This window comes from Pseudorasbora parva, chromosome 19 (assembly GCF_024679245.1).
Source record: "Pseudorasbora parva isolate DD20220531a chromosome 19, ASM2467924v1, whole genome shotgun sequence".
NCBI classification, from domain to species: domain Eukaryota; kingdom Metazoa; phylum Chordata; class Actinopteri; order Cypriniformes; family Gobionidae; genus Pseudorasbora; species Pseudorasbora parva.
The window spans coordinates 17,369,327-17,498,914 of record NC_090190.1 but is presented as its reverse complement, the minus strand read 5'-3'; the positions used below and the strand labels follow the sequence as shown (position 1 = coordinate 17,498,914).

Here is a 129,588-nt window from a genome sequence, read left to right as displayed (position 1 = left end):
ATATTTTTGAATATATATATATATATATATATATATATATATATATATATATATATATATATATATATAGTCTTGTTCAAAATAATAGCAGTACAATGTGACTAACCAGAATAATCAAGGTTTTTAGTAAATTTTTTATTGCTACGTGGCAAACAAGTTACCAGTAGGTTCAGTAGATTCTCAGAAAACAAACAAGACCCAGCATTCATGATATGCACGCTCTTAAGGCTGTGCAATTGGGCAATTAGTTGAAAGGGGTGTGTTCAAAAAAAATAGCAGTGTCTACCTTTGACTGTACAAACTCAAAACTATTTTGTACAAACAATTTTTTTTTCTGGGATTTAGCAATCCTGTGAATCACTAAACTAATATTTAGTTGTATGACCACAGTTTTTTAAAACTGCTTGACATCTGTGTGGCATGGAGTCAACCAACTTGTGGCACCTCTCAGCTGTTATTCCACTCCATGATTCTTTAACAACATTCCACAATTCATTCACATTTCTTGGTTTTGCTTCAGAAACAGCATTTTTGATATCACCCCACAAGTTCTCAATTGGATTAAGGTCTGGAGATTGGGCTGGCCACTCCATAACATTAATTTTGTTGGTTTGGAACCAAGACTTTGCCCGTTTACTAGTGTGTTTTGGGTCATTGTCTTGTTGAAACAACCGTTTCAAGGGCATGTCCTCTTCAGCATAGGGCAACATGACCTCTTCAAGTATTTTAACATATGCAAACTGATCCATGATCCCTGGTATGTGATAAATAGGCCCAACACCAAAGTAGGAGAAACATGCCCATATCATGATGCTTGCACCTCCATGCTTCACTGTCTTCACTGTGTACTGTGGCTTGAATTCAGAGTTTGGGGGTCGTCTCACAAACTGCCTGTGGCCCTTGGACCCAAAAAGAACAATTTTACTCTCATCAGTCCACAAAATGTTCCTCCATTTCTCTTTAGGCCAGTTGATGTGTTCTTTGGCAAATTGTAACCTCTTCTGCACATGCCTTTTTTTTAACAGAGGGACTTTGCGGGGGATTCTTGAAAATAGATTAGCTTCACACAGACGTCTTCTAACTGTCACAGTACTTACAGGTAACTCCAGACTGTCTTTGATCATCCTGGAGGTGATCATTGGCTGAGCCTTTGCCATTCTGGTTATTCTTCCATCCATTTTGATGGTTGTCTTCCGTTTTCTTCCACGTCTCTCTGGTTTTGCTCTCCATTTTAAGGCATTGGAGATCATTTTAGCTGAACAGCCTATCATTTTTTGCACCTCTTTATAGGTTTTCCCCTCTCTAATCAACTTTTTAATCAAAGTACGCTGTTCTTCTGAACAATGTATTGAACGACCCATTTTCCTCAGCTTTCAAATGCATGTTCAACAAGTGTTGGCTTCATCCTTAAATAGGGGCCACCTGATTCACACCTGTTTCTTCACAAAATTGATGACCTCAGTGATTGAATGCCACACTGCTATTTTTTTGAACACACCCCTTTCAACTAATTCAACTAATTGCCCAATTGCACAGCCTTAAGAGCGTGCATATCATGAATGCTGGGTCTCATTTGTTTTCTGAGAATCTACTGAACCTACTGGTAACTTGTTTGCCACGTAGCAATAAAAATATATACGAAAAACCTTGATTATTCTGGTTAGTCACATTGTACTGCTATTATTTTGAATAAGACTGTATATATATATATATATATATATATATATATATATATATATATATATATATATATATGTTTGTGTGTGTGTGTGTGTTAACAAGGCTGTGTTAACCTTGAATTGCAATTTTGAGTTGTATTATTTTGATTTTAGAAAATAAATGTGATTGCTCTCCTCGCAAATCAACTGTTTCTTGTTTTTTTTACTGGCATGTCTCTTAGGTCTTGAGGAATAGTACATATTTGAGCCATCATTCTGTATGAGTAGAATACTTAAGTTCACAGTGTCAGTCTAAACCCGACTATTTGTGTATCCGATTGGAACTGGATCTAAAATTATTAAAGTCCACATTGTGTATCGCAACTGTTCAGATCTGGGACGAGATGGTCAGAAAATGGTGGAAGGTGACGCGTCTTGCACAAATCACTTCGAGAATCTTATATTAATTCAGTCACATGTGACTTTGACCAATGATATGTTGGAAGCTATGTAAGTTCTGACTATGTCAATCCTAGTCATCCTCAATCTGAGTGATTAGACGATGTGAGCGGTCTTATATACCATTCATCGATCAACGGTTACGCCAGTGACCAGTGTTCTAGACTGCCAGAGACAGTTAGTATATGATGGACGATGAATACAGCCAAGTCACGAGGATATACGATAGCTTAAACGTTATCTGGCTACACAGCAGATCTAATCAAAGGAATAGTGTGAATGTGCAAGATGATTACCATGTAGCGTATATTTCAGAGAGAGGCAAATACAAACAATACTGCTCAAGAATTTGTCACAAATGACAACTGACACCAAACAGATGCAGGCATTGTACAACCTGTTGAACAATACGCCTCAACAGTATTGTCTACTACCCAGTGAGCGAGCCTTTGTTTCAACAAGGGTACACCTCTTCTGCCGGGACCAAAACAGGCGAATAGTCCTGAGCACATACTGCCTCAATGCACGAACTAGACATAGGACTGCTTGGAAGCCTAAATGCCACCAACTGAATGGGCTTATTTGTGAACGGAGCTGACAATACCTTGGGCTGGAGAGCTGGATTGGGCCAAACTGAGACACTGAGGGCTCAGTGAGAGAGCATGTAACCCACCAACCATTCTGGCTGATGCTAGGGCTAAAAGGAAAGAAGATTGTATAATATGTCCTTGCTCCATCAGGTGATTCTCATAGGGTTCTAAACAGAGACAGTCCAACATGACTTGCAAGTTTCACTAGGTACACACTACCCCTACTGGTGGCTTAAGACATATAGCGCCTTTAAGAAAAAAACCTCCCCTAGCCTATTTGCACCATTTGACACCTGCCCCATAATATTCGATAGGGTCTGCGTACCAGGAAACAAATAGTTTCTGCTTTTTTGGCATAAGTGGGACACGTTGAAGGGGCCCTACCACTCATTCTTACTCCTGCTGAACATAGGGCCAGACACAGTTTCGATCTGTCTTGGAAAGGATGTCACAGTGTCCATCCGTGACAGTAGATCCTTCCTAGCTGGCAGTGGCTGAGGTGGACCAGTTGTGTGAGTTAATAGGAGGCTGAACCAAGGCATCACTCCCCAACAGGTGGCCACTAGAATAAGTCTGTGATTCTTCTTCTGTACCCACTTCAGGACAGACCAGAGGAGGTGGAATAGAACGAGGGGAGCATAGAAAAGGAGGTCTGATCATTTGTGGGCCATAGCATCCTTGTATAGCGAACATTGTTCTACTTGGAATCCCCGTAGTGGATGAGGGCGTCTAGTGGCTGAACAACACCCTAACAGGTTTTGGATCTCCACCGGCAAGGACCTTTCAAGGGTCCTGGATCACCGTAGGATAAACCTGCGTGCTCACAGTGGGTCAGGTTCTGCTGCGCAATCAGTGCAGGGTAGTTTACACTGTACCCAATATATGGAGATCAGGATTCTTCTGACCGTGCCCTGTGTTTGAGAGCCTCCTGAGCATCTGGACCAAAAACCTGACCAGGCACTAGAGGTAACTGACAAAGTTTGTTACGGCATACCTCTGGAAGCTTGGACTGAACTACTTGCCGCCTGGCCTGCATAATTAGAGCCAGAAAAGCATCAGGCCATTCTGTTGCAGCGTTCTCTGATCCTGTCGTAGACATGGTAGAATGTAGTGCCAGCAGCAGATGAGTTCATTAAATTCCCATTGAATTCCCCACGTTACTCAACTCTAACAGAGTGTTCAAAATATGTATGTTTTTATGTTAAAAATAAGTATGCCTGCAGGATTGGGGCAGTGGAGCTCCTGTTTCAGGTCTTCATCTGGAGATGCCACTATAGGGAAGTTCAATCACTAAAAGAGTGCAAAGATGAAGTCTCCTTCAATGGTGTAAAATGACCCTGCCTCGTGAGCAATTAATGGATCTAAGGATGCAAGAGACAACGCGGCAAGTTCATCCCTGGGACATTCGGCAGCTGGTTCAAACCTGGGCAATGAGGAGGGTAGATACGGATCCACTCATTTCTTCATTTATGTTCTGAGTGGCAGAAGGGAATTACATCGCCAACAAAGCTTGAAAGCCCTACACAGCATTATATCGTTCAGCCACCTGGTGGGATAGTGTTGTTGAAGTGGTCTGTCTGTGAGAGTTTGATCGTGTGTGTGAAAGTGTGAAGTTTGTCTTGAATAGCCTCTCATAGGCCATTTCTTCCTTGGATGTCCTTCTGTTTTGGTAGCCGAACACTTACTACCACTCTAAACCTTTGGTCATCATTTTTAATTTTGCCTGCCTTTGTTGCCTAACCTCTAGAGGCATCAAATTACATTCTGGGCAAAGATCAATTAAGGCCTCCCTGACAAGCATACCTAAAAAAGCAGGGCATTGAATATGGGCATCCTTAAGATCTGAACATGTGAAACATGAGACAACCATAACACCTACACCTTGAGAAAAATAAACCTTGGTCAACCAATGGGTTAATTAGCAGAGAATACGGCACAAAAGGAGTGTAATACGTTTGTCACGGTAACTGCACACAATTACTGAGAGGAACACTAAACCTAGGTTCACTAAAGACCCTGGATAACCAATGGGTCCAAAAATAATTCAATATAAATCCAATGATGAATTCCAATATGTTGTTTTTCTAGCTATAGTGGGGAGCAAACAGCAACGCAAAGAGCTGTGCACACTTAAGTGAGATCTCTCTGTGAGAATGACAAAGAAACCGATCATTACGTAGTCATAACTAATATAGATTCTGACACATTATCGGTCAAAGTCACGTCTGACTGAATTAATGTGAAATTCATTATGTGATGCACAAGGCGTGACTCCTTCCACTATGTACTGAGCGTCTCTGCTGGTCTGGAACTGTGAATCAGAACTGTACTTTTACTCGTGTTGTTAGGTACACTTTACACTTTAGCTTTTATGTCACTTTTGATCAATTTAATGCAGCCTTAACATTAGCCTATTTATATGGTCTATGACTGCAGTTGACATCCACTTTTGTACTAGATATCAAAGCTTTTACAAAACATTAATGTAAAATTATCATTCAATCCCCAAAAGTATACCTGATCAGTTTGTTCTAATTATAGACTGTGCCCTTCACGCTGTTAGCAAGAGCTTCTGTCAGGCAAAGTTATGTCTTCAAGTGTCCTCTAAAGTCAAATAGGCCCAGAAGCTGTGAATAATTTGTCTTGCAGAGAAGGTGAGACGTGTGACTTTGAAAGCCCTCAGGACAGTACATAGAGACTGAATCCTGACAGCTGAACTTCCACAACCTTCTTTATCAGTCCTGACATGTGAAACACACGTATTAACTTTCAAGGCCTGGAAATGTTCAGAGCTCTATAACATACTTAAAGAGTATATACAATACCAAAATATGAAAGTTCTGTCATCATTTACTCACCCTCATGTCGCTCCAAGCCTCATTGACTTGATTTGATACTTTGAATAACATTGACAGTCTTCTGAAGTTAAGAGTTTTAGTAAATTAGCTAAAAAAAAAATAATAATAATTCAAGCAATTTAGAATACACTCTTAATTGGCATTGATGTTCCACATGAACCTTTAACATCCATAAAACTTTTTCATTTTTTCATCGCAAAAAAATAAAAATAAATCACATTTCAATTGCACATATTATTTGTATTGGAAAAGGTTTTCTTAGATTATTAAAATGTTCTTCAAACTTAAAAAAAGTGTTCTTAATGGCATCGCTGTGAAAATACCCCCTTTCATTTAGAGTGCACAATTCATATGAACCACATTTGCTACTTTTTGTCATTTTTTTGTTCTTTTAAAGCTTCTGGCCTCTGGTCACTAACATGTTTTCATTGCATGGAAAATATTTTCATGAACATTATTTAAGTGTCTCGGTTAAGTATGGTAACCCTCTGTCCCTGAAGGAGGGAATGGAGATGTATTTCAGAAATTATCAAACAGAAATGGAGTCACTTTCTGGTGAGACCAGTGTAACTAAACGAGCCAATGAACATTGGCATGCGTTCTTTGCATAAATACGGAAGTGGGTGCCCGCATCAGATTGCTTTTCGCTGAGATGTCAAGTTGGTAACCCGGTCGCAGTACAGGTATAGCGACCAGACGTACGTTTCAATTCCCTCCTTCAGGGAATGAGCAGCCTGACGTGATCATACTCAATTCTAGTCAGAATATGAGTCTCAAACTGCTCCATTGGGCTGTAATTATGAGGTGAGTTTTAACTGAACCAGGAAAGACCTCAATTGGATAGACCTACAACCAATCAGAGCAACGAAGCGACGAATTACGCTAGTTGTCAAATGTCAACAGAGCTCAACTACACTGTTGCCAAGTCCGCGTTTTTTTCCGTGGGTTGTTTTCTATGTCCTCAGGTTGAAGCGACTATTATGTGATATATAGACCCATGAGTACGAATTTTACCAGGCAACCTTGCCAAAATATTACATATTTTACCCCCCAAACACCATTTTTTCCTGGAGAAAAGCTAAGGCTGGGTCTACCTCCTCCGAGGGCAGTGCATGCTTGCAGGTTCACTACCTGGTCTCCAGACGGAGTGGTAGGAACATTGGGCACATATCCAAACCAGTGTCTCAGGATTACAAGAGTCAGCCAGCCAGGTCAAACAGGTTCCACTTCAACGCAGAGACGTAGAGTCTTATCGCTGCAAAACCAATCTTGGGGACTGATGCATTTAAAAGTGCACTTCCGTGTCATATTGGCTGGAGGGACCGGCTCAATTGCCTCCTTCACCAGTAGGATTTCGATCTCTTACCGCAAGACATCGCAGCTCCACACAGAAGTGAAGTGGATGCCCCTGAACTTGGGAGGATGCTGTGTAAACTGCATCGCTTCGCCAAGCCTGATGGTGCAAGTGAGCCAGTGGGATGTCTCGAAAGTGCTAACTAGGCTTCTAGAAACCGTACCAACGAACCCACCTGTACCACAGACATACTTAAGGTAGGGCAGCAAAGTGGAGGGCAGGGACCCAATCCCAAGAGGCATAGCATCCAGAAGAGGGTCTGAGTGCACAAAGCAGCACCTACCTGCCCCCACGGTTGGAAAGAGGCTATGGGAGAAGACATGGTAGCGTTTTTGAGCCGTACGCTGCTGTCTGCTGGAGTCTGAAGGAGAGACTGAAAGCGACGAGGCTTCCTGGTGTCTCACACTGTCTTCTTCCTCAGTGGCGAACGAGAAAATTCAGGCCTGGTCCTCTCTCGTCCTTCACTGGTGTCACTCGTCCTTATATGCCTCCAGGCTCCCTCATGAGAGGATCCCATTTCGTTGGATCATCTATGACGCATGTCAAGAGTGACCGACTGAAAGGGAATTTTCTCCTTTAGTGTTTCACAGAAGAAAGTAAGGTTTCGTAATGACATTAAATTGCGGGAAATGTAAACCTATTGACTTAAGATTTTGATTATGTATATAGAAACAACATTTTATGTTTATTGCATAATAAGCTTATATATAGAAACATTTAAGTAGTTTAAGAGGGAGACTGACTCTTTAACATTCACGATGCTTCATTGGTGTGGGAGATCCATTTATAGCTCGCCACAGCTCTGATTGGCCAAATTTTCTTCAGCATTATGGGTAGTTATTTTTCAAAAGGAATTAAAAGATTATTTAAGATTATTTTAATAAAAGAAAGTTGAAATAATGCAAGTTGATGGCTTCAACAGAAGCATATACTATTAATTAACAGTTGCATTGCTCATAATAGTTCTGTCTTTAAAGATATGTAGATAAAGATATAAAGATAAGTTATCATTAAAAAAAAATCAAATTTTCTATGGAGAAAATTAAAACAGTTTTCCCTTCCAGAACCAACTGTTGCACTCTACTGACAATAGACCTTTTTAAAAATGTTCTTGGGTCAATTATTCCTTTCAGGCATGTTTTGGTATATCAAAAGGCCCAAAACTATTTAGTTTTATATGATTTTTTTTTTTTGGACTACAAAAAGTCCTAAAAAGACTACAATTATAAACGATAAGCAGTAACTGATTATCTAAGGAAAAATTGGAGACTGGATTTTAATTATGATCATTTTATTTAATTAAGACACAAGATTCCTATTATTGAAATAAAGAAACAATTAGCCACTTAAGGCTAAAAGCTAAAGAAAGTGTAAAGTGGCTTTTTGATACTGTCATTTGGATACAGACACAGACAGCGGGCCTACTGTATAACCTTATGCAAGCTCAGCAGCCTGTGCCAAGCACTATGGCAAGACCACAGGAAAACAATCAAAGCTACAAGGTTTTAAAATCATTTTCTTGACATTAGAATTGGTGATAGGCAAATATTAATCGCAATGTGGGTGAAGTGCTTCCAAAACAGTTTTCTTCCTTTGTCCTCAGTCAATATTTTCCCTTCAAAACAAATGATACCCTTTATCCACCTCCATTCACACACATATCTGGTTTGTACAGTCACAACAACAAAATGGTTTATTGCCATTGTGTGTAAACAGACAGCAGGTCAGCCTGACATATTGACCTGAACTACAAACACATCTCCCAGGCCAGCAATGTGCTCTTAAACTGCCAGTGCTGGTTTTAATAGCAGTCGATGGCTTTATCAACAGGCTGTGTGCTAATTTGGCTCCAGAATTAGACATGTATGGAATGGGGATGAGACTATGCACTATTCAAGCATTATTGCGAAACCTTCACTCACCAAAATGAGTTATTTATTTTTTTATTTATAAACTTGGTCTATTGATATAAGGTGCAGCATAAAAGGTTGCTTTGTTACTTTTAAAGCCATGTAATATTATGTGGGCTGTCAATGGTTGATCTTATATGATGGATAAAATTAATATGTTTTCTATTGGTTGAAACAGCACGATACAATATTGTTTGAACTTGGTTCATATAAAAATTCTACTTTGAGGCCAGAAAACCCTTTACCGACAAACCATGCTTGCTTGCCACTTCTTCCTGGACAAAAAGCCGATCATTATTCATAATCAGTGAAAATCATAAATGCATACTTATGTTGTCACAACAGCCAGCATGCGTATAAATGTACAGTAAAGTGAATACCGGAAAGATGATTGAAATCTGCTTGTATAAAGCTGAGCTTTTAAGTGAATCTCACGAAACCTGTCAATTTCATATTTCTCCATGAAATGAAAATGAAAAAAATAGCTAAAATAAAACAAAGATTGGTTTAAGGTCCATTAAGATATTTTGCAATGTGACATGTTTGAGCGTTTTTCCCCATCAAAGCAAATATTTTCATAAATGTGATATGATTTATTTTTTTGTAATCAAGTACTTATACATTTTTTATTTAGCGCATTTGTTGTAAATATTTTAAATTATGCTTATTTTATTGAAAAGGATTAATTAATACAATTATGATAATGAAAACGTTTTATTTTAATTTTTTTGTCATTAAAAATGTCACAATGCAAAAAAAGTTGATGGTCATATAAAATAGCCTATTTAAGCTATATGTGTATGTCATTTTTGCCAGATTTTTGTGTGTGTGAGATTCACCCTTTTATTTTGGACTAATTAACAGCAGCAAGTGGCATGTTAAAATAAAAAAAAATTAAGACATTTTTGAGCATAAAGTTGTACACGTTACAAGATTTTATGAGAACAATGTTGTAATGTTACAATAATAAAGTTTAAAAAAATCCATAAATTAAAAGTGTAATAGTAACAGCTGTAAAGTAATAGGACTCGTACTTCAGAATGGGATTTACCAACTAAAAAATGCTTGGTCTTTTGGTGCTTTTCAGTCTCATAAATAAAAGTTACAATTTTATTACCAAAATCTGTTGATTTTTTTCAACATGCCACTTAAACTGTATTATAACAGACATAAAATGTTCTTCTAAATCTCAGACCTGTGATCTGGGCAGTAGTTTGTCTTATTAAAAGATAATATATGTCATATAGTGACTGTGAGGGTGTGAGTCTGATCCATGAGGGTTGCACGATCTCTCTAATGTTTTTAACACACAGTATGTCCGACTGAATCAAATTCCCTCCGCCACGTCATCCTGACAGCACCTCCCAACATGGAATGTCATGGAATGCGAAGAACGATGAGACGGATCTGAATGTGAATTTTTACCTGAGTTAAAACGGCAAGTGATGCGCCTGAAGCGAGGCCGCAGGCGGACACTGTGCAACAAAGTGTAAAAACAAGAACCTTTTTCTGTGTTTTTCTCTTTCTGCAATATCATCAGAAGGTAGGAAACCTGGATAGTCGTCAACCCGTGGAGTACAGCTCATTTCCTATAATGTACATAACACAGCAATACACGGTTTTAAATTCAAACAAGCTTTTTTCTTTATATATATAGATTTTGTCATATATAGATATATTGATAGAGAGAGAGCTTATTCATACTGTGAATGTTGAAAGAGAACACGACACAAAATTTAATGTTAAACATACGATCAGTTTCAAATGCATGCCCCTGACGCTATTAAGACCTTGCTGAAAGCTTCAGTCGTCTTTCTCCTCATAAATCGGCGGTGTGTTCGAAGGCGACACCTCGCTTTGCGCTGTCTGATTATAGTGCTCATACAAAAGCCACTCTGCTTAAATTTTAAGCACACATGAAAGCAAAGCTGCGTTTGAAAACAGCTGTGCAGTTGCTCGAGATCAATGCAGAATCAAATCGGATGGAAAAGTACCTGTGAACGCATCCGTGTATATGACACAAAAAAAAGCAAAACGGGAATATCTGGAATGTGATTGAACTTATCAATAGGCAAATTTAATAAATAAGATTACCGTATGAGACTCTCACTCATTTATCAAGATAACAGTGAAGCCATTAGAATTTTTGATTTGCATATTCTAAGGTCCTTTTCCCAAAACGCATCCTTCCATCCAGCTCTTCAGGCGCCGTTCCTGTCCAGACATGAAAGCGTGGCATTGCCACATACTCAAACCCTTCGGCTGCTTTTACATTTGCGATTCTCGTTCGGGACACAGTTGCGATGCCATGCAGATAGTAAAGATTCAGCACAAAGGTGGGGTCCATCAGAAGAGAGAAGAGGAAGTTTGGGACGGGGGAAACGTGTGGCGGGGGCGCGACAGAGACCGGCTCTGTGCGCGTTTAGCTAACTTCAAAGTTCTGAGGCTGGGAGGCCGATTCCGATGGCGCCTCCTGCTGTTGGCAGGGAGAGACGGCCAGCGCTTCCGGGGGGTCGTCTGTGCTCGTGCTGGTGGAGACCTGAGTGGGCATATGATGGTGTTGGGCGAGGGGGCATGACCCGCTTGGGCCAGCCTGTGTTTCCTCTTTCTCCTCGTCCTCCTGCTGGGAACTGGAGTGCTGGAGCACGGATCCCGGGAGCTTGACGGGGCAAAACGCAGAGCCAGTGGGGATGAAGTTGACCTTGTTTTTGTCAGGGCAGGAGAAAAGGGGGACAGTGGCTGACTGTCTGGACCTGAGAAAGACAGGAAACAGATTTAAGAGAATGTTCCAAACATGTTGTTGAATGTTACATGCTAGACATTAGGGTTGGGCGTTATCTACCAAATTGACATCAGACGTAGCCCGACAAGCCAGACCCAAATCAAGATGTTGGGTCTGGGAACTCACCATTGGCAGGGCTCAATCCGAGGAGAAGGATAAACGGTTGTCTTTCAAACTCCCTCTGCACGCAATAGGATAGCGCTACAACCAACTAGAGCAATGTGAAGCGGAGCTAGTTGATAATTCAACTTTTGCCGTATCCGGTCGGCAAAACTCAGAACACATCAGTGCCGTTCTTTGTTTTTTTCTTTAAAGAAAAGCTTAACTCCAATTTAACTCCAGAGCTGTGGCCAAAGCCGATTTGAAAGGCTGCCATTTGCCAGCTTCTTTGTTTACAAGTTCCACGTGGAACCACCGCAACTCTAAAGTAATTATGTTAAGCCCGCCCACCGACTTTATACACGATGTGATTGGCCTGACCAGAGTTTGGTTTTCCAGCTCAAAAGTTTTTTAAGAGTTGCTAGACTACACTCACTCATGATTTGAATATCATTAGTGTAGTTTGTGTAAACCATCTACCGTATTTTCCGGACTATAAGTCCGTATTTTCCGGACTATAAGCTGGTCCTGCGACTTATAGTCAGGTGCGACTTATATATCAAATTTAATTCATACTGACTGACAAGAATAAACATATAGCCGCGAGAATGCGCTCTATGCTGCTCCTGTAGCCTAATATTTACTTATAGACAACAACTTAGAAAGACTGAACACAAACAAAATGCCCCCATAAAGAAAATCTTATTCTGCAAAATACAAACAGCATGTAGTAAAACATGCAGCGGAGAACGATTCTCACAGCGTTCGTCTCGCGCGGCAGAGCCTCTCCCGGCAGAGAGTTCAAGCCTCTGTGGACTCGTTCCTTTAGCTCTGGCCATCTTGCTTACAGTCCGCAAGTAGATTTCTTTTTCTTCTTCATCACAATTAAAGTAACCTCTGCTTTTCGCCAGTCCCTTACAAGTTTCTCACTCACTTCAAACTTTCTTTCTTCTGCTCGGGTTATGCAGTGAAGCGGGCACGAGCGAGTGCACGCGAGCAGGTGCTCGCATGCGCGCGCGGGTGCTCGCGTGCTCGCATGCGCGCAGCTCCAGCTCTGCCCTAATGCGACTTATAGTCCAGTGCAACTTATATATGTTTTTTTCCGCGTCATGACGCATTTTTTGACTGATGCGACTTATACTCCGGAGCGACTTATAGTCCGGAAAATACGGTAGTAGCCTATAATTCTACAAGTGTAACTATGTCCATTTTACATTGTTCACATCACAAGCATCACAAAAGTCACATTTTGTGACATTCCGATGAAGTAAAATCATTTAAAAAATCAAAACATAACATTAGACAGAAGAGCTCCAGAATTGTCATTTAGGAATATGATTGCGTAGATGTCTGAATCGAGATCGCAATCTTTTAATGATTAATCGTGCAGCTTTAATTTTTCTGAAGTGGGGTTCATGAAAATGGCAGGGTATGTAAAACTGGCCCGACGGTGGCAATAAATAAATAATCATTATTGTTGAGCCCTGCATACTATTTCTTAAAAAACAATCTGAAATTCTTTACTGATGTTACTTTAGCATGTCCAATTTAATTTAATTACATATCAGAAATAAACTAATTCATTCATGCATTAATCTTTTGCATTTTAAATCCAATTTCATGGAATTACACATCAAAGAAAGAGATGATGGTTGATATTTTTGTTTATATATCACTCGAAATGGATTATCAAGATGAATGCATTGTATTGTTAGACACTACGCACTATGCTCTGGTTGAATCCTGAACATTTTAGCAAATGCTAAGAGAATTCAATGCATGAGGAACATTTGCATACCGTACATACATTAGACATACTGCATGCTAGTACGCTATTTTAGGCTCACTACAGAAAAAAAAACTCTACTCACGTCATTTCTTCAAACACTTTGATCTTTTCACAGCCCTCTGGAGGCTCCCGTTTGAACATGTAGCTGTTGTTGGGTTTTGGAGATGAGGCGAACTTAGGCAGAGGAGAACTGCTGCCGCTGTCTGCAGGAAGAAAAGACAAAACTCAAATTACTCTCTGGATAAAGCAGAGCTGAGATTCTGTACAACCCGCATGATATAATACAGCAAACTATCAATATCGTATGAACTGTTATAACTTGATATATCTCCTTAAACAACCATCTGGCTTGAACACTAGTCTGTAGGTATGACCTTTGTCTCTGTCATCCAGCATCTCGTCAGTGGAGTATGGGCTGCCGTCATGTGAGCGGGGTGGGCATGCGGGTGAGGGGCAGGGCGACAGGCTAGAGCAGCTACTGGAGCGCCCAGGCACTGATGGCGTCTGAGTGTCTATACCACGACTACTGCTGCTGCGCTGCTGAGGAGGAAACGGAGCCCTCCGTCCATCAGGAACCTCCAGTGCCTGAGTGCCAGTCAAAGAGAGAGTCTTTTAATAATTATGATCTGTGATCATGCTGCTGTACAACAGTAGAAAAGAAACCAAATCAGTAAGATTTGTAAACATTAGTTAATGCATTTGTTCATGTTAGTTCATGGTGCATTAACTAATGTTAACAGATATAACATTTCCTCTTAATGTATGTATTAATAAAGGTAGAAATTAACATTAGTATTATTTCATCTTAACTAAAGCCGTTAATTAAAAAAACAAATGATACTTTGGTGTTAGTGTTGTTTTTTAAAAAGTTAGCAAATGCACTCGCGCCCCTCTGTTCCCCCATGGGTGTGTTGGTCTGAAAATGAGGTGTTCAGGGCAGGCACATTGTTGGCACGTTGCTATTTTGAGGCAACTGAAAACGACTGCTCAATTGACCATCATAGTTTCTATAAAAATATTGACAAAAGCATTACTGTTTTCAAAAATTATAATAATATGAATGAATGAGGCATTTATATAGCGCTTTCAAATGTACTACTGTACACCCAAAGCGCTTCACACTCATGTCAGGGGTCTCTCCTCAACCACCACCAGTGTGCAGCATCCACTTGGATGATGCGACGGCAGCCACAGTACAACGGCGCCAGTGCGCTCACCACACACCAGCGATAGGTGGAGAGGAGAGAGGGTGATAGAGCCAATTCAGTGGATGGAGATTATTAGGAGGCCATGATTGGTAAGGGCCAATCAAGGGAATTTGGCCAGGACACCGGGGTTACACCCCTACTCTTTTACGAGAAGTGCCATGGGCACTTCTCAAAATATGAAATGTTTCTTAAGCACTAAATCATCATACTACAATGATTTCTGAAGGATCATTGTACTTGAGTAGCAGCTCCGGAAAATTTAGCTTTGCCATCACAGGAATAAATTCAATTATAAAATGTGTATAAAACGAGCTGCATGATTAATCGTTAAAGGATCACAGTCTTGAGTCAGACACCCATGCGATCTTATTCCTAAATGACAAGTATGATCACAGTGGAACATTCAGATCTGCGTTGGCGCTGCCACTGATCCAGAGAGCCGTTGTCATGTGTAGGTATGAAACTGAAACAGCTTAACAAACTCAAAAAGACTTGTGGTCTTTTCAACCACAAACTATCATTATCCGAAGAACAGGTCAATAATTGTAATATTTCTCAATATTATGGTTTTCACTGTATTCAAATCATGGTCATACATTTTGATTATGTATATGATTAAATACATTAAATCATTTTTTAGACAAAAATACATTTAACAGGTACTATATACTGTAAAACAATATAAAATATCCATTAAAAGTTTTCCACCAAAACTATTCTCACTGTCTGATATTACTCAGTGACATGCATTTTTATTCATGCTAAACATTTGTACTTAGTCAGTATGCCTTCAGGAGTGTGTGTGTGTGTGTACCTTTAGCTCCTCTTTCTCTCCGTTGTCTTTGATGAAGACTTTCTCCAGCTCATGGTTGATGCCTTCCATGCTGCTGGGAACCCTGGAGATGGAGGGCTTTGGCACTGTGATGTTGGACAGTGGCATCTGTGCTGACTTCGACATGGACGACTGTATAGGGAGATGGTAAACGTGTATTTCACAAACTATGCAGAAATTGCTTGTATATTTACTAAATACACCGATATTACAGTATGTGTGCGAGCATATGCGGACCGGAGCTTGGCTGGCTGTGCTGATGGTAGTGAAGGTAATGGAAGTGGTGGTGGTGGTGGTACAGCAGTGGAGGGGGGAAAGACGCTCTTTACTGTCTTTACACTGCCGGCCTCCGCCCTGTTTACTGCGCTGCAGCTGGAGCCTGAGCTTAGCAATCTGAAAGTCACAGAAAGAAAAATAAATGATAAGGACAGAGACAACAAAATAAGTTATTTTATCTTCTACAAGGCTGGTAAATAAAATAAAATAATATATAAAATAAAATAAAACCATGGTACGGGAGAGGAAAAGAATTTATAAAAAAACACCTCAAGCTGGGACTCAAGCCCAATCATAATGCTCTAATAAAATAAAATACAATACCTTGAATTGACCTAAGTGCTTGCTGTAACTCAGCATGGCCACAAGAGGTCAATACAAAACAGGCATTCATGTGAGAAATCTGTTGCATGTGCTCACCTGTTAAATCCTTTACCAAAAACACACTAATGTTTATGTTAATTACATTTTAAACGCCATCTTAGCATCGGAGCTATTTACATGACAAACACAAGGTCAATATCACAATCCATAAAATACATTGGGGTGATACAATCCGAAATATTTCATGTAAACATGTTTCTGAATAAAAGCATTTTCTTGAAGTATCATAAAAACTACAGTCCAGCAGAAAATGCTTAACAGTCAAAGGAACCTGACATGAGAGACATAAAGAAGGAACTTTCCAAAACACACTAATAAAAAAGACACATTTATTTCCTCATCTATTAATTACGGTTACCCGTAGTAGGAAGAACGACAACAAATAAATGAAATTGTGGACAATATAAAAAATAAAATAAAAAAACAAGTGAAGAGCTTCTCTTTTGTGAAACCGTAACCGCATCCTGCATCTTGTACTATTCTGAACGATGTCTGAAATCTTGTTGTGGTAGCGCATCTTGTGTTATTGCCTCCTTAAAATAGATTGCTTGTTATATAGCTCATTCGCAAGTTACTTTAGATAGAATTGTCTACTAAATTAATAGATGTACATATTTAAAACTGATATTTAACCCTTATGACCCAGATCTCAATGTGACTGTTTACTTTTCAGATTTATCTGCTGTAAATTACAGATTTCATTGTCTGTAGTATGTCCAGAGATGCTAAAACAAGTCTCGGCTGGTGTGTTCCTACTGAAAAAACAACAACTAAACAATTGGATCTCTTTACATGGATGTCTGTCTTGATTATTGTGGTACTTATTAATTTATTTTGTGCCAACTTTAAAGGGCACCTATAATGCAAAATTCCCTTTTAACCTAAATGTGTGTTGGTAAAGTGTGTACACACAGAGCTCCAGACAAAAAATAAATACATTAAGGAGACATTGGCTCCTATGAGGGAAAAATAGGAGCCAAAATATTTTTTTTAAGTGCCACAAAATGTTGTTATGTGTTGTCACATCTGCCCTGATGTTCATTTTATTGCAGTTTCATCCATCACTTGGCCACAGAGTAGTTTGGCCTCCTCCTAATGCATCCTATAAATGTTTATTCTTAAGAATTATTCATGATTATTTTTAAGATGCTTAACTTACAAGCTCATTCTAAGGTTGAACGAGAGGCTGCTCACTGCAGAGCAAATGGGTGGAGCGTACATGTAGCTCCTCCCCACTAGAATTCCAGAGAGGAGGTGCAAATGTAATTTGTGCCTAATGGATGGAGCTAGAATATCCAACCACACCCTAACCCTACCCACAAATCTATCCCTCCACCCCATTAGCGCTCCAAAGAGGAGGAGCTGAATGTTATGTGACTTGAGTACCACTTGGGTCGAAATGCTGGTTGAGCAATCTGTCAGGACCAAGCATCTAGCACTCCCCTCAGAAAATGAAGCTTGCTTTTTTAACATCATATAAAAAATGATCTTCAGGGTGCTTTGAGCTGAAACTTCACAGACAGATGCTGGGGACACCTGAGACTAATATTACATCTTGTAAAATGGGGCATAATAGGTCTCCTTTTAACTACAGCCCACACCAGAAGGCAATATTTTCATCCACCCCTGTTTGTTAAACTTTATAGATGTCAATCTAGAAACATGAATTAAGTACAAGTCATTTGCAACAAATGTTCATGTCTTCACAGCTTCTAGTCAAGACATGAAAATGTGTTGCAAATGACTTTTACTTCATTTCTTTAAACAAGGCAGCCAAAATGCTGAAACAAATGCTGTTTAAAAATTACAGTGGTGAAATGGAAATGTTTACTGGAGGTCCCGGGCAGTGCATTGACTGAAATTACACAGTATTTGTTCAGCAGTAACAGTAAGGGGAAATCCTGAATGTGCTGTTGTAATGCCCTGCTAAGTATGTCAATATACACAACCTAAATCCACTTAAGAGGTGTAAGGGGTTATAAGCCACTAAGTGGAAGCGCTTGACATGAACCTGGATGGAAATGTGGATACTGAGGAGGACATGAACTTTCCATATGCAGTGAAGGAAAGAAGGCCTAAACATCCTTTTCTTGGAAAATCTCCCAACTGGGAAACAGTGAGATTATTCAGGCCTTGCAGAATGAGCTCACTGTGATGAACTCCTAAGAAGTCTCTATTCCTTGTGTGTTTATGAATATGAATATGGACACAATAATGTGGCTGGAAATACAGCAGGAATTATGTGAAGGCAGCCAAAATGACAGATTCACATAAGAATTTAGAAGGAAAAAAAATACAAGGCTAAAAATACCACAAAAATGGTTTCACAACTTAATATAAGCATTAGAGGTACAATCTCAAGCTTTTTGTTGTGATACCTATTGAATATGTTTAATGCATTTTTTTAACATAAAATTAAGTTGGCATGAAAACTAGCTAGATTAAATACATCCAACGTGTGTATTCCACAGCGATGTATTAACTATGTAATATATATATATATATATATATATATATATATATATATATATATATATATATATATATATATAATGTAATAGTATAATAGTGTATATAGCTAATTATACCATGGTCTGTTTTAATACTCGATTCTGATTGGCTGGAAGGTGTGCAGTAAAACGGTTTAATGCACAGGTAGTTCCAGTCAGTTTGATTACAGTTCGAAATTAATCCGCCACTATAAACACTGGTAACCATAGTAACACAGTTACGCTTGCAAACAGAGTGACAGTGGCAGACTGCAGTATATCAGCCACAGATATGTAAAGTATAAAGTATAACGTTACATATCTATGGCAACATTAAGTGACATGAGACATGATGTGACACACAGAAGCCAATGGCACGTCACTATGCGCAGGTATGTATACGTATACATATCTATGACTGCGCGTATTGGCACATCCGTGGCACATTCGGTCTTCATTGTCATGTCACTGACATTATCGCGACACACACTGACATGACACCTGCATGACACCGAGTTGCGGAACATGTCCCCGTGTCGTGCGTTTTTTTAATTCTATGATGGTCGTGACACCTACACTGACAGACTCGAGCACCTATATTATTATTTACATTAAATGTAATTTGCATTAAATGTAATGTGTCTTTATAGGTTGACGCGGGGTTTATTTCACATAGGGTTGCCACCCGTCCCTTGAAATACGGAATCGTCCCGTATTTTCAGGAAAAATGACGCGTCCCGTATCAAAGCAATACGGGACGCGATTTGTCCCGTATTTTACATAGGTCTATGAAGGTAAATTGATGCCATATAGAATTGCAAGCGTAGGGTAAGATTTGTGAAAGTGTACATAAGATTGCAAGCGTAAATTAAATTTGCATGCACAAGATAAGTTTTGCAAAGGTGTAAATTGCCTTTCAAGTGTAAGAAAAAAATATTTGCAGCATTTTACTGTTTTCATAAGTGTAATTCATGTTTTGTGAAACTGCAGCTTCATGTTAACGCAAAATAAATATGATCTGTATTCTTCTGACTTCCATTTTTCTGCGCTTACCCTTTTGACACGTTTATTTCGCCAAAATACGGCCAAAAGCATTGCACGCCTGTGAACATCGATTTGCAAGCGGAAAAAACAGAGTCAGGAACTGCGAAATAGATTGAGTGTGTAAAACCAACCTTTGTGTAAAAAAAATAAACTGTTGCAACTGTCTAAATGACTTGTTGTGTGCGTAGGGCAAAAAAGGCTCCCGAAATAAACCGATTCGCACAGTTCCGTCTTTCTTTTAGCTGCGCTTACAGTTTTGGCACGATTCTGTCACTGACTGAGTTTATCAAGCACGAGGAGGAAGGCGGGTCCACCTTCTTCTGGAGCCAATCAAATGAGCTGCTCGATTTACTCTTATCTGATTGGTTCAACCAAGTTGGTTCAAACCTCCGACGCCAGAACACATCTTTATCTTCATTTTACTTTTAATGCACAAATACATATAAACAAACAAACAAACAAATAAATAAATAACGATTGCTAAATAAGCTGTGCATTTTAGACGTATGTTTTCATCCTGAATTTCGAGCTGGTGTAGTCATTGGTTTGGAATTGTATATATATATATATATATATATATATATATATATATATATATATATATATATATACACCACTGAGCTGATGTTAAACTTCACAATCAAAACATTTCTTTCCCATTCTTTAATAGCCATGTAACAATACCATTCTGAATAATTTTTTCAGACCACATTTCATGGTATTTAACAATCAATTATATATTTTGAAGCATCGTTCTGGTCACTGTCAATATTGATTCTGATTCGTGATCGTGTAGTTGTGTAGACAGATCAAGCTATTATATAGTTAGCATGAAAAAGGAAATATTTTCTCTTTGTCCAGATTTGACTGTAGGATAATACAAAACTGATACTTCAAATCAATATAAAACTCAACTTTGACAAAGAGTAGCCTTTTATAATTATTCATATATATATAAAACAAGGAATACACAGCCATACAGTAGGGATATACCGCCATCTAGAGGTTAAACGATGGCATTACAGATGATAAATGATGCATAATTTAGAGGTACCCTTAAAATACATGTTAAAGGAAAACATATTTTTGTTATTATGAACTAATTTGTGCAAAATACTACTACTAATAATAATAATAATAATAGTTTTGGAATCGCCTCTGATCAGTAGTCAGGTGATATTATGCATGCAGTGCAAATACTAGGTCTACTTTTAGCAGCATCAAGATTACAAACTTATATCTGGCAGGATGATGATGATGACGATGATGATGATGATGATACATGCACTGAATTCACATAAATTTTCTTTCTCAACACACCAGCTCAGAATTCAGGATTGAAACATATAAGTCTTAAACCTAATGGTGCACAGATTGTTAAGCAATTGTGCTTTATTTATTTATTTATTTATTATTTATTTATTTGTTTGTTTGTTTGTTTATTTATATGTATTTGTGCATTAAAAGTAAAATGAAGATAAAGATGTGTTCTGGCGTCTGAGGTTTGAACCAACTTGGTTGAACCAATCAGATAAGAGTAAATCGAGCAGCTCATTTGATTGGCTCCAGAAGAAGGTGGACCCGCCTTCCTCCTCGTGCTTGATAAACTCAGTCAGTGACAGAATCGTGCCAAAACTGTAAGCGCAGCTAAAAGAAAGACGGAACTGTGCGAATCGGTTTATTTCGGGAGCCTTTTTTGCCCTACACACACAACAAGTCATTTAGACAGTTGTAACAGTTTATTTTTTTTACACAAAGGTTGGTTTTACACACTCAATCTATTTCGCAGTTCCTGACTCTGTTTTTTCCGCTTGCAAATCGATGTTCACAGGCGTGCAATGCTTTTGGCCGTATTTTGGCGAAATAAACGTGTCAAAAGGGTAAGCGCAGAAAAATGGAAGTCAGAAGAATACAGATCATATTTATTTTGCGTTAACATGAAGCTGCAGTTTCACAAAACATGAATTACACTTATGAAAACAGTAAAATGCTGCAAATATTTTTTTCTTACACTTGAAAGGCAATTTACACCTTTGCAAAACTTATCTTGTGCATGCAAATTTAATTTACGCTTGCAATCTTATGTACACTTTCACAAATCTTACCCTACGCTTGCAATTCTATATGGCATCAATTTACCTTCATAGACCTATGTAAAATACGGGACAAATCGCGAAATAATGGGACAAGCTCACCGAAATCAAAGCACTGTCGCACAGTTCTTCATACCTCAAGCATCTCCTGAGGCAGACTGTTATGTTTTTTTTTTTTTTTTTTATCACCTCAATTTTTTGATTGATAACGTTAGATTTCATAAATGCTGCCTATTAAGATATAATGTTAATAATGTAGGCTACATTAATGATGTTATGGTATGATTTGTTTATTAAGGTTAAGTTGTAGGCTATAGTCAGACACAAGCATTACTTTAATAAGAGAAGATTGATATATATATATATATATATATATATATATATATATATATATATATATATATATATATATATATATATATATATATATATATATATAATCAAAATAGGACCTTTTAGGAATAAAATAAACAACTATTTGTTATGCTTAACAAATTATAATTGCATCATCCAATACTATAGAATTAACAATAGACTATAAAAACGGAATAATACATAAATATATTTACTTAACTTACCAAAAATAAAAATGTTGTTAAGTGTTTTATTAAAATAAGAAATGATTGTAGATATTATATCATTTACAGTTATTTAGGTGTGCTTTCACTGTTTGGATGGTGTTACTGCAAACAATGACAAATATTTTAGTTAAAATCTTTGTTCACAACACTATAAAATGACTCGAGTTAATTAGCAATTTCTTATCCTTCTCCCCTCTAAGGTTACAGCAGCTGAGCTTGTTTTTCATTGTCATAGCTGTGTATTATACTGAGTGCATCTGTTCACACTGATTTCAATAGCAGATATCCTATTATAATGTCCACTGGTATCAATCTTAAGATATATATATATATATATATATATATATATATATATATATATATATATATATATACAAATTAGGTTTTAAGTTATGATATACGACCACTGCACTGGCACACCATCGGGACTGTGGTCATCGTGGCCCCGAGGGGTGTGGCCACCGGCAGGCGTCCCTTATTTTTCTGTATTGAAGGTGGCAACCCTAATTTCACACTAGGCTACAAAATGATGATTAGTTCAAATAGAGATTGCCTTGTCACTGCAGTGTTGCCTGTCATTCATAAATAATTGTAATAAATCCATTAATTAATCATTAAGTTATGTTTGATATGCTTAAGCAACGAGGGAATCTTCAGACTGACATAAAGAGGAGATCGCGAACGCATCTCTCTCTCTCTCTCTCTCTCTCTCTCTCTCTCTCTGTTCTCTGTCTGTCGCTTTTAATAATGAATTTAAATTTACAGCTTTAACTTGTTTTTAACTTGGCAAATAAGTTAACCATAGTATAAGCGGGATAATCCAAGGCTAGCCATGCATTAAATGATTTTAATGCACGACCTAAAGGCAACCACCCTCCGCCTCTATGCCGTGCATTAAAATCCTTTAATGCATGGCTATCCGTGGATTATCCCTTACTTAATGCACGAGGCAACCACCCTCCACGTCGCGTCGGGCGGTTCTTCGCCGTGCATTAAAATCCTTTAATGCATGGCTAGCCGTGGATTATCCCTTACATATTATACAGTCATAAAAAAGAATAGAATATATACTTTTGATTACTATTATTTATTATTTAAATGGTTATCTCTTTGGGTATTATTTAAATGTAAATGTGTCCCACATTTTTGTGAAACCCTGTTATTGAATGATTTCCCCTTCATTCCACATTTTTTTAAATTCCTACATTCCTCAGCATTGTGGCAACCAAAAAAAATATTATTTGGATGTTTTCTACTGCGTGACAGGAAAACAAAAATTCTCATTCCATTTCCTAAATGTTTATGTGAATTGAAGTTTTTTTAAAAATGAAGATTGTTAATCAAGCTCAATCTTTCAACCCTGTTAACCAAGGTATTTTAAGAATTTTTTTTCCAAACTAACATGATCCCAAATTAGCTAGCCCCTTTGGTGTGACAGCTTAAATTAGGCTAAATTTGCAACTCTGTTACCTATTCCAGCATTGTATTATATACAGTATATCAAATATATATATGTTTATTGCTATTAAAAAGTAAACCATATTTTATAGTTCTCAACTTTCTTTGTTACAGGATTGAACAATTAGTCAATTCGTTTTCCCAGCGAAACCCGATACTAATAATGTCAATTCTGAGCAGACACACTTTTGTTTGAGGGTTTGCACAGGAAATTAATTACTCTGCACGTGCACGTTGCTTCTGCAAAAGAGGACTTTTAGGCCTCTGTAAATCACAGGTTCGTGCAACAATATCAATGATTAGGCCTTTTCATCAAAATGTGTGAAAGGACACGCATGACATGACTTTGCACATATTACTTGCTCTGAAACCCATACGCCCCTATTGTTCCAAAAGCTTGGAGGTGATGGAAAAGCCATAAATTGGCAGGAGGGGGATAATGGTTGTTGCAGAGAGGGGAAGTTGATTGTTAAAGGGGGAGATTAGTTAAAGGGTCTTCTCTCACTGTTCCCTGTATCGTCAGGGTTGGGCTGAATGCCAATGATAAGGCTGACTCTTCTGCGGCTAGCTTTAGCAATAACACGCCGCTTAGCGCCGGAAGTCTGAAGCCACACAGGAAGTTATATATAGCAGCGGGTGCAGGAGACGGATGGGTCGTCGTGACTGCCTTTCTTGTACAGAGCTGGGTAACGGGTTTCATTTTCACCGCCTCCCCCCATACGAGTGGCTACATCGCTGGCCACACAGGATGAGATCATCGCAAATGCAGAAGTGCAGCGCTCATCACTTTCAGGACAGTGAGAGCTCTGTTAATAGCTGTTAGTGTGATTGCACTTTCTTGTTCTCCAAACCCAAGGGGAAAAAACTACACAGCTGCGTGCGCAAGACACACTTCATCTAGTGTTTCACTGTTAAAAGGGAGTGTGTTTTGCGCTACTGGTGTAAGTGCATGTGTGTGTGCGCACCTCTTTAAGATGGTCAGAGCTGCCCCAGGATGCTGAGCGCTGGTGTATGCTCCTCTTCTCTTCAGTCTCGTCACTCCAACATCCAGGAGTCTGAAACACAAAATATACTTTTGTTTGTTTTTTGATCACTGTGAGGACTTATTTTTTATATAAAGCTAGTTCTACTTAATGCAGGCTTAATTCATATTTTTTTATAATTAAAAAATATATTAATATCTTGTAATATCTTATACATATTCAAATAGAATATACACAACCATTCAAAAGATTGGTGTAGGTATTCTGGTAATTGGTGTTGGCAAGTCTCTTAGGCTGCAAAAAAATGATTACTCCAGTCTTCAGTCACATGATCCTTTAGAAATCGTTCTAATACGCCGAAACATTTCTTACCAATATTTTCAAGTATTCTTTGATGGATGCAAAGTTCAAAAGAACAGCATTTATTTGATATAGAAATCTTTTGTAAATGTATAAATGTATTTTGCCTTTTGATCAATTAAATGCTGTTTTTGTTTCCTTCAAAAAAAAAATCTTGACTTTTAAATGACAGTGTACACTTTAATTTTCTTTATACTTTTTAATAATAATTTACTTTCTTTATAATAATTTTTACCTCTGCTGGTCCCATAGAGTAGTTTTGCAAGATAAACACTGACACACCGATAAATCACACACCCATGCATCATCCTCCTGACCCACTATTTCACAGCAAAATCACAAAGGCTCCATTGTTCCTGCAAACTGTTCCTCAATAAACGGTCACCTACATTCCTTTCAAAAACAACATTCTCCGTTACTATAGGAAAGTCTGCGGACACACGTGGATGTGATGTTTGCACTCAGGTATGTTATTTGTTTAGTCAACCCACCATGCAGCACACACACTGTATAACGTGAACCAAGCACGAGTTTGAGACCCTGAAGTGTCACAATGTGATTAGCAGCTTGTTATGCAAAAAATTATATTATAAGACAATGTCCACTGATATCTTCCTATTTTTCCTTAAAATTTTTACTATACAATTGAGCTTTTGTGTTTAGTTCATGAAGAATAGTTAAAAATGTTTCCTAGAAAATAGGCAGTTTAAGAGCTAACAGGCTTGAGTCATCAAACTACATATTTCCTTCTTTGTGGCAGCATGAGAATGATAAAACACACAGTGAAAGCATCAAATACATGACTTATGTGCATCCTTGGCTCTTAATTTTGTTGCACTAGCACTAAATAACTTCCTGTCTTTGTCACTGGAGAAAAAGAGAGAAAGAAATACTAAATTGCCTAGCATGAAAGTGGTAACCCATACTCAGAATTTTTCCACTGCATTCAACCCATCCAAGTTAGTGCACACACATTAGAAGTAGTGTGTAGTGAACTCACACACACCGCAAACCATGGACACACACAGTAGGAGCAGTGGGCAGCCATTTTAGCTGTGGCGCCTGGGGAGTGACTGGGGGTTAGGTGCCCTGCTTAAGAGAACCTCAGTCATTTCCTGGTGGTATTGAGGGTATGCAGTGACGTCACTTTCCCGCCGAGACACCCCCCTCCTCAGCTAGACCAAGTGGCAAAAGCGCCTGCTGCATGACTGGATTTAATGGGGGAAAATGCGAAAATGTGAGAAAAACAATTGATTATCAGTTTAAACCAAAGGTTGGACTCAATATAGTGTTCCGTATTTCGTCAGATCATCTCTGACGTACCTAGAAAGTGACCGACTGAAAGGTAACTGCAAATCTACGTTTTGCTACATGGATTCCAGTTGTTTCTGTGAACTGCAGTGATCCATTTGCTTCTCTTTTCTGTAACTTTCGTGAGTCTGTAAAAATGTACCTCAGATTTCTTGTCAAATCTGTTTGTAAAGTCATTCTCAAAGCTCTTCTCGTTCTAATTCTGTTTTTGTGTTTTTCCCAGCATGCTGAAAACCAATGGTGCCACCAATGCCGCAGTCACTCCAGCCGACAGTGACATCAAGTGCATACCCTGTTTAGAATCGAACCTGCAACCTTGGGGTTACCAGTCTGACTCTCTAATTGCGTTTACTGTTGCAAATCAATTTTTCCTCTCTATGAGAAGCATTGCGAGTGCTCGGGGTCCGTCATAAATAGAACAAGGCATCAGTTTACTTAAGGGATTTCCAATTTTACAATTGAGGGACTTTACAATTATCAAAATAAAGTATAGTCCTATAAAGCTATTATTATCAGAGCATATAAGCAGATTGAGGAGCAGAGCATTGAACGAGAGGGTAATTTTTTTTTTTACCAGCATTGCCCAGCAAGGCTATATCACACCTTGTTACAGCACAGTACGGCTATTGCAAACAGAAACATGTCTAATACAGATAAATTTCATGTTTGCACAATATTTCAGCAAGCTTTGCTTATCCGGTGAGAGTGAGTGTTATATCTTAGTGGAGTGTTCGCTTGGGCCGTAAGCCACTGAGCAGAGAGCGGAACTTTGAGTAGAGGAAATATATATTCTAGAGAAAGATGAAAATGGGTCTTTTGAGCATACTTCGCTTCTATGGGACTGCATGGAGCTGCTGCTGTGCAGATTCAGGCCCTGTAAAACCACTGCGTTCATCAGCCAAACAGACGTCACACTTCAAAGCCAGGCCTTTAGAAACAGATCAGCAGACAGACAGAGGCTTTGAAAGTTAAAGTCTGTTACTCAAATTCAAAAGACTGACAATACAAATTCTTCCATTATTTTCTACCCTCATGTTGTTTAAAACCAACAAGACAACAATACAATTCACCGAAATGTCACCTACTTTCTTCTTTCTTTATACCTTCGGACAGTCATTATGCTAATATTTCAAACTGTGGTATAAATGTTTGCAGAAGTAATATCAGGACTTTTAGTTAGGTTAGGTATGGTGCAATTTTGAAGGAGACTGAGTTTTGTAACTTTTATACATTAACAGACATTACACACAAAAAAAAGGAGGAAGACATTATAATATATAAATCATCTGATAGAAAGAAAGTTTGGAGTAACGTGATGGTGGAGTTTTCTTTTTTAGGTGAACTATCACTTTAAGAAAAAGTGTAGGTATGCAGGCTTCTGGTTATTCTGAGAGTAGAACACCCCAAAGTCACCCCTGTTCACCTGATCTGACTGTGTTACTGCAGAGGAAAGCAGCACTGAATCACTGTGACAAAGAGGACGAGGGGTTAAACCCAAGACACCGTTCAATAATAGAGTGGAAAAAAATCTGAATCCCAACAGAGCTGTTGCAGTAATCTATAGAGCTGTTGTGCATGCATCAAACCTTAAAGACGAGCCAAAAGGAGAGTTGTTCGGAGTTCTTTGACACCGGTGAGTAATAAAGGGTGAGACTTGAGATGGCTTGTCCTGGTAACACCCAGGCTTTGGCAAGTGAATATAATTATTGCATGTTTTTAAAACCACTGGTTATAGAAAGAATATTCTTGCATGAAATTTCACACCAATGAAATATAGTAAGCACAAAAATAACTCAGTATCTTTACAGTATCTTGGTGTGTGGAGAGTGCGTGTGGCCTCTCCGTTGCTATATCAGCAGTGAAAACAGGATGCAGGGGGTCATGTGACACGCTGCAACTCCTCTGCTGCTCTCATGACCCACAAGTCCAAATGGACCACAACACCTGACCTCTGACCTTTCATTAACTCACTGCATGTGTAAAAGAGGCCATATTTGGCTCTTTTGTAGCAATATAGTCCTCTTATAATGTTACTCAAGGCTTCTTGCACAAGAAACAGTCGTAATATAATTTTGCATAATCATTTTCCACCCTTTGTTATTTGTAGAGTCAGAAGACTAAAGGTTAAACAAGATGTTTTTGCTTCACGACTGTTACTTATGTGACTTGCTTTATGTTAAATAAGTTATTTAATGCAATAATTTGCGAAAAACAAAAACTTGCAGTCTAGCGACACACACACACATACCTAAACGTGAACGATTTGTGACATAAATGTTTGCTAAAACACTGCTGGTCACTTTCAGAAGTTGTAGCGATGTTTTCTTTTCCCAGAAAGAATGTGAAACACTAATAGTTTCATTCTCAGTTTTTTAATAATTTTTTTAATAGATTTTGTTTAATTTGTTGCCTGAAAATAGTTTTCATCATGAATGTCTGTCATCACAGGAGTGTTATTTTAGTATAATTTTTATACTATTACCATAATGGGAGGAGCTGGTCAATGACCTGAAAAGAGCTGGGACCACCGTTTCCAAGGTTACTGTTGGTAATACACTAAGACGTCATGGTTTGAAATCATGCATGGCACAGAAGTTTCCCCTGCTTAAACCAGCACATGTCCAGGCCTATCTTAAGTTTACCAGTGACCATTTGGATGATCCACAGGAGCCATGGGAGAAAGCCATGTGGCCAGATGAGACCAAAATAGAACTTTTTGGTCATTACTTCACTAAACGTGTTTGGAAGAAAAATTATGTTTTTTTGCACATGGGACAGGATGACTGAACTGTTTTAAGGAGAGGATGATCGGGGCAATGTATTGTGAGATTTTGGGGAACAACCTCCTTCCCTCAGTTAGAGCATTGAATTAGTTGGTCTTCCAACATGACAATGATCCGAAGCACACAGCCAGGATAACCAAGGAGTGGCTCTGTAAGAAGTATATCAAGGTTCTGGCATGGCCTAGCCAGTCTCCAGACCTAAACCCAATAGAGAATCTTTGGAGGAAGCTCAAACTCTGTGTTTCTCAGCGACAGGCCAGAATCCTGACTGATCTAGAGAAGATCTGTGTGGAGGAGTGGGCCAAAATCCCTCCTGCAGTGTGTGCAAACCTGATGAAAAACTACAGGAAACGTTTGACCTCTGTAATAGCAAACAAAGGCTAATGTACCAAATATTAACATTGATTTTCTCAGGTGTTCAAATGCTTATTTGCAGCTGTATCATACAAATAAATAGTTAAAAAATCATAAATTATGATTTCTGGATTTTATTTTAGATTACGTCTCTCACAGTGGACATGCACCTATGATGACAATTTCAGATATATAAAAATTTGCTTTTATATTTTCAGCTTTCATTTTAATTTTAGTAATTTTGAAAATTAGTCCATTTGTCATTTTTATTTATTAAAAACGCATTTCTATTCAGCTTTAATTTATTTTTATTCCAGTTTTAGTAATTTTTATAACTAGTCTAACTTATTTTATTTCAGTTAGTTGCGAAGGCAACATTTAAGTTTTTAATCAATTTCTATTTCATAATATATTTTATTTCAGCTTTTTAAATTAGAAAAATGTTTTTAATAGTTTTAGTTAACACTGCATCACGGCATTAAAGAGATACACATCTTAAAGAGATTTTAAAAAATCTGTTATTTACATACCCTCATGTTCTGTCGAGGTGAAACATTACATTTGAGAATTATAATAATAGAGGTTTGTGAATAATGACTTCAATTTTTGTTAGTTCCTAACAATGTACTTCAAAGGGTCAAAATGTAGTGTATGAGACACTTTTGTGGTGTGCGCGTTTTTGTAACTACACAAGATCAGTGAACGTAATTTCTGGGTGAACTTTTAAAGCACAAATAAAGTTCCAACATATTTACAGAATAAAAACAATTCTGAACAGATGAACAGTGAAGTTGTCCTTCAAAAACTGGGGGTAACAGTGGAGGCCGTTAATACATGGGGAACGACATTCCTATGGCATCTTGTCTTTCTGAGCGGTTATATGACACTCTATGCAAGCTGAAGCACACAATAAGAGGCACGGCAGAGTCATTACCTTTAGACACACTGCACTCCCGCAGGTGCCAAATCTCACCTTCAGTGTAGCAGCAGATGGTGGGTGGAAATGTGGAATTGTGGTGATTGTGTTCCGTCTGATACACTGCTGACATTTGAGGGTAAATCAGCACCTGACCATAGGACACGTGTGCGTGAGGTACGTTGTGTTCTCTGTAGGGATGCCATAGTAATCGACTAGTCAAAGAGGCTACTTGCTCTGTAACTAACACCTCAAATTGACTTAAAATTGACTCAAATTGAATTACGCTTGACCTAAAACCAAACCTCAACTATATAACTCGGGATGTCACAATTCTCAATATAATATTGAACCGTTCGGTACAGCATTCACAGTTCGATATGCGTTTGTGAATTGTGTTTTTTCGGTTTTGCTTTTAATTAATTATTTATATTTCTCTTTGTTTTACATATTTCTCTCAGTTTATTTAGAGGTCAGAATTTAACCGCTTTTAATTTGCGGTTGACATGCGCTGAGCCCGCGCTAAAAGCCTGTCAAACACATTACTGATTACTGGACTAAGTAGTCTTATTGCGCTAATGCTTTCAAATACACACAAGGTTAACATATATTAACACAGTCGGTTATGTCTGAAGTGAAAGCAAAATAGCGTTTATCTTAATAAGAGATGTGAGCAGCGCAGCCTAGTGATTGTGAACACTTGTTCTTAAAGGGTCAGTTCACCTCTAAAATTATGTTAATAAAAAAAAAGAAAAAAAAAAGAAAGCAAATCACTCACTGCTCTTGAATAAAGTAATAATACAGTAGCTTTCAATCAATGTACACTCACCTAAAGGATTACCAGGAACACCTGTTCAATTTCTCATTAATGCAATTATCTAATCAACCAATCACATGGCAGTTGCTTCAATGCATTTAGGGGTGTAGTCCTGGTCAAGACAATCTCCTGAACTCCAAACTGAATGTCAGAATGTGAAAGAAAGGTGATTTAAGCAATTATGAGTGAGGCATGGTTGTTGGTGCCAGATGGGCCGGTCTTTCACAATCTGCTCAGTTACTGGGATTTTCACACACAACCATTTCTAGGGATTACAAAGAATGGTGTGAAAAGGGAAAAACATCTAGTATGAGGCAGTCCTGTGGGCGAAAATGCCTTGTTGATGCTAGAGGTCAGAGGAGAATAGGCCGACTGATACAAGCTAATAGAAGAGCAACTTTGACTGAAATAACCACTCGTTACAACCGAGGTATGCAGCAAAGCATTTGTGAAGCCACTACATGCATATCCTTGAGGCAGATGGGCTACAACAGCAGAAGACCCCACCGGATACCACTCATCTCCACTACAAATAGGAGAAAGAGGTTACAATTTGCATGAGCTCATCAAAATTGGACAGTTGAAGACTGGAAAAATGTTGCATGGTCTGATGAGTCTCAATTTCTGTTGAGATATTCAGATGGTAGAGTCAGAATTTGGCGTAAACAGAATGAGAACATGGATACATCATGCCTTGTTACAACTGTGCAGGCTGCTGGTGGTGTAATGGTGTGGGGGATGTTTTCTTGGCACACTTTAGGCCCCTTAGTGCCAATTGATAGTTTAAATGCCACGGCCTACCTGAGCATTGTTTCTGACCATGTCCATACCTTTATGACCACCATGTACACTCTGATGGCTACTTCCAGCAGGATAAAGCACCATGTCACAAAGCTCAAATAATTTCAAATTGGTTTCTTAAACATGACAATGAGTTCACTGTACTAAATGGGATGTTGTGGAACGGGAGCTTCGTGCCCTGGATGTGCATCCCACAAATCTCCATCAACTGCAAGATGATATCCTATCAATATGGGCCAACATTTCTAAAGAATGCTTTCAGCACCTTGTTGAATCCATGCTACATAGAATAAAGGCAGTTCTGAAGGCGAAAGGGGGTCAAACACAGTATTAGTATGGTGTTCCTAATAATCCTTTAGGTGTATGTATATTGCATATTGAAGACTATGTAGTTTTATTTTAACCTATTTATTCATTCAATTTCATACTTAAAATGCTACTTTACATCTCTGAGCTGCCACTGTAAATCTTTATATATATTACTTTTATATTATACAATACACCAGGAATGTGTACAAGGTTTTTTAAGTAAAGTTCAGTTTAAGTAAGGGTTTTCAAGTATTTTAAGTAGAAAAAGAAAGTGTATTACAATAAAAACATTTTCTTCATAACCTCTTATTGTTCCTGTCGCCTAAAAATAGAATAACAAAAAAAACGCCCGAACCGAGAAACCACGGTTAAAAACCGAGGTATGTATTGAACCATGGACTAACTGTATTGCTGCATCATTTGCAGATTATTTTTTACAAATTTAAGTGATTTTAAACCATTAAAGTGCAATGAGTCATAAGTCACAGAATACAGTTTGGTATTCTTTTAGCGCACACAAAGCTTGCAAATACCAGTTCTTTGAAATATAAAAGTCAAAATGCTTGTCTTGGCAAGTATCCTGTCACTTGCGTCTTAAGTGAATTTGACATATGAGAAAGATAATGCATGTGTGTCAGTATATTGTATCCATGCATTAGATATGTGACAGCAGCCTATTATTCCTGCTGCTGACTGTGTCATTATGTTAATCAAAGACCAAACGAAAAACATAAGAGTGAAACCTATTTGTCTTACATATGAGAAACATAAAACGGCAAAAGAAACAAAATCGGAACGGAACCGTGCTACTCATTTGAGCTGACTATTTAACAGCTCGGAGAAATGATAATAAAATGTATCAGTGCGAGCTCATACACGGGCTGATCTTGATCAGGTGACACTGTTACAACACAGAGCTGGAAGATCCAGTGAGAAAGAGAAATCCATTTTGAATTCGCCACATTGATTTTGTTCAGCGTTTCACTGTTAAATTTCCAATAAACAAACATAATATTATTAGTAACTATACTTATTAGCAAAACAATCCAAAACAATTTTATTATTAAATTACCTTTATGATAAATTTTGGTGCCAATGATCTCAAACGCTAGTCCTGGTTAGTCTAGTAGCTTTTGTCGAGAATTGCATACATTTTTGTTTTCATAATGCTATTAATTGGAAAACAATGTTACAAGGGTCAAAAAACAAGCAAACAACAAAAGCGATAACTGCTTTATTGAATTTTTATTGAAAATTTTGACAGGGCAATAGGCTTGCTGCGATAGCTGGTGTTACACTGTGTTCAGCTGCAACACCGGTTACATCACTTGCCCACCGCAGCTAGAGAACAGACACTAGAAATGACATCAAAGGTTAGGGACATGTGCAACTACTTTTACAGTGTTAACACTAACTTAATGTTAACTGGCTGAGTCATTTAGTTTAGTTTGTGTAGGTTATGCTGTTGTTTTTTTTCAACAGCAGTTTAACTATTAACTGTTGTGGCCAGCTCATTCTGAAACCATTATAATGAGGCATGGTATGAATAGGTCAATTGTGAGATGTCATTCTGCTGTAAGATCTGCTTCTAAACCAAGTAAGTGAACCTAGTAAGGGAAATTGTCTAGAGAACAACACTCAATCCGTATTTAATTTAAACAATGATTGATTATGGGAATTTATGTAAATTGATATCCCTAGTAGGTAGTAGACAGCAAGGCAGCCAATGTTCATTAATAAACCACTGAATACTCAAACTCCACAGTCACAACTGATGATCATTACAGTCTCTGAGTGATTTCTGCAATTCAGCTGTAGGACAAATACCAGACTCCACGTGAAAGCTGTGAAAGTCTTGGTTACCTGTGGTTAATGCTTTATTTAATGCCAATAACTGTTTCTTGCCAAATGCTAGAGGTAACTACAGTTTACAACTCTGTAGTTCCTTTAAAGTTCCCGCACCTTTAGACTGATGAAGGATTTCAAAATAATTTATATATAATGTGAATATTACATTAAAGCACAGTGAGCATTTGCACTTATTGAGAATCATCTATTGTTTTCAGCTCACAGAAATCCCAGAAAATAGTCCTTAGTAAGACAGCAAACATATAAAAACCCGGAAGAATGATGGACCTGTAAATGCTGTCAAATTTACGTTTGCAAACACACCTGAACACACAGGCTTTGAAGCCAGAATTGGATTTTGAGCACATAGGGTGAAAGTGCCTACCTGTGTGGACTTGTCTTTCATGCACAAGGGGTTGTGCAGGTGGGATTCACGTGGCCACTGCCCTATCAGGTAGGGCCCGGTGATAGCACCCAAAGAGGAAGTCCGTCTGATAGCACCTGTGCTCCACACCTGTTGCGACTTTGACCTCTCAACTGCTGTAAGGAACAAACAGAAAGAGAAACAGATGGGTGATGAGCAGACAGACTAGGGTGGTGGCATCCCTAAAGTTATTTCCCCACAAACTGCTACTCATTTACTGATGCACATGTAAATACTACACATTAAATAAATTAGTAGGAGGGCAGGCAGGATGACTTTGAACTATTTGTTGAAATCATGTCAAACTTAAAATGCTCATTGCAGTGCATCTAGGATTAATGAAATAAAAGGCCAGTTAAGTTGTACTTAAGAAGAGTGCCCTTTCATGGCAATTTTTCTTAACACACTTTAGCACATTTTTAAAAAGTGCACTTTGCAATAATGCAAAATTAAAAGTTGTACTTTATATTTTAAAGCATTGTTTTAGTAATCTTATGTCATGCTTCTAAGTACACCTATTTTGACATGTTGTCTAACACACTAAAACACATGTAAAGTATTTGAAATCATTTGAACTTTACTGTGTTGTTTGATATTACATTTAAAGTTAAAGGTGCACTATGTAACACATTTTAAGCAAAATATCCAAAAACCAATAGGCCAGTGTTACATATATTTCTTTCAGTTGAGTACTTACAATATCCCAAATGTTCCCAACTATTTGTAAATCGTGAGAAAATTGGTCTACGAATAAAGACTTCAACAAAAAAAGCTAAAGAACTGCAAAGTTTAGCTAATTGCATTTAATATAAATATAAAACATTTCATTAAAATGTAATTAATATGTAATTGAGTGTCTGAAAACATAACAGTCAGTTCAAATTTAAGTATATTTTTTTTTAAGAATATGATTTCCTTAATAAGTACTCTTTTTTGAAAAATGTCTGACTTTTAGTTTATTAACAAAAACAGTTGAAACATTCATCAATATATTGCCTTTTGTGATCTGCAGAAGAAAGTAAGTTTTGGAGCGACATGAGGATGTTTAAGTAATCATAGAGTTACAATTTCCGGTTAAACTTTGACTTTACAAAGAAGCACAATGATATTACCTACATTTTGGATAAATCTTATCAGTCCATTCTGCTCATATCCTGTCTACCATAGATGTAGACTGAAGCTACAGAAGCAGGTTGACTTGTTTGCACTTTGTATTTAAGCAGAACATCAATCATTGACGCAATTTATAAAAATACCTCATACACATCCTTCATCCCACAAAGATGGAGGGGAACTGGGTCAAGGACACATGAACTTTTCTAATCAGCGCTAGTCAGAGCGTGACATCTTCCTACAGCAGAGATGACAATATTTACACCTCTCTGTGGCACTATGAATACATCATCAGATCTATTTATGGCTTTATCCACTTTTTATCCACCTTTATGGCTTTCAGAAGACAAACTTGGGTATCTGTGTACAAAAGGTAGCTGCAGGCAAATTGATCTCATGTCTTGATGAAAAGCAGAGCCATGGGAACTAAATGCAATAACCTGATGTTAAATTCAAGATTAAGTATTAAAATTCACCAATAAACTCAGTAGTTGACTTCCCTAAAAGTGGTTGGATGACTAGTTGACCATTTAGACCAATCCCTATCAACCAGATTTGATGGCCAACAACATAGCTATGCTGGTCCTCCAGCTAGACTAACACTAACCAGCATAATACCAAGTGGACAGGCATGAAACCAGACCAACTTTGACCTGTTAGTCAGCAACTGCAACATCAGGCGCGGCACAAGTGTTTTTTTTGCTAGTTTCAAGCCAACACCGTTATAAATTTCACGTCCACCGGCATTTTGTTTAAATAGCAAATGCAATCACGCCCATCTGTTACGCCCATGGGTGTGCTGGTCTGATATCAAGGTGTGTTCAGGCGCATTATTGGAGCGTTATTATTTTGAGGCAACTGAAAACGACTGTGCAAACAAAATTGACCAACAAAAACCTTGTCTAAAGTCAATAACGCAGTATTTTTTGTTATTTAAAGGGTTAGATCACCCCAAAATTAAAATTATTTCATTAATTACCCCCATGTCGTTGGACACCCGTAACACCTTCGTTCATCATCGGAACACAAATGAAGATATTTTTGTTGAAAGCTGATGGCTGAGAAAGGCTTCAGATAGGCCTCCATTGGCATTCAGTACATTCCCACTCACAAGACCCATAAAAGGCACTAAAGACGTCGATACAAAGTCCATCTCACTACAGTGACTGTACAATCATTTTACTATGCAACGAAAATTGTTTTTGTGCACAAAAAAGTCTAAATAATGACTTTATCCACCAAGTTATTGTCTTCCGTGTAGGTCTCGGACGTGAACTCACGCAATAGCGGCACTCCTCCTCGTCTGGGTCATGTATTCGAACGGCGAATCTGTGACATTCTCGTGCATGCGTCGAGTTCACATCAATAACTTGGTGGATAAAGTTGTTTTGTTGAACTATTTAACTATTTTCGTCGCATTGTAAAATGATTGTACAGCCACTGTAGTGAGATGGACTTTGTATCGATGTTTTTAGTGCCTTTTATGGGTCTTGTGAGTGGGAATGTACTGAATGCCAATGGAGGCATATCTGAAGCCTTTCTCAGCCATCAGCCTTCAACAAAAATATCTTCATTTGTGTTCTGAAGATGAACGGAGGTGTTACGGGTGTCCAACGACATGAGGGTGAGTAATGTAAAGGGTTAGTTTACCCAAAAATGAAACTGATGTCATTAATGAGCCTAATGCCGTTCCACACTCGTAAGACCTCCGTTCATCTTCGGAACATATTTAGTCCGAGATCGTATGGAAGTGTATGCACACTATACTGTCCATGTCCAGAAAGGTAATAATAACATCATCAAAGTAGTCCATATGTGACATCAGTTGGTTGATTAGAATCTCTTGAAGCATCAAAAATACATTTTGGTCCAAAAATAACAAAAACTACAACTTTATTCAGCATTGTCTTCTCTTCCATGTTTGATTTTAATCTTCAAATAAAGATTCAAACGGTTGTGAATCAGCATATTGATTCATAATTCGGATCGCCAATATCACGATTTCAGCAGTTTGACACGCGATCCAAATCATGAATCAAGTCGCTGAATAAAGTCGTAGTTTTTGTTATTTTGGGACCAAAATGTATTTTCTATAATTCAAGAGATTCTAATTAACCAACTGATGTCACATATGGACTACTTTTATGATGTTTTTATTAGCGTTCTGGACATGGACAGTATAGTGTGCGTACACTTGCATTCGCTCTAGGACTAAATGTAAAAATCTTAAACTGTGTTCCGGAGATGAACGGAGCTCTTATGGGTGTGGAACGACATTAGGGTGAGTGGTAGGATAGTGGTTTTGTACAACTACTCTAATAAAGTAGTTATTCTTGATATTATGAACTTCCAGGTCCAGGCTAGTCCTCAATTTTGCAATATTTTTTTGTGTGTGCATATTATCATGTTTATGTGCATCAGTCTCAACCCACACATCGAACGTGATTTTTGACAGAAGTCACGTCAAGAGAGAACTCAACACATTAAACCTGAGATTACACTGTGACCCAAGCCAGCTGCTTATTTTACAGCTACAGTGTGTCGGTTCACAAAACAGGCTGTTTTAAGCCTGGTTACATCTCACTAGTTGCAGGTTGCCAAAAGCTCTTCACACCTCCCTCAATTATATTATCATCGCCCATGTGTTTGCATGGTGAGAATCCCACATCAGACGCGCAAAGCGAGCATCAAGTGAAACCGAGAGAGAGAGTAGAAATGAAAACTCAAAGGAGATGAGAGATCCAATGTTAGTTGAAAAGTAAATGTCTGTGCAAGTGTGCAAAATGTAAACCACAAATTCTCATATATGCGGTGTAAATAATTAGATCTAAGGTACTAAGCAGGATTTAGAGAATAGGATTAGGACTAAAAGACAAACGTGTGTACGAGAGACGCTGTGGACATGGAGAGTGTACTGTTGCTATGGTGATGAGCAGGGTCATTTAAAGCAAAGCTAATGGATTACAGTCCATTCTAGAAGACCATATTTAGACTTGGCCCTTATCTCACTGTGTGCTTTTTAGGAAGTGCCCAACTAGAGTCACTGGAAAAATGTAGGTTAAATCCTCTCAAACTGTAATATAAAGGGATTTAAATGGCAGTCAGAATGTTTTTTTTTTTTTTTTGTATCTTACAAACTAGTATTTGTTGTGAAGTTCATTGCTATAAAGATGACATTCACTCAGAAAAAATCATATGGGTTACACTTTTTAACTTTTCATAATATTAACTCATAAATATAATGATTTTAGACCAGCAGAGAATATGCATATGTGTATGTGTGTATGTGACATGCATTTAAATGGTTACCATGACGAAATATTAATCTGAATAAACAAACAAGTGTGCACTGACAATTTTGCATTTAAAGTAGAACAAATGTTATTTTATTTTAAACTGAAATATGACCCTAATATGACAATCAACATCATGTTGACAGTTTAACTTGCATTAAACTAATGTCGTAATAATGTTTGTTAATATAATGAATTTAAGGTATTATAAAGTGTTCTCATTTTAGTATTATTCAGATGGATGAAATCTCTTTTTGTTCAGATGGGAAAAGCTAGAGAGGGAGTGAATGACAAATAGCAGGTTAAGCAAGATACTGTAAAACAAGCTTATGCTGAGTTCCAATATAAAAGTCTGGACTCAGGCCAGTGCAGTGCATTCACAAAATCTGTTAAAGATATAAAATCAACCTCACGAGGACTGTGGACTGAGTTAACAAAGGAACAGATCTGTCAACTGCTTTAAGCATTTGATTCATTAAGTTGAAATGTTTAATTGGCGTATTTAATTGAATTTGAATTTTATATTAAAAAACAATTTTAGTTGTTTTTAGAGAACCACTTTCACCATCTGTCACAAAAAACATACAAGATGACAGCACAATCGAGTAAAATGCTGGTGACATTCATTATCATGTAAACATAAAAGGCGGTATATTGCATCACAAAAAATGAATGAGGTCATGTACATATATTGTGCGATATATCGATATATAGATTTTTGTGACAGGCCTAACTGTGCAGTGCATTAGAAATGCACACTACAAAAACCTAAAGTTTTGATAAGTCAGACTTGAGGCCTGGCATTCATTAAGTAAAACAAATCTTTTTCACACATGTGCTTTGTGGCAATAATAGCTATGCTTATTTGTACGTCAAGTTGGTATCGTTAAACATGAGGGGTTCGAGGTTGACTTGGTGCACGGTTTGACTTGCCCAAATGTTGCTCAGTGAGTGTGGAAGGCATTTGCTCATGGTGCCCTGGCACTGGACTGCTTCCTCTCAGCCTGTTTTACAGTTTCCTGAGAGCAGATGGAAAGAGGCAGGGCAGGTTTATGCCAAGAACCGTTTCAGGAGAGCATACTGACACCCCCACAGCAGGGCAGGGCCGACAGATTGTGAGATTGAAAGAGAGATTTCTTCATGTCATCTTTCCCTTTAATTGCTTTAGAGCCGCAACTAACAACCATTTTGTTAACCGATTAGGCCTAATATGTTAATTATTTAATCAGGCATTTCAAATTAATATTTTTGGTAATTTGATTGAAATTAATTTAAAAACATTATAAACATTATAATACGATTATACACAATATTTCCAAAAGCTGTTGAATGCCTTCCTTTAAATGCACATGACATGTAATAACATCCCATTCTTAATCCATAGGGTTTAATATGGAGTTGGCTCATCCATCGCAGTTATAACATCTTCAACTCTTATGGGAAGGCTTTCCATAAGGTTTAGGAGTGTGTTTATGGGAATTTTTTAACATTCTTTTATAAGTGCATTTGTAAGGTATGGCACTGATGTTGGATGAGAAGGTCTGGCTTGCAGACTCTGCTCTAATTCATCCCAAAGGTGTTCTATCAGGTTAAGGCCAGTCAAGCTACTCCACACCAAACTCGCTTATCCATGTCTTTATGGACCTTGCTTTTTGCACTGGTGTGCAGTTGTGTTGGAACAGGAAGGGGCCATCCCCAAACTGTTCCCACAAATTTCCGAGAATGAAATTATCCAATATGTCTTGGTATGCTGAAGCATTAAGAGTTCCTTTCACTGGAATTAAGGGGCCAAGCCCAATCATGAAAAACAATCCCACACCATAATCCCCCCTCCACCAATCTTTAGTCAGGCAAAGTACAAAGTTCTCTTAGTTATCTCCAAACCCAGACTCATCCATCTAAGTGAGGAAATTTCACGAGTGGACTGGCAACCTATCACAGTACCACGCTTGAATTCACTGAGCATCTAAGAGCGACCCATTCTTTCACAAATGTTTGCATGCCAAGGTGCTTGATTTTAAACACCTGTGGCCATGAAAGTGATTGGAACACCTGAATTCATTGATTTGGAGGGGTATCCCAATACTTTTGGCAATATAGTGTACATACAATTTACTGTTTTATTCTTGAAATGTGAACATTACATATAAGTAAATATGTTTATTTCCATAGAAAATGTACAGTATAATACCTACTGTATGATATTTGATATGCAAATGTCTAAAGCCACTAAAATATCAACATGATCAAAACTTGAATGTACTACATGTCTTCTGTCATCTGATAATTTATACGTTTTTAGCAAGTAAAGGGTCTTTTAGTAAAACTGTAAAAATCTATTTTTGCTGCACTCTACTGATTTTTATAAAGTAAACATAGTATAACTTTTATATTGTTTGTAATATTTCAAGATGAACATTTACTGGACTGAAGCAACTTAGGTTTACTTGATTATCCATTGATTTAAAAAATAGTTTTAATAGAAAATCATGTTGAAATGCGAGCATCAAATATGATACATTAGGCTTTTTAGTATTTTATCTTATCTGAATAAAAGAATTGAGGTGTTTTTTTGAGTATGTGCTCTTTATTTTTACTATACACTTACCTAAAGGATTATTAGGAACACCTGTTCAATTTCTCATTAATGCAATTATCTAATCAACCAATCACATGGCAGTTGCTTCAATGCATTTAGGGGTGTAGTCCTGGTCAAGGCAATCTCCTGAACTCCAAACTGAATGTCAGAATTGGAAAGACAGGGTTATTTAAGCAATTCTGAGCTTGGCATGGTTGTTGGGACCGGTCTAAGTACTTCACAATCTGCTCAGTTACTGGGATTTTCACACGCAACCATTTCTAGGGTTTATAAAGAATGATGTGAAAAGGGAAAAACATCCAGTATGCCGCAGTCCTGTGGGCAAAAATGCCTTGTTGATGCTAGAGGTCAGAGGAGAATAGGCCGACTGATTCAAGCTGATAGAAGAGCAACTTTGACTGAAATAACCACTCGTTACAACCGAGGTATACAGCAAAGCATTTGTGAAGCCACAACATGCACAACCTTGAGGTGGATGGGCTACAACAGCAGAAGACCCCACCGGATACCACTCATCTCCACTACAAATAGAAAAAAGAGGCTACAATTTGCACAAGCTCACCAAAATTGAACAGTTGAAGACTGGAAAAATGTTGCCTGGTCTGATGGGTCTCATTTTCTGTTGAGACATTCAGATGGTAGAGTCACAATTTGGCGTACACAGAATAAGAACATGGATCCATCATGCCTTGTTACCCACTGTGCAGGCTGGTGGTGGTGTAATGGTGTGGGGGATGTTTTCTTGGCACACTTTAAGCCCCTTAGTGCCAATTGGGGATCGTTTAAATGCCACAGCTTAGCATTGTTTCTGACCATGTCCATCCCTTTATGACCACCATGTAACCATCCTCTGATGGCTACTTCCAGCAGGATAATGCACCATGTCACAAAGCTCGAATCATTTCAAATTGGTTTCTTGAACATGACAATGAGTTCATTTGTACTAAAATGGCCCCCACAGTAACCAGATCTCAACCCAATAGAGCATCTTTGGGATGTGGTGGAATGGGAGCTTCGTGCCCTGGATGTGCTTCCCACAAACCTCAATCAACTGCAAGATGATATCCTAATAAATATGGGCCAACATTTCTAAAGAATGCTTTCAGCACCTTGTTGAATCGATGCCACATAGAATTAAGGCGAAAGGGAGTCAACCACAGTATTAGTATGGTGTTCCTAATAATCCTTTAGGCGAGTGTATTATACTATTTGAACCATAAAAGCCTGAAGAATCAAATATGATCCTCAAAATAAAATAAAAAAAGATATTTAGTGCATAATTACCATCACACACCTGTAGATAGATAGGTGCGTAGGACAAAGGATAACCAGATACAAAAATCTATCACCTAGGGGTATGAATGATGTAGCATTATTTATTGTGACGTTATTATGTGTATGGAAAATTATGTGTTAATGTAACCATTCATGCGTGTATGGATACTTAAATATATGTATTTGTGTATCTAAATATCCGTGTATACTTGTGCATGTGTGATGTTGTGGTACTAAGGATTTTGGTAATGAGACATTCAGTCATTGAGTGTTAATTACTAATTAATGGTTCTCTGCAATGATTGGTCATGTTACCTTTTTAAATGTCATGGATTTTGAGTATTATATATATGCCTGATGAAGGTCATGAGACCGAAACGTTGCTTATAATTTTGGAAGTATTGATAGTGTGCGGGATTTCCTTTTGTTTGTTTGTTGAGATTTTTTAAGATATTTAAAATATATTTTGTCTAAAGGTTCAATAAAATGTTCCATTTAAAAAAAAAAGAATTCTTACTATGTCAGGCTTTACAGAATTAACTTATCAAGGATACATTTTGTTGTTTATTATTTTATTACATTATTTTATATTATTATCAGTTTTTGTTGTTCTGGATCTGTAAGAGTGTGGTAAACAGAGCAGCGCTGAATGCCTTCAGTAAATGCGTGAGAGGTGACATTCAGTAAAATACTGTGCTTGCAGTGCGTGGGAGGACGAAACACTGAAAGACCTTCTGTTGTTATTCACACAATCACATTTTGACAAACATCATATCAATACAGCCAGTCTGGTTTTGAGCTGTGAATTAGGTCCTATTAGATGAGGGACAGGTGGTTTTGCTTGCTGCACGATGGGGAAATATAACAGAGTAATTGCTTCGCTGCAGAACAGCAGCCTGCAGGTTATGATGTCTTCACATGTTTGGAATTCTTTTATGGCATTAATATGAATTAATAGGAATTGATGATCACTGCTCCTGGCATTTGTTCCTGATTCGGTTACAGTGGGTAAAGTGGGATGAGCTGACTTTATTTAGTGGGATATAACACATTAGTTTGACAGCCAGCAAGGTAAAGGAAGTACAAGCCAATAACATCATGAACGCTGAATATGTGGAAGTTTAAGGCTTTCAGAAGTAAATACAGTCTCTGTTGGGAGTCGATTTGCATTGCAGAAAACACAGGCGCTATTGTACAACATCCATCAGCACAGTCGGAGTCCTGTTGGGCCGAGCAGAGCGTTTCGCGCAAGGAAACAAAAACGAACTGCGAGGCAGGGGGACATGCAAATGTGAACTTTTCCCCTCCAAACGCATCAGTGTTCACCGCTCTCCAACGGACTCACCCGCACACATCACATTTTGAATCACATTACCACAGTATTCAGATAATCCTCTTTCACTTTTGGATGCCATATATCACATTAAAAGCTGGGGTCATACATTTACCACAAGAGCTCATTTGTTAACATGAGTTAATGTATTAAAGGGTAAGTTCACCCAAAAATGAAAAGTAGTATATGACATATATGTATATGACATTCTTCTTTCAGACAAATACAATCGGAGTTATATTAAAAATGTCTATGCTCTTCTAAGCTTTATAATGGCGGTGAATGGCTGTTTCTGTTCTGAAGTCCATAAAAAGTGCATCTATACATTAATCCAGCGTATTATGAAGAACCCAGGCGTAGTGTAAGTTTCAGTGACCAACGCAGAGGTGCATAGTATAGAGCCAAACAAAACTAGTTTTTTTTTAATCAAAAATAGCATATTCTATGTCCTACGTCATATGCAGGAACGGCAGTCTCTCGGTTAGCAGATTACAGTTTGAAAGTTTTATTGATATTTTTCTTACATAAATGCATCGCTGAGCTTCAGAAGGCCTTTATTAAGAAACAGCCATTAACTGCTATTATAAATCTTGGAAGAGCCAGGACATGTTTAATATAACTCTGATTTTATTCGTATGAAAGAAAAAATGTCATATACACCTATGATTTGAGGGTGAGTAAACCATGTGCTAATTTTCATTTTTGGGTGAAGTATCCCTTTAACTAACACAAGTAATATATTTTTGTCAATGTTAATAAGAGTAAAACTTCAAAGTGCATTTACTAATGTTAACAAATACAACTTTTAATGTAAAAAATGTTTTTAAAAAATGTAGACATTTACATGAACAAATACTAATACATGTAGAATTATTGTTCATGGTAGTTCATGAAACCTTATAGTGTGTCCCCTCTGAACTGAGCAAATACTAATTAGGATTCTGCATTATTTCTTGGTCACTAACCAAATATTTGTCACGAATCATCAGATTTTACAAAATCTTGAGTTCATACAGTGCAATTTAAAAAGTATTACAAAATTAAAATACACAATAGAAGAATTGTATGTCAAATGTATTCGATTGCAAAAGATAACATTTATGATATTATATATATATATATATATATATATATATATATATATATATATATATATATATATATATATATATATATATATATATACACACACACACACACACCCACACACACACACACACATCTTAACACATTATTATGATACACATTGTAGATATTCAGTAACCTCTGAATATTCATAATGTAAGTTCTACAATAAACTGCTTTTTGCAATGAGCTTTATTAGTTTGGCAATATACCCTTTCCACATTTCTGGGGTTCTTAGAAGCAAAAAAATCTTCAAACTTGGAAAAACTTGTATTTGCATTTACTTTAAAAGCAAAAGAAAAAATATGCGATACTGTTACCACAAGCGGGAAAAACCATTGAGAGATTGACTACAGCAGAGAAAAAGATGTCAAATTTGGGCATCGTTAGCCAAGCTAATATAACACAAAGCATAGCTGTATTAATGTGTATAACATTTTTAACGATGAATATATATTATATATATATATATATATATATATATATATATATATATATATATATATATATATATATATATATATATATATATATATATATATATATATTTTTTTTTTTTCTTTTTTTCTTCAAATATTACATTTATATACATTAAATATTTTCATCGTTAAAAGTGTTATACACATATACATATACATATATATACATACACATATATAACATACATATATAACATGTATATATATACACATATATATATATATATATATATATATATATATATATATATATATATATACACATATATATACACATATATATATATATATATATATATATATATATATATATATATATATATATATATATATATACACATATATATACACATATATATACACATATATATATATATATATATATATATATATATATATATATATATATATATATATATATATATATATATATATATATATATATATATATATATATATATATATATATATATATATATATATATATATATATATATAAACAAATATAAAACTACATCTGCAATGTTGATAACTGTGGAAAATAGTCATCACAGTCAGTGAAAAGGGTAAATTACGGCAATGGAACAAATAATGTGTGGTACTGCATACATCCAAAAAACAAGATTATAGTCATTAGCAAAACCGGAGTCAAGAGTAGGCTATACAGCTGTTATAGGGTGCATTAATAAAAACAAGACAGAGAATACAATGTGCTTTTAAAAGGCATGCTGCTAAGACAGTTTTCTAGAAGCGTCTCCATGAAGTGTTTGGACACTCATGCCACATTTAAAAATGTAATTGCAACAGACACAATTTTCTTTTTAAACGTAACAAACGTACTGTTTTGTTAAATGTTTTACTTAAAAGTGTTTTTGTATAATAGGCCTAGTATTTTAAATAAATGTCACTTGATTTGATATTTTGTTTGCTAATGTAATGACAACTTGTGTAGCTAAAGTGTCCAAATCCCCTTTGCAGCAACTCTTTACTTGTAAAATTTTAGGGTTATTATTATTTTTGATTTGTTGTATGCCAAGCATGAAATATATAATAAATGCGCAAATAAGTGGTTAATAAGAGGATTTGTTAAGGGTCTATAAATATAAAGAAAAACAACAGTAAATTAGCTGTAAAATTAGCTGTATAGCTGTAAAATCAGCTATATCAGCACTATCTGTATGGCAGAAAGCCGCTGTACTAAATATGCTAAAAGTAGGAACAGTCTTTTCTGATGATGTTGCAAAATGTTCTATGGTGCAAAAAAGACTTGTATTTCAAAAATAGCCCTTATTTAATAATTAATGCAAATAAGAACCGAAGTCATTGCAAGAAGCAAGTCAGTCTCCAGTTTTATGTTGAAACACTCAAGAGTGAAAAACATAAATCAAACAAATATTGATCTACTATATACAGTATTACCACTATATTACTGATAATTGTTTAGTACCTCAGCGCTCAAAGATTTTAAAATAAACGCACCAAACCAGCATGTGAAAAAACATGCATTGGTTGTATTGTTGGCCGATACCCTTCACAGTAAAATCGGGGTAAAAAATTAAGTAACATTTAGGCATATTTGCTCATTTATTTGATAATTAAAGGGGGCCTATTATGCAAAATTCACTTTAACATGGTTTGAACATAAATGTGTCTGCAGTGTGTGTACACAACAACCCTAGAATAGTTCAAATCCAACCACTTAAGAGTTGCACGATTCTGGATAAATTGAGAATCATTGCTTTATTCTATTTAAAAGACATACATTTAAAGGTTGTTACAAACATAGTGTGTAGGTCAAACTCACGAAAGAGAAGGAGAACTTGGAACAGAAAACTTTTAATAGACAATCAACTCAGGAAAATCCAAACAAACCACTACACACGAATGTCGACAGACAAACACTGAGGGAAAACTGAGAGCTAAATACACAGGGGCAAACGAGGTAATTGACAAGACACAGGTGATGGGCATACCTAATTAGACAGACTGGGAAGAAACTGGGTCACGGGGGCTAAACTCAAAACATAAAAAACACAGCAGACAGGTTATACAAAGGTTATACAAAGCTTTACGGCATATACGTCACTTCCACCAACACCCACACTTCCTTAAATTCGGACGTGCAAGCCTAACTTTCCTCGTCGGATAATATAGTCATGCCCGAAGCAGCACAGACAAATAAGAAAGAAAAGGTTTTGTTGGAGGAAAGCAATAAGAGGAAACGAAAAAGTGATCGGATTAAAGGCAGGACGAGGATCAACATTGGACCAGCGTTTGCTTGTCGGCGTGAGCTGAAGGAGACGTGCCCAACCGATGCTGTCCTGCTTGTTATGGTGATTACCTACCACTCAAACATTGAACTGAAGTATCATATAGATTCTGTAAAACGGTAACCAATAGACTACTATAATGACGCTGGCTTGTAAACGTGAGCATCGTGATTATTTGGCGTTTGAAAATAAATAAAACCCATGAAATTATATTCATATGACATGCTGAAACATATGCCACTGACTGTACCTGGGATGAAGACATTTCACACGCGACGCCAGAAGAACACCTGCATGCGAACTCCTCCTGCAGTGTTCAGGGTAACTGTTAGTGCTGCACCAACCCGTGGGGCCGCTTTTATGAAATTATTTGGCCCACCCCGAACCACTGTATATTTTACAACCCGCCCCGCACCCACGACCATTAAATAGACATACGGGGTCCGCGGGTTATGAGACGACCCGCGCATCACTAGTTCAGGGCTATCAGGGTTGTCATGTCAACAAATGCACGCGCGATGGCATCCCCTGCTGTAGGATGACAGATCTTACGACAGTAGTTGAGGACATTATTTTTTCCCAACTGTAGGGGGACCCTGGGAGCAAAAGTTGCCCAGTGCTGCTTTAACGTTAATTATCACATCCATGAACATGATTTCTGCCCGAGTCCTATCCCGATTCTTTTCCACTGGCTGTGAGGTGAAAACCACATGTCCCGAGATTCTGAGCTCAAACTTGGCGTCATCAAACTACGCCTTTGTTTTGAATAGGCGCCCTCTAGCGGACGGAAAAATTGCATAGTGCAGCTTTAAAGTCAATGAGTCAGAGGCAGCACAAATGCAGGTTGGAATTTTGCAGTGCGATGATCGTACATTCAAAAATGTACCAGAATCTTCCTTTTAAACTGTTTCACATCACAAGCATCAGCAGCACGTGTATAGTCACTGCCCATATTAATGAATGAGAGAGTTCACATCGGACATGTGGCGGCCGACCATCTCATGGTGGGTGTTCCTGGCACAAGCATTTTCAATTAAATCCTATGGAAGTTCATAGGAATGAATTTAGAAAATGCTCTGCTCTGCTTTGTTAGCGCCAGTGGACACCCGTCATTCATTTACATGGGCAGCGGCAAACATGCGCTGTTCACGCACCACAGACGCTTGCGATGTGAAAAGCATAAAAGACAGCAGAAACTTGATCATTTAGGAATGAGATCTCGTGGGTGTATGAATCGAGAATCAACTGCTGATGGACTCTGCCTCTTAGGCTGCATTTACACTGCATGGTTCAAGTGAGACAATTTTAATTTTTTCCTCTCATATGGCACAGATCGGATATGACTTGTGAACGTGTAAGCAGGAAAAAAACGTGTGAATTCTGATATCCTCAGAATTCAGATTCAGGTCTCACTCATATGTGGTAATGAATCCGATATGTGCATTTGCGTCTGGCATGCGAGTGGTCAAATCGGATATTCCCCAGTAAATGCGAGTTGTACGTCATTGAAAAAGGAACGAAGGGGAATGACGTCAACTCAGGTGGACGCAAACTGCGATCAAGGGCTCTCCTCTTTTTTCTCCGCCTTACGAGAGAAATGTTTTGCTGACCTTTAAAGATGTGTGGAAGAGTGCGGAAAGTAAAACACTGAATAATCATTTTGACTGCATCCATTGCATATTGCGCCGTTTTACTTAATTTTCCGGTTAACAACGTCTAGGCTGTTTCGCCAATATATAGTGTAAATGCAAATATCGGATGCAGGTCGCTTTTAAAAGATGATGCAAGCGGGTCGTCAAAAAAATTGGATACAGTCACCAAATTGTGTAAAACGCTTTGGGTATACAGTAGTACATATGAAAGCGCTATATAGATGCCTCATTCATTCATTTATTCAAATCGAAATTGTGCATTAAGACCTGCAGTGTAAATGCGGCCTTAGACCCCACCCTCAGTCAGGTGTACACAGTCTGCAATTTTCTACACGCTGAAGCAGCTGTAGTGATGAGATAAAGGTTTCAGATTCGTACTAAGAAGGCCTGGTGTTTTGTTGTTGACTGTAGGAGTGAGCATAAGACTCTTCATTTACTCCCGGGAACTGAGCCACTGAAGATTCAGTGGATTCCATTTGTTTATGATGGGAATGGGCCCCTCAAGTTACCGAAAATCTAATCATTTTACACCAGACTGATTTGTGAACGAGGGTCAATACAAAGCAGGTTTAGCTAAAAAGTTGTTCCTCATGGATGGAGCAGTATCAACTGTTCGTGATCCAGCTTCACACTCTGAAGTTGTAAGTATAAAATTGCCTTTACAAATGTGCTTGTTAGCAATTTCTGTGGCTAAAGTTACCACTAATGTCTATGATTATATTCACAGAGATGAGAGTTATGTTCATTTATTATGAATCATGCAGTAAGGTGATGGTCTTTTTAAATAGTGTGTACATTTTCTGTAATGAAAAAGCACAATGACACATATCAGTAGCACAAGGGATGTTACTTGCCAGACAGACTCACCAAGTCTGTCATTCTCAAAGTTGTTGCTCCTGCTGGAGTCTCTCCTTCATCAATGTCAGACTCATATAGGGCTAAAAAACTGTGTTACTTTGTCAGTCATATTGCTTCTCCTGATTTGTTATTGCCGCCATAGGATCGGCACGAGCTGTAAAGGACAGGCCCTCTTCGGGAAAGGGGGCGGGGAGAAGCAGCTCTTTTGCATTTAAAGAGACCCACACTAAAACAGCATATTTTCTGCTCACACTCAAATAGGGGTAAATTGGACAAGCTATAATAAATAATCTGCGGGTATTTTGAGCTGAAATTTCACAGATACATTCTGGGGACACCAGAGACTTATATTACAGCCTGTGAAAACGGCCATAATAAGGTCCCTTTTAATTTACTTGTTTATTTAATCATTTATTTTTATTATCACAGGAAATGACAAGCACAAAATGTAAATCGTTGTCCACTATTTTGCAAGTCAAGAAAAATGCCATGTTGCAATATTGGAAATATTTCAGCTTTAAACCATAACGGTAAGCAAGTGGATAACACACGAGCAATGTGCAAACTTTACGTGAGGGTTAAGTCAGCGAAGGAGTCTCAAACCCAGTCAATTATTCACTACAAAAAAAGTCGAAATAAAAAACTAACAGAGCTTTCTTCATCTGAGGCTGCATTCATAGTGCATATTCTCTCAGGGACAACGGGAATCTGCTTCAACATATGCTGATAACAGTATATCGCAGTCTTAATTTATTTATTTTAAATATTTATCCTGTGGCACATTACATGCCCTTTCTGGCACAGATACAAAGGTCATCATTGGAACTGATAAAAGAAAGGATGTTCTTCGCCTGTAGCTATTTTATGTACTGTAATCAATTTCAAATAAGTCTATCATATGTTGTTGTAGAGGAGAGAAGTGAGACAAAGTGTGTTTTTTGTGATTAAGTCGTAATGCTGCTCTCAGGCCTGTTATCACACATCCACCCAAGGAGCTGAGTCAGACGGCTGCACTTTAACAGCACTCCAATGCTCACACACATGAACACAAAGTTCTGTTCTAAAAAAATACTGCTGTCTTAGAGAACAAGACAAAAACTCGCAACAGAAGTAATGTATTTCTCAGATAAAATAACTCCAGTGTTTCCTATTAATTATGTAAACTCTGGCAGCTCTCTATAATATAATGTGTCCTGTCACATTTTCATAATGAGATAACTTTTCATAAACTTCACCTTATATCATAAAAGTTCTCTAACAATGTGTTTTGTGCCATTTCTCCACATCTCAGTTCACAGTGAATGCAGCGAACTACATCACTGCATGTGCTGAGAGTTTAACATGCATTTGGGAACGCAATGAGACCCAGTTATACATTATTTTCACATGTCATTTTCCGCATTTTTATGGACATATGTTTTAAGCATTTCATTAGATTTGTGATAGGCTATTGTAATCTCCAGATTTCCACTTAAATAAAAGCTCAAGGCCAAGGGATTATTTCTTGCAAGTGAAAACATGTTTCTTTTTTTAAATTTACAGTGCATTTGTTTGACAATATATATTACTGTCTTGGGGATAATAATAATAACAACAACAACTTTTGAACTCTCAAAGTGCACCAAATTGATGAATTTAACTTATTCCAGTGAGGGGAGGGGACTGAACTCTGAACTCACTCAGTCTACACACAAGCAAATGAATAGTGCTTAACATGACACAGAATTATGAGAGCTCAGAGACAGCATGAAACAAGAGTTACACTTCTAAAAATATCTGACTGTTCATTTGACTCATGACAAAGAATTCAAGGCCACAGAATCTTTGATGATTTCTGTAATTACAAGAAACTACTGTAAATTAAAAGCCCATTTCTGTCAGTAGGTAGTTGACATGGAATTGTGACACAATATATGTCATTTAAACTGTTTTAACTAAAACTATTTTGAAATTCTTCTATAATTAATGAATGAACATGTGGTTTTTATGACTTTATATCAAAGAATAGGCCCTACTTTTTGATTAGCTGCTTAGTAATACTTCACATCTGCAAGAGTGTTAAAAGTTTTCAGGGAAATTAACTGGATTACTTGGCAGTGAATTAAGATGGGATATGATACAGTGTTTTAACATTAACAATTACACACAAATTTAAATTAAACTAAAATATACACTTTCCTTTTAAGGTGGAGTGTGTAATATTTATGAGGATCTATGGACAGAAATGCAATATAATATACATAACTATGTTTTTAGTGTTCGTGTTTCTACAGTAGCCCTAAACAGACAAAGTGGACAAGCAGGAGTCCAATTTCATTCATCGCGAGAGCGAAGACCTGACAGACTCGTTGATCACAGAAGATTAGACGCCGATTAACCGGTGGGAAAATGTCCTCACCGTCACATCCCTACTAGCTACTCTCTGCTGTCTCAGATGATGACATCTTTGTCCTGTGTCGGACACCGTAGCTTCTCTGTGTGTTTTGAAAGGGAGGGGTGAGTGGTGGACGGTTGCAATTCGCAACCTTACCACTAGATGCCGCTAAAATCTACACAGTGCTCCTTTAAATATATAATGAACTTAAAATCCTGATGCTGAATACTACAATTGAAAAATACTATTCATATGATGTCAAACTTTGTGCAGTAATGCACACTACAATATAGTTCATTTATTATTCAATAATTATAATATGTTTGCTTCTTAATAAGCAAATATAAGTGTTTTGCACACTGCAGAAAAAATACAGAGAAAACTTCCGACTGGAATTCAAACTTCAAATGGCAGAAGACATGTGATTTTTCCAATGCCTGTCTAAATCAAAGGAACTTGAAATAGTTAGTTTGCTTTCTTGGCAAAACAAACATTTAAAAAGACATTAGAGCTCTTTTAGTAACGGGTCATTCATGAACAATTCGTTCATTGCATCTGTCATGTGACAAATGAACAAAAGACTCAGAAGGTAAAGAAATTACAAACCCAATTCCAAAAAAGTTGTGAATAAAAACAGAATGCAATGTGGAAGTTTCAAATTTCAATATTTTATTCAGAATACATGAATGTCCTTGTCTTCTTTAGTCCGGATGACATGGCATCCCAGTTTTCCAAAAAAAGAACTTGCTTTTGATTTGCCTGACCACAGAACAGTTTTCCACTTTGCCAAAGTCCATTTTAAATGAGCCTTGACCCAGAGAAAATGCCTGCACTTCTGGATTATGTTTAGATATGGCTTCTTTTTTGACCTATAGAGATTTAGCTGGTAATGGCACAGTGCATTTTGTTCACAGTTTTCTGGAACTATTCCTGAGCCCATGTTGTGCTTTCCATTACAGTAGCATTCCTGTATATGATGCAGTGCCGCCTAAGGGCCAAAGACCACGGACATCCAGTATGGTTTTCCGGCCTTAACACTTACACACAGAAGCCGCGTTTCCACCGCAGGAACTTTACCCAGCAACTTTGGGGTGGTACTCGGTGTCTTTTGACCGCAGGAACCAGGGTCTAAATGAAGTTCCGGGTAAATATTTCCCCCTCCAAACGGCCCTGCTCGCGAGGTAGTACTTTTTTAAAGTTCAGGAACTTTCGAGGGCGGGACTTGGGCGCTGAACATGCTGATTGGTTGAGCTCACGCAGCCTTTTATTTCAACCGGCATTTTTAAAAGTCTTTTGCGAGGTTCGGTCTGCGTTCAGTAAATATCAGTAAACTTTTTATTTCGTAAGTTATGAAGATAATGTTGGAATAATGACAGCGTATATTGCCCAAGGCAGTTTTTACTTTAACTGCGCCTGACAGAATAATTATTTTTTTCTGAGATGATTATTACACTTTACAACAAATAAATAGCTTATATAATACTGTATTAGTCCTGGTGGCCGTTAAGAGTTGCTATGGCTACAGTTAACACATTCCAGCTGATGGAGAAAACCGCGTTGACATTTTTGATGCGGCAGACAAACTGCATGTCACAAAATGATTGCGATTGAAAGTCATCACATGTAAACACCAGATCGGTTTAGATAACGTCTCATGTAAACAGTCCATTAAATCTTTCAATCGGAATGAAAAAAAAGTGTGCTTGTAAACGTGGCTAGTGTCGCGCAAAAATGATTACTGTCCGTCCCTGACTTGGAGGAGCAGTCGCGCGCAATCCTACATCAACAGACTAATTTGCCTAATCTTCATGGAACTTTAGATCGCGGTGGAAACGCAGACAGTTGCAGGTCTGGGGGGAGAAAAGTTCCTGTAAAAAAAGTTCCTGGTACAAATTGTTCCGGGTAACTTTGGTGGAAACGGGGCTAGAGATTGTTCCAGATTCTCTAAATCTTTGGATGATATTATACACTGTAGATGCTGATAACTTCAAATCTTGACTTCTGAGAGACACTGCCACTCTGAGAGGCTCTTTTTATACCCAATCATGTATAGACTGAATAAGTTGCAAATTGGTCCTCCAGCTGTTCCTTATATGTACATTTAACTTTTCCGGCCTCTTAATGCTACCTGTTAGCCTGCAGACAGGGTTGCCAAGTTTTTACAACAAAACCCGTCAACTACTAGCCCTAAACAATAGCTTCTCAGGGGGGTTCTCTGGGAAAAAAAATGGTGTTTGGGGGGTAAAATGTGTGTTATTTTGGCAAGGTTGCCTGCTAAAATTCGCACTCATGGGTCTATATATCACATAATAGTCGCTTCAACCCGCGGACAAAAAAAAAGCGGACTTGGCAACACAGTGCAGTTGAGCTCTGTTGACATCACTTCGTTGCTCTGATTGGTTGTAGGTCTATCCAATTGAGGTCTTTCCAGGTTCGGTAGAAACACGCCCCATAATCACAGCCCAATGGAGCAGTTTCATATTCTGACTAGAATTGAGAATAACCACGTCAGGCTAGCTACCTGCCCCAACTTTTTTGGAATGTGTAGCTCTCATGAAATCCAAAATGAGACAATACTTGGCATGACATTTCAAAATGTCTCACTTTCAATATTTTATATGTTACCTATATTCAATTATGAATAAAATATAAGTTTATGAGATTTTTTTTTCGAGTGTCCAAACTTTTTTGGAATTGTTTGTATTTATGCGTCTTATAAATTATCATTGGCTGCATTTAGATTTCCTAATTCCTGCGCTCTTTACGTTGGCCAGCTGCAGCGTCAGCATCACAAGCGCATTATATATATATATAAAATTAGGAACATCATACTAATACTGTGTTTGACCCCCTTTCGTCTTCAGAACTGCCTTAATTTTATGTGGCATTGATTCAACAAGGTGCTGAAAGCATTCTTTAGAAATTGATAGGATAGCTTGCAGTTGATGGAGATTTGTGGGATGGACATCCAGGGCACAAAGCTCCTGTTCCACCACATCCCAAAGATGTTATATATATATTGTATGTTTTGATATTTTGTTAATGCAATAAATTAAAAACACATGTGTGGATTAAGCACCCAAATCACTAATCTCTATAGATATATATTTTGGAACCACTGTACCATCATTACTGTAAAGTCATAATAAACATTTATTTTTAAATGACAATAGTGGCTTATACCAAATCACCATAGTTTTAAAGTAGTAGTGTAGTAAATATGTTTTTTTTTTTTTTTTTTTTTAGGCAGAAGGGCCTGAGTATGGAGACTGACAATGCAGCACTGGTAATGAATGAACAACGTGTTGTTTATCCTAAATATACAGGCAACACATAAAGTCATTAAATACGACTTTAGGTGCTCAATTTGCAACATTTCGGTTTCATAATAATGTGTTATGATGCAGAACAGCAGGGTTGAGGTTCTGTGTTTGTGAGGAGGCCCCCTGTGTGTGTGGCCTTCACACACAAATACACTCAACCTCCAATTACCCACGTAATTCTTTCCATCCCTGACCGATAAACAACAGCGAATTAGCTACAACCGTGAGAAAGACGTTCGAGCTCATTCAGGACTGGAGACATAGAAATAACGCAATATTGGTAGTTATGCGTGTGTTTGCGAGGCTACAGAGCGCTAGCTTTAGCAGAAGTGGGCCGCATCTCAAAACCTAGCGAGCCCACTACATAGACGGCTTTCTAGGGCATCACAGGGGGCGTGTACCTACAGAGGACGCATTCTTGCGTATAAGACAGAAACCGAATGGAACCGAACGCAGCGTTTAAAAAAAACAAACGCTTATAATACGACGGTAAAAACGTTCGCGTTCTGTGTGAATGTACGATATACGACGACCGTCTAGGCAGCTTACTGGGGTTTAAGACACAGCCATGGTCATGATACACAAACCCCATGAATATGTACATCATTATTATATATATATATACATGTTCGCTTTCAAACGCATATGGCTGCGATCTTAAATAAATAAACATATTTAGTTAATCAGGTCAAATGTATTTTAAATATTATTCACTGGTAATATATCTAAGATTCTTATAAAGCTATCATATCTGTGTCATGCATATGCGTTTTTGGTTTATAATAACAGTTTTAAGTGAAGAATTGATGTTGTTTTCATATACAGTCGATGATAAACAGCTTGACCCAATTAAACGACAGAGAATGTGAAGATGCTTAAATGAATGACAGTAAATGAAACAGGATTTGGGCCTGTTGTTTACCTCTAAGGACAGGTGAATGAGGGCAGCGCTCGGGTGAACTCCTGTGCTCCGGTGGAGAGCGCCTCTGCCGCGGGATCAGCCGACCGTCCAGCGAGCCGTTTCCTGCCGGACTGGGGAGCGTCGGGCTGCCGGAACTGGAGCTGCTGTGCTGGGCTGCTGCGGTCGGTTCTGTGTTGCTTCCGACTGAGATGGAGGAGGAGGAGGAGAAGGAGGACGCGGGAGGGCGGGTCGGGCTGTGCTGCTGATTTCCACGCAGGAGCTGGTAGGGCACCGTGGCGCGAATGGGCTGCAACCGGCTCGTGTTGCCGGCGGAGGATGATGATGATGCTGCTGAGGAGGAGGAGGTGTTGATGGGGGACCCGTCATTGCTGCGCCTGACCCGAGCCGAGTGCACAGGTGATGCTGACATGACTAAACCTAACTTTGTAGTAGTTTTACTGCAAAAGATGCCAATAAATTCCTCCCCAAAGCTTTCATTAATTCATTAAATAAACTCAATACATTAATTAAGATTCTAAATAAACGTCTTATAACTTAAAAAAAAAGCAGAAGCTTATTTTAATGTTGGTGTAGTACGCAGCCTCAGCTTGTCGATTAGTGCGCTGAAATTATAGCAATGAATTTCCTGAACAAAGTGTGTGTCCTTTAGTCAAGCAGATGATTTGTTGACGCTAACTTGCCCTTATAATGTGTCAGGGGTTCTTCTTAGTCTGGAAACCTAAAAAAGTTGACGCGGAAGATATGCCATCCCGACCAAGATCCCGACTGTCGTGTGTCTCAGCACCCCTCTTGTGTTATTAAAATGACAGGCACTTCAGCGGCACAGTCGAGGCGTGTGGGCGGGAGCGTCCGGCGCTCGCACGACCTCTGATTGGTGCACCACATGATCGAAATAAAATATGATTGGTTGGGCGAAAATGATGGACTCAGAAATAGCCACTAGAGTCATTGTGGTTCAGAACGTTTGGAATTCTGTATTGCTATTGGTTAAGACAGTAAACCGACAGACTAATCTAAAGGTACAAAGTACAAACATTAATACTAGATAACACAGATGGTGTAACGGATTTAACTGTAAGCAATGCATGCAAGGAGCAAAAGAAGACATAAGAGAGTACGTGGCTCTGAGTGTCATTTATTAAATGTATTAATTGCCAGTTTAACTCGAAGGTTGAGCTGTAGTCTCAGGATAATTAATGTCAATATGGGGCAAGTTGTCACATTATATTTATCACTGTTTTGTCAACATTTAAAATGTGACAACTTGCCCCAAATTGACATTAATTAGTCCTTAAATATCCTCTCTCTCTCAGTTTTATGTGAAGAATTTATGTTTTCATATACAGTACCTGATAAACAGCTTGACCCAATTAAACGACAGAGTATGTGAAGATGCTTAAATAAATGGCAGTAAATGAAGCAGGATTTGGGCCTGTTGTTTACCTCTAAGGACAGGTGAATAAGGGCAGCGCTCGGGTGAACTATGTGTATGTATATGTAGTGTGTGTGTATGTGTGTTTGTGTGTATAGTCAAATCGATTAATCCAAAATAAAAGTTTGAATTTACATGATATATGTGTATATGATAATTGTATACATTTTGAAATTTGTAACAAATCATTTTTGTGCTAAATATTATTGCAAGATATGTTCATACAAAACAGCAAATTGCAACAAAACCATGTAATCAAATAAGATTTTAATTTCAACAACATTGTTACATTCCGCTCATGCTCAGAATTTAGCATAAAACATCACGTGGGATCAGAATCAACGAGAAATTATTTTTCCAGATAAGAATCAATAAGGAATTCCATAGAGTTCAGATGATGCCATAATATTCACCTGAATTATTTTACACACATTTTAAAAGGGCAAAGACTCAGTACAGTGTTTTAAAAAGTACAGTTCAGTGACTGAGATAAATTAGGAGGAACCTAGTAACCTTGGATGAAATAACTATAGACAAAATCAAACAAAGACCAATAATATATATATATATATATAATTTTTTTTAAATAAACCAAAGTTTGATTTGATGTGATCAAGCAAAAAAACGAAACCACTATCAAGTAAAGTACAGAGGATGTGAAGGAGACACAGCTAAACCTGAGAGCATTGTGTAAATAGCAGCACGCCACGCACTATAAAAAACCCATCCATTAACCAAAATTCAGATGAAAGAGAAAAAGAAAAAAACAGATCAACAACCATGTGGCCTAATCAAACAGAACAGTAAATCCTATTAAAATCCATGTGCATGTTTTGCAATCAAACATTGTTCAGAACACATATCTGCCTCCCAAAATGGGGCATTATCTTTAAGCAAAACTTCATGCATTAAAACCAAACAACAGCAGAAGTATGCAATTTCCACACCAAAAAACAAACAAAACATATTATATATATATATGCACACATTTACAAACGAAGGGATATAATAATTGGCCTATTTATAATGAGCACTTCTCAATTTTAAGTGCAATCCTTTCACTTAAGGTTATACATGTCATTTTTTCTGATGTATAAATACTTCATATGTCAACTTAAAAAGCAGAAATAATGAAAATGGCAATATTCTATACTGATTCCCCTGAAAAGTGTAAACATTGCATCATTAATCAAAACATTGTTCATTGCCCAGCACAGCAATACTGACTCAACCAATGGCATCAGATTAGGGCGGGACTCTCTGTTTGATTGACCAGTAGCAGACAGGGGAGTTTTTGCTACATTTTTAAGGTTTATTGGTATTCACTTTAGAGTTACAGCAGATATAGTGGACTAGTCAAAAGGCCATTATGATTAAATATATATAAAAAAAGGTTTATATTTGAATCTATTATCCAGTTATTTTAGATATGTTTAAATAACTACATTGCTGGGTGACAGATTCCCATAAAATCATTCTTTCTATGTATAGACTTGTTTAAGTGAACGATTTGAAAGCAAACTTATTGAAACTGATTCCATAAATTCCAGTAAGTCTTTGCAGAACTAAGAAAAAACTAAGGAAGGCCAACTGTGCAGACTGCGATGTCTCAGCTCAACTACTAAGAAACATAGCAGTTTCAAAATGATTTCAGCATGTCATCTTATGCTACAGAACCCCACAGATTCAAAATTGCACCGAATTTACACTGCAAAAATTTGAACTACATTTGAAAAATGTAAAGCCATAGGTCATCTTATAAATGCTCACATACTGTTTTTAATCAAGGTGGTAACACTCATCTCACACAATCAAATGTAATATCCTGAGAAACTGTAAACCATCTAGATATGAACGCATTTAAACTAAATTGACAATATGTTCGTTTGAGCTCGACACCCAGCTAACTGAACTAGATCTTTGTTTATTTAATAGGCAAGTGGTTAAGGAGAATCTAGACAACCAAAAGCTCATAGTTCATCACTTCATAACTGTGATATAACTGATGGGCTTTGAGTCACGGCTCACAAAGCACAGAGTTCTCCAAGGAGAAGTCATAACGAAAGTTAGCTAGTTTGTCATTTATGTCGTGAGGCAAGGTGATATCGGTTACAAAGGGCAGGCCTGCCTGCATGGCCAGGATGTGAGGCGCTAAAGTGAACGGTATATCTCCTAGAAGTTCAGGGAGAGCAGGGGTGGCGTCTACGGCGTGCGTTTCTGAGGACATCTTAGCAGATGTGGGCTGGGACGAAGGCTGAGCCGTCTCTGTAAATCCTCTGTTCCTGATGCTGGATGGCTAAACAAAAAGAAAGAAAATCCACAGTGAAAACTGAGAAACCGGATCTGTTGAAGAGCAGTACTGTTATTATATTCATCACAGCATGTGTGACAACTATTCTACCGTTTACCAAACTGCCACTGTGCTTAGCTCTTTTAAAATCTCATTAATGCTGAATAAGTTTAGCCTTTACTAATTTTTAACATTATTAAGGTCAGGTGATATGATATGCCAGGTATTTCTTTAATATTAATTTTTATTAGTTAGTCAAAACATTTTTGCCTCACATCAGTACACCCAAAAAGAACAAGCCTGCAGCCACAGAGCTAAAAAATCCGGTCTCATATGAGGTTGATGAGGATTCATTACAACCCTGAAACATCATGATGAAGGAAGTCACATGTTATACCACAACTAGAGCTGAACTTCAGACACAACTAATAATGCAAAGATGTGCAGAGCAGTACAGCATAAACTGCAAAACATTTAAAACTGTTTGTAAATGTAAGGGAATACATTTTATTAAGAAAATTAACATTTCTCATCATATGGGAAATATACTTGCATTCAAAAGTTTAGGTTCAGTGAGCCTTTGCATTTTTTGAAAGAAACTAAAAATTTTACTCAGCAAGGACATATTAAAAAGAACAAAAAACCTTTGTAGCTTTATTAGGTATCAGTGCATATGTCATTCATGTGAAGAGTACTATTTTTAGTTCTTAATTTTAATAACAAAGATAAATTAAAATAAAAAAACTAATCGTCCACCCCTAGTCCAGGTGTCTTTGTTTCCCTGGATGTTCTTGATGTTAAGTTATAGGTTGATATAACTATATATTACCGAGTCAAGCAAAGAGTTTTTGGTATAAATATTTCCACAACGGCACACGCACGTGCACACACCACATAAACGCTGTTCATTTGAACTTTCTATTCATCAAAGAATCCTTAAAACTGTATCACAGTTTCCACAAAAATCTAAAATAGCACAACTGTTTTCAACATTAATAATAATATGAATTATTTCTTGAGCAGCAAATCATCATATTACAATGATTTCTGAAGGATTATGTGCCAATAAAGACAATTCTGCTTTGCTATATCACAGTTTGTTAAATTATGAATTTCACAATAATACGGTTTTACTGTATTTTTGATCAAATAAATGCAGCCTTAAGAGACTTCTTTCAAAACCATAAAAAAAATCTCACCGACCCAAAACTTTTGGATGGCAAAGCATATTAATATATATTATATATTATATATAAAAATACTAAAATATATAATAGTTTGGTTGTAGTGGTGTATAACATAATCAGCTCAAATACACATTTAAGATAAACTGTCATTACTGTGCATTATTAAATGAGCAAAGCTTCCAATTCATAGACACTTAAGCTGGTGCTTCTGCTGCAGATAAATAGAATCTGGTTGTCATAGTTGTGGAGGTGGTTTCATACTCTTACCTTTCCTGTTTGTCTTATATGTGCGCCAAGCACATGCCAGACAGGGAATGATGATCTATTAATGTCAGTTCTTTACTGTAACATGAGACTGGTACAAAACATAGAGGGAGAACAACTAACTGAACTAAATAAGGTGGAACCCAACTCTCAAAGTGGATGGTGATCGAAAGCTCTCCAGCCCCAACAAAGACTACAAAGCACAATAAAAGCAGTTCATATGACTTGCACTAAAATCTGGCTTCTGAAACCATTTGATATAAAATGCAATTAAAATGTCTGTCCAACATGAACAGGTCCCTTACATGACAACAAGATGCATTTAGCCAATTAGCCATTGTTTAAATTCACCTGTTTTAGACAGCTAGCTGTATCTCGCAAATAGGCAAATAGTCCAGTTGGGACTGTGAAGTCGTGTGTATGAAGAGGCTCTGCTCATCAGCTCGTCGGTTCTCAGTATTGAACATGTCTGAAAGAAACAGTTTTCGATTCTGTACTGCTGATCCGAGAACCGCTGCTCTCTCAGTTACACACACATGCTCAGTATCAGCTGCTCGTGAGTTAATCGGTTCTCTCAGCAAAACATATCTCAGTTCAGTGAACAGTTGGAGTTACAACATATAATTCAAGACATTAGTTTATTTCTATTCAGAGGGACTGTCACTCATGTCAGAAAGTGAGTAACTAAAGTAACTTGTGGGATCAGCGCTGATTTGAGACGCAAACTGTTTAGAATGATTCAGTCCGATTTGGTGAACTGGTTCGCCCGGTTCACTAAAAAGAACCGGTTAAAAAGAACGATTATTTTGTGAACCGGACATCATAGAGTGATGATCCGATCGGACTCACAAGTGACGAAGAAATGGTTCACGTTTGTGCCTTTCCGAATTGTGGCAACAGAATTTGAAAATTTGCACCGAACACTTGACTAACTTACACAGACACAACACAGCGGGCTGGTTGAAGAAAAATGCCATTCCGTGGTCGAAGACGGGTGCAACTGTGGAGGTAATGTAAACTTTATTTATCCTTCCATTTGGGCACACACGGCTTGAGGAAAGAGGTGCAGTAATAAAATAATAATGCTTTACACACACAACGCTCTTCTCAACTTGCCTTTTTTTTTCCCGGCTACCGCTGAGTTCCCACGGGACTTCCACGCGAGATACAGCTAGCCGTCTCACACGGTTAAGGTGAATTTAAACAATGGCTAAGTGGCTAACTGCATCTCGTTGTCATGTAAGGGACCTGTTCATGTTCATGACAGACATTTTAATTGTATTTGGTGTCTGTTGAGAGGCACAAAGACACCCTTTACGTTTATGCCCCCATAGCTGCCGTTTTAGCTGGATGGGGGCTCTGGGCATTAACTGTAATAACGCCGTGTTGCAAGGACCAATCCCGTTTGTTTTTTTCTATAGACTGTACTCACAAAAAATTCCCCGGAGTTGTCCTTTAATTTGCGTACCGATGAATGAAGGTCTTACGGGTTTGGAACGAAATGAGGGTGAGTAAATAAATGACAGATTTTTCATTTTTGGGTGAACTAAACCTTTAAAGCAGGGGTGTCCACACTCAGTCCTGGAGGGCCACCGTCCTGCAGAGTTTAGCTCCAACTAGCCTCAAAATGCCTGCCTGGAAGTTTCTTGTATGCCTAGTAAGACCTTGATTAGCTGGATCAAGTGTGTTTAATTAGGGTTAGGGAGCTAAACTTTGCAAAACAGTAGTATCGGACACCCCTGCTTTAAAGCATTGTGCTGTTTTTGGGATCAATGCACAACTGTAAAACCTTTTTGGAACTCACAGGTAATTCTTCGGAAACTGGCATAGGCAGCTTATGTGGTTTTTCAATTATTATTTTTCCACATGATTGCAAAACGCACTTGTCCCTTCCACAAGTCAACTCCAATAACTGACTCTGGCTTTGGTATTTTGCGAAAGCCTCTCATATTCAAAGAGAATGAGTGAGACTGAGCGTCTTTCATTAGCCATATGTCTCCAAGCATTGCAGTGGAACAGATTGCTGAATGGTAGCAGCACATGTTGGCGCTGGCACCTGTCACACACCCGCTCGGCCAGCGTAACTCAAGGGGTTCTTTCTCTCTTCAGTGCTGTTGAGCACACAGCACACAACATATGGAAACCACGCCGGCCCTCTAACACAGACGACTTTATGAGTGATCCTTAAGATTTATTTACTCTGTTTAGGATACTACTGAAAACTTAGCATACAGTTTGTGTCTACTTATACTCAGCTCTAAACAAAGAATGTTTTGATGTTTTATCTTCCGCCAGGTCAAAATGGTAAGTTTGATCACTTAAAAAAGTAACAGCACACCTTTCCTTAACAAGCATGTAAATCATTGTGTCTATACAGCTTTTTCCCCAAATAATGACACATTTATATTATCCATCTGTTAAATCCAAAAATGGTTAAATAACTATAACAGACACCGCATGCATGGTGACATTAGTGAGTAGAGTTAATAGTGTATTGATTTGTAAACCAAAGGTCATACAGAAGTCACCTAAAAAATGAGCAGTTTCTGTTGTCCAGCATAGTGAATTTACATGACCAATACTTAAAACTTAAAAGCCCCAATATTCTTCAAGCTAAACCGAAGAACGCACTGATGTGAGGTTATTTCAAACAAAATCAGGCCGAAATGAAGTTCATTTACGTATTTCAAACTCAATTTCAACGAAAAACAACTTCACAGTGGGGGGCTTAATAATGTTGCAGATCTTTCTGGGGAAATCATTTGCCCTCAAGTGAAATTTGCATGGATTCCTAATAAAATGTCTGAATTTTGCCAATGAACATTGGCTAAATAACAGTAAATGTGACTGCACCTTGAAAATTGTTGAAATTATTCTGACTTATGATGTGCATGTGCACTACATTCACAGTCTTCAGCTGATAGATTTATGTGAGGAAAACTGAAGTTGGTATTCACTGTCTTGCCCCCCAGTGAACTATTAACCAGTGCTTGGACAGTGTCTTTGTGTTTTGGTTAGGACTGTCAAAGTTAACGCGTTAATGCAAATTCATTTTAACGGCACTAAATGTATTAACGCGTGTTAACGCAGCGCGCATTTTCTGTTTGATCTGTGGCATAGCCCGTAGTTGGAAAAAGTGAGAGAGCAGTCAGACGCAAAAGATGCAGCAGCAAACATTAACAGAGAAAGAAGAGGGTCGACATTAACATTACTATTCTAAACCAAAAGTGCAGTTTTATTGCCTACATAAGCTACCATATTTTCTGTTTAACTTTTATTAGACTCCAGGTCTATAAGAAAGAAAAGTGCGTTTTTTCACTAAGCACATTCTCTGCAGTCCGAGCGCGACGCACTGAAGCTCACTCTCGCTCATTCTGAGGTAAATCATTTACACCATTACCACTTACAGTACATGTGTTTTATTGAACTAAATACATTACAATTGACTAAAACGAATGCACAGGTTACTTTTCTGAACAAGCGCGCTCCCGAGTCCGTGTTACTCACAATGTTCAGGTGAATCGCGGCACACACACACAAAACACCGGCAGTTCAATAGGGAACGCAGATCTCTTAAAGGGGCCGCACTATATTCCTACTGGTGGAATACAGGCCTCCTCCAGGTATGGTGTGGTTCTGGTGCGCTCAGGTCCGCATGACAGCTTTCACATTACCAATTTTTCATACGAACTGTGCCCTGCTCCGAATTAAACTGCCAGTGTAAAAACTCCCTTATATTCTTAAAATGAGATGAATCACTGCTTATTCTTAATTTTTAAGTTTAGGCTTAAGAGACATGAACAATTTCTTTGATAAACATCTATGACCTTTGATATGTCTAGTCTTCATGGTGTATTGTTGATTATTATTGAAAAAGTATTTTTTCACTAATAATAAATATACATTTGCATAAAGCATATCTGTCCATACCCATGTTGATAAAGTATTAAAAACTTAATTTAAACTTAATTTAAGATACATTTACAATTGCTAAAAATGTGCGATTAAATTGTGATTAATCACGAGTTAACTCATGAAAATCACATGATTAATCACGATTAAATATTTTAATTGATTGACAGCCCTAGTTTTGGTTCTTTTGCTGTTGTAGTCTGTAAGGACCATTGAAATATCTAAAATCATTTGACGAGGTGATATAGAACGGTAATACATCCAATACCTGCTTGGAACTACTTTAGCCTTATGTTTCCCTGAAAATAATTTCGCACCTTAGGAAGTTTGTTTACCAATCAGATTCAAGCATTCAACTGCCCCATAGTATCATTTGAATGAATTTGTACATGTTTGCTTTTGCATGCCCTACTGAAAGTTAAGTTCAGAGGTAGACTTTCATGCTTTTCCATACAAATCACATTGTACAAATGACAAAGTGTACAAAAAATGATACGTTCTCACATTCACAGCTCACTGGATGGGAAGATTATAAGTGAATGGTAACTTAAACTTTGTTTGAAGTTTGTTGTCATACTCTCATTAAGTATTTGTAATTATGGATCACTCTTAGGTAAAAAACAAAACTCACCTTAGATGGTTGTACTATTACATTTGTTGCAGGCTGCTCAATGTTTATGGATTGAATCTTCTGTCGCTGATCCTCGAGAGTTTCACCTGAAAGGCAAAAAATAAAAACAAATGAATCGTTTTATCAAATCAAACAGACAAGAAAGGCACCCTTCAAGCCAACTGCTTAATTTTCAAAAATAATTACTTTTCTGACACGGTGAGGAGAGTAATGTGTATTAAATGAACATAGATTACATAATTACATTACAAAGCATTCCTTCTATGTACTTACAACCACAATCAACAACGTTACTTGACAGAAACCTGCAACACCTTGAAATCATAACTAGACAGAACGCCGTGTAACATAAAAAGACATTCTCCTTGCAGGACCCATTCTTTCCTCTACAGCATCATTATCTCTTTCCTGTCTGGAGTTACAGATGGTATAATTCTTTCTAGAAAATGAAACGCAGCCTCTTCCTGTTGCTCTTGAGAATCACTAAACTGAATGTCTTGGTGATCATCTGCTCACCTCTGGGACCTTCATACACACCACGGCTCCTCCCTGTTATTGTGAACACCTTCACAATACCTCCACAAATAACTCCCTCTAAGAAGGTGTCCATTTTCTATGTTTAAAAAGCTTGTGTGACTTGCGTCTTAAAGGGCATTCACAGTGACAGTGATATAATCACTGGAGATCACCAGATATTGGTGTTAGTTGCGAGTAGCTGTTCCTCTCAGACTGCAGTTTCTAACTGCATTGTGAGGTGGGTCACATACTCTGCTTTAATCTGTTGTATGGGCAGTGGACTCTGTTCTTTGTGTCATCTTAAAATGCCATCTCCAAATGACAAAACACTAAGTGTGAATTTCTTATAAGACCTTCCATATACCAACAGGATGTATTCCATCTTCTTTTTTTTGTACCAAAACCCAGTTTCATTTTACTTTCATGTGGATTTTTTAGTCGAAAATAAAAGGTTTAATTGCTTTTAGGGAAATAATAATAATGATAATAATATATTTTATTTGTAAAGCCCTTTTCATAGTTAAAAACAATCCCAAAGTGCTAAAATAAAACAAGGTGTAGCGAAGTTCTTCGACAGTGAGCTGCTTATTGATATTTTAGCCAAACAAATGTTACATACTGCAAGCTGAAACAGAAAAAAAACCTTTTGGCTGAATATATTTTGGTTGACAAAATTTTGGTGATCGGCTAATTATGTTGGCCAATTTGTTATGTTAAATACATACTCTTTGGAATGTATAAAGTCCAAAATGAATGCTTTAATAGCTAATATTACAGAAAAAACAAACTGCAGCACAATTATTGCATTCATTCGCTGGAGGCCTTTAGGTTACACATACATCTGAAATAGGCTATTACGCCTAATCAAAAACAATATTAAAAAAAATAGAAAACTACAATGCTATTGGCTGGATAACTACAGTCAGTCCCTTACAGCATTGAATCAATATAACACCAAGTACAATAACTATAATCATAAAGTTTAACAAAAAAAAAACAAAAAAAATAGCACCCACACCACAACTATAATGATAACACAGAGGAACAATATCATTGGAATCACTTTCAGAATGATTGTGGAATACCACAATACTTGGCATTTTGGAAGTGATATTGTCAAGCTTTTCTATTTACAGCAACGTTAGCTAATTGCCTGCACAAAATATGATAGCATTATGACAATATAATATGTAAAGATAATGTTTACATTGGCTTCATAAATTAATTTAAGACATAAAAAATGTAGACACACCTGATGTACATGCCTTGTTCATTTTCTAGAAGAATAGTTTAAGAAGTATTCTTGTGTAATTAATTAAGAGAAAGTACACCGCCATCTTACTCCAACGAAAGTGACGTCATAAACACGACTTCCCAGAGGAGGTCTTGAATGCACCATAGGAGGAGCTTTACAGCAAAACTGAATTTTGCATCAATGATCATTATTTTCCTGCTTATCATTGTAAAGTTGCTTTGAAACAATTGTATTGTATAAACTATAAATAAAGGTCACTTGACTTGACATTAGGCATGTGTCGATTTTCGGTAATTCGATATATCATGATAATGAATATGCACGATATTGTTATCGTGGGCACTTCAAATATCGTAAATAATAATTTCTTAATTATTTATAATTAATAATATAAATAATATTTTTATTTTATTTTTTATAATGCACTCAAGAATACGTTCATCGATCGTATAAATGCTCAACACCGCTGTATTGTGCGTCAAATGGGCACGCGCTCAGATGTAAATGAGAAGCACGTGAACGAGTGAAGGAGACACGCTGCTCAGTGACAGCAGAGGGTGCTGATGAACTGCAGAATGCAGCGATTACCCCGGAAACCTCGCAAACAAAAGCAACAGGGCTAGTGAAGTTTTTAAAACAGCCATTTTAAAAACATTTTTGTAATCTCAATGTTCATCACAGCACCAAATACTTAATACTTAAAGACTTATTAGGCTATTTATTTTCAAACTTAAACATTATATTTTCATTTGGACTACAACATGCCTTAATAATGATTAGAATTTTTTGGGATTATTTGTCCAAAAGACATAGGACTTTATTAGTTAACATGTTAATTTATTATTACCAAACTGACAATGAAAATACTTATAAAGAATTCATTATTCTAAGTAATGTTCATTTCTTAGTTACTGTTTAATAACATTAAAATCAAAATCAAAATAACATGTTTAATGGGCCTAAGATAAAACTAACAATGATCAGTATTTCTTAACCAACATTACTAAAAACATTATACTTTCTGTAACAAATGTAGCTATTGCTCAATCTTAGTTAATGCATAAAATAATAAGACATTATATTAATTTGTTACCTGTTGTTCTTTATAGCCTAATTCTTTTGCACTTTAATCTGTTTAAAAATTTTACTTTTACAGCTATGGAAAAAATGAAGAGACCACTTAACATTGATTTCTCTTTATTTTTTCCAGAGCTATATTTCTGGTGAATTGTATTATTGTATTTCAACATTCAGTTATTTTTTTTATTGCAAAAATAGTTCTTAAAGCTGTTATGCTATGACATCTTTTTTTGCAACTTATTTCCATATCATGATAATATCGTATATCGTGACAAAAGCTTCATCAATTAATCGCAACATGAAAAATTGATATCGGCACATGCCTACTTCAACATAAACTGAACCTTCGCAAAGCTCCTACTATTTGCCATTTTACAAACCAAATATGGTCTCATTTGCACTTCAAAGTCAAAAGAAAGGAGTTTCTTTCCCCAAGAGAGTTGGATCTGTGGCACAGATAAATAATGCAATGTAAAGTAAGCCTATATTGTCTCCCTTATGTGCTGTGACGGTCAGCACAATTACCACAGCGGCATACGCAAGTACCAGAGGTGTGCTGGAGGTGAACCGAACGAGAGGCTGCTCACTGCAGAGCCACTGAATGGAACATGGCATCCAGCTCCTACTCGGAATGTAATCTGGGCATATTGGGTGGAGCTAGGTCCATGACATCCAGAGAGGGGGGTACTGGACATAATTTGTCTTTGCACTGAGCACCACTTGATATGAACTGCTCACACTTAGCTGGAATTTAGTTACATGTGCAGTGATATATGCATGTATGTCAATGACGATAGACTAATTGTCAACTGCGATTCCATTAAAACAGGAAAAATTAACTGAAATTTCAGGTAATCAATTTGATTTTAGAATGAGGTTGTTAATCTAGTTCATAACTAAACCATATTAGCCTGGTTAAAACCAGACCATTCTCAGTAGTAACTGAGTTATGGTCTGGCAAAGCTTCATAGACAAATCATTTCCAAAGGGCCGTCACCAACAGATGATGACGTATGCAGAGAGATGGAGAAACATCTGAGACAGCAATTCTCCATTTGTGTTTGTGAGGAAGATGTTGCAATGGCTTCTGACGACTTTTGCTGTTGTTGTAAAGAAATATGATAATAGCTGGTGTCCACCGCCACTCCATCAACATTTTTGCAAAATTTGGAAAACCTAATAGCATCTCAGACCGACTGAAACATCTCGGACTGACGGTCGAACAGAAAACATCAGGCTCTGATCGCATTTGCCCCCGTTTGTAAGGCATTTGCATTGCGATTAGAATGCGATTTGCAATATTTTGAAAATAAAATATTGAAAGTCTCACAAACTTTATTCAAATTCAGTCATTTCAGATGTGTCAGATAATTTTCAGACTTGAGCATAGTTACGCTAGTTATTTATTTATTTAAGTTATTAAAAAATTTAACATGACTACCAGATCAAGTCTGAGGAAATAAGCACAGAAAGGCCAGATACAGAGGTGTGTGTGCGTGTTATGATCACACTCCTCATCCTCCTCATCAAAGTAGCCGGTGTAACACACATCTGATGGCTGAGTGTTGTTCTTTGCTAGGGTTTTAACGAAAAGGAAAAGTTTAAATTGCTTAAAACAGTCGTGATAGCCGATTCGAACGAGTGATGTTCCACGGCGGCAGTCATATGTCTGTCCCGTCAGCCTGACGAGAACCAGAGCCCTTTAATGTAGTCCAGGAAACATGCTTGTGTTGAGTTCATCTACAATTCTACCCTAAAGTACTAAGACTGGGTCACATGAAGAAAGCTGCACTCTGGACCGGTTTAATTTCACAATGTTACATCACACACCGTTTGTTTTCCTGTTGCCAAGCATACTCCTTAAAGCCACGGCGAAGAGTGAATAAAGAGGTTTCAAAAATCAAAACAAACATTGAGTAATGCACTTGGTTTCAAAATGAACCTAAAATGCTGAGAAAGTGCTGCTGAAGATTATGACTCAGAAATCAATAGAACAATAAGGTTCAATTGTTTTAAAAGAAATTGGTTTAATACAAACTGAGACTGCATTAAAAAAATGTCAATATGAAATAATTTTGTAGGTCATGCAATCTTTCTTAAAACCTTGCCAATAGAGCAAATATTATAATTTAATACCAGAACATTAATCATTAGTCATAACAGTCAAGTTACAGGCTTCATATAAATAAAATGATCAAAGCAAACCAAAACAGTCTCACAGCATGGTTAGCCTAAAATTGGATAACCATAAGAGCAAAGTTTGCCAAACATCAATCTATCCTCAAATATTCAGCAGTAACTTTCCATTCCCTGGTTACAAACATTTCCTCAAACTACATAAACACATAGTGTGAGCTATTCAAATCTGGCTCAAGCCCTCAGTAAACATATCCTGCTTTTTATGAAGCAAGGGATCTATCTTTCCCTTTGACCTACATTCGCTCAAATATAGTTATAATACATGATATTATATGGTTTCTGTCTGTCAAATGTGCAAATATGAGATACCATGGGCTAGGATACATAAAAACATAAAACCTTGTTACTGCAACTAGATCAACAAAAGGTATGTGGCATTTGACCAACACTGACCCTTGGCCCATCTGTATCCACTCCAGGTAAAGTAAAATGGTGGTCTACAGAGTTACAGAGAATCCCAAATACATGTCCTGATTGCGACTTCATATTAAGGAAAGAGACGTCAATCAGGCTAGATAAAATAAGTATTCAATTTTTACCATTCACACTGAAAGTGAGGATTGAATTATAGTGCCCTCTTGTGGTAGATCGGTAAAAAAAAACATTGTTTGTATTTATAATTTAATATTAACAATATTTTAGATAGATAGGTGGATAGATGCATTTACAGACAGATTGAAAAACTGTAGATAGCGAGACTGCAGACAGACAGACAGACTAGATAGATAGATAGATAGATAGATAGATAGATAGATAGATAGATAGATAGATAGGTAGATAGATAGATAGATAGATAGATAGATAGATAGATAGATAGATAGATAGATAGATAGATACTCTGATTTAAAAACTATTTTAAATCTATTAAGTGTATAAAGTTAAATATTTCACTTTCTTATTCAACTAATAAAGCTCGAATATAAACAACGATTCATAAATAAATAGATATAAGTTAATAGATAAAATGACTTACCAATGATGACAAATCCATCAGCTTCTCTCTCGGAAGATTTTTTGGCTCCATCGTTCTTGAACCCGAAAAACTTTAACATCTTGTGTGTCTGTGTTGTAAACCAGTCACTCCTCAACACACGTGATTTGCTGGTATGGAGCAGATTTCGAAATCAATCGAGTGTTACAGTAGTAATTTTCTATTTCTTTATGGATTGAAAAACAATGTGATGTATATAAAGTTACAACATGAAGTCAATGAAAACTGTGCTGTTGCTTTGTTTTTCCTAGACAGCTAAGCGACGAGCAAGTTAGCAAGCGTTACTATACTAACTGTTACATGTCTGCTCAAATACAGTAAACGATAAAAAGAACAATCGTTTGAGACTTGAGTGAAATGCTGTCTTACTTAAAATCACATGTGAAAAATATTTCAGTTTATTGTGGTAACGTTAAAAGCTAGCTCCTCGACTGAAGTTTTGTTTACGAGTCCTTCCCACGTCGTGTCCAACTGCTTTTTCGTTCCGTGTGAAAACAAAGAGAAACTTGGGTTTCACTTTACAGTGAGTTTCCAATAAATCTTTTAAAACAAAAATGCGACATGTATCAAGCCCACGTAGTAAAGAATCCACAATGTTTCTGTAAAGATTTACTAGCATGTCCCTCGCTAACAAAGTGATTATACGCGTATGTATGATCTTATTAATTAATATGTGTGTGTATCATATTTTTTTATGAATCGGTTGAACAGCTGTTCCCCTACACGGCCTCTTTTGGGAATGTCCACTTCAATGAGCTGAGAACCGATAGAAGAATGAAATAAGCTGATATAAAGAAGTGATTTTTTTAATAAGGCAGAGAGAAGTACGTATGCAAAATGCCACGCTGGGATATCAGGAACCGCAATGAATCAATGACTCAATTTTCTTTTCTTTTTTTTTCTTTCTTTTTTTTGTGCTATAAATTCCTACCAAACATGATTTATGGGGGTTGGAGCGCTGTTCACTTATTTTCAGTTCTAGCTAAACGTTTAGGGATTGACTTGGACATCATTCTCTGTAATTCTCTGTTTTACTATTATTGTATTATGTCAAATAATTTTAAAGTCAAAAACTACGTTCGGGTGTGCTGAGGGTTTCTTACTTTCTTTCTTTTTTTCCTTTTCTTTTTTACTAGGAACTGTAGTTAACAGGCTATTTGTTTCTAGCGGTTTTCTCTGACGCACCGGGAAAGAGGTCATCCGAAAAATACGTCACTTGATGTAAGTTTTCCCGCGGTTCTGGTGTTTGTCTGCACTGAAGTTAATTTGGGGTTTTATTTCTTGTGTAGGTTGCTCTAAAAAAATCGTAATGACAGGCGTTTATGAGTCCCCAAAGCCCAGAATCAATGCGTCAATGTTGTCTCAATACATCGGTCGACCAGTCTGCTTCATTGGACGCTTGGAAAAGGTATCTGATTATACATCCTCAATATTGAACATTTAATAATTGATTTACTCCGTAACTAGTCATCTAACTGTATATAATGACTAGAATCAAGAGTTTATGATTCGGGTTTTTTTTTGTATTTGAGTACTTTTCAGTATCATATTAACTGCAATACGAGCCTGTTAATTATTATTGAGTTATTGAATTATTATTATCACATTGCTAAATAAAAACGTATTAGAAGAGTATGATTTATATATAAAGTGTGTGAACATGACTGTATGGTTGTGTATTGACAGGTTCATCCATCAGGAAAGGCTCTTACGCTTTCAGATGGAGAAGGAAAGACCGCATCAGTGGAGCTCAATGAGCCTGTGAGTGATCAGTTCAGCATATGATGCACCTCTCTGTGTATGATGTTGATATTTATTATAAAAAGCTGTCATTTCTCCCCCATCCTGTTTAGCTGGATGAAGAGTTGAGTGGGATTGTAGAGGTTATTGGAATGGTGTCCAACAAAGGAACAATCATGGCTGTTTCACATAGCCAGTATCGTGAGGACAAAGTCTCTTTCGGTATTATTTGTATTATTGATGATGATATTTTATTGTCAGTGTCATTACATGCACTGGGAAGTCAAATATTTTTTCTTGTTTTGCAGATCTGGAACTGTACAACGAAGGCCTAAAAATTCTTCATGACTTTCCCCAGTATTACCCGTTTGAAGTATCATTAAGCGGTTAAACAGCACTTTTATTTTAATTTTACAGTTTTTGTATAATTGGATATTTGCTGTATTTGTCAAAATATGTAAACCATTGTCCATTTTTTTTGTTACTTAAAAATAAAACTTAAATAAAGTCTTGTTGTATTTAATTAAGGGAGAATTCTACAGCTGTACATAGACAAAATAATTCATAAAGGTATTTATCAAACAGAACTTTAGGTCATTAAAATAGTAGTTTGTGAGATTTTTACATTATGTAATAATTATGAAGCAAATCATGACAGAATGAATACATTAATAGCCACTTTAGTTGGGGGGTTGTGTGCTTAATTTTACAGATGAATTACAATTGGATTTAAAAGTGTAAAGTATAGTTGTGCAAAGTATGTTAAAAGTACAACGCTTATTTGCATCTAAAGTAAAAATGAATGTACTGAAAGCACTTTAGAATTTTAATAATTTAGTTATTTCTAAGATTTACAAGTTCACATTGATTTTGCACAAATAAGAAAATAAGGGTTTTGTAATGACCGATAAGTAATCAAGTAAGTTTGATTTAAGTAAGTAAAGGTTGAATGACATAAGTGTTATGATATGGTTTTGTGTTTATTTTAACCGTTTTGTCTATCATATAATGGTAAGATGAGCATATTAAGGCGAATGACTATGCATTGCAAGTAATAACACTGGTGGTCATCACTTGATGAATGAGGTTATACTTGAGGCTGGTCTACAGACATATTTATGTTATTATTCCACATTGTACTTTTAAAAGAAAATGAATTATTATTCTTTTCAGATCATTTTATTCAATGCTTGACTCCTATTTTCAGCATTTGGTCAACACGTTAATTAATTTTGGTATTTATTTTTTCGTACAAGAATCTCGGTTCTAACCTCTGTTTATATTATTCCACTAGATGGCAATGAAGTGAAAAACTAGACTTGAAAGGGATAGTTCACCCCAAAATGAAATTTCTGGCACCCTCGAGTCGTTACAAACCAGTATGTTCCTCGTTCATATTCGGAACACAAATTAAGATATTTTTTGATGAAATCGAGAGCTTTGTGAACCATCCGTAGACATCACTTTAATTCCCCCTTTCAAGGCACAGAAAGGTAACTTAATACAGTGGTCCAACCCTAATTTTATGAAGCAACGAGAACACTTCGCTCTTCGAACACAAAAATAACGAATTTATTCAACAATTTCTTCTCTTCTGTTTTTTTTTTCTGGATTTGGACTGGCCTTTGTTTAATTTTGTGAATTTTGATCGACTATTTTAGTTAACTATATTTTCTAATTTACTCTATACCTGTGAGCAGAGTAGACTTGACACTCTTAAGAAACTAAAATTACACTATTGGAGTTTTCTTTAATTATGTGAGGGAAGCTAATATTTCTGTGGAAAAAATTGTTCCATTACAAAATTCATCAATCAGTTAGTGACAACGTGTCAGGATGGGGCGAAGGAGGCAAATACCTCAAGCAGTCACTTCAATATAGCTGTCATGTTGAGTAACTTCTCTTTATCTGACAAGACAAACCATCTTCATCAGGATAAAAGGCATTATGGTAAAAGGCATTCTGCATGTTGTAGTTATTATGAGCAAAAGGTGGCCTCTGTAGTGCTCAATGTTGTGGTGAAGAGTTGCCTGAGGTCAAGCAGCTGCCATATTGTTGCAAGTTCAGACAAAGTGCTGTTTGTACCACTCGCAAAGGAGTGTGGCAGTTTCTATAGCTAGACAAAATGTATGTAATTATACAGGTATTTAGAGAAAATACACATTTTATTAATTAGTATTGGAAGAGTCTAGTATTGCATCCTCTTTTTAAAATATAAAATATAATTAAAACAGCAGGAACTAAAAGGCAAATTGTGTGTGTGTGTGTGTGTGTGTGTGTGTGTGTGTGTGTGTGCGTGCGTGCGTGCGTGCGTGTGTGTGTGTGTGTGTGTTAGAACTTAGTAACATCCTCATATAATAGATATTTAAGTTACAAAATGTTATAATTTAAAAAAATATTATATGGGGTTAATTAATTTACAAACCCCCTGCACAGTTCCTTTACAAACCTTAGTTCAGGAAACCCTTAGCATATTGCAATGTTTACACACTACATGTTGTTGAAAACAAACAAAAATGTACATTATTATATTCAAATCAATGTAATAAACAAGTTTAGGTCAAAAGTAATCGAAAAGTAGTCAGATTATGTTACTAACTACAATTTTCTTCATGTGGTTTGCATTCAGTAATTAACTACATTTTTCTAAGTAATCTACTCAGCACTGATTTTATAGTATTACTTTAGTAATATTTTACTTTATTAAAGGGGTCCTTGATTATGATTTCATGTTTTCAACTTTTAGTATTTAATGTTGCTGTTTGAGCATAAACAACATCTGCAAAGTTACGTTCAAAGTGTAAAGCAAAGGGAGATATTACCCTCTTTTTTTTTTAAGGACTACAACATATGGCTGGTAGGGACTACACCGAGCTTATTCCCGGGTTGGGGACATCACAAACCAGTAGCCGCACCCAATGATTCGAGCACAACAAGTAGTAGAAGGTAAATAACAGATGTGATGCTAACACTGGATCGATCAACTAAGCCATAAACATGCCTTTGCAGAGTGCAAAATGTTGTGCAGTGCCTGGTTGTGGAAAAGCACAGATACTGCACTGGATTTGCACAGAGCCTGAAATAAAAAAAGATGCTTTGCCCCATATTGGACCCAAGTGGAACGGCGCAACACTTTTATGTGAGTATAACAAGTTTTTACCTTATCACTATTGCTTTGTTACAGATCGTTTGATATGTCTGGATTATGTGTACATGTCTAACCAAAATCACCACTGATTTCTGACAAACCCCTTCAAACAGAGGTAAAATAATGCAGCCCATGACCCCTGTAATACTTGAATAAATGGTTTAATCTGTAGGTCAGAAGAAATATGCCAAGTTTATTAGATGTAAAATACAATGACTGTTTTTCACCTTTGACTCATTTCATGTAGAACAGCCAGGTATATTTCTTAACAAAAATATATTGATTAGCTGAAGTGTAGGAACCAGTGCTCAAATACTTTGATCAAATAATTATTCTGTACAGATTTTAAAGATGAATCTTTTAAATTTATGCATACATTTTTTATTTCTGTACAAATAATGCCGCCGACCAAATAGGTGCAAACCAACCTGATCTTTAGGGGGGAAAAAAAATGCTATTTTACGAAGTGCTGATTTTGTATGAATTCATACAATGTGAATTTTACAAAAAGATTAATAAAGAAAAAAGGTCCATCCCTAAACATACATGTCACTGATAAACAAATGATGAATTAGCCTCAAATTTGTCAAAATAGTTACAAATTACCATAGAATTGGGTTGCAACCCATCTGAAGTTCATGACCTTCTAGATTGTAAGTATTTCTGCCACCACGTGCCTTTAAGTTGAGTTGACATCACCCTTCAAGGACATTGCCCTTAATTAAGTTACACAAGGTGTTGATGGTATGTATTTGATATTCTTAATACTGTGTTTTTCTTCTAAAATAGCCTTTTCTGATTCATCTGCAAAAGCATTAAGTTTGCACTAGGTCTTTTCCTACAGCATCAGATCTGTCTGCTCCACGGATGTGTTCACTGCCTCAGGAAGGGTTCTCCATATCATCTTCTGACATGTTTAACAAATCACCCAAGCACAATTGGTCCAAGAAACCTTCCATTCCCTGTGGTCATGTAAGATCCCAGGGCTGTTTTTAGTGCCATGCAACAGAAAATCTCTGCAGCACTTTGCATTTACACTTATTTATTAACAATGGAGAAAACAAAAACAAAAAAAACAATCAAAGCAATTTATCCAACTAAAGGGCAACAGAAGTACACATTATTGATTTTGTCTATACTGAACACCTTAAGTTCACAAGTGAAGTCAGCTCATTCTGCGGTTGGTTCTTGTGCAAATGCTTGAAGGCACAGAATGATTAAAATGCCACACCATTAGTTTTTCCTTGTCATGACTTCCATTGATGCGCCCCAGGCAGCAGATTTGGAATTTACTTCAATTTGGTGATTTCATAAAAGTACATTTCATTAAAAAAATGAAAAATGTGATTTAAAGTGGAGCTGCAGAGAGGAACTGTCAAGTTATTTTAAAACCAATTTGACAAACTCCTCTAGAAACAATTTGTAGAAAAATGTACTTGTCATAATCATGCTGTCAACAGCATGAATACAGGAAAAATGGGCATATCAAATCATATTTGGTGGAAATCTGCAGTAAATTACAGTCAGTTTTGGGTAGTAACTGATTATACACCAATTTGGCATAACATTATGATCCTAATATTGTGTCCCCCTTTTGTGTTGGGCCAAAACAGCCCTGACCTGTCGAGAAATGGACTCTAGACTCCTGAAGGTGTGCCGTGTTATCTGTCTCCAAGATGTTAGAAGCAGATCCTTTAAGTCCTGTAATTTGTGAGGTGGGGCCTCCATGGATTAGAATTGATTGTTCAGCACATCCCACAGATGCTCGATTCGATTGAGATCTTGGAGACCAACACCTCAAACTCGTTGTTGTGCTCCTAAAACCATTCCTGACCCATTTTTGCTTTGTGGCTGGGCGCATTATCCTGCTAAAAGAAGCAAAAGTCAGAGGGAATACCGTTTCCATGAAATGGTGTACATGGTCTGCAAAAATGCTCAGGTAGGTTGTTTGTATCAAAGTAACATCCACATGGATGGCAGGACCCAAGGTTTCCCAGCAGAACATTGCCCAAAGCATCACACTGTCTCTACCGACTTGCCTTCACCCCATTGTGTATCAGGTGCCATGTGTTCCCCAGCTAAGCGCCACACATGTACCCGGCCATCCACGTGATGTAAAAGAAAACGTGATTCATTAGATCAGGCACCTTCTTCCATTGCTCCGTGGTCAGGTTCCGATACTCACGTGCCCACTATTGCCGCTTTCACCAGTGGACAGGGTTTAGCCTGGGCACCCTGACTGGTCTGCGGCATATACGCAGCAAACTGTGATGCACTGTGTATTCTGACACCTTTCTATCAGAACCAGCATTAACTTCTTAAACAATTTGAGCTACAGTAGCACATCTATTTGATCGGACTCATGGGCACCCTTTGCTCCTGTCTTGGCCAACCATGAACCTGTTGCTGTTTCACCACTGTTCCTTCCTTGGACCACTTTTGATAGATACTGACCACGGCAGACCGGGAAAACCCCTCAAGAACTGCAGTTTTGGAGATGCTCTGACCCAGTAGTCTAGCCATCACAATATACCCTCGCACTCTTAATAATAAAATTATTATTATAAGGAACACCATACTAGTACTGTGTTCAACCCCCTTTCGCCTTCAGAACTGCCTTAATTCTATGTGGCATTGATTCAACAAGGTGCTGAAAGCATACTTTAGAAATGTTGGCCCATATTGATAGGATATCATCTTGCAGTTGATGGAGATTTCTGGGATGCACATCCAGGGCACGAAGCTCCTGTCCCACCACATCCCAAAGATCCTCTATTGGGTTGAGATCTGGTGAGTGTGGGGCTTCATTGCCATGTTTAAGAAACCAATTTGGAATGATTTGAGCTTTGTGACATGGTGCATTATCCTGCTGGAAATAGCCATCAGAGGATGGGTATATAGTGGTCATAGAGGGATGGACATGGTCAGAAACAATGTTCAGGTAGGCCATGGCATTTAAACAATGCCTAATTGGCACTAAGGGGCCTAAAGTGTGCCAAGAAAACATCCCCCACACCATTACACCACCACCACCAGCCTGCACAGTGGTAACAAGGCATGATGGATCCATGTTTTCATTCTGTTTATGCCAAATTCTGACTCTACCATCTGAATGTACTCGGTAGGGTCTTCTGCAGTTGTAGCCCATCCGCCTCAAGGTTGTGGTTTCACAAATGCTTTGCTGCATACCTCGGTTGTAACGAGTGGTTATTTCAGTCAAAGTTGCTCTTCTATCAGCTTGAATCAGTCGGCCCATTTCTCCTCTGACCTCTAGCATCAACAAGGCATTTTTGCCCACAGGACTGTGGCATGTGTTTCCATTTTCACACCATTCTTTGTAAATCCTAGAAATGGTTGTGCGTGAAAATCACAGTAACTGAGCAGATTGTGAAATAATTAGACCGGCCCGTCTGGCACCAACGACCATGCCACGCTCAAAATTGCTTAAATCACCTTTCTTTCACATTCTGACATTCAGTTTGGAGTTCAGGAGATTATCTTGACCAGGATCACACCCCTAAATGCATTGTAGCAACTGCCATGTGATTGGTTGATTAGATAATTGCATTAATGAGAAATTGAACTGGTGTTCCCAATAATCCTTTAGGTGTGTGTGTGTGTGTGTGTATATATATATATATATATATATATATATATATATATATATATATATATATATATATATATATATATATATATATATATATATATATATATATATATATATATATATATATATATATATATATATATATCAGTATGGTGTATAAGATTATCCCATTCAAATTAATGTGATAAACAAGTTAAGTCAAAAGTAATCTAAAAGTAGTTTATTATGTTACCTAAAATGTGTAACTACAATTTTCCTCATGACATGGACTACTTCTAAATGGCTTTTCCCAGGTCAGAAGATTTGGGATATAAGGTACTGTAAGGATATCAGATGTAAATTACAATGACTGTTTCATCGAGTCAAACTTTTCCCCTTTGACTCAACACATCTCATGTAGAACAGCCACTTTAAAATATTAAGGATATTAAGACATGCTACATATATCTCTTACACAAGTGTCCCCTTGTGACTTAATGCTCCAAGTGACATCTTAAGTGCTGTTTAAAAATGACTCATGATATAACATAAAATTGTCAAAATATGTGTAATGTGATCTGAGCTTTTTTCATAGCTAACAGCGCAGCAATTTTTTTTTAATGATTTTTACACTAGATGAAAGATTTGACAATTCAGAGACCAATGACAAATTTTTCCAAACATTAGTATCAATAATAACTTGTTGACAGCTGTTGCTATATCTGCTGGGGTTCTCCACTGATGTTCTCTGACTCCTTCTCCCTGTAAGTCATTTTGAGTGCCTCGTTGTCCTGTCACATTTTTTTGTAGCTTGTCAAGTGGACAGGTATTTCACTCACTGGGCCATCAAAAGTGTTTGATAGTTTCCACATTTTTTAAAGAACTGAGATTTATCAGGTGGGTGGAGGAATGTGTGCTCTTGTTCTTATATAGTCATAAGATGACAAGGTTAGGAATAGGGTATGTGACATGACCCTTTTCTGAACTATGTAGTTTCAAGGAAACATTCAGGAAAACAATACAAGATAAAAAGTTTTAACGTACCTACTTTATACATTATAGAATAAACATGCAATACATAAATGAGGTGGAACGGTGTAGAGACCAAACAATTGTCAAATGTTCATATGTTTTATGTTCTTCAAAGTCGACAATTATTTATTTATTTATTTATTTATTTATTTATTTATTTATTTATTTATTTATTTATTTATTTATTTATTTATTTATTTATTTATTTATTTATTTTTCTGCACTGGTCCAACTCTCCAACTCATCCATTGTAAAAACTTTTTTTAAATATAATAGAAAAATAAAAGATTATTATATAAAACATAAATATATTGCATATAAATATAGTTTATCTACAAATTTAATTTCAGCATAAGCCAACACATTTAATAATAGATATGCAGACTCATGTATGTTTTACCAAAAATGATATAAAATATGAAATCTTTCATAACCTATAGTGTATATAAGGCCATCTGTTCGTAAAACACAACCTAAAAATTCCTTTAAAAAAAAAAGATATTTTAGAGATATTGACTTCCTTGTGTGGGTGTGCAAATACAAATAAAAGGTTATTTTTTTAGGTTAGAGAGGGCTTGTGTTCCCAAAAGATATTTTTTTTTAGCTTGAGGACACTGATAGAAATCCAGTTTAGACCTGCATATTTTTCAAAGGATTTTCCTCTGCCATCTGCCCATAGTGAAGTTGTATTAAGGTTTGAGAGCAAAGTTGATATATTAGAATATTATACATTTTAATTCTTGTTTATTTTTCTAGTAACTTTTACACTATAGGTCTCTGAGCTAATGGCTGACTGATAAAATGTTTGACAGGAATACAGGAATCAGTCCTGTCAGAATAATCGCCCTTCCAATCCACTGACAAAAGGGGGTTTAACTCTATGAGTCCCAGAGCAGTGAGCCGGTTGCTGTCAGGATACTGGCACACTCAGCACAGAGAGAGAGCATAGAGAGGGTATTTCTGCATTATTCATAGATTATATGCCTGGACTCAAGGAAAATTTTGCCTATTCTGCCTCTAGCTCTTTCATACGGAGATATCACACATGATGAGGATGCAACTGGACTTGAATGATTAACTGTATTACTAAGAAGACAGATAGAAGTGAATATTTAGGTAAGGAACCACCATAATCAATTTCTACTGTAAATCTTTATACTATATTTGTATTTTGTTGAACAAGAAACTAGAGTGTACATATTAAACAGATTTCCTGTATGTGTTATGGCTGTTGATATGAGTAAGTAAAGTTAATAAAAAGTTATTATATATATATATATTATATATATATATATATATATATATATATATATATATATATATATATATATATATATATATATATATATATATATATATAAACTTTTTTTTTACTTTATATACTTATATATATATATATATTTGTATATGTATTTTTATAGATATAAAATAAAATAATTATGTTTTAATTATATTAAATTATTATTATATTATTATTATATATTATATTATTATATTATTTGTATAGCAGCACAGAAGGGGTTTAACGTAAAAAAAAGGGATAAAATGTACATTTAATTGTGGGTAAAAAAAGAACATTGATATCAAATAAAATGTAACGTTTTCTCAGTAAACATCACTGGAATGGCAGCAGCATGCTTGTGTCACACTGTACTGCAGTAAAGTGATTTTTTAGCACCTTCGGGGCTGAAATGGACAGGCCACGTGTGTGACTGCCTCAGGGTAGTTCATAGGATATACTCTTTCTGACCCCTCATGGTTTCTACAGTTATGATGCTAAATTTCAGATGCAGAACTTTGGGCTAAGTTTAAATGTGTTGTAATGTGTTTAATTGTTTGACTTAAAACCTAATTGCACAATTAATCACTGCAATAAACTGTATACAAACTTGAGTGGGGATGGCTTGAAAACATGTTTCCCAGGAGCTAATCTAATCTAATTAGGGCTATGCATTACAGTGAATTTTACCACAGATAAGGGTTGCTCAAAAAAAAAAAAAATGGCTAACTGCTTTTATGTTTTATTTTTTCATTTATTACTTAATGGCTGCAATGCCACAGTCTAGTTTAATATATAGTAATATAATGTTATTTAATTTTAATATAGGATGTTTGGTTGCCATACACAGTTGAATAAACATATCATGTATAATGTATCTTTGTTTCAATTCTGTATTAAGGATCTGCCAGGATGTATTGTAGGATGCAAACAATGAATGCATTATTTTAGGGACATATTTACAAAATGTTAAACAGTGAAATTAATAATATGATTGATTTTTAGAGTGACGGTGTGAATAAGCAGGAAGGATGCGGTGTGGTGTGATGTTATGTCTCCTGCTGTTGATGCTGTCCTGTAGTGCAAGTAAGAACAGAAGAAAGAACAGACAGAAGCCTGACAATACTGTCATCCAAAACGAAGCCAAAAGTAAGTCATTTGTCTGTCTACCCAAACCTCTTTAATGGTTTCTTCAATAATCATTTCTTATTGCTTTGGTACAAAATGCATTCAGACACTCCACAGACAAACAGGCCAATTTTCAGGTTTACATTTTTTCAGAACTGTAGCATAAGATCAAATCCTAGCATAATACAAAACAAGACAGCCGTTTGCTACTTTTCTACAGTATACCATAATAAAATACTTTTCAAATCTAAAAAATGAAATACTATCAAAACAATTAGATGTAGCTGATCACAGTTACTCAATTTCAGTATCATCTATACAAAAGGGGAAACTTAAAAGGGTCATATAATGCCATTTTTGTACAAGTTAATATGATTTTTTAGTGTATAAATGAAAACTTTGTAATATACTTTAATTATAAATTATCATTAGTATTGTAAGAAAACACATTCTGTGTGGCGCTTTGACCATAGACTGTAAAAAAATATGGATTTGACATCATCCGTTTCTGCTTGGCAGATTTGAAGCTTTCAGGCTGCCTGCACGGCGCTGACATCTTGGGACCGAGTCTGCGCAGTAGCGATTTCGGGACCGGTGTTGCGCAGTAGTGAGCAGGAAGTACAGTCGTGATATCAAAAGCCCGCCCACACTCTCGCGGATGCAGAACAATTAATTATGTTGGTGTGAAATAAACAGAATGGAAATGTAGAAATTAAAGCTAAAGCTCCAATCTGCTCCCAAAAATCCCCAAAAACGTCTGTTAGTGCCTCAATGACAACTTCACTCAGAGAAGACGTTGATCTCAGCTGTCAATCATGACGTGTGTGTGTGTGTGTGTGTGTGTGTGTGTGTCCCTCCCATTTTTATAGCATCAGATAACTAAGTAAAACTAAACTTATTTTAAAAACGAACACTTGAAATGAAATCATCGTGATGATAAGTGCCTTCAATGACATAAACTAACTTTGGGGAAAAAATATTTGAGGTGTAATTTTATTGTTTAGTTTGCCTCGCGTCCATTAGAAAACACAGAGGGGCGGCTATACTGGGACCGGTCACCGGGGCGCGATCGAGGCGCAAAAGCTTCAGTTTCTGAGAGGGATACTGCAGGCTTGGCTTTGACACAACATATGTGGAGCTGTTGTCCTTGACAACAGTTGAGGGGAAAGAATGGCAATGGGAATCTCTGAGGACACATCTGTGCATCCTTATCAATTTGAACCGGAGTCTGACCAGGCCCCCCACAAGACTCCTGAATGGTTGGTTAACGTAATGTCACTTTGATCTGTCTTTGTATGTACTGGCAGGGTAACGTTAGCGTGGAGATATACGAATGCTATGTGTTTACTGATGTTTACGTTAGTTCATTGACAGATTGATGTTACAGCTAATGTCAATGTAATAAGTTCGTAATGTGAGGAAGGAAGAGGACACGGGGGTCGGCTGGACGGTTGATGCTTCTTTATTTATTCTCTCAATATTCAAGGCACACTCAGTAGTGTGGAGATTCTTTCAAACTCAAAACAATAACGATCACTTCCGGGTCGGCACTTCCGGCTTCCGGTTTCTCAGTCTCTGTTCGGGCATCAACCGTCCGTCTCTCTCTCTCCCTGGTCTCCGGTTCCACTGGCGTTTTATCCCCTCTCCACGCCCATTACTGGAACAAGATACAGGTGTTATTAATCTGCGTCCAACCCACTCACTTACCGCTCGTCCCGCGGCTCTCTCTCCCGCTGCAGACCTCGCTGAACCACGCCCCCCTTGCCACAGTCAATAAAAAAAATGTTTTCGAAAAATGTGGGCTTATCAGTGACGTTATCTGTGCAGTGTAATAACTGTTAAAACAACAACAACAAATGTCAGTAACAGACATCGTTATAAACCATCTACAAAAGTAAGCTAGTGTAGTGTTACCACATCCACGTTAACTATCACCAGCGTACGCAGTTTGTAATTACACAATAACCATAATACGTTGTTCATTATAAACTTGGGCTTATGAATTAAATTGAGAACGTCATACATAGAAAGCATGCCATAATGTAAGTTAACTTCTCCTCTAAACTTTAGCTGCATTCATCGTGAAGTGTGCAAGCGTTTCAAACTACACTCACTTTTTCTGAAGGTGCAGCAGGAACACAAATATTTGGTACTGATACGTTTTTCAGGAGCAGCTTCTTAGCTAAACCTGCTTTATACTGACCATGGGCGTAGATTACGCGCGACATGTCCCCCTCACTTTTAATAAAATGTATTTTCGTCCCCCGCACTTTTACTGGGTCGACCAGCTCCTAGTCGACCCGCTCCGAGCGGGATTCGAACCACGTTACCTGCGTGGGGGCGGGCAAATTAACAGGGACGCTAAAAGATAGCTTTCTTTAATCTCGGTTCATAGCACGTTTCACACGTCACGGTCAAATGTATTTACATAGAAACCAATGTGAATACATCAAGATTTAAATTCAGAGACAAAAAATAATCTATGCATGACCTGCCATTTTATTCGCATCTAAATATGAGGAGGGCGCTCTCATAGAAAGTCCAAAAGCGGATTGCAGCTGAAGGAAAACAATCGTTATGAGTGATTAATGTAACGTGACGACGACAATCAGACGATTGCGACAATATATTATTTATGTGTGTGTTTTTCAAGCCATCTCAATGTAGCCTATTTATTGACAATAAATTATCATATGAATAATGCAGCTTTTTTAATGTTTAGTAGGCTATCTTCTGCTCACCACGGCTGCATTTATTTAATAAAAAATAGTTAAACAGTAATATTATGAAATATTATTACAAATTAAAACAGCTTTTTTTTCTATGTGAATATATAGTAATTTATTCATGTGATCAAAGCTGAATTTATCATTACTCCAGTCTTCAGTGTCACATGATCCTTCACTAATCACTCTCATATGATGATTTTATAATCAAGAAACATTTATGATTATTATCTGTGTTGAAAACAGTTGTGCTGCTTAAAAATGTTGTGGGAACCATTCATTTTATTTTTCAGGATTCTTTGATGATAGAAAGTTCAATGGACAGCTTTTATTTGCATTTATTAAATACATTATTATCTTTTATAATATAAAAAATATCACTTGTGATCAATTTAATGCATGTCTGATCAATAAAAGTATTAATTTCTCTCTTTTTTAATTTTACCACAAATGTTTAGATGGTTTCCACAAAAATTAAGCATCACCATGAGCAGCACAACTGATAGGCTAATAATCATAAATGTGTGTTGATCATCAAATCCTCATATGAGAATGATTAGTGAAGGATCATGTGACACTGAAGACTGGAGTAATGATGATAAATTCAGGAATAAATTACACTTTACTATATATTCACATAGAGAACAGCTGGTTTACATCAGAATATAAATATATTTTTACTTTGCATAAAATCTATGGAGACTTAATGCACAAGTGTTTGTAGTAAACCAATCATAAAATTGGCATAAAATATAGGAGAAAAATATTATTGTCACAAATCAGGCCTCTGGGGCTCCTTCTGATCGCCACCAGAGGGCTCCCTTACCTCAGTATTTATCCCCATTCCGGACTTCATTCCCCATAATCCTTTGCCCTGACTCATCAGCAATCATTGTTTACACCTGTGTGCCATTAGCCTCATCACCGCAGTCTATATAAACCTTGTTCACTCTGCTATTCACTGCGAAGTCTTGTAAAGTGTAATCACTACAATTCTAAGCGGTCTGTCTTGGTTTCATGTCTCTTGGTTTTCGATCACCGCCTGTTTCTGGACTGCTCTTTTGCCTACGTTACCTGCCTTGTTGTGTTGTGTTTGTTTGTTTGTTTGGACTGCCTACACAGATTGTGATTCTGCCTTAACTCTGGACTTTGATTGTGAACTGCTGTCTAAATAAAATTGCATTTGGATCCCCACTCGGTTGACTCATCGTTACAATTATAGATATTATAGGTTATTGTTCAGCAGTGTATTTGATATCTTACCAAATTAAAAGCAAGAGATGCGATAAATTATAGCGGTCCAAAAAAAAAAAAAAAAAAAAAATTGGTATTATGACATTTCTGTCCCCCTCACTCCTGAAAAGATGGCTACGCCCCTGATACTGACCCTCGGTTATAAAGCAGTCTGGTGAGAAATGCTTCGTGCTTAGTGGTTCGCACAAACATGAAAACATTGACGTTGATCAGGGGGGAATATTCCCTTCGAAAACAAAACTCAGCCACTGTGTCTTCAGCGGTTCAGATTTAGGAACATAAAAATGACTGCTGTGTTTATTATTACACCCAAGAACAGAACCCCGCAATCGCTTAGATGGCATTCTGCTCTAGCGTATCAATGGTGGACTGTGATGACAACTCTATCAGGGCACGTCTCTTTTAAAACACTGCTGCAATCAACAATCGTGGGAGGGGCGTCCAACCGTGTGAAGTCACACAGTCGAACGGCTTGAATTGAGACAGGGGAAAACATATAATGAGATTTAAAAAAAAAAAAACACTGGATGGATTTTTATCATTATAGGATAATTGTGTACAGGCATTGCCAACACACATTTCCATACAATCAACTTGTAAAAGTGCATGTATGTGTATACATACATATACATATGACCCCTTTAAGAATAATTTGCACTGAAATGTAAACATGGGCCATGTAGCATATACTGCAGTGAATTCCAAAGAAAGAGCTGTCATTCTTGTTTTGTAGAAAAAAAGGAGAAAACATTGTATAAGGCTACCTATTATTACAGTTTGGTTACAGTCGCTTTGGTTCATTTCTCGAATCATGTTTAACATTTGCAAGCCAGTCGAATCAATTCGTACAAACAGCACTATAGCACATTTGACTATAGTCATTTGTGAAAAATCCCTAGTTCATCTTTCAAAAGTATGTTTTTATGTCAATGAATATATCAGTACCATTTGAAAGAAAAGTCCTTGTTCACTAACAAGATAGTTAAAATGCTTAACTATGGTGTTAATAAAAGTGTACTCTTCTTTGATTTGTTTCATATTCCTTGGTTCTTCCTGTATCCTTTATTTTCATTGGTTTGTAGAACGTTCTCTTTTGTTGTCATTGTGACTCATTGTTTGTTTGATTTGATTAAACTTTTCCTTGTTCAGCCATTTAGTTACTCATATATGTATAGCCCTCAGTTTGAGTTGTCCTTAGTCCGAATAAACCATTTATTCTTATTTGAATGTCATTCTCCTGTGATCCAGGATTCTCCTGCCCCTGTGGGTTTTTTGTTTTAGTTAATTGTTAAATAAAGTGACTGTTGAGTATAGATCCTGCCTCAGCTTCTCTTACTTTCTGCAACCAACTACCACCAGCTAATAGGGATCTACCAGCTTCTCAGCCAGGAGCACCGCACCCTTGAGGACCACACAAGACTTTTTAGAACTGGTGCCCTTCGTGCATTATCTTGATTCCTCCTCTGTGTGATTTTTTTAGAGCTGGTCTAAGCACTCAAACTAAAGCATGGCTGTCTGATGATGGTCCTCTGGGATGGTTTTGGGAATACATTTAGTGGGTGTTATTCCAGTATGGACAGTGGTTGAGGAGGAGGAGGTAAAAGCTCCAGATCCCATTCAGCCCCTTGTCAAGCCTGACCCTGAGCCCACCGCAGACCCAGAGCAAGAGCCAATGCTTACCATAGACTCCACACCAGAGCCGATGCCATGATGCAAATAGAGCCTGCCATTGTATCCGTCCCTGAGCTGGAGCCTGCCACAAAGTCTGACAAGGTACGAGAGGTCCCTACTAAATGGTATGATGCTCTGGATTATGTGCAAAATCATCGGTCTTCACTAATCATATCCAGTTTCCAGTATCCATTGTCATCGCTGGTTCCGCCCATCTCCAAATCTCCTTTGACGCCACTGGTTCCACACAGCTCCAAGTCTCCTTTGTCATTCTTGGTTCTTCCCAGTTTCAAATCTCCTTCGTCGCCACTAGTTTCACCTAGCTCCAATTCTTCTTCATCACCCCTGGTCATGCTTAGCCTCATGTCTCCTTTGTCGCCTCTGGTCCCACCCTACGCTGACTACACTATTCAATTTCTCAGCCCCTCCTCTGCTGTTCTCTTCAGTCCCTCTGCTTTTTCTTTCGAGGCTCTGTCCAGCTGCTCAGATCCGCCTTGAGCTTCCTGGTCCTCAGCTCTGCCTTAGTGTGTTGATCCCCTGGCTCCACCTCGGGCCTCCGAGCCCATTACTCCACCTTTGCCTATTGGCCTGTCTGTTCCACCTTGGTTTCTTCATCTCTCGGCTCCTCTGGGCTCCACCCACTACTTTGACTCCACTTTGGTCAGTTGTCACTCTGCCTCCACCATGTACTTCAGGGTCAATGGCTGCACCTCGTCCCTCTACCCCTTCCATTCCGCTGGACTCCCTCTTCCCTCTGACTCCTCTTCCACAGACTCAGCAGGCACCCTGGCTTCATCTTGGCAGCTCATTACTGCAGCTCCACCTTGGCCTCCTGGTTTTCCAGTGTCGCTTGGTCTCTTCGTCAATTAGACTCCGGCTTCACCTCAGTCATTCGGGCTCACGATTCCTTCCTTCACTCTTCGTCACTCCCTGGCTCCTCCCTTAGTCATCTCCTCCCTGTCTTCTTTCTCCATCTTCTATTTCTTGGCTTCTCTCTCCGTTGGCTCCACCTTGGTATCTCCCTCTGCTGGCTCCTACAGGATCTGGTATGTCGCCGGTTCCTTGTCCATCTCCAAAGCCCCCTCCATTTTAAGCATGGGAATACAACATTCGGGAGGAGGGAGTTATGTATCTTTCAGTTTCATTTCTGGTTTAGTTTTTAAACAAAAGTGATCCTTATTTAATCAGAAGCATGTTTACAGGCTTCTTCTTCTTCTTCTGGTTTTGCCTCTGTACCCTTCCACCATACTCCTCTTATTCCCGGCTAATGACCCTGTTTAGTTTTTTCTTGTTTTTGTCTCTTTCATTGTCCACAATTGTGTTGTGCTTTATATATGGTTGCCAATCCAAGGTTCATGAGATACTCCTCTAAAATGTTTTAGAGAACTGATTACCCATTTGTTGATCTAGCCATTTACATTCTCCATTACTACTGAAATTCAAGATTTACCTGCGCAGTTCATCAAATCAGGACACATTCTATTACAAAAGAGTGTAATAGAAGTATATAGAAAATATGCTTGACAGATTATGACAACAAGTTTTGCATTTAATGATTTATGCAGTCAACTAATATCTAGATGGGGGTTAAGACACAGAGAACCAGTGTAGTATATTCTGATCAACATGACATAAGAGATTGATACTTAACAGCAGACAACTGTTCATAATTAATTGCATGAATGTGTTAAAGCATTGGACATTTTTATGATGTGAACAACTGACTAGAGGATTTTGAGGTTGAAGAAGGAGTTTTGAGAATTTCAGTTGTGAACTGAGAAAGGTACCGAAGCAACCAAGAAAAAAAAAACTTTGTTTATTGACAGAGTGTGTCTGTTAGGTGAAAACTACTTGTGTTATTGAAGAATGTGTTGATTTTAAAAAGACATGTGCTGTATTGTTTTGACAGGTTTAGTGCATTTTGGATGTGAAATTAACTGCTGTGCATAGCTGAAAGCTGTTTAGGAAAACTGTGTAATTCATTTGAAAAATGGGATTTTAAGAAAGACCTAAAAATTGAGAAATGTAGCAATTGTTTAAAAAAAATCCAAAGCTGTTGTTTCATTTTTCTGCAGCTCTGTTCTGTCCAGTGGAGTTGGCTTTTTTGGTGGATAGTTCAGAGAAAGCTACAATGCTGCTGTTTGAGAGGCAGAGAGACTTTGTGTTGCGCTTCAGCACCAGGCTGATGCAGATGCATGTGTCGGGCTGGCGTATGCGGGTGAGACTCGCTGTCCTGCAGTACAGCAGCACCGTCTTAGTGGAGCACAACTTCCGGGACTGGCAGGACATAGATGTGTTCCAAAGCCGAGTGGATTCTATGACCTACATCGGCCATGGGACCTACTCAGCTTATGCCATCTCAAACGCCACTCAGCTCTTCACCCGAGAGACAGCGGCCAGCAGCTTAAGAGCATTGCTTCTGTTGACGGATGGCGTTGACCACCCGCGCAGCCCCAGTGCTATGACTTCAGCTTCAGATGCCAAGAACCACAACATCCGTATGTTTGTCATTGGGCTGTCGGGATCCACACAAGACGAGCAGGACAACGGTAGACTGAGGTCCATCGCCAGCGCACCGCCTCAACAGCACCTGTTCAGCCTTGCTGACCCACAACTGGATGACAAGCTCTTCAGGGAACTGGTGAGTGCATGGAGTTAGGGTATATTTTCACATGGAAGGCACAAGAGATGGCTAAGATGCATTTCCTCCCAGCTAACAGGGAATGTTCTTTGACTGACAACATTCTGGCAAGGTTCTCCCAAAGTTACGAACAAACGTTCTTCCAGGAACATTGATAGAACATTAATTCGGCTTTATTTGGTCTTCTAAAATTTTCTCATTAGTATAAAAACTTTATTTATACATGTTTATTCTATTTCTGTCTTTTTTTCTCACATTTTTACATATGAAGTCTTTATGTATCTGGCTATGGTTTTACAATATCATTCAACAATGCTATTTTCTTTTTTTACAGAGTGAACTTGCGAACACAGCCGTAAGTAGTTATCTCATAAAAATATTATAATGTGGAGAAGTTTCTCGGTTTTTCAACAGTGAATATGAGATGTGATGGATAACATAGAAATTGTCCCCTATACCCTCAAAATAGGGCATTATTTCGCAGCTGTGCGAAATTTCACTCACTCGTTTTCATTCACCCCTACAAGTGAACCGTATTAGTGGACTAGTGTAGGGAATAGTGATTGAGGGTTTAGGGGGTGGTTTTGGATTCAGCCTTTGTTTCTGATTATGTCCATGTTTGTTTCTATAGTTGGCTATTATTCCCAGCTTTGTTGCGTCTATTTCTCATTGTATTTATATTCCCTGTTTGGTTATGTCCTATGTCGGTTATCAGGCTTATGTTATGTGTTATGTGTGTTTTGTACCACTAGTTCTCCTGAGTGTTCTTCACTATCATATAGTGTTCAAGACATTGTTTTTTATTTTGCCGTCAGCATTTGGATCACAACAATCATATGTAAAAATAAATTAAAAATAGTAAACACTGCGATTCCACATAATATAGTACCGACATGCTGTATCATTTATCTCTAATGGATCATTTTTTCTGTTACAGTGTCCACAGCCCAAATCTTGTCTGTGTGATAAAGGAGAGAGAGGTCCTCCCGGAAATCCAGTGAGTGTATAACTGTAGTATCTCTCTCTCAATCTCATATCACATCGAGCTTTCTCTGCAAATTGAAAAAATATAAAATTGTACATATTCATTATCCCAAAAGTGCCAAACTGATTAATCTGTCATTGGTTCTTAAACAGCAGAGCCACAGAGTTATTATAGTACTTAAACCATAAAAACATATTGCAAACTTTAATTGAAATGAAATAAAATATTAAACATTTTATTTGTCAGCTAGTTGTCAAGGCAGAATTTCCCATTTTTATTTAGTTTAACTGGAAGTGCAAAAATAACCAAAACTAAAACTGAAATATTTTTTTAAATAATTTTTAAAAATAATAAAAATGACAAAAACATTTTTTAACTAAAATGAAAGCAGAACATATAAAAACAAAAACTATTCTAAAGTTATTATCTTCTGAATACTGAAATAATCTTTTTTTTTTTGTCTATTGTCTCTGAATACTCTAAATAGAGACCTCAGACATCAGACCTATGATGTGGAAGACAGTTTCAAACACGAGATCCTGGCCTGATCTGTGCACATGAATAAACATAGTTAGAATAGTTTGAGGAATAATTGTTAAACAGCAGTAATCCTCTCTCTGAGCTGTGTTTGATCTAGCAATGTGAAACGGTTAACTCCATCGCTCTGAATCTGAAAGCCCTGGTTTAAGGCCAGAGAAGGGCAGGTGTATTCAGGGTGAGCAGAGAAGGCGGTACATGAAAGTGTAGGAAGTATTTCCCACACTGCAAGTGTAGCAGGTGCTGGAGCTTTCAAGAGGGCCCCTCTGTGCTTCCAAATAAGTGTACGCTTCACAGAGGGGTTAACATCTAGACCAGTACCCGAATGTGAGAATTTTAATGCTTTAGCTTTCTTTCGCAGGAAACATTTGCATTAACCAACTCAATGCGATCAACTCAAAGGCATTAAAATACATAATTTTTATAAAAAGAAAATTCATCCCCATGTCTTAGTGCCATGGTACCAAGGATCTTATTGTTTAAAGTAAATTGAAAACTGAAGGGGATGTTTGTTTACTCTTGATTTCTCTTAAATAAATCACTTAAAGTGACCCTACGACGACTCTTCTACGTGTTGATTTCCAAATCTAAATAAATCTTATCCAGATGAAACTTTTTGAACACCTGGGCCCAGGGAGACAATACATAACCATTTTGCATCAACATTTGATAATTCTCTGAAAGTTCATGTGGACTCCCATTGAACGTAATGGGAAAGCTTTCACTTGCCAGTAAATATTGTTCAAGTATACAAAGGCAGTTTTATCTAACCTCTTTATTTAAAATGTATGACTGAAATAGTTTTGCTTGCTCATTCTATAATTTATTTTAAATATTAGGGTAAACCAGGTGATCCAGGATTTGATGGGCCTCCTGGTCCTAAAGGATCTAGAGTAAGTCTCATTTTAATATCAGTTTTTTTTTTTACTAAGATTATCAGACTTGTTATTTTTGATTGGAAGATTATATATATATAAATTCTGACTCTACCATAAATTCTGACTCTACCATCTGAATATCTCAACAGAAATCGAGACTCATCAGACCAGGCAACATTTTTACAGTCTTCAACTGTCCAATTTCGGTGAGCTCGTGCAAATTGTAGCCTCTCTCTCTCTCTCTCTCTCTCTCTCTCTCTCTCTCTCTCTCTCTCTCTCTCTCTCTCTCTCTCTCTCTCTCTCTCTCTATATATATATATATATATATATATATATATATATATATATATATATATATATATATATATATATATATATATATATAATAGACTTTACCCTTAAATTTGTTGAATGTTGAATTATATATAAATATATATAGAGAGAGAGAGAGGCTACAATTTGCACGAGCTCACCGAAATTGGACAGTTGAAGACTGTAAAAATGTTGCCTGGTCTGATGAGTCTCGATTTCTGTTGAGATATTCAGATGGTAGAGTCAGAATTTGGCGTAATAAGAACATGGATCCAGCATGCCTTGTTACCACTGTGTAGGTTGGTGGTGTAATGGTGTAGGGGATGTTTTCTTGGCACACTTTAGGCCCCTTAGGGCCAATTGCGCATCGTTTAAATGCCAGGGCCTACCTGAACGGAATGTCCATCCCTCTATGACCACCATGTACCCATCCTCTGATGGCTATTTCCAGCAGGAAGTGAAAACTTTTTTTAATTTAAAGATTAAGGTAAATTGTACTTCATTTGTCTTCTGGGAAAACTCAGCATCTTCTATTGCTTTCGAAGGGCAGTACTACAATACAAATAAAAAGATATTTAAACAAAATGAGAAAAATTTGGACGACATCATCTTGTTCAAAAGTTTTCAGCAATTTTATTCACATTTTCACATTACAGGCTTTTATGGCTGGTTGCTAGGTGTTTTTTTAGTAGCTGATTGATTCTGGTCGTGAGTCAGCTCTATCTTTTAAATATATATATTGGAATCACAATTACAGAATCAATCAACTACTAAACAACCCCCTAGCAACCAGCCATAACAGCCTGTAACTGCATAGCAACACCTTGGCAACCATCCACTACACCCATTGTGTCAGCGAGTTGTGAACAGAAAAAAAAAAAAAACTTCTCAAATCTAATTTTATGGTTTTCTCTTTTTATTCATAGGGAGACGCAGGTGTAAATGGACGTCCAGGATTAGACGGTATAAGGGTACTATTTCCTCATATATTATCTTTTATGTCTCTAAAATAATGAAGTAATGTATATACATTTGTGCATGTTCATTGGTTGGTTTCAGAGCAATCAAGTCTCTTTTTTTTTGTTACAGGGAAGACCAGGACCAAGAGGAGAAAAGGCTAGTATATTTGACTTATTGACAGTGAATTCAGGAATTTTATCGTAAACCATGAGTAAATGACGAAAGCCATTGAAACCTGACTGATGCTTTTAGAACGTCAAACGATTGCGTCACAGAAGTTATAGATGAGATAAGACACAGGACAATTACATTTACTTTCACTCTCTCTCTGTATATGTAGGGGGGGAAAGGAGAATGTGGCACCCCGGGGATGAAAGGAGATCAAGTATGTTTTAGCAAATGATTCTCTTGATCTGTGGTCTGTGGCCGACAATGTGTCATGATGATCTTGTCCTTCATTCCCGAAGGGCCCAGACGGACCTTCAGGACCACGTGGACCAAGAGGAGATCAGGTTTATCCTCTTTTATATATACGCTACCATTAAAAAGTTAAGGATTGGTACGTTTTTTTTTTTTTTTTTTAAAGAAGTCTCTTATGCTCACCAAGGCTGCATTTATTTGATCAAAAAAGAGTAAAAACAGCAATACTGTGAAATATTATTACAATTTAAAATAACTCGTTTTCTATTTGAATATTTGAATATTTCATTTTCTATTTGAATATTTATATACTTTAGGTGGCCTTAACTACTATGTACTTGCATCAAAAAAACATCTTATAGTATTGCAAAACACTTTTGGTGATATTGAGGTGGGATACGGGTAAAGTTAGGGACAGGTGTGGTTTTATGGAAAAGTTTAAGGGTAGGGTTAGGTGTAAGAGAAGTGTCAACAGTGTAATTAAAATGTAACGACAGAAATGATTTACAGATGGAATTACATGCAGATATTTAAAAAAAAAAGAAGTACAATGTAAAAACGTGTGTACACAATAAGTGGATTGTATCAAATTATTATTTTAAATGTTAGTACATAGTAGTATAGGCCAACTAATATAAAGTGGGTCCTTTATTCCTGTGATGGAAAAGCTGAATTTTCAGTATCATTATTCCAGTCATCAGTGTTGCATGATCATTCAGAAACCATTCTAATATGATGAATTGCCACTCAAGAACATGTATTATTATTATTATTATTATTATTATTAATGTTGAAAACAATTATGTACATTTTTTTAGGATTATTTGATAAATAGAAAGTTCAACAGAACAGCATTTATCTGAAATAAAAAGCTTTTGTAACATAATAAATGTCAATTTTCACCAATGCAATGCTTCCTTGCTGAATGAAAGTATTCATTTATTTTCAAAAAGAGGAAACGATCACGCTCACACAGTCAGATTGCCTCTCCTGTCCCTGCACTTATGGAATGTGATTGAGGGATTAAGTGATGTTCTTACACTAATGTAACATAGCTAAAGCAGTGAACCCAGGCCTACATGCCATTGTTCCTCTCTGACGACTCTCTTTGTTCCTCTGGATTAGCATAAGGACAGGGGTTATCTCCTGCCCTCCTACTTCAACCTCTGTCCTTGTGGTTTTGGTTTAATGACAGCAGCCTCCGTTTTTTGACCCGATTCAGATTTAGAGAGCTTCGGTTTCCCACACAGTCTATTCTCTGGATGACGGGGAATCTGTCTGGCTGTCATATGTCCAGTGAAAACACTTCATAATTGATGGCATAGCTTGGTAGAGGTCCAGTACAGTGTAAAAATCCTTTAATATTTAAAAAGACACGCTCTGTCGGTACAACTAGCTCATAGATTAAGTGTGATTAGTGTGAGGTAAAAGATCTAAAATATGTCTGTCTGTTTCAGGGATTGAGCGGTAACCCTGGTGACTCTGGCCCAGAGGGCCCTGTCGGACCTAAAGTAAGGATCTTGCATCTCACCATTATGATGTGATATTATGAATGGTAACATGAAAATGATATGGATCATGTAATGACACTGACATCTTTCCTAGGGTGATCGAGGACCTAGCGGACCCACCGGACCTCCAGGGGACCCAGGGGTCGGGTATCCTGGTGCAAAGGTAATGGCTTCAAATTAGTTTGATTTCAAGATAATGTCAAATATACTGGCTAGACAACAGTTATTAGTCAACATTTCAAGCAGTGTGACTTTCTACATTTCTTTTGTATAATTGTCATTATGAACTCAAAAAATTGAGATACAAGACAATTGTCACACTGCAGCATTGCTCGTTTATATACAGTACAGTTCCATTCAAAAGTTTGGGTTCAGTTACTTTTCTTTTAAGTTTTTTTTGTTGCAATCATCAAATATAAAACAAAATACTTTTATGTTGTAAAAAAAATCCATTTCAAATTAATTCTGTTCTTTGAACTTTCATTTGTTAAAGAATCCTTCCTGAAAAAAGCAGCACAATTGTTTTCAAAATTGATAAGAGCAGAACATTTTTTGAAGCAGAAAATCAGCCTATTAGAATGATTTCTGAAGGATCATGTGACACTGAAGTCTGAAGTAATGATGCTGAAAATTCAGCTTTGACATTTGCATAAATATAAATTACATTTTTATATATTAAATATAGTTATTTTATATTTTTGTAATATTTTACAATAGTACTATTTTACAGTATTTTGATCAAATAAACTTTTCAACAGAAAGCATCATTAAATTGTTATTATAATTATAATAGGATCATATCCATGTAAACTCTTTGTGTTTTGCAAGGGGGAGAAAGGTACCCAAGGCAGACCTGGGCCCAACGGGCCAGTTGGTATTGGGGAGCCAGGAATGCCTGTAAGTGAAGTGATATGTCAGTAACACCACTAGAGGGAGATACACATCCAGCTATTGGGCATGTTATCCACTGGGTATGTCTAGTATAATATACTAATATTTAATATCTGTTTGTTAGGGCCCATCAGGACCTCAAGGAGTTCAAGGCAACCAAGGGTTTCCAGGAGAGGGTTTACCAGGGCCAAAGGCAAGAGTTAACAATAAAAACCTCCATCTACCTCCCCTTGTGAAAAAGAAGTACATTTAATTGTATTTAATGTGCACTTGTAGTGTACTTTAGATCTTACAATTTATATATAGATGTTTTTTACTGTGGAAGTATTTGTTATATACAAATGTCATGTTTTTTTTTTCTGTTGACAATAACTGCTTTCTATTCTATACAATAATGCCAGTTTTGTCTAGCTGAATGCTCTTATGGAGCACACTGAGCTTTTACTGTAAATACAGATTCAGACAGTAGTAAAAATTGACTGGACAAAAAGAAAATTAACATTTGTATTTATACAGTACATTTATTTTTGGAAGAAATGTGTTACTGTACATGTAAGCCTAAACATCACATGTTCATTTTTATACAGTCCATAATGTCTTTCTCTAACAAAAACATATCTTCTTATTGCTGAACAAGAATTTTCAGCTTACATCCAACACAATTCTAAAAAAATAAATATACTGTATAAACACAAATGATTATGTACAAATATGTACTTACACATTGTACTTACAAGTACAAGTACATATTATGTACTTACATATTACATAAATGTGTGTGTGTGTGTGTGTGTGTGTGTGTGTGTGTGTGTGTGTGTGTGTGTGTGTGTGTGTGTGTGTGTGTGTGTGTGTGTGTGTGTGTGTGTGTGTGTGTGTGTGTGTGTGTGTGTGTGTGTGTGTGTGTGTGTGTGTGTGTGTGTGTGTGTGCGTGGGTGCGTGCATCCATGCGCCAGCGTGTGTTTGTTGCAATTTAACAAACATTCTGTCATAAATATATATAGAATATAACATGTCTGACAGATTTTGATCACTGAATGGATCATTTTGCATGGCTCACACAATAAAAGCGTTTAGAAGTTGTGAAGAGTTTGACAGTTTCACTCAGAATCAACTCATCAGTTTTGATCAACATGCCATGGGCATTTAGTCACTGACTGTGCAAATTATAGACAATTGTACTCTTTTGTGCACATGTGCCTTTAAAACAAATGCAATTTGCTTAAATCAATAAGAAATTATAATCTGATATGAACAAGAAACTAATTGTTCAGAAATCTGAACGTATTGTTTTGAGAAAAATATATTTTAGTTTAGGCATAATATTTTTTGCATATTTTAGTTAGCTTGTCGGTACAATCAGCAGTGAAATTTAACCATATTTCAATAACAATGGAAATAAATATGAAATTACAAAGATGTATTTAACTCCTATTTAAGTGGATCAAAAAGCAATCTGAAGTTCAGCTAATTGCATTTAGTAAGCATGTAAACTTTAATACATTTTCATTTAATTTTAAAATACCATGCAATTAAGAACTCTTTTTTTAAAGTATGCTAAACCGATGTTGAACACATTTCAGGGTGACAGAGGATTTGAGGGTCCCAAAGGTGTACGTGGACCTCCTGGGTTAAGCATCAAGGGTGATAAGGTGGAGTACCAAAGAAATGACCTGCTGTTGTTGAGTATAATCTGACTCAACAATAAGACACTGCTCTACTTATTTTTCTCTTCTGTAGGGTAACACAGGAGAACAAGGTTTACCTGGACTGATGGGATTTCCAGGAGTAGGGATCCAGGGTGAAAAGGCAAAGCAAAGTTCTTATCTATCCACAGGCTGCACCCAAACACCTGCATTATCTTATAGGAAATCATAGTAGAGCCTCCAATTTGAAAATACTTTTTGATGTGGCATCTCTGGCTGCAGGGAGACCTGGGACCCATAGGACCACCTGGACCAAGAGGCCCCCCTGGGGTGGGCACGATTGGCCCTAAGGTGTGTTGTATGTGTGTGTGTTTGTGTGTGTGGTTCAGGTAAACCCTACCTTAGCGCTAAAAACCGACTGTGTTGCCGCCTTGCGTCGCCTGTGTGTGAAGGAGATACCTTTTGAATGTGTCATTCAAAAAGTAAGCAAAACTAAGACTGCGCAGGTATACAAATCATAAACAAAGCAGCCCTTGCTTACTGTTTTGAATATCAATCACGCTGTTTATTCCACTCCTCTCATGTTATCAAAATATTCGTACAGTATTGCTCAGGTAAGGTGTTCTAAAAATTAGAACAGCCTTAATTCTGTCTCTTCAGTTTTGATTTACTTGCTCGCTTTCATCACTTTGCTCTTATGCTGCATTCCAGTGAAAATGCACTGGAACGGTAGTCAAACCCGTGACTTACCACCCTTGAACTCGTACTAGAATGATGTACTTCCAGTTATGAGCTCTGACGTCACATAACCCATGAAACAACAATGGCAGCCTATATGGATATGCAAATAACATAAAATGGCCCCGCTTTATATAAGGTGGCCTTAAAGCTACACTGTGTAACTTTATTAGTTTATTCTTAGCTAAAAACACTTAGTTCTTTCAAAAATATATGTGCTCATTAATGTATATTTACTTCTTTCAAGTAATAAAGTATTCTCGTAAGTTTATAATATGCCATTGAAAATACATACGTGAAAGGGGTTCGAAAGCTGGTCGCCATGTTGCCCCTCCATCTTGAAAGTACATTAGCCAAAGAGGGACATACCCATAAATTCAAGTTTCGCCTTTCGCGTTTTAACACTCGATGGCACCGTGTCGAATGTGAAGAGGGGGATTGCCATGTTAATCTTGGACTAAATCGGCCACCGTAGGAGTTAAAACGGAATTAGAATTGAGAGGAACAGAAACTTATTCACTGTATGGTCATATACCTTTACACCGCTAGATGGGGAAAATATCACACAGTGTAGCTTTAAGTACTATGTACTTACATCAAAAAATAAGTACAATGTACTTACTGTGTTCAAATTGTATTGCAAAGCACTTTTGCTGATATTGAGGTGGGATACGGGTAGAGTTAGGGACAGGTGTGGTGGTATGGGGAAGTTTGAGGGTAGGGTTAGGTGTAAAGGAAGTGCCAACTGTGTAATTTCAAATGTAACTACAGAAATTAGTTACAGATGTAATTACATGCAGGTAGTTTTAAAATGTAAGTACAATGTAAAACATGTATATACTCAATAACTGCATTGTATCAAATGATTAATTAAAATGTTAGTACATTGTAGTTAAGGCCACCTAATAAAAAGTAAGTCCAATAAAATAAAAGTTATAACAGCTTCTCTTGCCTTATGCGCCATTTTTTCTCCTCAGTTTCCCTCAAATAAGCAAGGCGTAAGCACCTTTGGCGATAGAAATGATTGTATAGGAGCATAAGCCCCATACGGTCCACCATGCTTTGTTTACATCTAGCTGCCGCAATTACTTGCGCTTAGGCAGTTTGGCATGACTTTGCCTGGAACGCTACAAAGTCGTGAGTTGTGGTTTGATGTCGTAACTTACGGCCTCAAAAAGCTGCCTGGAACGCAGCATTATTCTTGTGCACTGACTCGTTCGCTAAGCTGAACAGCCAATCAGTTCTCTCTCTGACTAACGGCCCGACGCCAATTCTACATGTTGACTCGGTGCCCCAAAAAACAGACACGACCGACTACAGCCAACAGTGCAGAACACACCGGAAAAACGAAACCGGCCGATGCTCAAAAACAGCCCAACATTGCTCAACGGCTGACCTCAAGCTTGGTATGTCCCTGACTTTATAGAGACAAAATGTCCAAAATGGACATTTTTTGGTCATCATGAGGGAAAACAACTCAAAGAAAAAAAATCTGTGATGCATAGGTTTAGGCGCAGATTTAGTGGATAGAATATGTAGTTTGTATAGCATAAAAATTATCAAGTCAAGTCAACTTTTTAAATATAGCTTTTTTTACAATGCCGATTGTTTCAAAGCAGCTTCACGGTCTTAACAGGAAAATAATGCAAACAAATTTAATTTGGCTGTACAGCCTCGGTGGGGTGCGTTTCCCAAAAGCATTAGCCAACTATGGTCGCAAGCTCCGTCTTTATCATAATAATTCAACCAGTTCGGTGTTTCCAAAAACCATAGTTTCAACGAACATTCGCAAACTTGTGTGGTTGCAACGACAGATCTCGACCTGTGGTTAGAAGCATAGTTTCTTGTTTGCATGACGTGGACTTAATAAATCCTTGACATTTAGTACAATCTATATCTTTTATTTCAAATACATACAAATGTCATTTATGTTTTTTTACATTTTTTGAAGAGTGCGCATGTGCAGACTTGCTTTAATATATAAGAACGAGCCTATGATTGAATCTTAAAATAAAGCAAAATAACTGAGTGTGGCAAGGGGGGCGTGGTTCAGCGAGGTCTGCAGCGGGAGAGAGGGCCGCGGGACGAGCGGTAAGTGAGTGGGTTGGACGCAGATCAATAACACCTGTCTCTTGTTCCAGTAATGAGCGCGGAGACGGGATAAAACACCAGCGGAACCGGAGACCAGGAAGAGAGAGAGTCGGACTGTTGGTGCGAGAACACAGAGACTGAGTTTACCCGGAAGCCGGAAGTGCCGCGAACCGGAAGTTATTGTTGCTTATGAGTTTGACTGAGAACACACGAAGAAGTGTGTTATTGACATTGAGAAAGAGAAAATAAAAGATACGCATCAACAGTCCAGCCGACCCCTGTGTCCTCTTCCTTCCTTACTATATCGAACGTGTTACACTGGTGCCGAAACCCGGGAAGGAAGCAGGACAGCGCCGCCGCCATGACAACGCCCTCCGCCTCGCCATTTGCGGATATCATCAACTCCCTCGCGGTCCTCCACCAGGAACACCATCAGGCATTGCTGGACCTTCGGACCGAGCAGGAGCGCCGCTTCGAGGCGATCGTCCAAGGCCAGCAAGAGGACCGCGAGCGGTTCCGGAGCTGGATGGACCGGGAGGTTCGCGCCGAGGCCGCTGGGCGGGCCAGCGCACCGGTGCACGTGCCCCTACAGAAGATGGGGCCGGAAGACGACCCCGAGGCCTTCGTGGATCTGTTCCAAAAAGCCGCGGAGGCCTGCGGGTGGCCCCGGGCACAGTGGCCGGTGCGCCTCATCCCCCTTCTATCCGGCGAAGCCCAGGCGGCCGCGCAACATCTACCGGTCGCGAACCTCCTGGACTACGACGACCTGAAGCGGGCCATACTTCAGCGGGTCGGCCGGACCCCAGAACAACACCGCCAGCGTTTCCGCTCCCTGGAGGGGGGCTTGTCCTGAATGTCAGTTGGTGAACCCACTGGCCGCCCCAAAAGCGCCATTGCGCCCCCTACCATTAATGCAGGTCCCCTTCGAGAGAATTGCGATGGACCTCATCGGGCCATTAGAGCGATCCGCACGCGGACATCGTTTTGCGCTAGTTATCGTGGACTACGCAACACGATATCCGGAAGCAGTGGCTCTCCGCAACATCTCGGCGAAGAGTGTTGCGGACGCACTGTTTCGTTTAATCTCCCGGGTGGGGATTCCGAAAGAAATCCTCACTGATCAAGGCACGGCGTTTATGTCACGCACGTTAAGCGAATTGTACGGATTATTGGGCATTAAATCCATTCGAACCAGCGTCTATCACCCACAAACAGACGGCTTGGTCGAACGATTTAATCGCACTCTTAAATCCATGATCCGAAAATTCGTACAGGAAGACGCCAAAAATTGGGATCGGTGGTTAGAACCCCTCTTATTTGCTGTGCGCGAGGTCCCACAAGCCTCCACGGGGTTTTCCCCCTTCGAGCTTCTCTACGGTCGACAGCCACGGGGGGTGCTGGACGTCCTACGAGAAACTTGGGAGGAGGGGCCTTCGTTGGCCAAAAACGAAATTCAGTACGTCATGGACTTGCGAACAAAACTCCACACATTGGGGCGGCTATCTAGGGAGAATTTGTTGCAAGCCCAGGACCGCCAGAGCCGGTCATATAACAGGGGTACTAAACTACGCAAATTCACACCGGGAGAGAAAGTGCTCGTTCTACTCCCAACGTCGAGCTCAAAATTAATGTCAAAGTGGCAGGGGCCGTTTGAGGTCGCACGGCAGATAGGAGAGCTCGATTATGAAGTGATACGATCCGATAGGAACGGGGCACGTCAAATATACCACCTCAATCTGCTAAAAAAATGGAATGAGGTGGAATCGGTGTTGTTGGCAACGGTGATCGGGGGAGAGGATGATCTCGGGCCAGAGGCGAGCATTAAAGCACAATCAGTCGCATTGGCCCCTGGGGGAGATCACCTCTCACCGTTACAACTCGCTGACTTATCGAAATTGCAGGCGGAATTCGCTGACGTGTTCTCGCCCCTACCGGGACGTACCGACTTGATTCAGCACCATATCGAGACCGAGCCGGGCGTGGTAGTTCGCAGCCGGCCGTATCGCTTGCCTGAGCACAAGAAAAAAGTAGTTCAGGACGAATTAGGCGCAATGCTCGACATGGGAGTAATCGAGGAGTCCAACAGTGACTGGGCGAGCCCGATAGTTTTGGTCCCCAAAACAGACGGCTCGGTCAGGTTCTGTGTGGACTACCGCAAGGTGAACGCTGTGTCGAAGTTCGACGCGTATCCAATGCCGCGGGTTGACGAGTTGCTTGATCGGTTAGGTACGGCTCGATTTTATTCGACACTGGACTTAACAAAGGGCTATTGGCAGATCCCCTTGTCTCCATTGTCCAAAGAAAAAACAGCTTTCACCACGCCGTTTGGATTACACCAATTTGTCACGCTTCCTTTCGGCTTGTTCGGGGCGCCCGCAACCTTCCAGCGACTCATGGATAGGATTTTGCGTCCCCATGCTGCATATGCTGCTGCGTACCTGGATGACATAGTGATTTATAGTCACGATTGGCAGCGGCATATGCAGCATGTGAGGGCGGTCCTGAGGTCGCTGAGGAGAGCGGGGCTCACGGCCAATCCGAAGAAGTGTGCGATTGGGCGGGTGGAAGTAAGGTATCTGGGCTTCCACTTGGGTCATGGGCAGGTGCGTCCCCAAATTGATAAGACTGCCGCAATTGCAACCTGTCCGAGGCCCAAGACCAAAAAGGAGGTAAGACAGTTCTTGGGGCTGGCGGGATATTATAGACGGTTTATACCAAATTATTCGGACCTCACCAGCCCTTTGACTGATCTTACTAGAAAGGGGCTACCAGATACGGTCCAGTGGACGGAGCCGTGTCAACAGGCTTTTACCCAAGTAAAGGCTGCTCTATGTGGCGGGCCGCTCTTACACTCCCCTGACTTTTCTCTCCCTTTCTTGTTGCAGACTGACGCGTCGGACAGGGGGCTGGGCGCAGTCCTGGCCCAGGAGGTGGAGGGGGGAGAGCGGCCGGTGCTGTACATTAGCCGTAAGCTCTCCAAGAGGGAAGCTAAGTACAGCACCATAGAAAAGGAGTGTTTGGCCATCAGATGGGCCGTTCTCACTCTCCGCTATTACCTCCTGGGGCGGGAGTTCACTCTCTGTTCGGACCACGCTCCTCTCCAATGGCTCCACCGCATGAAGGATACCAACGCGCGGATCACCCGTTGGTATCTGGCTCTTCAGCCGTTTAAGTTCAAGGTGGTCCACAGGCCGGGTGCTCAGATGGCTGTGGCCGATTTCCTCTCCAGAAATGGGGGGGGGGGGCTGCAGGCCGGACGGCTCCCCGGCCTGAGTCGGGCGGTGGGGGTATGTGGCAAGGGGGGCGTGGTTCAGCGAGGTCTGCAGCGGGAGAGAGGGCCGCGGGACGAGCGGTAAGTGAGTGGGTTGGACGCAGATCAATAACACCTGTCTCTTGTTCCAGTAATGAGCGCGGAGACGGGATAAAACACCAGCGGAACCGGAGACCAGGAAGAGAGAGAGTCGGACTGTTGGTGCGAGAACACAGAGACTGAGTTTACCCGGAAGCCGGAAGTGCCGCGAACCGGAAGTTATTGTTGCTTATGAGTTTGACTGAGAACACACGAAGAAGTGTGTTATTGACATTGAGAAAGAGAAAATAAAAGATACGCATCAACAGTCCAGCCGACCCCTGTGTCCTCTTCCTTCCTTACTATATCGAACGTGTTACACTGAGAAAAATAAAATTAGTCCTCAGATGCCATGTCCATAATTTATAGAAGAAAATAAATCCAGCATGTTTCCGATCTCAAAATGATTAATTAAAAGCTTTATTAAATTTATAAATTAAATTTATTTGGAAATTTAGTTTAAATTTTAGTGTCCGCAACTGAGCTAGCCAAGCCAAAGGCGACAGTCATTATATCTATGAAGTCTCCATAAAACATGGAAATTTAATAAATAAGATGAAGTACTAAAACTAATAAAAAAAATCATTAACTAACTACTGAAATAAGTATTCATTAAAGTTAAATAGAAATATAAAAAACTAATTCAAATAAATAATATTCAAATAAAACAATAGTATATAAATAATACCAAAATAACCAAACAATGTTTTCATTTGGGAAGAACTATTCCATTTGGTTTGTGACTATGAATTTGTTCCCAGGGAGATCAAGGCTTTCCAGGAGACTCTGGCCCACAAGGTGAGAGAGGAATAGGAGAACCAGGACCAAAAGTATGTACAACTTTAATGTCCTCACAAGCCAAATCTAATATTATCCATATATTGCCATATTTTGGATATATTCAATGTTTTATGTAATTAGGGGGAACCAGGACCAGATGGAGCACCTGGTTTTCCTGGCATCCCAGGTGAAGATGGCTCTGTGGGTCCAAAGGTACAGTAGGACACAACATCCTGGGTCACAGGTTTCTTGTATTAGGGTTACCATTCAATGTAATATTTAACCAATGGATTGTCACTTAAGCCACACTTAACAATTCATTAATTTCATATATCCACAGTTTCACAGACAAGTCTTATGGGTAATCACAGAGCAAATGCATATTTGGGCTGTTTTAGCAAAATGCAAATTGCACTGGCATATCTTAGTGCCATTGTTTTGTCTTAATAAGTGTTTTTTATTTTCTAAGTCACGTTTACAAAAGTCACTTAAATGCCATATTTGGACTAAGGCCTAATTCTGGCTTGCATTCCACTTTTTGAAAATAGGCTAATTTTTCCAACTCCCCTGCAGTTAAACAGTTGAGTTTGACCTGTTTCCAATCCATCCAGCCGATCTCCGGATCTGGCGGTTAAACTTTTAGCATAGCCTAGCATAGATTATTGAATCTGATTAGACCGTTAGCATCTCGCTTAAAAAATGACCAAAGACTTTCAATATTTTTCCTATTTTAAACTGGTCTCTTCTGTAGTTACAGTAAGGAAAATAAGTATTTGAACACCCTGCTATTTTGCAAGTTTTCCCACTTGGAAATCATGGAGGGGTCTGAAATTGTCATCGTAGGTGCATGTTCACTGTGAGAGACATAATCTTAAAAAAAAAATCCAGAAATGATAATATATGATTTTTTAAAGAGGTAATACATTGAGAAATCAACTTTCCCTTGCGCTTTTAATATATAAAATGTCATGGTAATATAAGAAAATCCTCTAAGTTTCAGTGCTGAAAACTTCCTTGTTAGTCAAAGAAAAGCTTTTATAGACACTAGGCTCAGCAAACGTTCCTGTGCTTCATACTTAAGTCACTGCGCGACGAAACACCGCCTTTACAGAACATGTAATTCAGTAGCCTCGCCCACCGACTCATGGATCTGTTCAGTCGATCACAAGCCAGCAGCAATAAACGTGGAAGATAGCAAGCAAGATATTGTGGAAGAACACAGTCGCTGCATAAGCTTCCTTCGGATCATAATATTAGGAGCGTGTGATACTTCATTTATTTTTAAGTAAGTTCCCCCTCACGTGGGGAAGACAGTGGTATTCTGTTCACTTTATTTCACTGCGGGATCGTTTGCAAACAAATCTCCGGTCGATGCTGGATTTGGATCCGACAGGAATGGTGCAACACACGTATGTGAGTAAAACGTGTTTTTATATGTAATAGTATTGCATTGTTATAGATCGTTTTGCTTATCTGTACGTGTCTAACAGAAACATACCTTTAGCACGCTGGACTCAGACACGTATGGGCCAGGGCTCGCAAAGCCCAGCGAACGTGTGTGTGTGTGAGGGCGGCGAACGTGTGTGTGTGTGTGTGTGCGCGGTTCACTCTTATATCGTCCAATCTTGCGGGCTATGTGTAATATAAAAATAATAGTTCAATCAATCGCAGATAGATGAGAAATAAATAATTGTGTTTGTTTGATAAAGACGTTGTGATCGAGAGAATCATTCTGGTTGGTGCTTCTCCCTCGATTTCTCCTCTCCCTGAACTGACAGGGGAGCTTAAGCTCATTAAATATGCAAATCTTATCCAAAAATAATGAAGGTGAGAAATCAGCCCAGAATTGCATGGGAGGAGCTGGTCAATGACCTGAAAAGAGCTGGGACCACCGTTTCTAAGGTTACTGTTGGTAATACACTAAGACGTCATGGTTTGAAAACATGCATGGCACAGAAGGTTCTTCTGCTTAAACCAGCACATGTCCAGGCCCGTCTTAAGTTTGCCAATGACCATTTGGATGATCCAGAGGAGTCATTGGAGAAAGCCATGTGGTCAGATGAGAACAAAATGAACTTTTTGGTCATAATTCCAATAAATATGTTTGGAGGAAGAAGAATGATGAGTACCATCCCAAGAACACCATCCCTACTGTGAAGCATGGGGGTGGTAGCATCATGCTTTTGGGGGTGTTTTTCTGCACATGGGACAGGGCGACTGCACTGTATTAACAAAAGGATGACGGGGCCATGTATTGTAAGATTTTGGGGAATAACCTCCTTCCCTCAGTTAGAGCATTGAATTGGTTAGTCTTCCAACATGACAATGATCCGAAGCACACAGCCAGGATAACCAAGGAGTGGCTCTGTAAGAAGCATATCAACGTTCTGGTGTGGCCTAGCCAGTCTCCAGACCTAAACCCAATAGAGAATCTTTGGAGGAAGCTCAAACTCTGTGTTTCTCAGTGACAGGCCAGAAACCTGACTGATCTAGAGAAGATCTGTGTGGAGGAGTGGGCCAAAATCTCCTGCAGTGTGTGCAAACCTTGTGAAAAACTACAGGAAACGTTTGACCTCTGTAATAGCAAACAAATGCTAATGTGCCAAATATTAACATTGATTTTCTCAGGTGTTCAAATGCTTATTTGCAGCTGTATCATACAAATAAATAGTTATATCTGGATTTTTTTTTAAGATTATGTCTCTCACAGTGGACATGCACCTACGATGACAATTTCAGACCCCTCCATGATTTCTAAGTGGGAGAACTTGCAAAATAGCAGGTTGTTCAAATACTTATTTTCCTCACTGTATATTGAGTACTAAGACCAACAGAAAATTAAAAGTTGTGATTTGATATGGCTAGGAACTATACTCTTTTATTCCTGCATAATAATCAAGAAACTTTGCTGCCATACCATGGGTGCAGAGGCGCAATAATATTACGCAGCGCCTGAAAATAGGCTAACTTCTGTCAACATAAACCAGACAAACTGCTTGCACAGGGAGCATGTTGTGAACTATTTTGGTGCAATATCATTGCGCTGCTGCACCCATGGTATGGCAGAAAAAATATTGAATATTTTTGGTCATTTTTTGAAAGAGATGCTAACGGTCTAATCAGATTCAATGATCTATGCTAAGTTATGCAAAAAAATGTACTGCCAGATCCGGAGATCGGTAGCCTGACAAGCCAGACCCACATGAAGATGTTTGGTCTGGAAAGTTACCATTGACAGGGCTCAATCCGAGGGGCGGGATAATCGGTTGTCGTTCAAACTCCCTCTGCACGCAATAGGATAGCGCTACAACCAACCAGAGCTACGTGAAGCGGAGCTAGTTGAAGCTAGTAAACATGTGAAGATTAAACTTTCGCCGTATTCGGTTGGCTCCAAACACATCTTCCCTTTTTATGAATGACTTCAGTGCTGTTCTTTGTCCTTTTTTTCAGAGAAAAGCTTAACTCCAAGTCTTCCAGAGTTGCGGCCAAAGCTGAATTGAAAGACCGCCGTTCGCCAGCTTCTGTGTTTACTAGTATGAAGCAAGCGCAACTCTGCCATCATTATGTTAAGCTCTGCCCACCGACTCTATACACGATGTGATTAGTCAGACCAGAAGTTGTTTTTTACAGCTCAGAAGTGTATTGAGTGTTGCTAGACAAAACTCGCGGCAGATTAGATTTGCTGCCACTAGGGTGATTTCTAGGCTAGGAGATCAGCTGAATGGTTTCGAAAATGGTAAAACTCCACTGTTTAACTCTAGGGGAGTTGGAAAATGAGCCTATTTACAAAAAAATGGAGTGTTCCGTCAATCTAACCCCTGTCTGTGAAACTGGGGCACAAAGGAATATGTTTTAAGGTGTGGCTTAAATGTCTACATATTTCTGAGGCTACTGTATAGCACATTCCTATTTTATTATTGCAAATATAGGAAAGCTTCAATAAAGCACACATTCATTGCTTTCCTATATTGTTTCCTCATCTGGGCCTTTCTGTCTTTTGTTCATTGTGTTAGGGTGAGATGGGTTTACCTGGTGGACGAGGTCCAGAGGGCTCACCTGGGAAAGGAATACCCGGTGAGAAGGTACAATGATGTTTCTTTCTTTCTTACCACAATTCTATGGATCAAGTTATAATTAAAGAGCTTTTCTTATGGTTAAACAGTGATTACATTAATTGAGTCAATATTTGCCCTTTTGGGTGACAGTGAGAGTAATATATTTCCTGCCGTTTAATGTAAGCTTTACATTACAGTAAAACTGCAAACATTAATCAGTTTAACACAGGTAGTAACCATTTCAAATGATGGAAAGATGTCTGACACCAGATGGTTTATATAATTTAGTTTAGGATCTCACAAAACCATCCATTTCCATGTTGTATTTTACATTAATATTAAAAGAAAATACAATACCATTTAAAAGTTTGGGGTCAGTAAGTTTTTTTTAATTTATTTATTTTTTATTTTTTAAGAAGGGATGTATTCAATAATAGATCAAAAGTGAGAGTAAAAGCATTTACTCTCACTGTTTCAAATTAATGCCATTCTTTTGACCCTTCTATTTATCCAAGAATCATGAAAAAATGTATCCTCAAAAATATTAAACAGCACAACTGTTATCAATATTGATTATAAGAAATGTTTCATGAGCACCAAATCATTATACTAGAATGATTTTTGAAGGACTCTGAAAATTCAGCTTTGCAATTACAGGAATAAATACAATTCTAAAGTACACTCGTAGAAGAAAAGGTTCTATATAGAACCTTAAAAGGTTCTTGTCAGGCCCCAGTGGTGATGAGAATGCACACAGAAGAAGATGAAGAAGGACGAGAAAGATGATTTTAGTAAACAACACTTTAATGGAACTTCACCACTGGTAACATAGACTTTAATCAGGACCGGTACAGAGACGGGTGTACTGACGACGACGGACAAAGACAGAGTGAACTCAGAGGAACTAAATACACACACTGATGAGAACATAACGAAGGGGACAGGTGATACAGATGATGACTAATTAACACAACATGACTATACTAAACTAATGAGGGATGACGCTGGCAACAGAAAGACATGTGACAGTTCTATTGACGCTACGTATTTGGAACCGCTAAAAGGTTCTATATAGAACCCTTTTTAGGGGCCAAAAGGGTTCTTTCTTGTCATTATAGAACCTTTTTAGCATAAAAGGTTCTTTGGAGTTGAGTACACTTCATTAGGTTAATTGGGGTTCTAGATCCATAGGCTTATTTACTCAACTCCAAAGAACCTTTTATGCCAAAAAGGTTCTAATAACAAGAAATAACCCTTTTGGTCCTTAGAACCTTTTAGGGGTTCCAAATACGTAGCGCTTTTAAGGTTCTATATAGAACCTTTTCTTCTAAGGGTGCATTCACACTTGTAGTTCGGTTAGTTTGGTTCGTTTGGTCCGGACCAAAAAACAAAACATGTTCACACTGGCATTTTTAAAAGCGAACCTAGAGTTACTGAACCAAAGGCATAGGGAGACGGTCACAACCTGATTGGTCGGCTTATATGACGTAGGAGCTCGCTTACCGAACAATGCTGTGTGCTGGATTAAACGCGATCATTTTATGCGTGTACATATGGCATTATTTTTACCAGCTGAGAACTCATGAAGACTGAAGAGCTCATGAAATGTTCAAAACATTCAAAACAACGCTGTGTGCTGGATTAAACGCGGTCATTTTATGCGTGTGGCATTATTTTTACCCGCTGAGAACTCATGAAGAGCTCATAAAATGTTCAAAACAGCAGCAGGATTTCCTCCGTTGTGCAGAAAAGAGACGGGCGTCTCTTATGCAAAAGAGACGGCCGTTCTGTCGTCTGTCCCTGCTAATAATGGGCAACACAGGTCCTTTGATGAGAAGAACCAGGTATGCTTTTTGTGCATTTTTTCTAGCATTTTCAAAACGTGCTCGTCGGTTCAAATATTGATGAGGCAATTCCTCGTTGCGCCACGTTTGGCCTCTAACGTTAACGTTACTCATTTTGGATACACGATCTTTCCGCGTCCTCAAATCAGCTGACTATGCGTCGCATCTTGACATTACGTCCGGTTTTTGGTCCGTTTACATGTCTTTGGTCCGTGTTGCGTTCATATATCAATCGAACCGCACCAGAGTTCGTTTGGAAATGGACCGAGACCCATCATTTTAGCGGTCTCGGTCCGCTTGTTTGGTGCGCACCAGGGTTCGGATGGCAGCGTTCACATATGTTCAAATGAACCGCACTAACCGAGCAACCGCACCAGGGTTCGTTTTAATCGAACCAAACATGACAAGTGTGAACGCACCCTAAGAGTGTATATTCAAATAGAAAACTGTTATTTTAAATTAAAATATAAAAAAATATTTGTTTTTACTGTATTTTAGATCAAATAAATACAGTAGTTGGGAGTCGTCTTTAGAAAACATAAAAAGTAAAATTGTAATATTATTTTACATTTCTTTACTATTTATAGTACAGTATTTTTTCTACTGCCTTTAAATTATTAGAATGTTTTTTTTTAATGTCACAGCAACAATGATGTGAATCAACATTGATTGAACATCATGTCTTAACATCAACCTTGAATAATAAGAATTACAAAAAACTCTTAAAGTATGCTTTCACAATGCAGTCCTAAAAATAGCCTTAATTGACTTTATGCAAAATATATCTTAATATCTTATACGTGTATTTATGAGGCTTCAAAATAAAATACTGCATCACATCATTCAGCTCCAATGTTTGTCTATGATCAAAAAGCTAATATATGTCAAAAAGCAATAATGTCAAATACAGTTTTCTTTGAATGTATTGAAGTTGCAAATGTCACTCTAAATAGTGTTTATGAATCTCTCCACAGGGGGACCGAGGTGACAGAGGAACTCGGGGTCTTCCAGGAAGCTCTGGAGCAGTGGGACCCCCAGGGGCCAAGGTGGGTGGGTGGACAGTGGCAGCACTTAAACATAAAACCATTTTTTTTTTTTGCATTTGGGTATATGGAGGTAATGTCTCTAGGTCATGTTTAGAGGTTTGGAATGTCATATTTCATGCTCAGATGACTTTTAAATAGTTCATAAAAGGTCTTTAGGGTTTAGCTGTACATTTTTCTGGTTACTCATAATCAATCATTTAATGGTCGTCCTTGGGATGGGAGAATATTCATCCATAAATTACCCATAAACTAATAAAATATATTGAAAATATAAAATGTATTTCCTGGACTAGTTGTTGGAAATAGGCACAAAGAAACAACTCTCATATTAAGCACATGCTGTATTCAATATATTAGATTGTCTAGATTAATGTATTATATGAATACCTACAAAATTCAATAGCATATGTATTTGTTACAGTTTTTTTTAATTTTGTTTTTACAATAGTTGAATAGTCTGTGTGGGAACAACTGTTGATCAATTATCATTGCCTTGGCACAAAATGCATTCAATTTGCATATTTCAATTTACATGACTAAGAATGATGAATAATATTGATACTCTATTGTAATTTCACTTTCCACAAATATAATACTATGAAGTATTCAGAAATATGCAAAGTACAGTAAGACTTCAGCTCTTTATAATTGATACACTGCTAATATGACCGCTCACTCTTCACATTGCCTTATATAGGTAATAAAATATTTAATTTTATTTATAGGGAGAACCAGGAAGTTTAGGTATGATGGGGTTACCTGGACCTACGGGTCGAGGATTGCCTGGTTCAAAGGTACGTATGTGTCTCACTTAGTGCAAATAGAGATAGAAGCTATTCACTCAAAGTGTAAAAAGAAGTAATATCCTGTATGTACTAAAGGTAAATAGCTGAACATTGGGGGCGGAGCTAGTGAAAATAGCTTTTGCCAACAAGGTTGCCTATTTGCATTCTTACCTAATGTTATACATTATTTTATATACTGAACATATGGTCTTCATCATTATGTTTTTTTGTTAGGGTGAACCAGGGCCTGCAGGCCCCCCAGGTCCTGTTGGAGAGCCAGGTGTTGGTACTACAGGCCCTAAGGTTATAGACACATAAGACATATTACCATATAGTTTTTTTTTTTTTTTACCCTAATAAAATTTAAATTGGCATGTTTCAGGGTGACAGAGGAGGTCTAGGACCAATGGGGCCACAAGGGATGAAGGGGGAGGGTTACCCTGGACCACAGGTGTGTGATGGAGACAAAGACTTTGATACGAACAACACAGAAAACAAAAGTGATAATATACATATGATATATTCTCAGGGGCTTCCAGGATTGCCTGGGCTGCCGGGTGAAGTTGGACCTGAAGGACAAGGAATTCCTGGACCAAAGGTATTGGTCATTATACATTTTTCAATAAATGATGGCTGACTTTCTATTCTTCAGAAAGTCTAGCATTTTTGCTAAGTTTATGATGTTTTTTTTCCAGGGAGACAGGGGCTCACCCGGAGCTATTGGTCCCTCAGGGCCTCCAGGAATTGGACTGCTGGGACCAAAGGTTTAATATCACTACTTAAAATGTATATTGGCTCTACATACAGTTTGTTCTATGTTGATTAAATCATATGGGTTTTTATAGGGTGCGGTTGGCCAGCCTGGTGTGCCAGGTCTTCCAGGCCCTCCAGGAGAGGGAATTCAGGGTCCCAAGGTAAAGGCTCCAAGCCCTGCACGCCTCATTATACTGTAGCTGTATTGACTTGGAAAGAAAGCAAAACTTAACTTTATGATAAAAAGGTTAGAACTCTAAATAAACATTCAATCATCACAGGGAAACACTGGGTTTCAAGGACCCCCTGGCCCAAGAGGGCCTCCAGGTGATGGCTTGCCAGGAGAGAAGGTACTAGAAAGACAAACACTGACTGATTGTGTTGTATGTCAGTACATTTAATAATATATTGAGGGTTTACACTCGTCCTGGAAAATCTGTAAAATTGGTGACACATTTTCCAGTCCTGGACAACACATAGAACATTAGAGAAAATGTAAAATGTCCTGGAAAATCTTGTTGTTGTCCTGGAAAAGTCAGAATTGCGAGATATAAATTCCTGAAAAAGTCTGAATTTCATTATATAAACTTGCTAGTTTTCTCACAATTGCCAGTTTCTATCTTGCAATTCTTAATACTTTTCTCAGAATTGCGAGTTTATATCTCACAATTCTGACTTTTTTGAGAAAAAGTCAGAATAGTGAGATAAAAAGTCACAATTAACTGTTTTAATTTTTAATCTGTGGCAGAAAACAAGCTTACATATTCATAATGTTTTATTATGAGCTCATATTAACTTGAGTTATACGTTTTTATAATTGTCATGGCAATAAGCCTTTTAAAAACCTTTTATTCCCTCCGTAGTAAAATTGAAAATGTCCTGGACAATGATTACTGAAAAAGAGTGGAAAACCTGTATATTACTGTTCAAAAGCAAAAACAAAATAAAAAAGTCTGATGGTTTTAGGGTGACAGAGGCCTAGTTGGGGAGCGTGGGAGAAGAGGAGATAGAGGAGAACATGGAGTGCCTGGACAAACAGGAGCCAAGGTAATATCCAATTTCCAGTTAGCCAAGGTTCATATTCCATTTCCAGTTTATGTTTGCATGGTTTTCTGGGTAGCCTTGTAGTTGATATCAGCTGATTTGAGTCCATGCTGAGACCTGTGAAGACTGAGTCAGTGTTAAGGTTGAGACTAAGGCTAGAGAGAGGCCTGAATGGACCACAGACAAAAAAAAAAAAAACATATCTACAGTTTTTTAGTATTCAAATGAGTCAAAAGTCCATAACAAGACCATGACAATGCAGTCTAGTCTTGAGTTATCTAACACTGTTTCAAAATTCAAGTCTTGGAGAACCAAATTTAAATCTTAAATGACAACAGTGACAAACAAAACAGTGATCACGTAATCAACACAGTTTGGCTTTGGCTTGCAGATACATGCAGCTATATCACGTCTTAAAGTGTGGTCACATTAGCAAAATTTCGCCGGCAAAAAAGTCAATTGTCCATTATTAATATCGTAGCAATGTATGAAGCATTACAAACATAGATGTCACTTTCAAACCAAGAAGCTTTTTTTGCGAATCTGTGTGAAGAACTGGCAAAATTTGCATTGGATAATTATTTTACAATCATGTAAAATTCTATGCAAATTAATGGATTTCATCTATAAAATTGACTAAATAACTGTAAATGTACACATTTACTCTAATTGAACCGCAATAGACTGGAGCCCACCTTTATTTCAGTTTATATTTATAAAGAAGAAGTTTCAAGATAATGTAGAATATACCTTGAAAAAAACCCTGTAACTAATACAATTCAAATTAAATTGTATAGGGAAAACCAGGAGAGAAGGGAGATCCTGGCCTATCTGTGAGTCAAACAATTTTCATAAAACTTTATCAGAATGCTCATAGATATTGTATAAATAACATACATTGAACTTCACCCCACAGAGAGACGAGGTGATCAGAATAATACGGGAAATATGTGGTATGTAACCATCTCTGCCACTCAAACACAAAACTATATATAGGTTGTTTATTCTTTTAGGTGGAGGCACTTACTTTTTTTCACTTTCTCTCAGGATGTGGTCTGAAATGCCGGACGAGTCCTCTGGAGCTGGTCTTTATCATCGACAGCTCAGAGAGTGTGGGTCCGGAGAACTTTGAGGTGGTGAAGGACTTTGTGAACACCCTGATCGATCGCGTGTCCGTGAGCCGGGAAGCAACGCGTGTTGGGGTGGTGCTGTACAGTCATGTGGACATGGTGGTGGCCAGCCTACAACAGCTGTCTGACCAGAGTGGCATCAAAACTGCTGTGCGTAAGATGCAATACCTGGGCGAGGGCACCTTCACTGGCAGCGCCATCCACCGGGCAACCCAGCTCTTTCAAGCAGCTCGGCCTGGCGTAAGAAAGGTTGCGGTCGTGTTGACGGATGGGCAGGCTGATAAGCGTGATAGAGTGAGGCTGAAAGATGCTGCAGAAGAGGCTCACGATGCTGGGATTGAAATCTTCGTGATCGGTATAATGAACAGCAGTGACTCCCAGTTTGCAGAGTTTAAGAATGAGATGAACATTTTAGCATCTGATCCTGATGAAGAATATGTCCACTTAATTGATGACTTCAGACTGCACAGTGCGTACTCCTGTTTGTTTTAAACATGGTGTACTCGGCTAAGTATTTTTATGCTAACTTTTTTGCAATTTTTTTCAGCACTGGAGAATAAACTGCTGAGTCAGATCTGCGAGCGTGATGATGGAACGTTCTTCAGGCCAAACGGCAAACCATTTCATCCATCTGGGCCTGTCCCAGTTCCAGACGGAACTGAAGCTTCTACCAGTGATTATGTAATCACAGAAGGCAAAGAGGTAATTTTTCAAACTACAGAAAAAACTGTAATAAGTTCTAATGTGGCCAGAAGAAAGACACTAAAGGCGTTTCTCAATGTCAAGGAAGGATCCTCGGAAGCCAGAATTCTAAGGATGCTACGTCATCGACATCCGACGAAGGACTGTTACAATGTCGAGGATCCTCGGAATTCAACCAAGGACTGAGTCCTTCGTTCGAAAAATATGTCATATACAGGAAAGGATGCATATGAGTAGCCTTCGCGCTCTTCGCGTTCTCAAATCATCCACAATCCTATGCGCGCAGCTTTGCTATCAGACGTTCCTGGAGTCGGACTCGGAGCGTGAACGGGGCAAATATGCTTGTATCGGGGTTTGCAGATGGGAAGGAAGGAGGCGGGAACCGGCAAACGTTCAACAACTTTATAATAGCCCCCTCACGGGCGACTGCCCGCACACACATAATAAAACATAAACAAACCATAACATAAAGTCCAGGCCTAGTCCTCTCTCATCTTCCATGCTCCTCCAATTATACTCCCGTCACTGCCGTGAGCCGAGACCGGTGTGGCGATCAGCTGCCGTTCATTATCACTCCACCGGCCCGCTCTCACGGACCCTCACCTCGCTGCTTGCCACAATACATTTATTTACGTTACCAAACATTTGTTATAACCGTAGTAAATATAAGTAAAGTTTAACGTTTAATTACCGGTACAAATTACTACTGTATTGATATTAAAAAAATACAAATAACGTTACACATAACGTTATTGATGGCCAACGGACCTTTTCACTGACATAATGACGCAATAACGTGCACTTGCTAGCCTGTTCTATTTACGTGTTCTCCGAATGCTAAAGAGGAGCCTCGCCTAGCCTCTGAAGGAAGTGACTTGGAAGGATCCGTCCTTCCAAGGAAGCATCCTTGACATTGAGAAACACCTTAAGTTCATGCACTGCAAATTACTTTATTACTTAGTATTTTTGTCTTGTTTCTAGTCAAAAATATCAAACAATTCTTACATTAAGATATATTTACTAGACAAGTAAAAAATATTGTCTTATATTATTATATAAAATTATCTTTACCACAGGATGAGCTTCCAACAGAGTTGGAGACCACTTCATCTCCTCCTCAACAACCAGATGACTATTATGACACCATTTTTGATGAGTCTGTCAATGAGCTCCCTAAGGGGACAGATACTCCAGCTAGCGATAAAATTAGACCCCAGTCCTCCATCTCAGTAGTAGGACCCCAGACACCCATTAACTGGCAGCGTGTTCCAGAAATTGGACCACCTCCAACGCCCCCTCAACCTGATGGCCTTGTGAAAGGTAAATGCACTGGCTTACACCACAATTATCTATTTTGAGCATTCACATTTAAAATTAATTTGAAAGCAGATTGTGGTCAATGTGAAGTACTTCAGATGTATGCATGTTGTTGTTTTTCAGATGTAGGCTGTAGGCAGGGATTGGACCCTGGGCCATGTAGAGAGTACAGGGTGATGTGGTACTATGACCCGGAGGCCAACGCGTGCGCACAATTCTGGTATGGTGGTTGCCAAGGCAACGGCAATCGCTTTGAGACTGAAGACATTTGTGGACGCACTTGTGTGCAGACATAACACACATTTACATAAAGCACAGGGCTTCATTCAGCAGAATTTTTTACAGTCATGCACTATGCATTTTAATTGTAGTACATGTCTTTTATGAGAATAGTAAAGAATCCTACACTGACTGTAGATCAGATTTGTCTTTGGACCAACGTTACTTTTAATTATTCTTTACTTAGTGCTGCTTCATTTTCTAGAGAATAACATGTATAGTCAAAGTACCAATTTTTCTTTTCCTAGTCGCACAGATTGTTTAAAGAATTTCTTTATTTTAAATAATTATTTTTTGTATGTTACATCCTTAAAAATACAACATTGTAAATATTTCTGCTAATTGTAATTTCTGTCAACTGCACTATTACTAGTGCTTGAAGTGGGGAAAATAAGAGGTGCTGGTAATCCCCTTTGTTAAAAAAAATGCTTATTTAGGGTCATCATATTTGGTTATTACAGGGCAAAGCTACAGGTTTATTCCCATTATGGTTTAAAGGTGCAGTAAGTAATTTCTGGTAAACTGTTGATATTTGAAATGACCAAAACCAACACAACCCTACCCAAACGGATCGCACCCCTATCTTGATGTACCTCGGAATGCCTATGCAACACATGCAGCGAATATGGCGGAATCTGCTGTGCCTGCCGCAGAGGATATGATGTCATTATAACAGGTTTTTGCTCGGGGAAGAAGGAGGCGGGAACCGGTGAACATTAAAAAGTTAACTTTTTGACTTTAATCAAATAAACCAATAAAATGAAAGTAAAAGTGGCAGCCCCTCACGGATGGGTGCTGTGCACACACATAATAAAACAAAAACAAAACACTACATAAAGTCCAGGCCTGGTCCGCTCTCGTCCTTCACTGTTGACACTCCTCCTTTTATGATTTGAGACCGATGTGATGCGCAGCTGGTGCTCATCTCCCAATCACTCACTGGCCTCGCGTCACTCTCTCATGGTTCTCGCTCGCCCTGCTCGTCACAGTCATCAATAACTGAAAGCAATGTGTTACTATGGGTGCATTCCATTTGACAGGGTCCCTACGCACTGTTCACTGCTCCCTACTCCCTGAGCACAGTATATCAGCTGAAGTGGACTTCGCTGACAATAATCGCTCATGTGGAATGCCCTGCAACCAATTTCATTAAAGGGATCCCATGGTGTTGAGACTTGTATGGCTTAATATAACATAAATGATGTCTCTTACTGAATTATGTGGTATAAAACCCATGAAAGATCTACGTTATTTAAAAAATCGATTTTATATTTGGACCATGGGCGGCGCCATTTTGTTTGCGTTCTAGGTTGATGACGTAGAATGGTTGAACTCCTCAATCAGCTGGCGTTACCCGTAGCTATTTTTACCACAACGCAACTTGAAAATTGTTTCAGAGTTAAACAAAACCAATGAATTGCTTTGTAATTGTACTTAAAACACACTCAAACATACATGTGCACACAAACTCACCTACACAAGTCACAAACAGATCGACGGGCGCGCACACGACAGGCTGCTCTGTCTCAATCGCATGCATCATCACCAAAACATCCTGCCTCTCTTCCTCACGTTACCCTATCCCATCGTCCTACCTAGATATTTCCCTCTGCTGGTTACATTAGGCATTACAGTTAATCTACTGCATATCAACAGATATCAACACAGGAAAGGGTTATGTATGCGCGCACGCAGTGCGTGCGTGTGTGTGTGTGTGTGTGTGTGTGTGTTCGCACCGATCTGTTGGGGTGTGTGTGAGTCTGTGAGAGAGAGAGAGAGAGAGAGAGAGAGAGAGAGAGAGAGAGAGAGAGAGAGAGAGTTTGTGTGCACATGTATGTTTGAGTGCGTGAAGTCGGACAGCTGTTTGTAAATCGGCTTTACTCGTTATTGCGGTGCAACGTGAGACCACTGCACTCGAACATGTCCCTATGGTGTCGGACAACACTACAAATGGCCGTCCCTTCAAATAATGCCCTATTTAAGGGTATAGGGGGTTGATTTCAGATTCAGCCCGTCGTGGAGACTGAGCAGCCCAACATCTCGATTGAGACAGTCTGTCGTGTGCGCGCCCGCCGATCTGTTTGTGACTTGTGTAGGTAAGTTTGTGTGCACACATGTATGTTTGAGTGTGTTTTAAGTACAATTACAAAGCAATTCATTGGTTTTGTTTAACTCTGAAACAATTTTTGAGTTGCGTTGTGGTAAAAATAGCTACGGGTAAAGCCAGCTGATTGAGGAGTTCAACCATTCTACGTCATCAACCTAGAACGCAAACAAAATGGCGCCGCCCATGGTCCAAATATAAAATCGATTTTTAAAATAACGTAGATCTTTCATGGGTTTTCTACTACATAATTCAGTAAGAGACATCATTTATGTTATATTAAGCCATACAAGTCTCAACACCAAGGGATCCCTTTAAAGAAAGGCAAAGACAAAGTCGTGCAGATTATGATATACATTAATATTGTAGCCTAATTTACTTTCAAATATAATACGCATATATTTACAAAACACATGTTATGTATCTAAAAGACATAATCAAAAGATTGTCAATTAGTTTACATATACCTGTAGGCTATTGACTATAAACAGATTTGAAGCTGTGCCTGTCATTCAATATGAAAATAAATGTTGATTTGGTTATATATGTGTATTCTTAATCAATGATCTGTGTAGTGATCTCATCTCATGCACTTTCTTTTCTATGCACAGCTGCATAGTAAACATATTCCAGAGGTAAATAAAGTAAAATATAAAAAATGACAGCCCTCAGCTGCTTCCTAAAGGGTTAGTTCCCCCCAAAATGAAAATTCTCTCATTAATTACTTACCGTAATATCATTCGACACCCGTAAGACCTCCATTCATCTTCGGAACACAAATGAAGATATTTTTGTTGAAATCCGATGGCTCAGAAAGGCTTTCATTGACACCATGTCAGTGTCACGAGAATAGTTTTTGTGCGCTAAAAACTAAATAAGGACTTATATAGCGATGGGCCGATTTTTCCCATACAACGTTTCGAACCGTTATGAATCAGCGGATTGATTGACTTTGTTTTGAAATTGGCCCATCACTATATAAGTCGTTATTTTTATTTTTATTTTTTTGTGGCCAAAAACTATTCTCGTCGCTTCATAAAATTATTGTAGAATCACTAGTGAGATGGGATTTGTAATGACGACTTTATTGTCTTTTATGGGTCTTGAGAGAGTAAATGACATCGGTGTCAATGAAGGCCTTTCTGAGCCATCGGATTTCAACAAAAATATCTTCATTTGTGTTCTGAAGAAGAACAGAGGTCTTACGAGTGTCGAACGACATTAGATTAAGTAATTAATGACAGAATTTTCATTTTTGGGTGAACTAACCCTTTAACACTTTTAAATTGTTTACATATTCATAAAGTAGCATATGTGAATGTAACAATTGCCATAACCATTCATAAATACTCTAGTTTGTGTATGAATATTCAAATGCATATGTAAACTCCTCCATCGCAGAGCTGTTTAAAAACTCCATCGTTATTTCAGACAGGAGATGCAACGTGCAATGGCAGTTGGGTGATTTTCACTCTCCACTTCCTGTGAAGTGATGTATCGATCTTCCCTACGCGATTCGCAGTGCCCTTCGAGCTGAACATGTTCGCTCCCTTTGGATTGAAATCTTACTAAAGATGGTGGAATACCCTGTGAAGTCCACTTCACAGTCCACTTACGGGTCGAATGGAACAGTAATGATAATTAAGAGGTCGAATGTCTAATTGTTATTTAGCTGTAATCTACTCTTTCGATGGCAAAGTCAGTCCTTCCATCCCAAAAACAAGCACCGTTTTCATGAACAGTTCCCTTCATAACATGTCTAAGAAACTAATGTGATTACTAATGTGACCAGATTAAGGATTAGGAACCAAAAGAAAAAAACATATTAAGAGTATGTTATCTCACTTGGCTTCAGGGTGAGTGAATTATGGAATAATTTTCATTTTTGTGTAAACTATCCCTTTAAGGTCTCTCCAGCACTGGAAAGCTTCTCCGATATTAATGGGGGTCCTACCTCTTGCCTGATCGTAACCCTTCTTTTTAAAGTTATAGTCCAGGGCTTTTTCTTCTTTTTTATTTTCTCTGTCATCTCTCTGTTCCTATAGTCATCTTGTGCACTTATCCCTCTCTCCTCCCCCATCATGAGTGCATATGTCCCTTAAGCCATGTATAGGCCGTGTCCACCAAACTTTTTTTTTACGCTGTTGCCGTATTTTTTGAACGGCATGAGCGTAACAAACTGCTAAGTTTGCGTAAGTAAAACACAGTGCTCATCACTCACTTTTTAACCAGCCGTCCAATCACAGTGGAGGAGGGGCGGGACAAATATGACACAGTCCAACCTCCACGTTCTGACAACAAGAAGCATAATAAATAATTTCAAACAACAGCCAGAGCAAACTATCTGTGAAATGAGATAGTAGTGACACTTCTGTGGATATTCCGTATCAGAGCAAGAAAAGCATTTTAACTAAAAAAAAAAAAAACAGGGGGAAAAAACACTCTCAAGCGCTCACAAGGCTTTGGTGGACATGCAGCCTTATTGCTGATTGACTACAAGTGTGTTTTGGTGCATGGCCCGATACACTTTTAAACAGTGGTGGGCTGTCAGGGCCATCAGGACCTTCTCTGCTGGTCCTGTCAAAATCAAAAATATACTTATTTTTTTAATAATTAAATTAATGTGTGTCTGAACGTGTCTAAATACAATTATAGTATATATTTTGGTATGTTACAATTATATTTCCAGAAAGAATGTGTTTTTTTGTGAGGCTAAGCTGTATTTTCCATATGTCATCATCTAAACGCATCACAGCTTTGAGGACCAGCACTAGTAGAATAGCTTGCCTTCCATTGAAGCTGCTATTTTCTATTGGACCACAGCTTTGACTGACGTGGGTTATCAGCCAATCAAAATTTGATGTGTAGTGATAGACCGCCCCTGAGGCCCAGCGATGTGTCGGTGCGGTACCCCCCGCTGATGTCATCAGCTGTTTGAACTTTTCACGGGTTGTTAGTGATCTATGTGAAATGGCTATGACCGCCGCGGATGACGGGCTGTTGGTCCATGTTTTTGTTTGTTTAAGAGTATTTGTGTCAGTGAGTTGGTTTTGATTCATTTGATTCACCATTTGCCTAAATAGTGACACGTGAGTGCAGTGGTATCAATAAATAGGTAAATTGCCTTTGTGTCTCACATGTCCTTTTATGTTGCTTGCCCTCTTCCCAATGAGCACTTTGAAACGAAGGCTCGTAACCGTGTGTGTGAGTGTGCGTGTGTGTGTTGTTGATATTGCGGAGGCGTGGGGTGTTTTGATCATTAGTGAAGGCCCTGACAGAAACCCCACAGTATGCTACTGCTTTTAAACAACGTTTTTCAAAAATTGCTTACTGCACCTTTAACTGAAAACTATTTTTTTGTGGAAAAAAAAGTTGAATAATGCAGTATGAGATACTAAAGTACCGGCCAACTTTTAGCACTGATCCTAAAAGCATTAATGTGTGCCAAACACACACACACTCACCTAAAGAATTATTTGGAACACCTGTTCAATTTCTCATTAATGCAATTATCTAATCAACCAATCACATGGCAGTTGCTTCAATGCATTTAGGGGTGTAGTCCTGGTCAAGACAATCTCCAAAGGTCCAAACTGAATGTCAGAATGGGAAAGAAAGGTGATTTAAGCAATTTTGAGCGTTGCATGGTTGTTGGTGCCAGACGGGACGGTCTGAGTATTTCACAATCTACTCAGTTACTGGAATTTTCACGCACAACCATTTCTAGGGTTTACAAAGAATGGTGTGAAAAGGGAAAAGCATCCAGTATGCGGCAGTCCTGTGGGCGAAAATGCCTTGTTGATGCTAGAGGTCAGAGCCGACTGATTCAAGCTGATAGAAGAGCAACTTTGACTGAAATAACCACTCGTTACAACCGAGGTATGCAGCAAAGCATTTGTGAAGACACAACACGCACAACCTTGAGGTGGATGGGCTACAACAGCAGAAGACCCCACCGGGTACCACTCATCTCCACTACAAATAGGAAGAAGAGGCTACAATTTCCACAAGCTCAGCAAAATTGGACAGCTGAAGACTGGAAAAATGTTGCCTGGTCTGATGAGTCTCGATTTCTGTTGAGACATTCAGATGGTAGAGTCAGAATTTGGCGTAAACAGAATGAGAACATGGATCCAGCATGCCTTGTTACCACTGTGCAGGCTGGTGGTGGCGGTGTAATGGTGTGGGGGATGTTTTCTTCACATACATGTCCATCCCTCTATGACCACCATGTACCCATCCTCTGATGGCTACTTCCAGCAGGATAATGCACCATGTCACAAAGCTCGAATCATTTCAAATTGGGTTTCTTGAACATGACATTGAGTTCACTGTACTAAAATGGCCCCCACAGTAACCAGAAATCAACACAATAGAGCATCTTTGGGATGTAGTGGAACGGGAGCTTCGTGCCCTGGATGTGCATCCTACAAATCTCCATCAACTGCAAGATGCTATCCTATCAATATGGGCCAACATTTCAAAAGAATGCTTTCAGCACCTTGTTGAACCAATGCCATGTAGAATTAAGGCAGTTCTGAAGGTGAAAGGGGGTCAAACACAGTATTAGTATGGTGTTCCTAATAATCCTTTAGGTGAGTGTATAATCACTGCTCTTTTTAAGTGAATTTAAATGCAAAAGCCTTACATTAATAATGTGTTAAACTTTTCTGGACAGTCTTGTATGTTAAATTTGTATTGTATTGTGTGATTAACCATATTTGCATTTCAAAGATGTATTTCAAAAACCCATGTTTCATTATTCATGTTTCCTTAGCAGTGAGCATGGCTCATGAATTTGGGTATCATCCTCCCTTCATATTTTTAAACAGAAGACAATCAAACATCTAGAAGCCCTTTCCGATATAAATGAATGACACCTAAAATTTGTCTTACATTCAACAGATTTTCCAAAGATTCTGAACTTGAATTTTGATGAACTATGATGAAGCAAAGCATTGTGTTTTCAAAGCTGATGTTATTATGTTTTAGTCTGTAACTTTGTAAAAACCTGTTTTTATATGTATTGTAGAACAATAAACATAACATGATTTACATGTAATGGTCTTACAGTGAAGTAATGTATACGTGTTTATACATTTTGCCTTAAAAGATGACATCTTGAATGCTCTCTTGCTTTTAGATAAGCTGTTATTTTTTATTATTTGAGAGTTAATTTGGGTTAAATCTGTGTTTATATCCGTAAGGACGTAAATGATAGGTGTAGTACTGGAGTGTGTGCATTCTCACTGCATCTATGTAGTGGAAAGAGATGGCTAAATCTGAACAGCATCCAGGGCCCTAAAACACAAGAACAGAATAAGGCATTTTACATAAAGAACAATCAATCAAATCTAAGCTTAGGAGGACTGTTAAGAGAAAGCAGGTAATGTGAAAAGGGATGTGGTGTTTTATTTTCATTCCAAGGGAGTTTAAGAGTGACCTTATTATAATGATTATTATTATTCTTATTAAAAAAATGTTTGATGAGTTGCTATAGAATTACTATAGCCATGTTTCCACTGAAATCCGTGAAAAAGATTAGGCAGATTAGTATGTTGACATAAGACTTCACGTGACTTGCAAGTTCCTGCTGGATTTCGTATACAGTATAAGTATATATTTATGCTGCCGTATTTTTTTATGTCATTGTTGATTTGAATAGCAGACAGCTCTTTCTGCACGCACCACAACAGACTTTTAGGTTGAAATAAAATGCTGCATGAACTCATCCAATCAGCATGTTCAGCACCCTAGTCCCTCCCCTGAAAGTTCCTGAACTCTGCAAAAGTACTACCTCATGTACAGGGAGATTTTGAGGGGGGAATTTTTACCCTGAACTTCTTTTAGACCCTGGTTCCTGCGGTCGACACGCCGAGTACCACCCCAAAGTCCCTAGTGCCTTGGAATGGTTCCTTCGGTGGAAACGTTGGTTAAGCCACTCATGACATATACCCGGATCTTAACTGGAAATTTATCAGTGAAATATAAATAATTGCAGAGTGGTTCCTGGATCTACAAGGAAACACATTTTTGATCTGACTTGATGGCTCCGTTTTCAACTGCCACAACTGCAAGCTGCT

The 129,588-nt window shown here is 38.1% G+C and overlaps 5 protein-coding genes across 6 annotated transcripts in view; 2 read left to right on the top strand and 3 right to left on the bottom strand.

Moving 5' to 3' along the window:
- Positions 1–8,199: 8,199 nt before the first annotated feature.
- On the bottom strand, positions 8,200–58,186 carry glcci1a (glucocorticoid induced 1a). Of its 2 annotated transcripts, none has more exons than XM_067425242.1 (8): positions 57,387–58,186; positions 34,732–34,883; positions 24,830–24,919; positions 15,777–15,932; positions 15,522–15,671; positions 13,874–14,084; positions 13,582–13,702; positions 8,200–11,582 (listed from the first exon to the last, which is right to left on the bottom strand). In XM_067425242.1, exons 1-8 carry the CDS (start codon positions 57,793–57,795, stop codon positions 11,252–11,254), a joined length of 1,620 nt encoding a protein of 539 aa, XP_067281343.1. In that variant the 5' UTR covers positions 57,796–58,186; the 3' UTR covers positions 8,200–11,251. The 2 variants fall into 2 exon arrangements, with proteins under 2 accessions (XP_067281343.1, XP_067281342.1); XM_067425241.1 differs by having other exon boundaries at positions 34,732–34,886; positions 57,387–58,185.
- Positions 58,187–59,068: 882 nt separating this feature from the next.
- umad1 (UBAP1-MVB12-associated (UMA) domain containing 1) lies at positions 59,069–73,795 on the bottom strand. Its single transcript, XM_067425909.1, has 4 exons — positions 73,513–73,795; positions 73,126–73,253; positions 67,103–67,188; positions 59,069–61,114 (listed from the first exon to the last, which is right to left on the bottom strand). Exons 2-4 carry the CDS (start codon positions 73,202–73,204, stop codon positions 60,836–60,838), a joined length of 444 nt encoding a protein of 147 aa, XP_067282010.1. The 5' UTR covers positions 73,205–73,253; positions 73,513–73,795; the 3' UTR covers positions 59,069–60,835.
- Positions 73,796–74,298: 503 nt separating this feature from the next.
- rpa3 (replication protein A3) lies at positions 74,299–75,391 on the top strand. Its single transcript, XM_067425910.1, has 4 exons — positions 74,299–74,551; positions 74,830–74,904; positions 74,997–75,105; positions 75,192–75,391. Exons 1-4 carry the CDS (start codon positions 74,453–74,455, stop codon positions 75,272–75,274), a joined length of 366 nt encoding a protein of 121 aa, XP_067282011.1. The 5' UTR covers positions 74,299–74,452; the 3' UTR covers positions 75,275–75,391.
- A 9,571-nt stretch (positions 75,392–84,962) lies between these two features.
- Positions 84,963–122,530, top strand: col28a1a (collagen, type XXVIII, alpha 1a). The gene is made up of 34 exons (XM_067426289.1): positions 84,963–85,080; positions 92,786–93,351; positions 93,686–93,706; positions 94,289–94,348; positions 95,713–95,766; positions 96,990–97,034; positions 97,153–97,179; positions 97,364–97,408; positions 97,491–97,535; positions 98,901–98,954; positions 99,049–99,117; positions 99,783–99,851; positions 99,970–100,038; positions 101,426–101,494; positions 101,583–101,651; positions 101,771–101,839; positions 108,428–108,496; positions 108,588–108,659; positions 112,460–112,528; positions 115,320–115,391; positions 116,117–116,185; positions 116,411–116,479; positions 116,559–116,627; positions 116,706–116,774; positions 116,872–116,940; positions 117,022–117,090; positions 117,211–117,279; positions 117,896–117,976; positions 118,771–118,806; positions 118,890–118,926; positions 119,021–119,572; positions 119,651–119,805; positions 120,882–121,125; positions 121,246–122,530. Exons 1-34 carry the CDS (start codon positions 84,963–84,965, stop codon positions 121,416–121,418), a joined length of 3,492 nt encoding a protein of 1,163 aa, XP_067282390.1. The 3' UTR covers positions 121,419–122,530.
- Positions 122,531–128,677: 6,147 nt separating this feature from the next.
- Positions 128,678–129,588, bottom strand: part of c1galt1a (core 1 synthase, glycoprotein-N-acetylgalactosamine 3-beta-galactosyltransferase 1a) — a 4,132-nt gene continuing 3,221 nt past the window's right edge. The window contains exon 2 of the mRNA XM_067426227.1: positions 128,678–128,806. Within this exon, the coding sequence (XP_067282328.1) occupies positions 128,678–128,806 (129 nt within the window). The remainder of the gene's footprint in view (positions 128,807–129,588) is intronic.

Bases quoted from the DNA above. Each gene is read 5' to 3' on its own strand.
- glcci1a (XM_067425241.1), bottom strand. From the start codon at position 57,795: ATGTCAGCATCACCTGTGCACTCGGCTCGGGTCAGGCGCAGCAATGAC. The intron at 34,887-57,386 runs GTAAACAACAGG...TGTTCCTTACAG, and splicing joins TCATTCACCTGTCCTTAGAG to CAGTTGAGAGGTCAAAGTCG. The intron at 11,583-13,581 runs GTGAGTAGAGTT...TGTCTTTCTCAG, and splicing joins AAAGTGTTTGAAGAAATGAC to GTCCAGACAGTCAGCCACTG.
- umad1 (XM_067425909.1), bottom strand. From the start codon at position 73,204: ATGTTAAAGTTTTTCGGGTTCAAGAACGATGGAGCCAAAAAATCTTCC. The intron at 67,189-73,125 runs GTAAGTCATTTT...TTTGCCTTTCAG, and splicing joins TGATGGATTTGTCATCATTG to GTGAAACTCTCGAGGATCAG. The intron at 61,115-67,102 runs GTGAGTTTTGTT...CTTTTTGTTTAG, and splicing joins TAATAGTACAACCATCTAAG to CCATCCAGCATCAGGAACAG.
- rpa3 (XM_067425910.1), top strand. From the start codon at position 74,453: ATGACAGGCGTTTATGAGTCCCCAAAGCCCAGAATCAATGCGTCAATG. The intron at 74,552-74,829 runs GTATCTGATTAT...GTGTATTGACAG, and splicing joins TCATTGGACGCTTGGAAAAG to GTTCATCCATCAGGAAAGGC. The intron at 74,905-74,996 runs GTGAGTGATCAG...CATCCTGTTTAG, and splicing joins CAGTGGAGCTCAATGAGCCT to CTGGATGAAGAGTTGAGTGG.
- col28a1a (XM_067426289.1), top strand. From the start codon at position 84,963: ATGCGGTGTGGTGTGATGTTATGTCTCCTGCTGTTGATGCTGTCCTGT. The intron at 93,707-94,288 runs GTAAGTAGTTAT...TTTCTGTTACAG, and splicing joins GTGAACTTGCGAACACAGCC to TGTCCACAGCCCAAATCTTG. The intron at 108,497-108,587 runs GTATGTACAACT...TTATGTAATTAG, and splicing joins TAGGAGAACCAGGACCAAAA to GGGGAACCAGGACCAGATGG.